This window comes from Ammospiza caudacuta, chromosome 6 (assembly GCF_027887145.1).
Source record: "Ammospiza caudacuta isolate bAmmCau1 chromosome 6, bAmmCau1.pri, whole genome shotgun sequence".
Classification (NCBI taxonomy): domain Eukaryota; kingdom Metazoa; phylum Chordata; class Aves; order Passeriformes; family Passerellidae; genus Ammospiza; species Ammospiza caudacuta.
Window position 1 is genome coordinate 40832096 of NC_080598.1, and position 142339 is coordinate 40974434.

General features: G+C 41.1%; 6 protein-coding genes across 9 annotated transcripts; 4 read left to right on the top strand and 2 right to left on the bottom strand.

The window, feature by feature from the left end:
* Positions 1-952: 952 nt before the first annotated feature.
* LOC131559400 (uncharacterized) lies at positions 953-21224 on the bottom strand. 3 transcript variants are annotated; one of them, XM_058807724.1, is made up of 8 exons: positions 21168-21224; positions 11228-11349; positions 10022-10160; positions 9071-9192; positions 7234-7344; positions 3840-3946; positions 2368-2458; positions 953-1266 (listed from the first exon to the last, which is right to left on the bottom strand). In XM_058807724.1, exons 2-8 carry the CDS (start codon positions 11258-11260, stop codon positions 1150-1152), a joined length of 720 nt encoding a protein of 239 aa, XP_058663707.1. In that variant the 5' UTR covers positions 11261-11349; positions 21168-21224; the 3' UTR covers positions 953-1149. The 3 variants fall into 3 exon arrangements, with proteins under 3 accessions (XP_058663707.1, XP_058663708.1, XP_058663709.1); XM_058807725.1 differs by lacking the exon at positions 21168-21224 and adding an exon at positions 18825-18904; XM_058807726.1 differs by lacking the exon at positions 21168-21224 and having other exon boundaries at positions 11228-11435.
* A 1308-nt stretch (positions 21225-22532) lies between these two features.
* Positions 22533-38821, top strand: SRP54 (signal recognition particle 54). 2 transcript variants are annotated; one of them, XM_058807824.1, is made up of 16 exons: positions 22533-22754; positions 26877-26985; positions 28325-28416; positions 28997-29081; positions 29993-30097; positions 31709-31775; positions 31862-31919; positions 32611-32761; positions 33653-33801; positions 35153-35253; positions 35359-35445; positions 35852-35925; positions 36131-36239; positions 37011-37181; positions 37646-37741; positions 38358-38821. In XM_058807824.1, the coding sequence occupies exons 2-16, from the start codon at positions 26908-26910 to the stop codon at positions 38447-38449; spliced, it is 1515 nt and encodes a 504-aa protein (XP_058663807.1). In that variant the 5' UTR covers positions 22533-22754; positions 26877-26907; the 3' UTR covers positions 38450-38821. The 2 variants fall into 2 exon arrangements, with proteins under 2 accessions (XP_058663807.1, XP_058663808.1); XM_058807825.1 differs by lacking the exon at positions 22533-22754 and adding an exon at positions 22956-23187.
* Positions 38822-42120: 3299 nt separating this feature from the next.
* FAM177A1 (family with sequence similarity 177 member A1) lies at positions 42121-57876 on the top strand. The gene is given in 6 exon segments (XM_058807679.1): positions 42121-42190; positions 42193-42383; positions 46412-46588; positions 52987-53053; positions 54743-54840; positions 55647-57876. Coding segments are annotated over 6 exon segments (816 nt in total). The 3' UTR covers positions 55860-57876.
* A 509-nt stretch (positions 57877-58385) lies between these two features.
* Positions 58386-71892, bottom strand: PPP2R3C (protein phosphatase 2 regulatory subunit B''gamma). Its single transcript, XM_058807041.1, has 13 exons — positions 71765-71892; positions 70991-71118; positions 70006-70110; positions 69316-69428; positions 68464-68561; positions 66045-66115; positions 65176-65308; positions 64032-64087; positions 63884-63959; positions 63134-63270; positions 61429-61566; positions 59781-59840; positions 58386-59065 (listed from the first exon to the last, which is right to left on the bottom strand). Exons 1-13 carry the CDS (start codon positions 71811-71813, stop codon positions 58877-58879), a joined length of 1353 nt encoding a protein of 450 aa, XP_058663024.1. The 5' UTR covers positions 71814-71892; the 3' UTR covers positions 58386-58876.
* A 131-nt stretch (positions 71893-72023) lies between these two features.
* PRORP (protein only RNase P catalytic subunit) lies at positions 72024-117505 on the top strand. Its single transcript, XM_058807342.1, has 8 exons — positions 72024-72069; positions 72590-73991; positions 75073-75120; positions 76464-76596; positions 93897-94004; positions 114675-114823; positions 115455-115650; positions 117342-117505. The coding sequence occupies exons 2-8, from the start codon at positions 72994-72996 to the stop codon at positions 117468-117470; spliced, it is 1761 nt and encodes a 586-aa protein (XP_058663325.1). The 5' UTR covers positions 72024-72069; positions 72590-72993; the 3' UTR covers positions 117471-117505.
* Positions 117506-121537: 4032 nt separating this feature from the next.
* Positions 121538-132357, top strand: PSMA6 (proteasome 20S subunit alpha 6). The gene is made up of 7 exons (XM_058807201.1): positions 121538-121709; positions 125543-125637; positions 126408-126489; positions 126649-126804; positions 129661-129839; positions 130491-130585; positions 132151-132357. The coding sequence occupies exons 1-7, from the start codon at positions 121634-121636 to the stop codon at positions 132206-132208; spliced, it is 741 nt and encodes a 246-aa protein (XP_058663184.1). The 5' UTR covers positions 121538-121633; the 3' UTR covers positions 132209-132357.
* Positions 132358-142339: the final 9982 nt, after the last annotated feature.

Here is a 142339-nt window from a genome sequence, read left to right on the forward strand (position 1 = left end):
GAGTTGGTGAGTGCCTAAAGGCCACTGATCCTTTTTGCTTATAGCACATATTATCAAAGTTACAGACCTGTACATCACTTGAAGACTGAAATCCAATTTAATGTTTCCCCATTTACAATAGACTTAAGTTGTGCAGCAAACTTTTTAACAATGCTTCTAAATTCACAACATGCTTAGTCCAAAACTCCTGAAGATAGTATTTTTGCACTTGGGATTGTTAATGTTTGCTAAAACCCAAAACATTCTTCAGCTGACTAAAAGCTTTGCATCCTTAGAATGTAAAATCTAAATATAAATGTGGTGGGCGTATGTGGATCTTTTCTCTCTGAGGAGGCTCTGTTACGAATTTCCACTGTTTTACGCCACCACCAAGCCTCTGCTAAGCCATGACACCTGTTCAGAATTTTCAGTTTCTTAACCCCTTATTACACTTCCTACCATCCACAGAAGAAGTGCAGGAAAAGAGTTCCATCATCCTGGATTTGCTGCATTAATTCTCCATGGCTCCTCGGTGTCCTTCAGTGTTGTATATTAATACCCACCTTAAGGACAACTAACTAAATGGATGAACTTGCCTCCCTCATAACATATGCCAGTACATAATCTGGCTATGAAGCAGAACCGGGAGAGAAACCTAAACATTCCACAGGAGGAACACCAAAGATAATGCTGTTAATAAATATTGTTACTGATAAGAATAAATGCTTTATATGAAAATGAAACAGCACTACAGCTTTTATGTAACATTACGCTAAATGCATTCTTATCATTCACATCAATAAGGATTCACTGCTCCTAGGTTTGATATATTTAGCAAACATTGACAGTGCATAATGCTACTGATGACCAAAAGTTTTTTTAGCGTTGCTATACAGATGCTCTTGTTAACATTTTTAACATTTAACATTTTAACATGCAAAAAATAGACCATGAGGATATCTCCTAAATTAAAAGTCAAAATACCCGGTTGAGACAAAAGGCCTCAGTAAGAAAACCTGTTTGAAAAGACTCTTTTTTATTAAAAACCACATATATCACTCAAATTAACCACAATATTAATTTTGACCTGATTTATTCACACAAATCGATCCAAGTTCATTTTAGGCCCAAAATATATATCATAAGAATACTAGTAAATTTTTCCAGGTACTAGAGAATCTTGTATAAATGAATCTGTTCGAGCGCTTCTCTGTCAACATCCTTTTCCATATACACATCATAGTTCAGCTGCACCTCTTCAACCCATTGACTGAGCTGTACATCTGTCTGAAACAAGGAAAGCAGATCCTTAAATCAACACCATGCTAAGAAACAGCAGGAGTTTCAAGGTTAAGGAGTTTCAACATTAAGAAGGCAAGACATAATATGAGAGATTAGTCATTCCAAATTATATGTAATGATAAATTAATTTCTGGAAAAGCCATTTTAACTCAAATAGGACATAATAAAGATAACTTTAAAAATTATCTCAGTCAATAGTCTAGATATTTTGTTAGCATATTACAACTGCCTTTATGCATTTGTGTATCCTAATTCAAAGGGTGACATTCTGACAGATGTGCTGAGGGAGCAAATAGTATAATGGAAGAATCACAGGTATTTTCATGTTTTACACACAGGGAGCATTGTATTAAGGCTACAAAGGGCTTCTCAGCTGCTCTGTGACTACAGCCTGCTCCAAGAAAAGTTCAAATGACACCACTGCTGGTTTTGAGGCTGAGGATCTACTTCACCCATCAGCATCCAGGCAACAAGTGATTCAATTTCTCTAAAACTAACTACTGTTGTGAGAAAATCACTATATACATAACCTTGTCATGTCTGATCAGTGTTTTGTTTCCTAACTAAAGCTAGGCCACATAATTTGCCCAGGTATCACACACATGATCTAAGATGACCGATGGCAGCACAGACAGAGGGCAGAGCGTGGCCCAGCACAGAGCATTCAACATCTCTGAAAGAGGCACTGCTGTTATGTTTGCTTCCAGCTGCAATTTAAAGCCATGTAACTGATCCAGGATGCCTGATGGTAGTCACTTGGCTGGTTGGGAGACCACATCTCTCACTAATCTGTACTTCCAAAAGCTCACAGTGCCATGTTAATACACATGTTAATAAAATAATTCATGCAGCCTACTGATAGAGGCTGGGATTTTCCTTTTCACTCAAGGACAATCTAAGTACAGGGAGATGTGCTGGTGGTCAGCCTCAAAACAGAATCCTGAGTCTTCCACCTTTTAATCTCTGCACAAAATTACTTATCCTTCCTTACAACAATACTGGCAAGCAGCTAACTTCAACTCCAGAAATGCCACTTTAACAGAAAATAACAAAATGTGTCAGCTGAAATAGGCTGAGGGAACTTACCTGGAGCTTTGAAAGTGATTCCTCAAGACTTGGAACTGTCACTAATAAGGACCCTCTTTTCCTTACATTACAAGCAATAAATTCCCAAGCTCTGAAACATATTTAAAGGCAGGTGACCAGTTTTTTGGGGAAAAAACACACATATTTGATATACAATGAATCTAACACTTGCAGTTTATTGGCTGGAGGTAGTCTAAGCTTAAAGACTTGCAATACATGCTTATCAGTCATTATTAATATCTAAGCAAATGTATTTGCAGGAATAAAATCAAGCTTTGGATTAAAAACACAGGGAATATACAGTCTTACAATTTTAGATTTTGTAACTTTATAATTCTCATACATACATGCATATCATTTGGTATTGTCAAGACTTTCACTATGAACAAGGATTAAACATTGACACTTGGCCCCTTTGGTTTGAAGAAAATCCAGTCCTGAAGTGCAGTCCTTTATTAACCTTCACAACAAGCTTCTCTTTATACACAAACTTCGTGCACAGTCGTGACAAAGTACTTCTCGTAAGGCATCAGTAGTCAGAGTACTTAAATATAGCCTCCAGCATTCCCTTTTAAAATTTTTTTTTGATTTTGCAAGTAAGATCATTTCTCGCAGCACAGCAATTCAAACTAAAAAGAATTTAATTTCCAGCATTCTTCAAATGTCATTTGTCTTCATGCTACTAATGCAACACTAAACCACTATTCCCAAGCTATGACAGAATCAAATGAATTCTCAGTCCTGTGCCTAGAAATATATCTCCTGGCATTTTGAAATACCCACTGTCCTTCACCCATCCACTCTGTGCCCGTCTGGTTGGTATTATCACCTGGTATCCAGGGCAGCAGGGCAAGCCTTAGCTGAAGCTGGTACAGAATGACAGACTTGGCTGGGACCAAGTGGAGACACAGGTACTCCTTTTTTCTGACTGCCCATTCTAAACTTAGGATGATCAAGTTATTTACACTTTAAACGGATGCTGCTGGCTTAGCAAAAGCTCATCTGTGAGTGCCTTGTACCTGAAAGAGAACCTTAGCCACATGTTTGTTTGCTACCACATCCTTACAAATATCTCTTAGCAGTATCATTCAGAACCATGCTTTGTTGTCTGTATATATTAAAGCTCTGACATCAGCGAGTCAGTGACTCTTACTTCTGAAGATTAAGCTTTATGCTGATACAGTAATCTCAGGTTCTTTAGCAGCAAGATACTATTTTAACATATCAGGGCAAGGATTCAAGCCAAGGTTTGGGTAAACAAAGCAGCAGTGTTCAGTGGGTTCAACAATAAACAACTGCCAGAACACCTTAGCAGTTAAGTATAACAATTAGAAGTAGACAGTATGAAACAATTTCCTTATATAAATTATGCATATGCCTTCAAAAAGCACAACCTTAAGGTTTTCCATTATTCACAAGGTAACACAGATATTTACAAAGAAATAGGTAACTTGTTTGGACACAGAGCTTACCTGGCCTGTTCCTGTCTGTCAAGAAAATATTCAAAGACATTATTCATTACAACAACATCAGCCTTCTGCAGAAGTGAGGGCTGAGTACAGATGTCTGCATGAACCACCTGAAGGAGAGAAATTTCCCAAGGCATAAATTAAGAGACAAATACAGCCTTTGAGAAGTCATGAAGCCTGTCAGCCTAATACAGCAGCTGCTACCACCCTTTTGAACCAGTCACAAAACCAGGTATTTTACTGGCTTCACAGTAGATAAAACTGACATATGCAACCATAATAACCTTTCAATTTTTTTTTAAAATCAGATTTAACTCTTCTAATTAAGATACTCAATCCATTATGCTAAGTAAAATAAAGTACATCTGAATTTTGGTTTAGAACTGTGTGCCATAAAAGAGGAGATGGCTGTCATATTCAACTTCCCTGTATTTTATCACAAATGTCCAGTGATTTCAGAAAAGTAGTTAAGCTAGTTGAAGCTATTTTGAGGATAATAAAAAGCATCTCACAGGGTCAGTGGGTTACTGAAGGATTATAGCTAGAAAAGACACTACAGACCCAGATTTGACAGCTGAATTCTCACAATGCTATTGGGACTGGGAATGTTGGAAAGGCAGGATGCTCAGTAGCACTGGAGGATCCCACTAAACAACTGCCTCTCCAGTCAGAACAAGAGGAGCTGTTTTGATTTCATCTACTTTCACCTACCAAAAAGGATATTAGCACATCATGTCATTTTTCAAAACAAGTGAGACAGGAGAATATGGATGCTCATTAACACTCTGATGTGTTTGATTTCCTCTTAAAGACGGAGAAATCTTATCAATCTGACTCAATGATCCATGTGGGTCCTTTTCAACTCAGGTCCTTTTCAACTCTATTATAATGCATCCCAAATCTGATGAGGAATGCAAACTGCAATATCTTTTGAAGGGATAAGTAGTAGTCAGCATGGATTCACTGAAGTCCTGCTTAACAAATCTGATTGACTTGTGTGATGAACCAACTACCTGCATGGATGAGGGGAGATCAGTGGATTTTGTCTATTTTGACTTCAGCAAGGCTCTCAACTCTGTTTCTCATAACATCCTCACAGGCACAGTCAGGGTGTGAGGGCTGGATGAGTGGACAGTGAGGACTGAGAATTGACTGAATGGCAGATCCCAGAGGGTCATAAACACTGGCACAGAGTCTACTTGGAAGCCTGTCACTACCGGTGTCCCCCAAGGCTCAGTACTGGATCCAGTATTGTTTCATTTATCCACACATGACTGGGATGAAGGGGAGATGCCTCCCCTGTAAGTTCACTGATGACACAGAGCTGGGAGGTGTGGCTGATGCTATGGAGGGATGGGCAGAGAGGAACCTTCTTAAATTCAGCAAAGGCAAATGCAGGGTCCTACATCTGGGGAAGAATAACCCGATGCACAGGATAGGATACTAATGGCAGTCCTACTATTTTAAACCACAATTCAGAAAGATGCTTGAACTACTGGAAAACTTTCAACATATGTCAATGTTTCCTTGGCCTGAATGACTGACTTAAGACTTGACCTAAAATTACTCTGCATTTACAGAGTAGGTGACCATACTGACCAAAGTGACCTAAGCACCTCATTCTGCCCATATCCTCATTCCTCTTGGGGACTTTGGGACCACATAAGCATGTCTGGCTGCACAGCGAGCCAGACCCAGATACTGTTGCACTCAAAACCCCAATATTGCTGGGTTTGATTTCAGCTGAACCAGCTCTCTGATCTGCTTGGCTGTGTACTGGCACAACAGAGGAGGCAGCAACTGATTTTAAAACTGCCCTGTCATCCAGTGGAATACACACCAAGCCTTTCATGACTACAGTCAATTTCTGAATTGAGGTCTCAAGTATCCTAAGATCTGCTGAACTGTTTACTTTCCTCCCAGTAGCTGAATGTTTCCTCAAATGGCAAAAGATGCTGAGCAACCCTCTATGTACTTTAACAAACCAAGTGTTGACCAAAGAAACACAAGGTTCAGTCAGAGATTTAGCCACTAAAGATACCATTTCACTTTGCTATCCTTTAGGAGCATATTCTAATAAAAATTCAGAATATCTTGAAAAAAACAATCTCTATTTAGAAGAGCCTCTAAAATGTTTTTCAAACTTGTGCCATGAATTATGACCAGCATCTGGATTCTCACAATTTTTCAACCTGATAAGTACCTCTAGAGAGAATTCATTTGGGGGTGAAATAAAAATATAAGATTGAAATGTTCAAAGCAGTGTGATAACAGGAGTCACATGACTAAATTAGCATTTAATGAGACTCAAATAGCTAAGTCCTCCGGCACTGCTTTGAAAACCTATTATCTTATCTTTATGCTCCAAAATGAATACTTCAGCAGAATTACAAGGTGTGAAGAAAATACATAAAAGCTTATAATAAAAAATATACAGGGCCGAAAAGCATGCCTATAGATCTCCAGCTCCACTAAATTAAGTTGACAGAGCTCCTAACTGTACTTTCAGTTTCATCACAGTCAAGTGTTATGAACATAAAACATACACAAAACCCAAAGGTTATGGATAAACTGTCAGCAACTGTGACTGAATTGAGCAACCCACTGCTACTGCTTACCCTGTGTTAAATATGTCTATTATTTATTTCTAGGTTAAAATTGGGTTACCTTAATACCTGAGAAATTACCACACTCAGCAGTTTGTGTGACTCCATTCAAGAGCACGTGCATACAACACAGGATTAAAGCCAGTATTCTATTCAGCATATTCTACTTACCAACTTTGGCTGGTAACAAAATCATGGGTCTGGTCCAGAAAGGAATTTTTTTTTCCTCTTTAAAATATTAGTAGCTATTCCCATAATGAAACTAGGGAAGTGAGTCCCATAATGATAGCACTTTCTTTGAAACCCATTTTGTTTGTGGAAGGTACATATACACTGGCATTCTATGAAAGGAAATATGAATAATTCTAAGTCCTTTAGGTATCCTTAGATGCAAATTTGCAAATCCTACAAACATTTTTCTGCTAACAAAAGTGAATCACAGACATTTACTTTAGTGTTTGTGACAGAAATTCTTTATACATTCAGTTTCACAGAAGTGAGTGGCAATGATGTCATTGATTTCACTGGGAGAACTGGCTAAGATTTATCTGTTTTGTGTGAGCCAACGGGTAAGTCCAGTCAGGAAAAAAGCTAAGTGATTGATATTTTGATAATTTCCCTCTTCCTCTTTACTATAAGGTTTTTATTTCCTAATGCAAAGCCTTTGTTTAGGATCAAAACCAGCTAAGGCAGAAACTTCTCAGAATGCTGATTTACCAGCCACTCACTCAAACCAGATACCTTGTACACAGTAGTTAAAAATACAAAAACTAAAACATATATTTGGTTACCTTTATTCTGTCAATGAACTCGTACTTTGTAATCATAATTTCTTGCAACTGGCAAAAGTCTGCATTCATTTCTACTCCATACAGCTGGGAAGCTGAGCTATAAAGATAACCCTACATTAGGAAAAGGAACTTTAGTAACTGTGATGCCTTTAAAACAAGTTCAAATTTTTCATTTAAAAAGAAGAGAATTAAACACAAGTTAAGATTAGAGAAACATTTTAAAATAGTGAGTTGAGAAATGTCTTTCAGTGGATGTGAAATATTTTTCAAAGCTAAGCTCCTGATTTGGCAATTCCTACTTAAGCCTCACAAATGTTAGTAAGAGATCCAAAATGACACATCAAAAAAACAAGAAAGGGAAAGCTCCAAGTTCACTTGAACTGCAAAACAGATGGAAAATAGTCTAAGAAAGAAAAAAGGTGTACAAAACAAATTACGAAAATAGTGTGAAGGGAAAAGACTCTACATGTCATTTTTGTTACTTGGGAGACTTGAAGAAGAAAATATCAAGAGAAAAGAAAAAAAACACAAGACATAACAGAGCCAAAATCAGTGAAAATGGAGGACAATATACCAATAATATAGTGGGATATTTTGATACCAAGTCTTTGTCAGCTTCTCTAAGTTAATGCATTACTGACATTTTCAGATGCTTCATACAGCTATATATGCAAAAAACAAAAAGCTAAATTATCATTTAATATTAAGCCCAAAAAATAGTTCAGTTTTGGGCTAAGATTTGGGGATTAGATTTGGGGAAGCCATTGGAAATGTTAGAGAAAAAAAGTACAAATACTTGAGCATACAGTGCCCTAACAAAGATACTGCTTTAAGCGCCACTGTCTCCATTGAGCAGAATAATTACACTTTGCCAACAATGGCAAAGACAAACAATGCTGAAGATACAGAATATCAGAGATCCACATGTATTACAACTTCATTATTAAGGTTTTCTGAAACCATTCTACTCAGAGAGTAGAAAAGCAACCTGTGAAGTCACCCTTCCTCCAAGGCAAGACCATATTACAAAGCAGAATGCTTTTTGTGAAAGAGTGCTTTAAAAGTATCTTCTACTATAATAATACAAGCATTTGAATACTTCAAAATAAAAATCAGCCTAGCCAAAGTGTTACCATTTAAGGACCCAATGCTGCAAATATTTACAAATGGGAGTAACTTTCCTCATTTGAGTGATCCCAAAATTAGACTATTCAAATGAGTAAAATCACATGCTCAAGTGTTTGCAAGACTGAGCCCTAAACACACATTGACTTTTTTAAGAAAGTAGTAATGTGTGTTTTGCATTGCTGTTGGCCATATGTTGTACCAGCCATGCCAAAAGCAATCAAAATTGCACTCAAGTTTCTTGATGAAGTATTTTATGTGCATTTTAAAATGCAGAGCAGGACAATATGTTTTTGGAGACAAATTCATATCAAAGTCTTCCTTTGTATATTTTAACAGTTTATCAGCTTCATAAAGGAATTTAACATAACTAATCTATATATAGGCATGGTCAAGACATAAGAGGACAAACTGACTTATGAAAGAGACAGCAGGAACGAGCAAAAGAGCAGCATGTGTGACAGCAATATGCTACTCTGTTGGACAACAGACTTTTCCTCTCCATAAGCAGGATCATTTCTATTCCCTCTTGTGAGGAACAGAGGAAGAACTGAAATTGCTAGTAAACAGCACCTTACACTATTCAGAGAGGCAGATCAGAGGTGCCTCTCAGAATGACCTATCCAGTATTGAGTAATGAGAGTAGGCAGTCAGAAAAGAGGGAAAATGTTTGTCACAGTAATAAAATATGAATTCCTGTGCTGGAAGTTACCGCAAATAGCACTGCACCAAGCCTGGAGCCAACGTCAACCACTACCTTTCCTGTCAGGTCAGGCAGTACATGGTGATAAAGAAACTTCAGTTCCATGAGGGAAAAGGAATGCGAAATAAACTCTGGGAAATAAGAACAGAACAAAGGTGTTGGGTGGGCAGTACTAACTACTGTGTAATTAACCATTGAAATAGTAACCTGAAGTATTATCTTCACTGAAAACTTGTGTGGTTTCTGGCCTGCACTAGTGCATTAGGGCAGGGTTTGCAGATCAGAGGTAACCAGCCAAGAAGCCTGTCCCAAGTCTGAGGATTCCTTGCCTTACATGGAGAATTTTGAAATCCTTCATGAAACTGAATTACCTTTTTCTGCACAGTATGTTAAATAATACAAAACGAAGTATCTTGGAACTATTTAACTGAAAAAGGAAACGTAGTAAACACAATTTGTGCAAAACTTTTTGTGGGCAGACATATTAACAGCTTTAATTTCAACTCCAAAGTTTTAATGAATGGAATGTTCTCCATATAAACCATTCCTTCAATGGCTGTGCTCCACTAGCAACAGCACTGATCTGTAGCACACCACACACAAGCTTTAAGACAGATGGTGGTTTCCACTGTTCTTCAGCATGTGAGAGGAGATGCAGGCTACTGCATGGACTCTACAGTATTGTCTTCCTCTTTCATCTTCCTCTCCAGTGGTACATAGCCTGCCTCTAACCTGCCCAGTTTTTGTGGGCAACAGTTGTCACTCACACTGCAAATTAATTCAACTTACATGTGTAGGAGGCTCCTTCCACTGGTTATGAGAAATAATTCTGGCCTGTATATTCCAGCAGCCTGGACAAAGTCCCCCATCAGCTGGATGTTGTCATGTCCAGCTGAGTCACTGCACAAACCAGTTTAGTTAAACTCAATTTGTTTCTCATGTTCCCAAAAGAACACTTACCTAAAGATGCAGTTTTGTATGAGCCACACTCTGTGCAGTAGCTCCTACTCATTTTCCCCTCCTCACACAATGAATCAACATCATCATCATCATAAAGGAATGCATCAACATGAATCATGGGCAGTGGATGCTGTTGTATCTGAAAAGAGGAACAAAACCTTAGAAAGGCATAACCAAGTCTCTTAACTTCAGTTACACTGTCACATGTTAACTGTCCCACCATCCTACCTTTCCCAAAATCCCCGAGATCCATGCTTTTCCCTATGCAACAATTACAAAAAAAAAAAAAAAAAATTAGCTACAGAAATCCTGCATGTAAACTGGGTTATCAAATTCCACTGAGATAACCGTAAGTGGTGGTCAACAAACAAAGCAAGCTGGTTTTGATATCTGAGTAGGGAGCCCTATGTGAATTTTGTCTCTTTAGTGCTTGCTTGGCTAGAGAACATAAAGGGTAAAAGCAGCTTTTCTTCCTCTTTTAATGAGAAGAATGTAACTTAAATTTAGCAGAAAGGTCAATTCTGCTTCTCAGCCTCAACTGACTGTTTTCATCGTGCCTTATGCCTCTATCTAGAAGCACCCCTAATTAACACAGGTGTCACTTTCAATCAAAAGTATACCAGTTGAGATGCCTGCCCTCTCATCATTTCAAGGGGCATAATCTTCATCCTCCTACTTATCTTTCCTCCCTTTTCCAGGCTTGCTGCATGTGGCCAATCCACTTCTCCCACTGAAGAGCCACACATCACTTTTCTGGGAAATGCATTAACTTTCCTTGCATACTGACAGGTCAAGTAGGAAAGGTGCACTCTCCTCCCACAGGACTCACAGCCATGAGAATCTGAAAAGAGCTGGATATCATCTCAGAGCTGCCCACATTATGGCAACAGCAAACACTGGCCTTGTGTTCCTGCTGTCTTTAAGGGAGCTGTTAAGAGTCTATTATGGAGCTAGCATTGAAGAATCACTGTGACAGGCGCCATACCACACAGAATGAAAGCTATCCCAAATAACATATGATCAAAGCATTAAAAACTATGAAGCAACTTTCTTGGAGTCATGCAAACATAGAGCAACAGACCTGAGAACCAAACTGAGATTTCCTATATGTCAATCCATGCTCATTTTCTATTATAAACTACTGCTAAAATGCTATCAGAATAAATTATGTGGTTCAGTAAAATCAGACCATAACAATTAGCTTACTTTCTGCACAGCTTGATGTTCTGAAGTGAACATTGCCTCGATGGGTAAACGATTCCGCAAATCTTCAGCGATATTTCTGAGCACAACATCGTTGTTACTCACCACAAGCTCATCAAAGTCATCTATAAATCAAGACAAACAAAAACCCCTGAACAATCATATCATGTGGACTAAGTGATGACCAGTACAATACAGTTGCAAGACATAAACAACACCAGATGGATAAGGTTTTTTATTCACATGCATTTTTGTTAGCTTTTCCAGCCAATGACTGATTTGGATTGTAATAACTTTGCCACGTAAAATAAATGCACTGCTTTTCTGAGATCTCAAATTATTTTCATATTATTTTCATATTTATAAATTTATAACTCACATATGATGGTCTGGGCTGCCACCAAAGTGATATTGTTTCAGTTTAAGATATAAAAAACATCAAAGATGTTTTTGAACTATTGGAGAAATTACAAAACTCAATAGTTGCCTGAATGCAGGCTTTTTTTTAATACAAGTTTCTTTTTATATGTATGATCTTTCTAATAAACATACAAAAAAATTGGGGATAATGCACAGTTCAACAGTGCAACTCACAATACATTTTACATCACCTAAACTATGAAAATATTTCAAATTAGAAGGAAAACAGGAATAAATGTAAACCAACACAATTTTGCAAAGCCACAGAGTAATTTTTTTGTTATTTTCCCAGGATATTCCTACATTACTTTAGCTCATTTTTTTAAAAGACATCTAGAAAAAAGATTCAGAAGGAAACCATGTGAAGACACTAATCCTTTTTTCTTCCAAGGCTCAATCAATAGTAAGTGTCATTACTTCTTCAAACTGCTCTTTTAAAAATGACTGGTAATGCTGGGGACTCTACAACCACCCTTAGCCATCTATTCCAGTGCTTGACTACCCTTAATATTAGAAAGGAAAACCCTTCTTAATTACTGATTTTGATATCCTCTGCCACTACTTAGTATTTTCTGCCCCACTCACAATGGAAATAGCAAACTTTGTTGCTTTCTATTATACAGTAACTATTTACTTCCCTGAAGACTCATCACGTGTCACATCAGTCTCCTTTCCAAGAAAAACCAAGATTTGCCTACCCAGACTGTTCCTGGTTTTTTTTTTTTTCTTTCCTAGTGTGTGAGGATTCTCAACACCTCCCTCTGGATCTCCTGGACTCATCCTTTCTGCCCTGCAGTATTGAGAACTCCAGCTAAAGGTTTACTTGCTCATACCAGAGTTTTCACATCTTGCAGCCAACATCCTGCTTATATCCCCCAATTTCTTGTTAAGAGTATGATGTTCCTAACTGGCATCAGTACAAGATCTGCTTTATGCCTGTACTCTGCTCTTTTCTTGTTATATTGTCCTCAAAAGAAGGATTAGATGAAATTCCTTTTTGTCTGGATATCTCACTGCTTGAAGGATGTTGAACTGGTTCTAAACAAAGGCACATCACAGCTCAAAGCTACAAACCTGTCAAAGACAACCACCACCACCAAAAAGCAGCCACTAATCGAATCCTGAAAAAATATACCAAACCCATCCACTGAGTCTTGTCTAAAAGTGAGACGAATATGTATGTCCCCTCTTCTCCACCCCTTCTGGTTTGCTTCTTGTTTTTAGACTGCTGCATCACTCACAAAAAGAAAATCTGACAGCTTTTACAGGTGTTTTAAAAAAAGGCAATGTTTGCTAGCATTGCTGTTCCAGGTGGGAACATTAGTACAGAAAAGCTTGATGGAAAACAGGTTCAAAATAAATCTACAGAACACACTACAAGTTTCTCTATGCTAATATATTTAACCTTTCCTGTGGATCACAGGAAATGCTAGAAAGACTGAGAAATTTTAAGGCTAGTATAGGAATCAGAAACCTGCAAACCTTTAAACTATGATACTTTAAACTAAATGCTTCTGAAATGGTTTTTGCTTAAGCACTGTAGTGAGAACAATATGATTAAAGAAAGCATCATTCATTGGTGCAAAAGGCTCTTCTTTAGACTGCAAATGTAAATGGTTCTTTCAACACATCCAAAAATGGACCCAAACAGACAATCCTGAATCCCCTGTAGTAAGCAGCAGAAACTTTAAATTATCTGTATTTCCCTAAGATCTATTTGGTTTATAATTTATTAAACATACAGTAGTAATGCTCCAAAGCCCTGATGGGCCATTAGCACTGGTAGTTGTTATGCTTCAGGAAGGCAATTTACTGCTCCAAAGTGCTCACAGTTCCGTTCTCCAGAACTTCAGCTCCTAGAGAGATGCACACTTTGCAGCAAGGAACACAGACACAGGCAGCAGCTGCAACAGCAGCAACACCAACACAACAGGTGCAATGCAGCAGCTCCAGCTTGGCAGCATTTTAATTTGAAACCTCTAATGAGCACCCATCCTGTTAAATACACAGCCCATCCAACAATTTGCAGATTTGTTATGAACATCCCAGAAGCACAGTGATCTTTCCAACCAGCTCAGGGAAGATTTCTATGGATGTGACACAGCACAGAAGTAAACCCAGATATTATGGGAAGGGAAGGTGGGCAAATCTAACTGTAGCTTAACTGACACCATCAGCACCCTGACATGCCCTCAGAGTGCCAAGGCACCAGTTTGCTGAGGTGGATAACCTCTGAAGGAGCAAGGGGAAAAGTCATGCTACAGACAGAACAAGAGAGTAGAAAGCTGATATTGGCAGCTGAACAGATCAGTGCCTGTGGGCAATAAGCCTCTACATCTGGCACTTGCTTTAAAACAATACTATTACTATGCAAGAGAGCTCATCCAGCTGTTATAGTGCCTGTTAAGAGTATCAAATTCATATATAGCATTTAATGAAATGCAGGAAGTATTCCTAGACCACCAGGCCAGCCACATCACACTGCAAATACAGAACTTCAGCTCTCTTGCTCCCAGATCTAGTGCGTCAATAGGATCTGCTCCCTCATGCCCTGGGTGACCTTTCCTGGCCAACATTAGTGATGGAGAGCTCTCCAGAGCATGCAGTGTTCCAGCTCCACAGAACAGAAACACACACCTTCAGTGGGACACAGGCAGCACATCCATCTTCCTCTAACCCAGAAAATCCTTCCCTGCCCTGAGTTCAATCTGTGCAGTACCTGGCACAATGCTGACCACCTTGCATAGGGCCCTCTGATCTCTCCTTGTGACACAAAGTATGACACACACGAGTTCTTGTATGCTCTGTACAAAACAAGTCCTAAGGACAACACATATGCATCTCAAACAAAAAACTGTTGAAACACTGACCCTGAAAAATAAATGACAAATGGAAGTGCTCCTTTCTAACTAACAGTTAATACTCTAAAGCACAATAAGCAGGAAGAAAAAAGGAGAAGGAGATCTGAACAGACTTCATCTGAGATGACAAAATGGCAGCTGGAGCAGAAGCTGTGTGTGCAACACTCCACACCTGTGTGTATAGTCTGTGACTGAACTCTGACACACAGAGTCAGGACTCCTTCCTGTCAAAGCACGAAACAGCAACAGCTACCACAATAACTCATTTACTTTTGCAGTATGTAAATATTTGTAGATTGCCATCAAGTAGGAAACATCAGTGCCAAATATGAAAATATGCATCTCTGCTGGTACAGTTTTATCAACTCCACCCTCGTGTTTAACAAATTGTTCACTCTTGAAAATCTCAGTATCGCCTTAAAAGGAATCTTCAAAGAAGAAACAAAAGAGAAAAGTATTTTATATATCATTTTAGTACCTGTTACATACATGAAATGTATACAATATGAAATGGAGAGTGTGCAAGCCAACCTGTGTTCATTGCACAGACAACTAACCAGGAAAGAAATGTACAGTTCATGAAACACTGCAAGATGAATCACAATCATTTGTTTGTGGAGGAAGTCTGAGTGTGCAGTGTTTGTATTTTACTTCAAAAACCGGTTCCACTGGATTTACTCAACATGCATTTATAAAATTTAATTAACACGTTGCAAAAAGGCTCATTATCACCCTGGTGCTAGTCAGCCTTTCTACAGAAGCTAAGAAAACATCACAAAGCCTCACACCAGATAGAGAGCACCGCTACACCAACATCTGAACACCCTGGCACTGCAAAATACAGGATTGAAGACAAGCAATGTGTGATTTCCAAATGACAACAGAAGATTACATGTCCCTGAGGGAAAGAAGAGAATTTAGCAAAGGCAACCATAGCAGCAAGCACTTTATGGTCTTCTAGATATATACTCTGACTCACAGAAGAGAAAAGCACATATTAACAGCTGTGTTACTTAAAACAAGGTTGATTTAGTAATTCAGCATTTTTAATAATACTGGAGAACCAAGTCAAGGAAGAAGCACCACATCCCTAAAATTTAGTATTGCCCTTTTTGGCTAAATAATTTGAGAAGCAATATGTGACCTCAGTATACCAAGTACCTCAGGAACTCTAAATATTATTTCTGTCCCAAAGCATACATAGTTAATGGTAGAAAGTAATTGGCTTTTTCCAACAGAAATATAACCAGAGTTCATTTTATTAGTTTAAGTCTTTTACACTGGTTAATTGAAAGAAGCTTTGAAGTTCAAATTTAAACAAGGTAAGTCTCATACTGTTTCACAATCCCTAGTTTCCCCCACCATTATTACGTTTCAATGACTAACAACTTAGAAGTATTTGGTATTCTTCTTGAGACCTCTCTCACACCAGTATCACTTGTCACAACAAAGGAAATTAATGCCAATTCCCACAGTTGATGATTCATCCAATTATAGGTAACATCCCACTTTAGTTTATCAAACAGAACAGTGGAAAAGATTTTTGGTATGGTATCATTTCAACAAATAAATGTTAATGTAAAAATGCAATGCTATTTTTATCTCTTCTGAAAGGATATTTCAGTTGAATAAATCACTTCTACAAATTTGGATATGAAGCCTTGTACTAAATTACTTTTTCACACAAACACAAAACCACAGACTATACTTGTCACATTGCAGAAACCCACATTTTCATCCTTTTTAAAGATACTCGTTCCACTTTAGTTTCATCTGCAGACTGAAAGGAAACATTTAAAGAATCAAGTGTTTTCTTATCCTGTTTCCTCTTCTTGTGAAAATTATCATCTGATAACTTTACCTAGCAGGTCAGAGAATATGACAATTCCAAGATAATAAAGTACAAGAAATGCTGGACACACTTGGTCTGCTCCTAAGAGTATGATGAAAAGTTTTTTCTCTGTATGCAGAACACTGTACTAAAGCAGCACATCCTCCAGTATCAGTTAAGTTGACTTTATCAGATACTCTTCCCTCACTGCCTGTTAACAACCTGAATTTACAGCACTGACTGCCCTCAACTTTCAAGTTACAAGACTAAATTGTACTCCAACCTCTTAAAAAGCTGGTTTGCTTCCAGTACAAGTTAATCCATTAAAAAAAAATTAGTACTTAATTATACGTTGTTTATCCTTAAATTAGAAGATTTGCAATGATTATTATTCAATTACTATTTTGAGTGATACTCTTGATATTGAATATTTTGAGTACTGCAGGAACAATCAACAATTCAGACCAGTATATCACTTTGAAATCTTAGCTTCATATTCTCTCAGGAAATGCATAGACTGGAAACGGTTTGTAGAGTGTTTTATTACACTGTTGCATGAACTGAAAAAAATTTAGAAGTTAGTATCACAACAGTAATATTTACCCATGATGGAAAAATATTTCAACCTTAGACCCCATGACAGAACACAAGAAGTGTAAAGGGTCTTACCACCTTATCTGTGCTTCACTGACACTGACTGAGGGACAGCTTTGTAATCTGCATTTAAGCGCTAAGCACAGCAAAAGCATTCAGTGGGTGCCAGTCGGTAGAGTGGTTTGGTGACTTCAATCTCAAACTCAAGATTCAGATTCCTGTATTTACTTCCCCTGATTCCTGTGGTGCTGCTCATGTAAACAGATAGCTTGGTCAATTCACTGGTTATCTCCTCCAGCATTCATTCTTACCAAATGCAACCTTTTCTGCTACTAAAAATTTTAGAAATCTGGACAGTGGAGGTTCACGTGGGAATTTGCCCCAGCTCTACATCAAATGCTGGGACCCAGCTGAGGGGGATTGTCAGGGGGGTTTCCCAAGTGGTTTGAATTAGCTCTTGGGCTTCACCCAGGTTTTCTTAGCCGGAACTTCTGGAACACGGTTATTGCAAAAGGATATTAAAGCATTAATCATGCTATTATAAAAAAGTTAAGACACGAAAGGTTCCTGTTCCTTTTTCCAGCTCTTATTATTTAATTTTCTTTAAGATCTAAGACAAACTCAAAAGAAAAGCTGGAATGCAAGTCACCGTGAAATGACGTACATCTCACTGCAGTGTGTGGGAAGAGCTGGCTGATTGTGAAACAGCCAAGCAGTGTTGCTAAGCAGCTGCCTTAAAACACCAACGTCTTCTTCCATCACACATAAAGATTTGGAATTTCTAAAATTCTCAATACAAAAAACCCCACATTCATAAGAAAAGCAAAAAAAACCCAAATAGAAAAGAAAAAAAAAAACTAATAGAATCTTTCATTCACTTACATTCCTGTAATTACCAAGTAAGGTTAGTCAAAAATCATTGGAGTGAGAATATGTTCAATGTTCTTTCAGTTCAAAATATGTAAGGCTTTACTTTAGGTAAGATAACTCACTTTACTATAAACAATTCACATCTTCCATGGAAGTTTGTCAGTAGCATTTCATGCCTTCAGTGTGTGAGTCAGAAAACACCAACTAAGTTACAGTAATAACTAAGGCTGTCTTTGCAACAACACTGATCTTAAAGGTCATCCACTTTATGCAGGACTTTAAGGGTGCATGTACACTTTAATTCAGAGATGTGTGAAGAAGGAAAAAGCCTGACTCCAGCCAACACTGGAACCATGCCCAGTTCTCCTCAGCTGGAGGTAAAAGTATAAGCTCAACACCTTGACAGAAACAGGAATGGGATACAGGAGGAGAAGGCAGGGAACTGACACTTCACAGAAAAGGAGTTTGTCTGTGGAGATACCATTTTTATTTCCATTTATCCTATCCTAGTTTTCATTCACAATATTATCTCCCCATCTCTGCCACTTTTTTTTTTTCTTTTGCTCATCAGAGGTTTGTTTCCTTCCTACATCTGTATCACCAAAGATTAGGCTTTTATTTCTGTGTGGCACAGAGATCTGGTAACTTTTTATGTCTCCCATAAAACAGTCGTCTTTAGGCACAGATAGAACACCACATTCCCTAGCTGTATTCAGGGTCCAGCAACAGAAACCTCTACCAGCGCCTCACTATCCCCAGTCCAAGCACTATTAATTATCACAGGACTAGCTAGGTATTAAAATGGGCAGTATAATTATTCAAATGCAACAATTCTGAGAGGGAAAAAAAAGCCACACTAAAAGTTACTGCCAGTATGCAGCCACAGAAGCAGCTCAGAGAAACAATACTAAGAGAAGCATCATCAAGAGTGCTATGCTAGGGACATCACAGAAAATATTTGCATCTCTGAGGAAAATGCAAAAAAGTTAAAGGAATGTGACCTGCAGGACAAATGCTCACTTACTGTCCAATGCTGCAAGAAAATAAAACCAGTAAGGTACAGATACTGATCTTGCATTCTAGTCCTGTCTTCAGGGTGAAAACTAGAAATAAAGCAGGACATAGCCATCCAGACAAAAGAGATCAGAAAAACAGGAACAGGTTAATGACCCAAAGAGGCGGTGAAACATATATTGATTGTTTAACAATGAAAAGTTTTTACACATAGGCATAAAGCTTTCTAATTTCCACTCTTTTATCATATATCTACATGTAAACATATATGTATATTAGAGAGGGAGACTGCAGCACCTTGAGAGAGCACTAGAACTGGGTAAACATTGATATTTTTCCACTGGCAACTTCTACAAGCATTAGCATGAGGCCAAATTCTACAGGCTCTAAATGTCTCCACAAATGTGGCAATCAGGGGAAATAAGATTAGCCTAAGTCACACATTCTAAATTACAATTGAAACAAATGTGGTTGCCTACAGTTCTATACTGCATCAGCAATTCACAAAATACAATCACAACATGTAAGCAAATGCCGAGGATGCAGATTACTAAAGTACAACTTGATTTCTCAGAATACTAATTAATAGCATACAGCAAGGATATTAACAATGAGCATTTTAAAAGAGAAAATTAGCATAAAATATTATCAGAGCACAAGCCTGTAAGCAAAGAATCCTAAACCAAAAAAGATTCTGAAGCTGGCCTGACAAGGAGACTACAGAAATGAAATTATATTCATTACTCCAGCTGCTTGATCCTGACTGCCCTGTCCACTGTTCCCTGATCTGCAGCATATGAGCTGAAAAGCCATTGAATGGCAACTGTAAAGCTAATTATGTTTAAAGATGATGCACATAGTGAAGCAGCAGCCATCACTATTGATGCAAACAGTATAAAAATAGAAGGACACAGATTGCTCAGACACACACACAGAGTAGTTCAAGATTTGGAACCTAATCTGCTCTTTAGGTTGCATCTTAATTATGAAGAGCAAATATGAGGCACAAATACATGAATCCGTTCACTGAAAGACCTAGGCAAAAAGCTAGATCATTAAAATTCAGAAAAAATATTTGAGAGATCATAATAAAGGCTAGTGACCATAGCATATCATCTTTCACAGAAACCATCTATAGAAAGTTCGGAAGCTGTAACATTAAAAAAAAAAAATTAAAATGTGTTCACTGACAAAGGATTTTGGAGTCTACATAAACTATGCTCAAAACATTGGCTAAAAATTCCTATGGCAGAAGTAAAACACGATCATAGAATTGAAACAGAGAAAATAGTAAGTATTAGTTTCCTAACTGAAACAGTTCAGCAATTTCAAGTTTCACTAGTAAGCTCGCATGTGCTTTGCTGTATTTGTAAAGGGGTCAGGAAGCTGAGAAAGCTCTATATGCACACCACCACACAAACTAATACAGTGTGTAGGAGCTGCAATGATTTATGTTAAGTGAATAATCAATATGAATGATTGCATGAGAAATTCAATGAGATTTTTATATATTAGAGCATATGGGATAGAAGAAAACCACTTCTAACAAGATTATTTACAGTAACCCAAGCACTGTTTAGAAGTGTCCAGACAAGACCTCAGAACTGGAAGGATGCAGTACTGCTTATAGCAGACTGCTCTAGCATTATGTCTATATACATACAGACATATGCACGTGTAGATAGATATACACGCAGGTATGTGAACATACACACATGTAAGTAAGAATGTTTAATTGCAAGTAACACTAAGTACTGCCATCAAAATACAGCCTTCACGTTCTAGGGAGGCCCATGTCTGCTCTAGCCGTGGAGGCCGACTCCAGATGCTCTGAAACATTTGGCAATGTCTCACCTAGGAAAGAGCCCGCCTGGGTGGGAGGGCTGCGTGCCTGTCACAGGCAGCAAAGGCTGTTCCCAGCCGCTTCTCTTCCCGCAAATCCAGCAGAGGGCCTGCTCCCCCTGAGAAGGATCTGTCCTGCCACTCATCCGAGTGACTGCGGGAGCCACTAACCACAGGGCAACACGGAGTGAGCTTGCAGCTCCAAGTACCCGGACAGCTGGACAAGTCCTGGGTGTCAGAGCTGCCCTTTGTGCCACGGTCCCTGTGTGTTGGTGCTGCCTTAGGAAGTTGTTTTTGTCCTAAAGTGGACGTGCTGGAGCAAAGACCCAAACAAGAAGCATAACCTGAGCAAAGCAGGGGAAGTACTGTATCATATGATGAATTTCTGCCAACACACGATCATCAGGGGAGGTTTACCACCCAGGAGACAATCATTAATAAACAGGACACACACATACTGGATCTTAAGACTGGGCCACAAAATTGGAGGGGTCTGGGAAAATGCACATACCTCCTGAGACTAAGCAGGGTTTAGACTTTATTCAGCAGAGCACTATGTGACTATCGCTTTAACGCACTGCCTATGATGAGGTTTTCCGTGTCATCTTTTGGGTTCAGTTGCAAATTTACAGCTTCTGCACTGACCCATATTTCCTTTCTTCATCTGCCACAGAATGCTTGACTGCAGAACGCTGATGAAATTACATCCAGGCATAAACAAGGGAGTAAACAGAAAGCTATGTTCAGCTTAAGGTGACATCAAGTGCGGAAAGCAGCATTTGTAAATGAGCTCAAACCGCTATGTCCAAACTCCTGAAAGGCTGCCGTGTACACGTGTGAAGCTGCTGCACAAGACAAGCCTAGGACCCAAAGCCGTCTCGGCGCGGCAGCAGCAGGAGCAGGAGCAGGCTGGCTCCGCACGCCCGGTGCGCCGCGGGCTCTGAGGGGCAGCCCGTCCTGCCCCGCTGCCGGCCGCGCCCGCGCCGCCTCACCCCCGCCCCTGCCACGGCACCGTGCAACGGCATGGCACGGCACCCGGGGCACGGCAGGGCACGGCAGCCCCGGACGGGCGAGGGCGGCCGCCCCCGAGGGGAGCCGGGCAGGGCGGAGGGCACCGGCCGAGGCGTCGGGCCGGTACCCGCCGGTACCCGGAGATCCGCGTGCCCCCGGAAGGGGGCGGTACCCGGTCCGGGCACACCGCCCCTCGCCCAGGGTCCGCTCCCCCCTCCCCCGGCCCCGGCTGCCGCACGGCGGGGCGATCCAGGCCCACGGTGCGGTGCGGTCGCGGCCCCGCTGTGCGGCGCTTACGGGTGTTGCGCATCCAGTGCAGCAGGCGCGGCAGGTCAGCGGCGCGCGTGCCCCGCACGGCCGCCAGCACCGCGCGCCGCGCCGCCGCCAGCTCCATCGCGCGCCGCCGCGGGGGGGCGCCACGCGCGCCGAACCACGCACGTGCTCGCCGCGGGACGAACCGCGCCCTCCGCGCGCCCGCCCACCCGCACGCGCGCATGCGGGAGGGCGACACTGACCGGAAGAGGCACTTTGCGCGTGCTCGGCCCCGCCCTTCGTGCACCCTCCCGGCGCGTGCTCACGCTACCGCTTGGCTCCGCGCCCGACCCCGCCCCCCGCCCCCCCGCTGACAGCGCGGCCGCGGGCGAGGAGCACCGCCCTCCGAGCTCCGCCCTCCGAGCTCCGCCCTCCGAGCTCCGCCCTCCGAGCTCCGCCCTCCGAGCTCCGCCCTCCGAGCTCCGCCCTCCCTGCCCCGCCCTCCGAGCTCCGCCCTCCGTGCTCCTCCCTCCCTGCCCCGCCCACGGCCGCCCCTCCCGCCGCGCCCTAAGGCAGCGCCGCGCGATTCCCGCCTGTGCCGCGCGGGGTGCGCGAGGGACGTTTACACGGCGCCACCTTAACGATGCTGCGGTCCCGCGCGCCCCGGAAACGGAAGCCAACGGAGGCCTGTGGGGCGACGGCCAGTGCTGACGTTTCCCTGGTCGGCGGCGGCCGCCGCTCCTCGCGATCCAGCGGAGGGAGTCTCGCTGGGCAGCCTCGCCCCGGCGGGCTGGGCTGGGCACGACTCCGCCGCGGGCCCCGCGCCGCGCTCCCGGTGAGTGCTCGCGCTGCCGCCGGAGCCGCTCCGTAAGCGGGACCGCCACCCGCCGCGGTGTTTCGTGACGCGGAGAGCCCCCGGCCCGGTCCCGCCGGGGAAGGAGGAGGCACTGGTGCCTGCCGACTCCGGGGAGCGGCGGCGGCCTGTCCTGCGGCAGCCCGGGCCGAGAGATGCCCTCAGCCCACCGGGGCTCCGCGGGAGCAGTTCTGGGCCTCCCGGACCCGGCCGCTGCCGCCCACAGCCCCGGGACGGGACGCGCCCAGCCGGGGTCTGCCCGCTGTCCGGGCCAGCCCAGGGCAAAGGCAGCGGCCGGGCACGTCCACCGGGCTCTGCCTTCATCACTTTTCCCGAGAAAACGAGGGCATTGGGCCGCAAGCGAGACAGCCGCTCCCGGCTACTGCCTTGGGGGCGCCTTCCCGTCGTCAGCCGGGTAATTTTAGAAGGTGGAAACTCGTGAGTTGAGGTTGAGCGGAGCTGCCGTAGCTCAGGGCATTCCCGACTGTGAAACAGCCGCTTCTCCCTTATAGTGTTAGACTTGCAGTTGGTCTTAATCCATTTATGTGTTGTATGTCTTGATTCATGAGTACAAGTTCATTGTACAGTTTTTAAGTGTTCCTTTTGCTTCGTATCTTTTTAAATAGCTGCTATCTTTTAAAGCAGCTGTTTAAACTGCTGTTACCTGTTAAGACTATATTTTTTTCCAAAACCCTGTAGATTAGATATTGCTAGTTTAGCTAGAGTGATCTGGTTGGAGGGTTATGCTGGGTGTGTGGGCAGGGGTGGGCAGTCTTTCTCCTCAGAATTGCTTCGCTGCTGGCTTGCTATGGCCTTAGTAAGACATGCGCTATTCCTGCTGTGCCTTTGTCCCTGGAATGCCCAGGGACTTGGGGCTGCAGCAGACCATGGGCCGGGAGCTCAGTGTGGCGGTGCCAGGCTGCTGCTGGTGGAGGGGATCAGGCTGCACAGAGCTCATGGCCCTGCTCGGCCCTGCTCTGTGTGTGTCTGTGGGTGCTGCCCTGCTCGGCCCTGCTCTGTGTGTGTCTGTGGGTGCTGCCCTGCTCGGCCCTGCTCTGTGTGTGTCTGTGGGTGCTGCCCTGCTCGGCCCTGCTCTGTGTGTGTCTGTGGGTGCTGCCCTGCTCAGCCTGCTCTGTGTGTGTCTGTGGGTGCTGCCCTGCTCAGCCCTGTCTGTGTGTGTCTGTGGGTGCTGCCCTGCTCGGCCCTGCTCTGTGTGTGTCTGTGGGTGCTGCCCTGCTCAGCCTGCTCTGTGTGTGTCTGTGGGTGCTGCCCTGCTCAGCCCTGCTCTGTGTGTGGGTGCTGCCCTGCTCAGCCCTGCTCTGTGTGTGTCTGTGGGTGCTGCCCTGCTCAGCCCTGCTCTGTGTGTGTCTGTGGGTGCTGCCCTGCTCTGTGTGTGTCTGTGGGTGCTGCCCTGCTCAGCCCTGCTCTGTGTGTGTCTGTGGGTGCTGCCCTGCTCGGCCCTGCTCTGTGTGTGTCTGTGGGTGCTGCCCTGCTCTGTGTGTGGGTGCTGCCCTGCTCGGCCCTGCTCTGTGTGTGTCTGTGGGTGCTGCCCTGCTCGGCCCTGCTCTGTGTGTGTCTGTGGGTGCTGCCCTGCTCGGCCCTGCTCTGTGTGTGGGTGCTGCATTCAGGGTGAGCTGCCCAGAGCTGCAGCTGCCCAGCACACACACCTTCTGCACTGCAGTACTGCTAATGCCCGTATGGCTGTCTGCCAGCCCAGGCTGGCTACCTGCTAAAACATCTTGTGTGTCTTTTTGTCTGGAGTGTGTCTCTCAACTTGGATGGACTGTCACAAGTTCTATTAATTTCTGTACTTGGCAGCCCTTAGAGATTCTGATGACTTATGTTTTTTAATGTGCTAGTAAGAGCAGTTTATATAAAAATGGTTAAACTCATCTCCTTAGCAAAGGATTTGAATTATTCCTGTTGTAAGGCTGTCGGAAGAAGCTTTTGGAATTCTGCAGGGGAAACATTCATTTATTAGAACGTAATTAACCTTCTGTATTTGGAGATCTGTAGAACTATGGAAACTAATTTTAAATATTGAGTATTAACATGACTGTATGTTGGTCATCCTATCAAATTTCTTAGCTAATATATCCAAGTTTTATAGTGAAGTTCTGTCACTGGTTGCTGTTTTAGCAGCTCAAAGCTTACTGAGGTGCAGCACTGTTTTTAAAGGTTTGGAGGCTTTGTTTTTTCTTACACATTGTGATTATCACAGGAAATTACCTGGAAAATGTTTTGAACATCTGTTTTGCTGAGACTGTTTGGTAGAAGCTATTGATGATTAAAATGCTTTTTTAGAATTATTCTGCAATAATGTGACTTCTATGCCTTGTAAGGAAACTTGGGAGTTTTACCACTTCAGATAACATGTAGAAGGCCCCTTCCAGCAATGTAAGAAGATGGACATCAATTTCTATTAGTGTGCTGTAGAGTACATTAACAGTACAGTAGAGTATTTGCAAATACTCTACTGGCAGAGCTCCTTAAGAAACACAGACTTGTTTTTTAAATTAATATTGAGATGGCATTGTAATGGATATCATTGCTTGTACATTCAATGTACATTAAATCTAAAATGTGTAAATATGTTTGTGTCATTTGCCATACCCAACTCCTGTGCTTACACTGGATTTATTTATCCTACATCTTCTGAAGCTCCTGCAGACTTTGTTCTGCATTGTGACCTTAGTGTCAGGGGAGTGTGGGTTAGACTGGCAGGTATTTTTGGGGTTTTGTTGCTGGTTTATTTACCAACTTATATACCAAGTTGGTAACGATAGAAACTCTTAATTAGACAAAGCAGTCTGGAGGTTGGCTTACATGGGAGTCTTATTTTAGCTCTTATTTACAAATAATAAAACATTTTAACATTTTAAAACATTTTAAATCGTGCTTTTTGGGGTTTGTGCAGCTGATAAATCTCAATGTGTGTATACACTGAGCTGCTTTGTTAGCCACATTGATGGCCTGTATATTAAATAAAATCAGAATGTAGCTAGTGGTGCATTGTTCATTTCAATAAATGGACTGGCCTTTCTTCTCTGTTTTCTTCTCACTCGAGGCCGGGGGAAGTCCCAAAAATCTTTGAAACTCTCATCTGTTTTGATTACAGAGACTCCCATTATTGAAAATTTGGCTTTCAGTACTGAAAGGAGGAGCTCAAATGTGAGATTCCAATTTGGGCTATCAGCTAGGAAGTAGTTTCAGCTGAGTACAGGAAAACAACACTGAAAGTGGAAGATAAACATGAAGTATTTGAAGTGCTTCATTCAGCAGTGGCTGTGGTGTTGCAAATTTTTGCTCTTCAGACAAGTTTTGGTTTGCCCTTAATCAGAATTTTAGATTGCTGATTCTACCATGTGTTGTCCTGAAAATCTTGCCACCTAAAGTAGGGGGTGGAGTGGTTTAGCATGTTGACTAGAATGTGTACCCTTCAGAAATTAACTTTTTATGGTTTTCTAAGTGTAAATTTTGGTATGGTTTAGGCTTATATGTGAGATTTGTGTTTCTAGTGAGCAAAAATAGTCTGTTTTTCCAATACAGCCATTAAAAACTACAGTATTAATTTTGCTTATTAAAATGCAAGTATGTTTCTAGGGTTACTGAAATGGGAAATTCAGCTTGATTAATGAAAGCTGGATAAAATGCAGCTGAGAAATAATGGTGAATTTTGCTAGCAAAATATTTTGTTTCTGGTCATACTGTCCTTACAAGATGCAGTGTTTCTAGGCTGTTCTGCTTGATTTTCTTCTGTAATGCAGCATATTGGTGATAAGAGAATGAAAAGCAGCTGGCATTCTTTCTGGAAGTCTGTCTGGACTGTTTTGTTTGTTTTTCCATGGTGAATTCAATGCACATTTACTCTACACAGTGAAATCCTTCCTAATTGAAGTGTGGTATCTCTGTTTTTAAGTAGGCCATGAGGATTGCCTAAAATTACCTTCAGGCCAATATTTCCTAAAAATAACTTTAAAAGGTAAAACTTATGCACTTTCTGGGATGCAAAGCAGGATTCTTACCCAAAAGTTACTTGAATAATTAATTTGTGAAAGCATAGCTTCAACTAGTTTAAAATGTTATTTAAAATTTTTTTTCCAGATCCTTCTGAGTCGTACTTGAAGCCGCCAAAATGGTTCTGGCAGATCTTGGAAGAAAAATAACTTCAGCATTGCGCTCCCTGAGCAATGCCACAATCATCAATGAAGAGGTGTGTAGTGTACAGATGTCATGGCACCAGCACTGGAAAGTTCTGGGAAAAAGTTCTCACAGGCTGATGAGAAGCTTCAAGTGGCCTACCTAGACTTTCTTTATCTTCAAGTAAAATTTCTACTAAAGGTTTTAAAAACTAGATTTATATGTGGGTCATCACCTCAGACATAGTGGGTCCCATGGTCAAAGGGTCCTTGAGCCTGGTGCTGTATTTAGGGAGATTAGTGTCCTGTGGAGGCAGTGTGTGCCTAAGTTTGGACAGAAGGTAGGTGCCTGCTCTGATTTGTGTGTGTGGGCACAGGCAGACTGTGCAGATGTGTATTAGGTGCTAGAAGCTGAAATGTGGAAGAACAAATGTAAGCTTTGCTGTCTGAATTGTGAGGAATGTGTTGCGTTTGCTGCCTTTATGTTCAAACCAGTGTGTGGTTCTGGAATTTTGTTTGGCTTAGAATAGCCTGTATTTTCTCTAAGTAAGAGTTTGGAAATAGAACTCATGTGTTCTGTCATAGGAGTTCAATGCAAGATGGAAAACTACCTAATGTGATGGTTTCAAAGTGTCTCTGAATACACAGATTGCTAGAAATTATTTTCAGGTGGAAAGATGTGGGGCTTAAAGTAACTAAACAATAGGCTAATTGAGAGCTGTAGTGTTAGAACTTATGCATAGAGAAAATGTTTTAATGTTTTTTCTGCCAGGGAAAAAATATCCTTATTTGAATCAAATACAGCCCAATTAATTTTTTCAGCAATGGAAACTTTCATCCTGCAAGAGTTCAAGATGTGAAAATGAGGCCATTTATGCAGGTGTTACTTTCAGAAAAATCTTTATGTTCAAGACTGAAAACTCAGAATAGACAGGGTTTCCAGCTGAGGCACCTGCTTGCCTAAAAGGCATACAGTCAGAGCAGCAGTCCAGTGTCTGAAAATTCAAGTAGCAGGGTGTCTGTCTTTAGCTAAGGAATGCTGTTACAGAATGGTGTTGTGATCTGAGGTTTTGTTGGTGTACTCTCTAAGGAGTACCCAGAGGGGAGTTCAGGAAGTCTTGCTGCCATATGAGCTGTGGGCCATAATGCAGTAGGAAGTGTTTTGTGCTAGTGTTCAGTTGTTACAATTGAGAACCTTTCCCTTTCTGATTTAAATTGTTTTTATGTAGGAACAAATGCACAGACTTTTTTTGTGACAGTTGATTTCATGATAGGACTACATGCATTTAATTTGTGAAAACCATGATTATATCTTAAATAGACTTTCACATTCTTATTTTGATCTAATAGTGGCCTAGTTAGTCTCTGTGTATTGTAAAACAATTTTTCTGATTTTTCTCTTATATTCCAAAGGTTTTAAACGCTATGTTAAAAGAAGTATGTACAGCATTACTGGAAGCTGATGTTAATATCAAACTTGTGAAGCAACTTAGAGAAAATGTCAAGTAAGTGAAATAATCAAAATGCATTTAACTTTTGATATTTGTAAAAGTTGTGATTTGAGGTTACAAAAGAACAACTAATTTATAACTTAATATGTTGGGATTTTTTAGAAGCACACAGTTTACTTTGAACAGGAAAGCAGCTGTTTGAACTAAATGTTTAGCCAGTTCCATCAAAAGAGTCTTTGGTCAAATTTAGCCATTTATTGCTGTTACAGGCTTGTTTCAAAAGTCGTCTGCTGTCATCAGTTGAGTCGTCTGATAAACAAGTTCTTCATTACTTCCTAGACACATAATCTTCACATGTTCTGTGCTGGCTATAAATAAATCTGTGTATGTGACTAGCACTGTTACTTTGCCTATTTTCAGATTAATTTAAGTAAATACAAGTCTAAAAGATGCATTTTAGAAACCTGTTTTTGTGCTCTGCATAAGAATGTCTCCAATGCATGTTACTTCTTAAGTACATCCTATCTGAAAACTCAGGACAAATCAGGGTGCTGTTTCAGTTCCAAAAACTCTATTACTAGGTTCAAATGATGCTTTAAGTTATGCTGGTGTTCCATGCTTTTCTCACACTCAGGTCTGCAATTGATCTTGAAGAAATGGCATCTGGCCTTAACAAAAGAAAAATGATCCAGCATGCAGTCTTTAAAGAGCTTGTTAAGGTAGGACTTCAAAATTCTGCATTGCATCACTTTCCTTGTACAGTCTGGGCTTGGCAGTAGTGCAGTAGCAAGGCAAGCTTTTAGGTGGTTATGTGGTACCTGCAGTCAGGCTTTCTGATGTGAAAGCACAACTGCAGTACTGCAAACAGCAGTATTCTCATTGAAACTGCATTGAGAAATCCTGGGCATTTCTCAGACTAACTTCAGTTTAAGCTTTGAGTTCAATTGTTCTTATTCTTCAACTGAATTGTAAAGACGAGTAAAGTACTGCTAGCTTCTGGACTGCTTCTGGTTGTCCCAGCATACATCTTTGCTACCCTAATGTTCCAACTACTGATAAGCCTTTGGAAAAGTGATAAACAACAACCCAGCAGCTCAATGCAACGTTTCTCATTAATCTGCCTGCTTGGTCAAATCAGGACTTGAGTATGTGTATTCTGCCCTCTTTCCAATTTGCAGTGTAGTTATTTGTTCTTCTGTAGTCTGTGTCCACAGATCTGGTGGCTCTCAGGAATGTATCTACCTTCTACTCATTTCACAAGTGAGGCAGCAACCCTACAAAGCCCTCTGTGCTGTAGGATTCTCACTGGAGGAAGCCCATCCTGAGCAGTGACAAGAGGGGTGGAGGTCACCTTTCTGTGGTGCTTGTTACCCTTGTGCCATATATACAGGCCACAGCCTGACTGTGCTGGGTGTTACAAAGAAATTAATGCTGTTGTTGTTGCAGAATTATTATGCAGAACCTTATATATTGTAGATACCTTGTAAGGACTGTTGTTGTTCACTGTAAATCATCAAAAATCTAAGCCAGATTAGGATGAGAGTGTGCAAAAACTGTTTTTCTCCTTTGAATATGAAACCAGGCACCTAGCATTACTGTGACACCAACTGTTCTGTGCTTTGTTCTTCAGCTTGTAGATCCTGGAGTCAAGGCATGGACACCTACCAAAGGAAAACAGAATATTATAATGTTTGTTGGTTTGCAAGGAAGTGGTAAAACAACAACTTGTTCAAAGGTAAGTGCAGTGGATCTCTTTGCATGGTTTTTGATTTGTTTGTTGGTTTTGGTTTGGTTTTTTTTTCTGCTTGGGAAAGCTGGTGGTCACTGGGCTCCTTAGGTAGGTTTGGCTTGTGATCTGTGCTGGTTTTGTTAGTAGGAAAGTTCTAACTCACTACCATGTAGAGATATGTTTGCAGAGGGGTTTCTGAGATAAATGAACGTTGAAAGTAAAATTCTTTTGGGACAATTTATGGCTTGTAGGACTTCCTTCAGAGATTTTTAAACTGAACTCTTGATAAAACAGTACCCTATAAGAGAGTCTTTATTTGTCCTTGTACTTAGTTAAACCACAGTATTGTAGTTCACTTTCTAGGTTTAAGACTAAATACTAAGAATGGGTGTTCATGCCATTACTTATTTAGAAAAACAGTGGAATTTGGCCTTTGTATTAGATACAAGGTATCAGTTAAGTGTAAGTTGATGTGAAACCTCTTCCAGCCCCAGACTTGTTGAGGAAATTTGTGTTTGTAATTTTTAAGGCTAAAAAAAGAATGCTCTGAATCCACATACGTTCAAGGCCTTCCCTGTTTGTTAATGTGAGGTCAAACAGCACACCATTCCTTGTGGGATTGTCCCCCTTCCTGTGACAGGAAGTTGTAATCCCTGCTTTCCGTTTTCCAGGAACCTCCTGGACTGTTTGTGCTTCTCCAGCAGATGTCAGAGTAGTTAAAGGTCCCCTCAAGAACTAGGGCCTATGACTTTGAGACTGCTTCAAGCTGCCCATAGAAAGCCTCATCCACTTGGTCCTTCTGATCAGGTGGCCTGTAACAAACACCTACAACATCATCACCCTCACTAATCTGCCCTTTTAGCTTAAACCATAAGCTCTTGACTCACTCATTCACCCCAGGACAGAGCTTGGTACATTCCAAGTTGTGAGGAGAAATTATTCTGTGGAAAAAAGACACATCTTCATTGTTTTTTGTCATCTCCTTTTGAAGTGCACATATAGTGAAATATTCAGCATAGCCTGCTCTGATTTCAGAAGACTTTCTTAGTGCTTATGTAGGTGAACTTTATTTTGAATGTTTGTATTTGCTCAGTGTTTTGTGAATATATGTAGCAGCTGTGAAGCTGAGCGTTGTAGGAAGGTTAAGGATTCTCTCCACTGCTTTAAATCATATCCTTTCAATGGAAATATCTTTGTTCCTCTGAAAGTACAAAAACATAGAACTGTACAAGTTGTAGACATTATGGTACTGGATATTGAAGTATTGCATTGGGTAGTTTCTACATGCTAGTCCAACCTGCAGTATTAACACTAAGAAGAATTCAGGAGTTAGTAAAATGGGAACTTAAATTATTTGTAGTCATTCCTAGAGATTGCCATTTCAAGAAATTAAAATCAGAAGCAGAGTCAAGCAGGTGTTTTCATCTTGCCATTAATAATAATTTATGATATGTTTTCCTAAATAATGGCCATGCTAACCATGAACAGTCTTACTCTGTGGCCTCACTTATAGAAGGGCTGGCTTGAGTTTGTGTCCTCTGTGTGTGACTTGTGGCTGTTAGAAGTGTCATGTCAGTGGGACTTTGGTGTAACTACTTGTTTTGGGTTTCATTTCAGTTAGCATACTTCTATCAGAGGAAAGGCTGGAAGACTTGTCTAATATGTGCAGACACATACAGAGCAGGTAACACAGACTTTAATGATGTACTTCTCTATCTATAATATTTGAAGATTTCCTTAAGTAGTCCCTTGACTATACCTGTCTTACAGGTGCTTTTGACCAGTTAAAGCAGAATGCCACAAAAGCAAGAATTCCCTTTTATGGGAGGTAAGCATCTTCCAGAAGCACTTCGGAGAACAGTTCAACTCCAGTTATGTATTGTTCTGTTCTGAACATTTTGCACTAAACCCCATCTAGCATGGCCTAATTGCTTTCATTTTAATAATATATTTTGGGTAATACTTACTCTGATCAGATGAAAATTCTGTCCAGTTCAGTATATTGCCAGGAGTAGCAGGTAGGACAGTGTACAAAGAGATCAGGTGTCCAGGAATAATTCCCTATGGTGCTTAATTGATGTATAGCAGTTCACAGACTTTTACCAGACATGGCTAGATTTTTGAGAAGTATCTCACAGATCAAAGGATATAATTTTTTGGATGCTTAATTTTTATTATCAAATAGAGACAGAGGTGGACCTGAAATGTCTTCTTATAAAGCAGTAAATAACTTTCCCCTAAGATTCACTGAAGGTGAACTGTCTAGATGCTCAGCTAAATCCTATTTGAGAGAGGGTCTTGTAGAACTTACTGCAGCTGCCAGCAGGTGAGACAGACTTCAGGCTTTGTGCTTCAGTTCACTGAGCTGAAGTAAGGGTAAATGGCTTAGGAAGATGTATTTGTAACCAATTTTTGCTTTGCATAAGAGGAGTTCCCTCTTGAAATCCAGATAGACTTATACTTAACACGTTTATAGTCAAATGAGGAAATTCTGAATCTTTCTTTCTCTTTTTGATCAGTTATACAGAAATGGATCCTGTAATAATTGCCTCAGAAGGTGTTGAGAAATTTAAGAATGAAAACTTTGAAATTATCATTGTTGATACAAGTGGACGTCACAAACAAGAAGACTCTTTGTTTGAAGAAATGTTACAAGTTGCTAATGCCATAGTGAGTAGTTTTGAGAAATGCAGTAACTTGGCATTTGATGACAGTTGATTAATCTTTATCCTAATGTTCTGTGTGCATTTTGCTTTAACTCCTAGATGATATTAGAAATTACGAACAGATATGAATAAACAAAGACTAAACGCCCAGTGCTTGTTAGTTTTGTGATGGTGTTATTTCTTCTATTCTTCTGTTCAAGGATGCTTGCATATAATCAGACTGCCATTCCTGCTTTAACTTTTCCTTTTCAGGATCTTTGCATTGAAAAACTAGATGAAAGAACCAGTCTGGTCTGGTTTCCTTTAACTATGAATACTAAACTTTCTGTGATTGTCACAAATAATTGCACTGAGAAAGAGAAGATGATTGGATAACTTTCAAGAGTTTTGATATGTAAATGAAGCTGTTGTTTCTATGGGTTTAAAAAGTCTGGCTATTTGTTTGATTCTGTGGTCTTGCATAACAATGTGACACTTCCCACACAATTCCTGGTAATGCTAACTTATTTTTAGAGGAATGGATGTCTTAAATATCTGAATGTAAAACCAAATTGAAGACGTTAGCTAATAAGCGCTTGTCAATACTAATTATCTTATTGGCTCAAGATACTGGCTATAATCACTTGAATCATAACTAATAAGCACAAACCTATTAAATTGTAATGTTTTGTGTTGTAGATGAATCATATAGTCATTCACCATCAGAATTTTTTAAATGGTTCTTAGATAATACTGTTCATAAAACAGTGGTCCTGTTTTAAACCCTAGCATACAGCTCTTATATACTGTTATTGCAGTAAGTTCTGCTACTGAACCTATATAATAATAATAATAATGCATGAATATTGTTTAGTAAAGCAGGAAACGATTCTTTTGTGTATCTCATTTCTCCTAGCAACCAGATAACATCGTTTATGTGATGGATGCTTCCATTGGCCAAGCTTGTGAAGCTCAAGCTAAAGCTTTCAAAGACAAAGTAGATGTAGCTTCTGTCATTGTCACTAAGCTGGATGGACATGCCAAAGGAGGTGGAGCCCTTAGTGCGTAAGTACCAATGGGGTATAACAGTGTCCAACATCTGGCTGTGCACAGCCAGCTGTGAAATGTGTTAGTGTCTCACAGAAACCTGTCCTGGGGAGTGTCACTGGCACACTGCACAGAATCTAAGTCAGTCACAGTCACACTTAGATTCTTATCCTTCTTCTGGTGGGCAGGATCACCTGCTCATGATGCTTAACATCAGCATTCAGTGATGGGATGTATTTTCAGTACAGTAGTTTGTATTGTCACAGGTCAGACTTTCGTCTTCTGACATCTGCATCAAGCAATATTCATTGCCTATTGTGTATTAGGCATTTTTCCAGAAAGATAAATTTGGGCTCAATAGATGTGACTTAAATGAAGAGTTTTGCATCTCAAGAGATTTCTTCCAAAAGGGGAAAAGCTGTGCCTCATCATATGTGACCTTAAAGCTATAATACAGTTCAAACTCCTGGATTGGCAGTGTCCAGAAACTTGATGAAAAGTTGTCTGCTGTCATACTTACCCAAATTCCATTCTTGTTGGACTTTACATGTCCTGTATCTTGGCAGAGTTTTGACCAGAAAATGCTACATTTTATCTTCAGCCTTATGTGATTGTTTCAACTGTCTTTCAATGATACAGCTTGTCTGCAGCTGAGATGTTTTGTTAAAACAGTCAAAATAACTGCCCCTGACTTGCTAAATCCCTGCCTGTCTTTGACCTGAAGTGTTAGAGTTCCTAAACTGCCATATGTATTTTGCTTTATCTGTAGCATAATGTTGGAAGACTAAAGCTTTTGGTATTTCCATTTTGCTGTTGTTTGAGTTGTTGTATGCTTGTGTGCTTTAAGTGTGCTGTGTTTGCCCTGTACTGTCTGTGGACTGGAAACTAAATTTTATCTAAAAGATAATGCCAGAGTGGTGGAAAGGTTCTGAGTTTTCTTATGTTGGAGCTTTTTCCTGTGTTGAAAATGAGATTGTCTTTTGTATGAGGTACCTTGAAGAAACTGTAATCAATGCCTGTCATCTGACAGTATTGTCATTAGTATCAGTAATAGCCCAGTATTAGGATAAACTGGAGATGATTTATTTTTTTCTTACCTCTCAAGTTTCTTAAACTCAGCAGTGAAAATTAGCAAATTCTATTTCTGATTTTTTTCAGAGTTTGTATTTTATAAAATACTAATTAGAGAACAATCTTTTTAACTACTCTGAGCTAAACATCCAAGTGCAGGGTGTTTTTTCATTAATGGTGTGAGGAGTAGGGCAGATCCTTGAGACACAATGCATAGTGTTGATGATACCTAGCTGATTATAGTATAAAAGATGGATGGTGTTTGAGAGGCCATTTCATAAAATATATTTCATTGCAGAGTTGCTGCCACAAAGAGTCCTATTATTTTTATTGGAACTGGCGAACACATAGATGACTTTGAACCCTTTAAAACACAGCCTTTCATCAGCAAGCTGCTTGGTATGTCCAATGTACAACTGTACTTAAAAGACCCTTAGAATTGGATAATGGAAAGTCAAAGTGTATTTTTTTAATGCTAATTTCAGATCTGTTTTCTTTATCCAGGTATGGGTGATATTGAAGGATTGATAGATAAAGTAAATGAGTTGAAGTTGGATGATAATGAAGCACTCATAGAAAAGCTAAAACATGGTAAGTTATTCCCAAGATCTGAATTGCAGGAGCATTACAGTGACCTGACCATGGCAGGTGCTCTGTGGCAGAGACCACTGAGTTCATTTGTGCTGTGTGTAGACACAAACAACTTGTTCATGCTCAGTGAAGAACAGTTTTTCTTTCTCCAGTAAATGTGGCAGCCAAGTAAATTGAGTTGTGTTTTTCAAACAAAAGTCTGTCAGACTACAACTGCAGAAAAATTAGCTTAATGGTTCAGCATGTGCCATCTGAAACAGTTTAGCCATATGAGGAGTGAAGAGATTTATTTATCTACTTATTTATGTAGTATAATATTTACCTTATGAATCAAGAGTAAAAAGGAGAGTAAGAGCAAAATGCTGGTATGACTTCTGCTAACTTTTCTTTTGTTGTTGTGCTTCAGGTCAATTTACATTAAGAGATATGTATGAACAATTCCAAAACATCATGAAAATGGGACCATTCAGTCAGATCTTGGTTAGTTATCCCCAAAATAATTTTATTTTAAAACTCTTAATTGAAATTTGTTATAATCTGTGTTTTGTTTTTAAAAAAGTGAAATTATTTGCCTACTGCAGTATGCAACTACTGAACTAGCAGTTGCTGTCTATATTTCTTTCTGCTTAATAAAGTTAGTTTTGCCTATTCTGACACAGCTTTTGTTTTCCTTTCTTGAAACAAGGGCATGATCCCTGGTTTTGGAACTGACTTCATGAGTAAAGGCAATGAACAGGAATCAATGGCAAGGCTAAAGAAACTCATGACTATAATGGACAGTATGAATGATCAAGGTAATACAAATTTCACCCTCTGTTTTTTTCTTGATTGTTGAACAAGCTTATTTAGAGATGTTTCTGGAAAAATTCATATTGCAGCATGTACAATGACAGAAAATGACAAGAAATATTTAACATTCTTGGGAATCACAAGGAGTACACGTGTCTCCAAATTTCTTAATAAATCTAAATATCTAGAGATACTTTTCCTGTTGCTGCTCTATCTTGTGTAAAATAGGTGGGATTTCAAATAATTTCCATTCTATTGGAAATCAATGTACTTTTAGTCATTGTATTGTAACTGTTCATGAATTATAAATGCTGTACTTGCAAATTGATAAGGTATGTTAATCTTTAATCTGACATTGCTGTCTTTTTCCTACTCACCCTCAAATTTACTTGGTGACATAGCCTGGTCTCTGGAATTCAAAGTGTTGTTTCTATTCCACCTAGAATTCCTTTAGTAGCATGCTCTTACCCTTGTGCTAAACCCATTAATATGGCTTTAGACCAAGTATCCCAAGAGCATAATTTATTCATACAGCTTTTTTCTATCACAGTGATTAACATATGAAGATAAGAGCTTCTTAGTATTACTTCCTAGAATATTATGCCTCAGTGATTTATGTAAAATTTTGCATTGTTGCTTTTAAAACTTAAGTTTTTATTCTCTGTCTCAAAATTAAATTCTCAACAGTGAAAATAGGTTTGCTGTTTGTTACCAATTGTAACAGTTTTTAATGTCAGTGACTCAATGGATTTTTCTTTTCCACATTGTAATTGCAGAACTTGACAGTACAGATGGTGCCAAAGTTTTCAGTAAGCAGCCAGGAAGAATCCAAAGAGTAGCAAGAGGCTCTGGTGTTTCTACCAGAGATGTTCAGGAGCTATTGACCCAATACACTAAGTTTGCACAGATGGTGAAAAAGATGGGAGGCATCAAAGGGCTTTTCAAAGGTAAAAAAACCTCCAAAACAGTACCAAAAAACCCACTCTAACATTTATTAACTAAGGGGGGAGGTCGCTTGATGTGTCTACACAGAAGAAATGAGAAAACACTGATTACAGAGGGGAGAAAGTGAGTTGTAGCTTGCTCATTTTCACAATGTTTGAAATTTCTTTTATTTCACTGGTAAGAGCTGCACTGTTCTTCATGACACCAGTGTGTATCTTAGCAAGGAAAGCTACTGTATTTCTGTCAATGCAGACTTGATTGCTACTACAGTACTAACACTTCAGTCTGGTTTGTGGAGTGCAGGGAGTGTTCATCCTAAATGGACTTTTAGTGGCTGATGTAGTAACTTCTAATAATGGGCTCATGGATATGAATCTAGAATTAGGAGGTAACATTTGGATTTATTTTGTTTCTAGCACCATTTGTTAATCCACTTTCTTATGATTGCTCTTTTCTTTTTATTTAGGTGGTGATATGTCCAAGAACGTAAACCCATCTCAGCTGGCCAAACTGAATCAGCAGATGGCAAAGATGATGGATCCAAGAGTTCTTCATCATATGGGTATGTGCTGACTTTTTATAGCTTCAAGAGAGGACTGTCAGTTATAGTGGAGCATTTGAGATACAGAAGTGAGGAAGGGGATGAGAGACTATCTGCAGTATATATCAGTATTAAGTATTTCTGGGGTTTTCTAAAAAGAATCAGAAAGTTGAGTCCAAATACTTTGCACTTAGCAGCGCTTAATCTAGTTTTTCATTTGGATTCAGCTCTCAAAATGAGTACTTGGAATAGTGAAGGATGTCTGTGGTAAAGCAAATCTTCCTAGACTTCCCTTCTCTTCTAAGATTTGCTCAAGTGATTAAATTTTACAAGAGCAACTTTAAATAAGGCCTCCCATAACTGAACCTTACTGACTGATAATAGTCATTCCATCAAGTTTTTTCTTCTGTCTAGTTCTTAATGCACAAATCATCTTAAAGCCTGATGTTTTGCACACCTTTCTGTGACTACTCACTCCATTCTTTATTTTCAATAGCTGTTTAAACCTGGTTTCACAGTTTGGGCTTCTGCCTTTGTATATTACTGGAAGAGTGTGTGTACAGGAAGGATGCCTCAAGCAAGAGAGCTGTGCCTCAGAGTTCATTAACACTTTCATGTTCTCACTTATTTTCTGCAGGTGGCATGGCTGGTTTGCAGTCAATGATGAGACAATTTCAACAAGGTGCTGCTGGGAATATGAAAGGCATGATGGGATTCAATAATATGTAAAGAAGCCTTAATACAAATGGACTTGGTTGACTCTTCATTGCAACTTCAGTGAATGAATTGCTTTCTTCCTTTTTACAGTGATGAGAGAGTGGTCTTTTGAAATCTTACCCAGGCTTCTCAGTTTCTACATCTAATTTCTGAAAACTATTTTTGCTTAAATTAGTTCCTCTCCACTAATAACTGATGGCACAAAGAGCAATTCAATTTAATAAAACAAAATCATGATGTAAAATTTTAATATTTAGAGACACTTTTTAATTGTTTACATCAAATGGCAGCCATTATATTTGTAAACAACCCTGATCTTTGGTTATAGTAACATAAAATGTCACGAATATACTGTAAAATAAAATTTAAGTGGTTATAAACAAGGGAATGGCCTGTCTCTTCAGTTCCTTTTAACTGTCCTTTTAGTGTGTAATGAGATTTTCTTAGTTAGTTTGTTTTTTTTTTTAAAGACTGTTTTAACTCATGTTTGGCATAAATACAATAAGAATAGCTCAGTACCTAAAAATGTGCTGTTGGTGCTCATCTGTGGAGCATTTTTAGAATGTGGATGTGCTGTGCTCAGGTTTGTACAAGACTTTGTCATATAGAATTTCATCGTTCTTCCCCTATACACAAAGAATCAAGGGACTGAAAAAATACAGGTGTGCAGATACCAAACTGTCTTGTATAATTAAAATAATCTTCATACCAGGCTGCCAGTTAAGCAGTTCCTTTTTTCTGGAGGTAATTTCTAAAGCATATTAGGTGGAATTCTGTGCTGGTACTGAACTTTAAACAGAGATAGCTGTATTTGTCAGAGCATACTGCCCCAACTCAGCTACATTCTAATCTTAATTTCCTATAGCAGTTTAATATTTCAGTTTACTCTGTTAATATAAAAAGGGTAGAATCCACAGGCACAATTCAAAAACTAGGTAGACCAAGATGAACCTTGAAATCCAGCATGGATCTTGTACCCTTATCTTAGGGTAAGAGGGTGTATTATAAATTTTGATATACTGCAGTGTTTAGTGTGTAAATGGACACCTATTGCTGCTGTTTAGATAAAAGTTAAATGCAGTAGTTAAAACAAGTGGGTCCCTCTGTCAGCCAGTTCTCTGGGATGGCAGCTAACAGGGAATGTCTCATATATGACATTAGACTCTTGCACTAATAAAACATGAGCTATGCTGTAATGTAGTTTATAATGTGAAACTATCTCCTGCTTGATTAATGGTATGTGTTCAGTACATGGAGGATGCTGAAAAATCTTCAAGTATGCCATCTACCTAAGTGCGCTGCATTAATCTGCACAAGGATCAGTTAATTTGAATATTTTTATTTTAAATATAACAAAATAATGAGTCCTTGCATATCATCAGCTTGTTGGTGTGTGAACAACAAGCTGCTGATAGTGGTGTGCTTACTAAAACCTGATTTTTCTTTTTTATAGTATTTTCAGTTCTTGAGCAGTATAAACCAATGCAATATGCAAAACCATGCAGGAAAGAGTATGAAATCTTGGTTTGAAATGCCGTCCCTAGGGGAGAGTGGATGGTTAATGCTTTTGATGGAAATCAACCATGAATAGGGATATTGAGGATGAACAGTGAAGCACTGTGCTGCAGGACAGGCTCAGTCAGACTGTCAAGTTACCAACAATTTAACTCTATTTTCAGCTTGTGGCTTACATTTAGTCTTAACTTTTAGTTTGCCATTTCCAAAGTACTAAAACTGCAACCAGATACAAGGAGAGCTGTCACTACCTGAGTGTTGGCAGAGACAAGGGCAAGTTGAGAATGCATTTCCTTTAAAGTATGTGTTATTGGTATTTCTGAGATATATGCTGGAATTAACAAAGTGTATATTGCTCTTACATTAGGAAGCCAGGTAGAAAATACTTTGGAGCCTGCTTAGAAAAATTGCCTGAGGATCTCAAGCCTGGGAAAAAAACACATCCATGATGGAGGCACTAAGAACAAGAGTTCAACTATATAGGAGCACATCTAAATGGACTGGTGACTTACATGGCCTTTCATATCTTGATGCAAATAACACTTTCCTGGCAAACGTGTAACAACACTCCCAGCACCATTTTCTTGCATTAGGGTTTTTGTCCTCACCCTCTATGACATCTCAGAAAAGTTTTGTCTAGCATACAAGAACCTTGAAGAGCTAGGGTCAAGCGAAATTCACTAGAAGTGCTTAGAAGACTGAGGTCTGTCTTCCTGTGTAGATCTTGCTGAAAGCTGTTGCTGCTGTCAGACAAGCTTTTGTCTGAGCTGTTTGAGCTCAGGCTGCTGCTGAGCAGCCTGCTAAGAGGAAATGGTTATGATGGTCAATGGATAGCTGTGTGATGGAAGCTGGACAATTAACTATTCACACACACAAACAGCTATGGCTTTATTTGTTAACTCTTTACCTTTCCATAGGACTTTCAACATTAATGTGCTAAATTGATTAAACTTGTCCAAGTTGCAAATGCCAGTTGTTCTGGGAGGTGAAAGATTAAGTTCAATATGACTGTACAGCTGCTATAACCACAGCAGAGGTGGAGGAAAGCAGGTTGGTTGGTTGATGATTTAATGCTGCTCTTGAGGAGCTGTTACTGTATCCAACCAGTCCTTCACTAAACAGAATGTATACTCTGTTGAGGGTAAGAAATATTTATGTATCCTAACATTAGTTTGTTTCTTTGGAACTTTAAGAGATGTATGTTTGTTGTAATCCCTTAAGCAGATATTCAGCCCTGTAGTGTCTAAAATAACAGTCTAACCTTTCATTCTGTAGTTACTGTTTCTGTAATCATACATTTTATGTCAGCCCTTTTCACAAGGAACATTTTCTGCCTTATGCTGGTATAAGTTTGAGGCGTCTGTGCTTTACCTGGGCTTTTGTCATGGGCTCTGGATTATGCTTTGATGATATGACTAAGCAAGTGTCTAAGAGCCCATATTGTGCTATAGAGTGTAATTTTTTGGAAACTGTTCTTAATGATGCAGGATTGAAAGACGGCTCTTGCTGTCATGTAAGTGCATGTTACAGCCATTGGTTCAACCCCCTCCCCCTCCAAATAATTTAAAACTGCTCCCTTCTCAATCCCATAAAAAGAATGTTTCAGATGCTTCCACCTCCAACTGTTTTCACTGGTAGTTCACATTTACTAATGTACATTTTGCCGGGATCAGCGCACACTGGAGACAGAAGGGCTCCCACCTCTCTCCAGGAGCAACTGAGCAAATCTCTCACCTGGCAAACACTTCTCCCACTCTCCTGGGCATGCATGTTATTTTCTCACCCAGCCGCAGCCCAAGGGCCAGGACCCCCTTGGTCTGCATTTCTTTCTTGTTCAAGGGTTCGTTCGTTCTTTACAAAGGGCTGAGTTACCTGAATCATCACCCAATGCTGCAAGGCTGAGCAAGGGTGGTCCTGGGCTACTAAGCCCCCTAACTACTGGCAAGGAACTCCATCTGCTTCTTAAAATATTATTCTATTATTTTGCAGGTTTTCACGCTGTTTTGGGGAGATGATGTGCGTGTTGCCCCAGAACGGTGCTTTTCCCTCAGCGCAGTACGTTTCCGCCTCCGTGGCGGTACGGCTGTCCCCGGCAGCCCGGCCGCCCCTGGCCTCTCCCGCGCCTCCCTCCCGGCTCAGGTTAATGCCGGGCTGCGGGGAGAAGCGAAATGACGGAAGCCGGTGGCGGCGGTGCCCCAGTCTCTGCCGGCCGGGCGCCGGCTCCTGTTCGCGGCCGGCCCCGCGGGCCGCAGGCACCGCCCCGGCGGGCGGTGTGGCGGGCGGTGCCGCCCGGCCGCGCTCGCCTCCCCGGGCCGCGGCGGGCCCGCTGCCGCCCTCCCCCGGCGCCGCGGCGGGCGGGAGCATGGAACAGGGGCTGGCCGCCATCACCCTCTACTGCGCGCCCGCCGCCGGCGCCATGGAGCCCGAGCAGGTGAGCGGGGCCGCGGGCGGCTCCCCGGCCGCTCCGGGCGGGCGGCGGGACCGGGCGCAGCCGCTTCCGGAGCGGGGCGAGGGCGCGGCGGCTCCGGCCGGGGCGGGGGTGGCGGCCGCGGCCTGGGGTGCGCGGGGCTGGGGGAGCCCCCGGTCCCCGCTGTGGCGGCGGGGTGCCGTGGCGCGCCCGCGGGAGAGGAGGTCTGTCTGTCTGTCTGTCTGTCTGTCTGTCAGCCGTCTGCCCGTCCATCCAGCGCGCTGTAATTACAGACAGCGCGGCGGGCGCGCGTGTCTCCAGTGTCTCCTGCTCGCCGGCGGACAATGGCTCTGACAAACGAGCCTGATAAATATTAGAGTGAGACAGGTTTCCACTTCCCTCCGTGCTGTCAAGTTGGCGAAGGCGTGGGAGGCGATCGGGGACAGCAGCTCTTAATTACAGCGCAGCCCGGCGAGCTCCGGTCCTGCCGCTCCTCGCTCCGGCCTCGGCGGCGCCCCGGCGCTGTGGGCGCTGCCGCTGCCCCTTCCCCGCTCGTGGTGCCTTTCCGAGCCTTGCTGGGAGGGTGTCTTTTCTCATAGCCGTCCTCTGGCTCTGTCATCTTGTCTTTTTTTCTGAAAGACTTATGCTGTTTAATTTCAGTTAAGACACAAGGGTGGAAAGTCAAACCAGCAGTATGAAAAAACCCAAATCGCTCAAGCCTAAACAACACTCCTCCCCTCCAACCCTAGCCAGAAACAAATTATCCAAAAAAATCAGTAAGACAGCCAAGATAGCATAGTAGAAATATTTTTAATTAGCTGTTATCAGCCTTCTAGTGACTAGCAGTGTCTGGTCAGTGGATCTGTGCAAATTGAATTACTCGTCTTTCTCTGGGAATGTGGGCATCACACACTTTGGTGCTTTGGTTCATAAGCTCTTAAAAGGATTCCTGCATTTGACAGGTTAAATGTCAAATGCAGGGTTAAAAGATGCCAAAGTCTATAGCCTAGTCTCCCTATTTCATTTTACTTTTCTTCTTTGTCTCCTTCATGAAACTTTATGTTATTGCATCACCTAATACTACTTGTGTCAGCCCTCCCAGCTTGCCTGCAGGTGTCCAGGCTCACCTTATCCTTAACAGTAGTTTATTTATTTTGGCATTTTATATGCGGACTAAAATTCTGTTGTGCTGGGTATTCTATCAGCCCTGTCAAGGTTCCCTGCTCTGTCTCTGTTTCTGGACAAAGGGTGAGGTAGAGTAGGTGTAAAGAGGATAAACAAGGAACAGGAGCTTCAGATCCTGACTGCCTGGCAGGTAAGGTTTGTGTGTGTGCCATAAAGCCAAGAAAAATTCCAAGGGGACATTTAAAAGAAAGGGGAAGTTGCCTTACAGTGTTTATTGAGGGCCTTAAGAGTGTTAGCTAGAGTGCCAAAAGCACAAGGCTGACCAGCCTTCGTGTCTAACAACTGACAGAATAGAAGCCAAAGTAAATAATTCTGTGACGTGGCCACAAATGCTGAGTCTTTCAAGATCATATAATGTGTTAGAGAAGGAGGAGCCTGTGGAAAAAAAATGAGGTCAGAAACCTGACTAAAGCCACACACTAGAAGAAAGGTCTTTGTGAAAATTTCTTAAATTGGAAAAGAAGATCAAATTCATAAAGAAAGATCAAAAGTATAAATTGTCAAATAAGAAATATCGTAACCTTTGAGCTATAAAGTGAATCTAGTTGATAACTCTAGAATAAATTTGCATTACCACAGTTTTGGAAAGATAAAATTTATTGGCGCTGAACTTTCTGCTCACACCTGGGAGAGATGGTTTTTTTTGCTGTGCAGGTGAAACTTAAAAGGCCAGTGATGACTAAAACCCACACAGGTTTGTTGACTAGGTAATAACCAAAACAACAGATGACATGCATTATTTTATTTAATGATGTAGGACTTTGAGCCAGATTACTAAGGGAAGCAGATTCACTGTTCCTTGGTGAATCCTTACTGCCTTGAGTTACTGCGTTTGTCTGAAATGTTCTACCAGTACCAGCTATGTGGAGTTGCTTGCTGTAGGTAGTGTATGTGGGAGGGTGTTCAGAGAACTAAAGCTTGCTTTTAAAACCTGAAATATTAAATCACGTTTTTTTAAAGTTAAAATATTTGAAGCATTTGCACTAAATGAGCCAAAATCAGATTAAGAGACTGTGTTTTTAGAAGTCTTAAGGAGGTGCTCACATTGCTTGCTATTATTAATCACAGTGATATTTATGATGTGTTTGCAAGAAACAGTGCTCTTCAGTACTGTGCCTAAATATAAAAACAGTGTCATTGTATGATGCCAATAAAGGAGTGTGGAATGTTCATGAAAAGCTGATTCTGTGGTGCTTTTTGCACAAAAAGATACAGAACGGAGTCCCGGGAAGTGGCACTTTTATAATGGCAGCAAGCAGTGCTCCCTGGGCTCAGGTTGCTTCGCTGTTTTCAGCATTTGTGTTTTTGTAGCTTTGCTCTGTTCCCAAGACTGATAGACAGCAGAGAGGTTGCACTGGGCCCCAGATAGTCAGTTTTGTCTTTCTGCGTGAAAATGTGATTCTGCCTGAAAATACTGTTTCAGCCGAATTAGCCCATTGAAAACTTGCTGCTGGGTTCTGCTGTGCTCCTCCAGGAAAATGCCTGGAACGTGCGAGCCGGCCAGAGAGGTGCTGGGGAGCTGAGATGACTTGCAGATTTGCGGAGCGGTGGTGCAGGGAATCAGCCACTCTGGTGGATGGGCGCTCCCTCTGTGCAGGGAGCTGTGGAGCTCAGCCCGTGATCTCTGCCCGCCTCCCTCCTCGCTGTGGGCACGGGAACAATCCTGGCTGGAACGAGGGAAGCAGTTCTGCTCCCCAGGACCCTCTGCTGCCTCTCTCCCCCGTCCCCACTGTCTTTCCTGCTAACCAAGCTGCTTGCCTTGCAAAGCTGTGTTGTGTAATCTAGCATGAGGATGAGGATGGTGATGCTGCACTTGCAGTGATAAAGGGATGTCTTACAGCTGTTAAAATGTGTATTTTTATTTATAATTTTGAACTGCGCTCTGTGGAGATCATTAGGTTTGTGTAGGGAAGAAGCTGGAAACTGGAATGCATTTTATGCAACCTGGATTCTGCACACACTGTGCCTGTCATTCCTTGTGATACGGTTTCAAATTACATGAGCTCATGCATTTTTAAAAACTTTCATGGTACATTAAAAACATGTGGTTGGCATTTCCTAACCTCTCTGCCTTCTCTATATGACAGAAATGTTTCCAGCACAGTTTTGTGCATTTGATGCAGCAGCATCTAAAAGCTCTACCAAGATGAAGGCTCTGTTTTGAGAGCTGCAATACAAAACCTTGCTAAAATTCTCTGCCTGCAGGAGTGTCTAGCCTAAGGATTTATTGACAGGCTTCTGAACTAGAAGTATATATTCTTAATTCTTGTGACCCAAAGGCTGCATTGTAGCATTCAGCAGTTGGAGGACACAGCCAGACTTCTCACTTGGTATGTTCTTAGCCACAAAACCAAGTGTTGTCCTTTTACCCTGGTCCCTTGCACTACTCATGGTTGCTGATGAAGGCCCACAGGGGCAGATTCCTCTGTGCATCTTTTTAAGGCTTGAGCCTGGCTGCTTGGTTATTCAGTTCTCTTTTGTGCTAGAGGTGTCTGTCTGAACTTGCAAGGAGGCAGCTACAGCCTATGAACTACTTGATTAATTTCATTAGATATTCATTCCAAACCCAACAATAAATATTAAATATTTATTCTATAAATATTGATATTTCTGTGCTTATCCAATTATTTAATGAAACATGACCCCCCAGAAGAAACCTGTTTGTTACTTTTAGAGAAGGGATTGGTTTTTACATATCTGCAAACAAGAATGTTTCAGTCTTTTATCTACAGGCAAGCTCTAATAAGTGTCCACTGTAAATGCTAATTAATCTAAGATATTTTAAATATCTCATGAAGTTTGTTAAGGGGGAACTTTCCAGTTCCAGAAACATGCACTTGAGATAATGATGTTTTTTTCCTTTATAGCAACTTTCAAAGGGAGAAAGTGGCTTTGAGAATGTGGAGCTGGGTGTCATAGGAAAGAAAAAGAAAATTCCAAGGAGGGTTATTCATTTTGCAAGTGGAGAAACAATGGAAGAATATAGCACAGATGAAGAGGAAGATGAACAAGAGAAAAAAGACCTGTTGCCACCTGTGGATCCTGTAGGTATTTTACTTGATAAATAACTACTTCTGGTTTACTGGGCAGCTATAAACATTTTATACTTAATTTTTTGTGTCACAAATCTGATACAGTCTTTAGTATTATAAATTCTAATAATTTGATTGGCTTAACAGACTCAGAAATCTGTGAAAAGTATTACTGGGAAGTTTTGTCCTGAAGTTCACTTCCACTAAAGTAGCCTTATTAATTAGAAATGGGTTTAATTTCTTCACAGTTATAGTTTGTCCTCTCCTGCATTTCCCTTCTAATAATGCTTGCTGTGTTGATACAAGTAGATACCTTGATTTATACTGTTGCTTAAAAAAAAAATTTGCAAAGGAGACATTTTTTCCTTATGTTTGTTGACACTGATGACTTAAACCTGTAATTTTGGGTCACCATAACAACAATTTTATATAATTAAAAGAGTAAAGGAGGGAAAGAAACAGATGACTCGCAGAAATAAAGGAAGACTTGTGTAATTCATGATACATAAAGACCAGATTTTGAAGGACCTGCCTAGTCCATGTAAGTAATGTTCATTTGTGTTGATGGATGTTGCTCAGCCTGTGAATGGAGGCAGGCACGGCTGTGGAGATGCTTGTTCCCACACTTCAGAGAAGAGGCCTTGCACGCATGGACAACAGTGCCCTGCTTTCTACCTGACACTCCTGCACCCTTGTTTGGGAATCCATAATTAAGAAATGTTGTGATTGAAGCTTTCTATTTACTCTAGAGTAGTGGACCCTGTATTTTTTAGTATGTGTATCCATCCTGGGAGAGCTTGGCTTTCTTGAAGGGACTGAAGATTTTGACTTTCTGCTTGTGCTCTTCTGAAGAACTGGTGGACCATAAGAGGTTTGCTTTGACTGCCAAGCAGCACCTCTCTTCCCCTCTGTAAAACTAGTTTATCCTGAAGAAGAAAAAAGGTGGGTTGAGGACTAAGCTCCAGTGAGATTGTGGGAATTCAGGTGGGACTGGGGGTTCCACCAATAGGTGAAGCTATTGCAATGCATTTTACATGGATGGATGGCATTGCCCTCTTTCTTGGTAGGCAGTTATTGTATACAACAAAAAAATAACATTAGCTTGATAGCAGGTGCGATATTATCAGCATTAAATACACACAAAGTATATAGTTGGAAAAGAACTGCACTGTAATCACAAACAATGAGTGAGATGTTAAGCTGCCTTGCTGGGTACTAGGGTGGGTTTTTCCTCCTTAAGGATCTTCTCAAATCAAGGCAGGAACTGTGAACTTACTGACTGTTATGGTAACGTTCAGGTGTCTTCAGAGTGAGGTCTGTTCCCCACTAGGCAGTCATGTCAGATATCTGTGGATGTCTGAGAGATTTTTGTTCCCGATTACAATGATCAGGGAACAAGATGTGTGTATTTTTTGTGCCATTTCCTGACAGTAGCAGAGTTCCATGGTGATGCAGTGGCAGAAGGCTCACAAGCCTTGGTGTAGGTGTTGTGGGGACAGAGACATGCATGCTGCTGTACACGTGCACACTTAACTAAAGAGCCCTCAAGTGTGCACAGCAGCCAGGAATGCTGCGTGATTGTTCCCCTCCTTTCCCAACACAGATTTCTTTTCTGAGTACCAAAACCCATATTGTATGGTGGAGTTAAGATTGCGTTATTCTCCTTTTATAGTTTATTAAGTCCTTAATTTTGAATACATTTTTTTAATAAAAGCACCCCCCAAACCAGGGTAGTTTATTGTGGAGCACTCTATGCCTTATTATGTATTGCTTTTTACCTCGGACAGAATGAACTTGATTAGAGCAGGGGTTGCCATTAAGTGAGGCTTACTTTATCTCCTGCATGCTTTGTGTATCCCAGCTGAGCCAGACAATTGAAGAAATGTTAGTCCAAGCTGAGCTTTGGTGTTTTAGCCAACAGCTGCTTTAAAATGTTTTTTTTTTTTTTTTTGGTAGGATTTCTATAAAAGCAATTAAATAGTCAGTTTGCTGAGACCTGAGACCAGCATGTCTAAAACTTGTTATCTCAGTTGGGATACAAAAAAGTATGTTTCAGGTAATAGCTGTTTCTGGACCAGTTTATTTTCAGAAAAAGCACATTCAGTATTTTGAATAGAAACTTTCCTTCATGAAATATCAAAGCTCTGCTGGTATTAGCCTCCTGGCAGTTTTTGAATGAGTTTAAGGGAAACAAATATTTTGCTGTGTTGTAAAGAAATGTCTTCAGTAAGTACCTTGGTTTAATTGTGTTTTACAGCTAAGCAGACAATGCCAATGTGTTTCTTACTAAGCAAAGTAATATGTATATATCCTGGTAATACCATAACCAGAGCACTTGGTGTGGTGGATTCCTGTTACTCCCAACAAAACAATTCTCAAAAAGAGCTGAGTTTTAAATTTTCTTTGAAAGAACTTCTAGAGCTTCAGTAGGTCAGCACTCAGTTCATTAACATTGTTGGACTGGGGTGCCCATTCTATTGTGCTTTGTGTTTTTTAATCCAGAACACTGGATATTATTTTTTAGATAATAGCATTCAGTAATATCTGAATGTTCTCACACTGAAATTCAAATGCTTTAATAGTATAGATGTGTTTTTGATTCTTTTGTCCTAAAATGTAGACGTTTGCACTCTATATATATTTTTTCTTTTGGTTTTGTCCACCAAAACTTTATTTTGTATTAATTAAGAAGATGATCCTTCTATTTATTGGTAAACTCTTTGCTGCGTTCACCTGTTAGATGAGTGGGCAGAAGGTGGAGTGTGAGTCTGCACAGAGGAACTGTGAGCAGCATGACTTTGGTGTGACAACTTTGGAATCCATCCCAAGAAGACATCTGCAACAAAGCTCCAGGAGGGATTTGATTTTATTAACCTTCAGTGCTCAGAAAGATTGAAACACATCCTTGCAGGAAGGTTATCTTGATATCCTGTAGTTAAACGGGCCTTAACTTCAAATAGCAAAAATTTCTCTCTTGAGGACCATCGAACTCTGGTTTTCTTTTAAGAATTTGAGGATGAAGGAGAAAAAGTCACTGACCAAGTAACTCATAATATGGTAGAAGCTCTTGATGAAGTATGGTATGTGTGTTCCTGGTCTTGTTTTCACTGGCTTGTCTTAGATGCCAAGTTTTTCATGTCTTACAAAAAGAACCTATTATAGCATTGAAAAGTCATTGATTAAACTAATTAACAAATTAATTTAAACTTTATCTTGGCACTGTAAAAAATGAAAAAGTATGTATTTGGTGGTGTATATTAACTATTAAATACAGGATTTAGTTTTTCCTAAATCAGGATATTATTATTTTTCTCATTTTGCCATTTTCTCTGACGAAGAGAAACCCTACATACCTTTGAAAGTTTAAGTGTTATTAGGGATGAAATCTGCCAAACATAAATACATATGTGGATTGTTTAGGAACATGGTGCATTCAGAAATTCAAGAGAACATGTGTGCTCCCTTCAGCAGTCCCACACTAGGAAACAAAATCCTGCTCTGTTATTGAACCAGAGGCCCCTTGGTTCTATTAGTGATTTTATCCATTATGTGCCTTCCTATTTAAATTAAAATGATACATTAAGATTTTTTGTAATTTAAAAATCAGTTGTCAAAACCATTATGGTTTCCATTTTGACAACAAAATAAAGTCAGGATAGTTGAGTAATATAATTAAACATTGTAGAAACATCTACTAAAGAGTGTGATTGCAGGAGCAATACTATCAACAGTGTATGTATTTCATACTGTCCCTTGTTTCCTGTCAAGAAATACAATATTACTGCATCCTTGAGTTGATAAAAGACTGAAGATGAAGGCTTCTCTGGCTGGCCAGAGGAAGCTGACATGCAGTGTCTGGGTATGTGGTTCTGCAGGTCTGCAGGACCTGACTTGGGTATGGTTTTCTACTTTCCAGCTCAGTGTATTAAAGCTACTTCACTGACAAGGATTAATGTGATTAATTTGTACTGAGCCATTGCTTAAGAGCCCTGTTCATGTCACTTGAATGGCTCCAGTTTCCCCAGTACCAGTTCTTGCCTGACATCAGCTGTTTGTACTTCCCTCTCTGAGGTGCTCTGGGAAGGCACCAAATTTACCCTGGAGAGATAAAGGGGGAATGTGTGGAAAAAGGTGATGCCTTGGATGTGCTCCCTTGTTCCTGGTGGTTTACTCTCCAAACCATCTCCTTTCTCCTGTTCATTTCCTGTGAAGTAGCCTCTCTCATGGTTTTATATTGCCTTTTGAGATGCTGGAAAGAAAGTTACTTTTTGAACTGAGGAGTCTGGCAAAACCTTGCTTGTCAGGGATGAGGAAATGTCTGGTTGGGCTTTGTCAGAAAGCAGAGGCTCCCACAAAGCTGAACTTAGAAGTGCTTCCAGTGTACCAAACTGACTTTTAGCTGTGGTGGGGGAAGAGTAGCAGTAAAACCTCTGTGTCTGCTGAGCCTCAGCTGTTACCCACGTTTGTGTTACCACCAACTTGTTAGAATGTTCTGGGTCTGACTTACTTCTGTCACGTTGAAGCTCAGCTTGTCCTTTCTCTCTGAAATATTATGGGGGCTCTTGTAAGTTCTTTCTTACAGCACACAGCAGGCCCTTGTTTGTCCTGTGCCCTGCATGAATGCTTTCTAACCCTGTCACCTCAGCATGAAGGATTGTGCAGAGCCCTGTCAGTGCCATTATTTGCACCTGTGGCAACAAGCTTTTCCAGCACTTTTTTTGACTTCTTCAACTGAACAAACTCCTCGTTAGCCTTTCTGCCAACTGAGCACATAATCAATGAGCTGGAGGTGCTTTTGTGTAAGTTGGATGGCAGCCGGTTTTGCTTACACTTTTACCTTGGCAGGACATTTTTCATATCCACTGCCAAAAATATATAGCATCTGGCCTTTTGTCAGCCTGCCCAACGTGAGTTTGTGGCTTGACAGACAATTTCTTGCTGTACTGATTTGTAGAGATGATGCTTGGAAAGCACCAAGGCCTAGTGCTTGAGTACATATATACTGAGGCTATACCAGGTAGTTTCTGTAGCTGTATTATTTAAAATAATATTGGTTGTTCCTGTACACATATCTGTTAAATAAGATCATAGAAACAGGTTACTACCAAACAGTTCTTAGTAGTAAGTTATAAATACTTACATAACTGAGTAGAGCTCATGTGTTTTACTTAATAAAAGCTAACACTTTAAATTGCTACTTTCCAGAAGAAAGGTACTTCTACAGAGATATTTTCTGAGGGGAAATATGGATCAAAGAGCTCACCTGAACACAACAGCCTGTTAACTATGAACATATTTTAGTTCACTGTGAAAGTTGAATTTGCCTTTTCACAAATGGGAAAGCCTACAATTTTTTCCCCATTTGCTTGTAATCTGCTTTTCCCCTTTTCCTTTTTATTACATGGTTTGGTTTGGTTTTTTTTTTAACAGATACAGTCTGTTCCCTCGATGAAAAGCATAGCCTGTGCACACCCATTATTTTATAATTAATTTAATTATAAATCTTTAATTTACTGTGTATGTATCTATGTATCAGTTCGTGTGGAGGCTGCAGTATTTTTGCTGTAGCAGTCGTGCAAAGAGCAGTTCCTTTTCTTTGTCTTCCTGGCCAGCCCTTCCTGTGCAGCCTGTATCCCTCCACAGCAGCACTCGGTGCATTCACTGCATCCCTGGGATCCTGATGAGATCCTACCCCTGCAGCTGCACACAGATCTCCAGTTCCTCATGTTTGTGTCCCATGTTGTGTGCCCGGGTGTGCAGGCTCCTCACAGAAACTTCCTCACTCACATGCAAATGTTTGAGGTGGCCCCAGCTGAGCCCTGTTTATTCCCATTGTGTTCCTCGTGGTTCACTTTGCTTGGCTTTGCTTTGCTTGGCTCCATCGCTCCCCCAGAGCTGCTGTAACTCCCCCTCCCTCAGGGCTCCTGGCTTTGTTTTCCAGGTGTGATTTCAAGGGATAATTCCTGTTTGGTTGTAAATGTTTTAAAGCAGCCTCTTCCTCAGATGTTCGAAGGATTGGTTTGATTTTAAACAGTCTTTTGCAGTTCACTCATTATTGTAATGAGGGACTACTTTGTTACCTCACTTTTCCTCTTGGCCTGATGGAATGCAGAACGTTGTGGAAAGCTTTTTCTAGCTGAGAATTTAGTTGCCTGCTTGTCATTTCCCAAGTCTGGAAGTAGGAAACAAAAAGCAAGAAATTTTCCCAGAGGTAAACCATGGTTATATCTTATGGTGATACTTTGCTTCACTTGCCTGGTCTATACTTATTTTAAAGCAAAAACATGGTAGTAGCTGGAAAACAGAAAACATTGCAGGTCTTTCTTCTCCAGCCATTTTCAGTTCTGCATGTGTTGTTTTGTGCCATGGCCACACAGCTGTACATACTCACACTGCTCTTGTTCCTGCAGACAACACTCACATGGGGGCCCTACTTGTGGTTTCACATGCTGCGAGTTGCCACATCCACCTTATCAGGTATTGCTTTATTTAATTCTTGGGTAAACCAGAAGGGGAATACTGAAAGTCACAAAGTCATGTTGACAGACTGTAAATCACCTTTGGTTTCTACTTGTTACTTTTTCAGAAGTACGAATTGAACTGTATTTAATCTGTGGAGATGTACTCTCCTGCCTTAGGCATTTATAATTTTTTTTTTTTTTACTTTTAATAAACAATTCTTGCATGGAAAAATGATCAGAAAGTACTCTTTTGATGAACACTTTTCCCCCTTTTTCTTCATATGGAGATAGATTGATGCTGGCAAGGGAATATATCCGTTTTCTATTAGATTTTGTATGGAACCATTTTGTGTGATGTTACCTGTAAAGAATGCTGGCTGGTGTAACTAAACTGACAGTTTTTTTGAAGACAATGAGAATGTATCCCAAGAACACATCTGGTTGCATGCCATACTGTGAACTTCTGAGGTTACAAAATAAACAGGACTGTTGTCAAGGGTACTGCACAGACATTTATTTGACTCATGGACCTCTTAAAATTTTGCCAAGTTTTAGAAATGCTTGTCATAGTCTGTGTTCTTTCCAAGGTAAAGTATCTTTATTGGGTTTCTTCCACAAATATTATGGAGTTTCTGTCATTGTACATATAATTTTGAATATTTTTATATTTTTTGGCAGTCTTTGTGTTAGTTAACCTATCCTTATTTTTAGAAATGCCTTTTTTCTAATGTACAGTGTAATTATATTCCTTGATGCATCTGTTCTTCATATGCAAGGGTAGATACTGCTTTTCCTTTTTTAGAAGTCCTTTATGAATTTGAAGATCAGTCCTTTCTTCTTTGCATTTCAGTTTTGGCTCCTACCTCTGTAATTTGAACTGGTCTTTTGCAGAGCACTCAGGATGCCATAATATCTATAGAGTTCATTTTTCTGAATGTTCATTGAAGCAGTCAGTGACTGACTTCTGGGTTTTCCCTAAGATGACTAAGTCATTTGCATCCTTGGGGCAGATTTACAATTAGAAGTGCAGAATATTTGACTTCTTGCTTGCCTTTACTCCACCAGTGTTATCTGCAGCCATCACCATGGTAAAGAAACTGACTGACACAAGCTTACCTCTGCTCCCTACTTCTGACTGCGCCCTATGTGTTTTAGCAAAGTAGCACTGAATGTAGCCTACAGCTTGAAAATTGAGACAGCTGAAACAAATGTTTTATTAATCTGTTAGTATGGAACACAGAACATTGTTAAAACTGACTTGAGGTATGCTTGTGTCAGTAAATCCTGTTTGCTAGTACCACCAGATTGAACTGCCAGTACAGTTGGTACCCATGTACTTTTGTCTAACTTTATTTTCAGTTGAAGTTCAGCTCAAGGCTTACCCTTTAACTGATTCCTAGCAAAACAAACTTAGATCCAAAGCTGAAGCTAGAAGAATTCAAACCCTATCACCATATATATTTTCACTGAATTTCATGTTCTTCTCCTTTTGTTCATTCTTTATCCTAAAGAGCAATTATTAGTATATTCAGCTAATAATTACCTATAAGGAGATTAACCTCACAGGTTTTTGTGGTATTTTGTGAGTGAAGTAGGACTAGAGAAAACCATTCAGGAAAGATGGTGATAATTTTTATACTAAAATGTCGTACAAGAATTCTCTTCTAGATACTAAATCCTATGTAAACCTCCCTTTATTTTCTAGTGTGTGATTTCCTGGGGGAAAAGATTGCATCTGTTCTGGGAATAAGCACACCAAAATACCAATATGCCATTGATGAATATTACAGAATGAAGAGAGAGGTATGTGTGGGAGCTAGGGTTCTTGCACTCCTTCTCTCCCAACTTGTCTTTCCTGGTACTCTAAAAAATAAAATTTGTATTCTAGCATTAAAATGAAGCTTTAGACCCTCAATTTCAGCTTGCCTCCAGTTTTCATTTGATGCATGGGTAATGCTTTCTTATCCATCAGCCTTTTCTCTCCAGCTCATCAGTCTTAGAAACGGGTGGGTGCTGACCTCTGCTCTGTTTCTCTTGTACCATGCATTCTTTAAGTCAACACTGTGAGAAAGTTGGATGGACAGCTGCTGAACACTGAAAAAGGGGTATTGCTGCTAGCAATACACTTTCCAACTCTAAAACTTGTTCAACACAGTCTCAAGGGTAAATTGAACACGAGGTTACTGTTTGTTCTAAAGCATAAAGGGGCAATACTGATAAATAGCCAGTGCTTTGGGCAAAATAACCTAACCCTTAATAATCTTCCTTTAGAAGAGACTGAAAACATATTTAAAGCTTTATTACTTTTTTTTTAATTGAGAGCTGAAAAAACTTTAGAGGAGGTAGACCTATCACTATTGCTGTTAACTAAAACTGCTTATTTAGATATGTGTCTTTTTTCTGTGTTTAACACAGTTTAATCCTTCACTTTTGGGGATTTTTTTTTTCCATACTGGGAGTGGAATTCTGGAATGTATCTTATCTTATGATCAACTAGTGACTGTTTTCTAGTGGAACAAATGTCCTTACCTTGTAACTATTATGCTCTTATGGAAAGACTTAATCTAAGTGGTAAATAGTAGCATATGAATCTGGTTATCTCTTTCTAGGCAGAAGAGGAGGAACAGGAAAACAAGATGTCAGAAGAAGCAGAAAGGCAGCATCAGGAACAGCAGAACAAGCCACAAGCTGAAGCTCCTGTCCAGACAGACCAGCCTGGAGCAACAGCATGCTCTTCATTTGTGAATGTAAACTTTGAAAATGAGGGAGATTGCCCACCCACTGCGGAAAATAACCAGGATGTAGTTCCTGTCCCTCCTTAAGTGTAAAGCTCTGTATAATGTAGGAAATAAGAACTGTCAGGTGTCACAATCTGCCTATAAACAGGAAAAATAGGATCATGCTTGTTCAGTGAAATACAACTCCTACCATTCTTATTGATCAGGAGAGAGCTAGGCAATGTCTGTTCAGTCAGTCTGCCTAATAAAGGCTGAGGCATTCTGCCAAATTGGCACTTCAGTTAAAATGAAAATTGCACTACAAACATTTGGTCTAAAATTGAATGTGTGAGCTAATTTCTGTGTAAAGTAAGTAGAAATGTCTTTTCTTTGAATTGCTGTGTCTCTAACACCTGTGAATTGCAGAGGCAGTGCTGTTTCCTACTTCTAAAAACCTGATTTGCACATTGTTTGCAACTTGGCTCTCTATGAATAGATTAATAGGAATTAATATCCTGTAACTCAAAGGTAATTATAACAGTCTTATTCCCCCTATTTATTGTCACTGTTGTATGCATGTATTTTTTCTGTTGTTAACACAAAAGAATAATGTTAGATTTAATGTTAATTAAAGGGTCCACTGACTTTTTGTTAATTAAGTAAAAAAAATCCCAACTTCCAGGAGGCTATAAGCATCCTTAAGAACTTACTAACAAGTACCAGCACTCTTGAAGGCCAATAGTGCTCAGCTGCTCCATGCAGTGCTGTTGTAGCAAAGTTCAGAACTAACATCAGTCTAGGATGTTCTCAAGCCCAAGAATTAAGAGACCCATGTGCTTGAATGCATGCTCTCAGTGGTCTGGAAAAGAAACTAGAGTCTTGCTAAATGATATCAAGTGCAAATGATATCAAGTACACTCTATGTAGTACCAGTCTAGAACTATGAACTTTTTTGGACATTGATTACACAAGTCTGTGTACTTGAGTAACCTAAAGAAATTGTGTGTTGAATGTTAAATTGCCAGTAAGGGATGTGCCACTGCAGATAATTTTCATCCTATTAGCACAGAACACATGCATAACTAGAAACAACAAAACCAAACTTAGGACTCTTTCCTTCTCTTAAATAAATATGTGTTGTGATACTGCACTTACAAAACCAGAAATTTTTATTTTTGTCTAAATGAAGTGCAGCTCCACATCTAATACCAATTAAGCTGTTTTACTGCAGTGACTGTACCTGTAGCTTGTAAAAGGTGAATAGTTTACTTTGCAACAATCAGGTGTCATTGCCTCAGTCATCTTCTGTGGACAACTGTTGTAGGTAAAGGAGCAGAGAACCTGCACTATTTACCATGTAGAACATTACTTCTGTCTTTGAGATTTATAAAAAAAAGTTTAAAATAGTCCTTAATGAAATTGGGTTGTTGGGTATCATGACATGTCCCTGGCCTTGCTCCCAGTGCCAACTGAGGAGCCTGATGTAACACCACAGGCCAGGTACCTTGGCTCTTTAGTTTCTGGAATTAATCATGTATTTCAGATGACCCTCTGCCTGAACTAATGTCCTGTGCAGCACAAATGCTTCCTCTCATCTGTCTGTAGCTCTCCAGTACTACAGAAAATCGAAGGAGGAAGATTCAATCATCAGCTCTAGTCCATCTGCTTTGATACTCCATTCTTTGCCTTTTCTGAATTGTAAGACAGAGGATGCTGACCACAGTGTAAAATCACTCCTTTGCCCTGGATGTCTGCAAGGGAGAGCTTGATTCAACACCAAGGGAATACACAGAAAATCAGCTTGTTAGGAGTTCATATAGCATCAAAGAAAGAAAACATCAGATAGCTTGAGTAATACTTTGACAGCTGAAGGATACTTTGCTTTTCTTCCAATAAATTAATGTCAGTTTGGTTTTTTTTTTACTTCCTTTCCCTACTATTTGTTGCATAACAAATGCTCTCACTGCCTTCTTTGTATGAAATACTGTATTACTCACTGTGCCTTAACTTAATCTTTCCTTTTTTGCAAACTGTATGAAAGTGGTTACTTTCATATTGGTTTAATTTTTCTGTAAATGCATTAATTGGTTATTTTATATTTAATATAATTTTTGAACTGGAAGTTGGCTATGGATTTTCCTTTAAAACTCTGTGGTCTTTGAAACTTTATGCCTGTGCACAGGTGTGTGTGCCTGGTTCGTGTTTTCATCTTTACTAAGTCACACATCCTGGTGGAATACTCAGGCACCAGATTTCAAAATATCATTTTACTCCCACCCCTTCCTTAGACTCTCATGTGTTCAGCACTACCTCAAACTAATAAATAATGCAGGATTGTAAACACTTCTGGTCTGGAGCTACTGTAATTCTGTCTGAAAGCTGAAACATTTCTGTGGCTTACTTAAGGATTAAGAGAGTTTCACAGCTGTAACTGCTACTGCTGTAGCTCAGTTGCACAATTAAGACAGATTACATAAAATACTTGCACAGGAGGTTAACTTGGTGAAAGCCTGTGTACAGGTGTAGTTTAGTTTTAACTAGATCTAAAGCTAGTGCAGTTTTATTTCTGTCAATGAACCTCTTAAAATTAGGTAACTATCCAGTTCAATAATTTACTTATTCTCCCTGGTACACACTTAAAGCTGGTCATGCATAGAAGGAAGAGGCCTCAATTCTTTACTTCTTACTGAAAACTTTTGCCTTCACAACAGTGCTGTCATTAGAGGAAGCCATGCAGGATGGAGAGGGAGGTTTGGGATGGGTGACTGGATACAGACCAGTGCTGAAGATACCAAGAACCACATTCTTACTTTCAGGTTAAATTCACACAGAGAATAAGGTATTTAAATAAGAACAGGGCTTGGTACACGTGAAAAAAGTCCAAAAATATTTATTTTAAAAAAGGTTCTTTTTGCCTCTTAAACAGCACTTGCTTTTTTGGTTTCAGAAATTAGATTTGTGATTTGTTTATGTACCACATTTTATATCATATGTGGAGCAGTGGAGGAAGGGATAGAAGTAAAATGGAGGAGGAATTAATTCAGATAATGAACATTTCCAGCTTCCAGCAGTTGGCCCATCAGAGGGAGATCTCTGTGGATGCAGTCTGCTCCCACTGGCAGTCACGTTTCGTCACCATCAGCAGTGCTGTCACTGTCACTGGCCACAAGGACCTCTCTGTTCTCGTAGGTCCAGAACCCATTGAGATCAATCAGAATGCTGGTAACAGTGTCTCCTTGACTGCTATTGATCAAGTCTTGAAGGGAGATTTTGTAAGGGTCCTTAGGCTTCACCATATCAAAGATTTCATCCTATGAAAGACAAGTCAAAATTGGGAGAGCAGCCCCACACATTAATGAGCAGAATAATGGCTATTTCATACCATATACAGAAGGATCTTTGGGTAACTAGTGCCACCCACACCAATTCACTAAAAGCAGCTGTTAAGCCCCAAAGCATTTAAGACACAAAGCACACTGACTGACTGGCTACAGTTCAGAGCAGTGTCCTCAGCTCCCACATCTCAAGTAAGAATTTGCTTTTCAGGGGAGGCTTCAGCCTCAAAGTGACAAGTGAACTGAGATTCATTTTGCATGAGCTAAGTTTTGTACAAGCTCTTGTACTTTTTTTTTAAGTACTGAAACTAAATATGCAGTAGGCACTGATCAGTTTTATAGGCTGTTTGTTTTAGTCACCAGTCTGCCCCCTGTCCCCCAAGGAATGATCCCCAGAACTGTAAAATGGACTTAGCAAGTGCCTTTCTTACACATGTTGTGTAAGAAACAACAACATGTATTTAACAGGTAATTTGTGTATTACTAAGGAAACTACTAGAACACATCAGTTACTTTACAGAGCAACTGCTGACTAGAAAGGCATTTTCAAACCTAGGAGTAGGACAAGTCAGCTCATTTCTAGTACTCTGCAAGTAAACATACAGCAACCTAGAAATTATGATGTAACACAATTAAATTATTAAATGCTTATTCACAGATTTTACACAGTAGTCCATTTGGTAAAGCTAACCTTGACATCCTGAAAAGAAACTGGTTCTTGTCCATGAATTTTCATTTGTTCCTGAATAGCCTAGAAAAAAAGAGAAGGTAGGAATGGCTAGTGCAGTATTATACTGACACTGTACAAAAGTTATTAAATGATTCTGCATTTTAAGCTGTATTGCCCTCTAACAAAGCATTCATGGTACAGCTTGCAATAATTTTTCTTCCATATGTGAGGCAAAGGTGAGTTAAGGCACTATCAATGATACACATCTCTAAGTTCACAGTTCTTAATGAATATGATATGAATCTCACTTTTATTATGACCAGTGTTTGAGCAATTTGCATATTATCCCTCAACACTCAAAACTTAAGACATTAATACACTTGAACCATAAGGTTCCATTTCTGACACAGTATGAATTACAGGCTAGGGAAAGAGAGAAGGAAAATGAAAATGAGCAGAAAGACAAATTAATTATTTTAATGTGGTACTATTTAAACACCTGCATCACCAAACTGTTTCACTAGCACAAGCTGCTCAGCCTCTGTAGGTGCAGACATATTGACACTTAATGCTGGCAGAAAAGCAATAAATCATTCACAGAGCCAAGAGGAACTGTTCAGATTTCAAGGAAAATTTCAAATGTGCCATGTCCCAAAGGAGACTTGTTACAACACAGAAGTAAGGTGTGTATAGGATCCTGCCTTGAGCTGAATGCTTTACTGACTCTATGAAATCTGTACCTTGTTCTTCATCCTTCAAGCAGACAGCTAAGCACAAGGACATTATTATTTTATAATACAAAGATCCAATACAAGATTCAAAATTTGGAGTGCTTGTCCCTGTGTCTGAATAGATACTACTGAGGAAATCCTGCACATGAATAAAGCATCAACCTCATAACTCAGCTGCAACCATTCACAGCAAAAATACTGTTTTACTGCAGAGCACTTCCCAAGATATCTCAGTTATCAATGAGAAAAGCAAGATGGAACAATAAAACACCTGCCCCCTTTCCCAACCAAAATCACCACTAGTCAGAAGAAAAAAAAATCCAAAACAACAAAAACCATCACACACAAACCACAGTTTGGAGAAAGATTGACAATCTTAAGTTAAAATTAACAGCAACTAAAAAAAATTAAGCTTAGTTTAAATCTATTTTAGAAGCAATAGGTACAAATGCAGACTATGAAAAATGCAATAAGCTTTTTGCAAGCAAAGCACTGAATGAAAAAATCCCACAGCTGTATAGGCCCATCAATAAATTTCATTATCTTCATCTCTTTTAGTGAATTTCAGTATTACAGTTGAAATTAAAACCATGGGCAATAATCAATTAGAACTATCATAAAAGATTTTAACAGGTAATCATCACATAATCTTAGGACAATTTTCAATTTAAAAAAAACCCACCCCAAATCAATAGAAAATAGTTTTCCTACTCAAAATCAAACCAGTTAATTTCAACTGCAGATAAACTACTGAAAATACCTTCTGAAATCTTTCCAATTTTAGTCTTAAAAAAAAAAATTAAATCTTCTTAGAAATCATTACTAGCCTGCCTGTGGCTGTTGGTAATTTAAAGTGATTTCCTGCAGATCTGCATGCAGAAGCACATAGGCTGTAACACTATAAACACAGAAAATGGCCTACTTATAAAGAGACTTACCCTAAAGAAATAATTAAGGGAAAAGACATTCAGGTGTCCTTTGTTCTCTATATCAAGCAGTTTGAAAATATATTGCAGAGCTGCAGGCTCCTTTCTGTTTTCTAATGCAAGCACAAAGTCCAGGTAGGTTTTATAGTCCTAGAAGTAGATACAATCATGTTTATTACAGTCTTCTTTCTAAATTGATTTTGCAAGCAGGAACTCTATAATTGGCAGCTATTTCATTCTAGGGGATCAGTTTATTTTCTGAAAAAGACAACATGAAATAGAAAATGGCTGCTACCACTAATGTGCACAGAAAAGTTAGTTTTTAATGTCTGCTGATAACAGGAAATCCTGCCATTTTAGAGGCAGAATAGCATTCCAAGTATAAATCCAAATGAAACATGGCATATATATGCTTTTAAACAATGTTTACTATATATTTAAACTGCTGAATATACCCAACTAATGAAGAAAAAAACATATAAAATGTTTTCATTACCATAAATTAAATGTCTGGTGGCAGTAAGCCTGCTGGTACCAAATAATGAAATATATGGCCAATTACATAATCCTTAAACCAGAGTCAGTGGTCTGGCAAATTACATGCCAGAAACATTATTTAATGTTCCAAATAAGTATCACACTTTCTTTTTTCATTAGTATGTATTCTTGGTTTCCCAATCAAGACACAGCTGTGACAAGGACAGAACTCCTCCAGCCCTGTGTGTATAATTACCCTGTTTACCTGTAACTCCAGGGAGTTGTGCTGTCATTCAGAGTCAGCCTGGAAAAATGGGTTAACAGGAGCCTCACCGAGTTCAACAGAGGGAATGCAAACTCCAGCATCTGGGGAGGAATAACTCCCTGTACCTGCAGAGCTGGGGGCTCACTGTCAGGAACCAGCTTTGCAACAGCCCCCTGCAGCAAAGGCTGCTGCCAGCACCCTCAGCTGCATTAGGAAATGCTTTGGTGGCAAGCTGAGGAAGGGAATCCTTCTCTACTCAGCACTGCTGGTGCTACATCCAGGCACTGGGCCCTGCCCTGGCCTCCCCCATACAAGGAAGATGAACCTACTGCTGCCAGTCCACAACAGGACAACCAAGAGGATCCCTCATGACCTCAGTGATTATGTGATTCTAACAAAAAAACTGCTCAGGTGGCAAAAGGGCTGTATGGTGAATTTGTAACTTATCACTTGACATTCCAGTCATCTGAACGCAGACGAGAATTGTGGCTGAACATTAAGTAAAGCTTCAAACAACATAGATATAAGGTGTTACTTTAAATTAGTTAGACTTCTCATTTTTCATAGCTATGGAAAGCTTAAGATGAAAAACATAGTTGTGTTCATGAAAAAGCTGACAGCTTAGCTAACTTGCACTAATCTCAAGCATGCCACTTGTCTTTGCTTCTCTTTAAAGCACTACACTTAACTAAAAAGTATTGCTGGATCTATACATTTTTTCAACAGGCACTTTTGTAACTGAATCTACAAGTGGCTTTATCCTAGGCTGTCTGGATTCTCTATCACCTCTGCTTTTTCAAACAAGCAAGTTTTTTAGGCCACACCACAATCACTTTGGTGTTAAGAAAATTAACTTGCTAATACATTGCATGATCATTTGAGTGCACAATGATAAACAAGTTCCTTCACCTCAAGCTACTCAACTCAATAAGCCAAAGATGTTATGCTGTGGACAAAGGGCAAACATGTAATTACCATTTCACCATCATAAGTTAAGCATTCCTGAAAGACACGATCCAAGAATATGTTGGTCAGAGTGCCTGTTCCATAGCGGGACAGCTCTTCTTTGCTGAGCATGCCATTGTGATCTTTGTCAAGGTTTAAGTACTGGCCTAGCAAAGAGATAAAAAAGGCAAACCATAATATACCTCTATCAGAAAAGAATTCTTTCAACAGAGAAAAAGAAACAATTAAATGCTAAATTTTCTAATTTCCATAATAAAATTAATGCAGTTAAGTGAGAATTTACTAGATTCACAATAATATTCATTAAGCATCAGAAATAAGTACAGAACATGGAGGGAGAGAAGTGGGATTCCCATAATGAGGAATTAGCAGTTCTGATGTAAGTTAATAGCTGTGGACACTGAGAGAGGAGCAGAAGGCTAAGAGCATATTACTTTATAGAAATATGCTGTAAGCATTAATAAAGAGCTAAAGAGGATGCAAAGGCATGAACAGAGCCAGAAGAGAAGGTTACAGAGGAATCTTGTACCTTGTGCAACAAAGTGACAGATTTTAACACCACAACAAAGAGCAACAGCAGAGAACCAAAATTATAAAGAAAGTCAGGAAGATAAACTGAAAGGGTGAATAGAGGATTTGAAAAGACAAGTTAGCAGGAGGATTTAACATGACAAAAGCAGAGGAAAAATAGCAGTAATAATGTGACTAAGTCATACAAGAAAGAGGAGAAGAAAAGTGTTGGCATATAAAGGAACCTACCATAAACTCTTAATGCAGAAGGAGCAGAAAACCAATTTGTTTCCTGACTTTCTTTAGAAAGTTCTTCATCCCTTAACTAAGTGAAACATAAAGTTAGAATTCAGAAAGAGTAAAATAAAATACAACAGTATATGTTAGAGACCTTTACCTCCAGTAAATCATCCAGGAAGCTGCAAGCTAAGATATCCTGTATCTTTATTTTCCCTGCAGCAAGAAAAAGAAAATACATTTTAACAGTTGCTCAGCCACCATATCCATTTGACTACTCTCATTTAGGTTCTACTTAAGAAAGAATTATTTGAAGCCGAAAAAGATGCCTTTTTAAGGAACAAAAGCTAAACAAAACCCATGTCTAACATCAAGGATAAGGCTCTAATTTCAGAGATAAAATACCTTTTAAAATGTTTGGACAAAACTATTGATATTGGCAGGAGCTATCCTGAAGCCTTCAATGCCAGAAAACTAGATTAAAATAAATGAGAGTATTCAATACCAACTACTCAAAATGTAAAATAAAAATGCAAGGAAAGCATGCTTAAAACATTTGATGAAACAGTAATCTCCTAAGTGACATGGTATTCTTACACCTTCAAAACTCCAGCTGTGACACAAAGCTAGGGCAGCAGAATGCACTTGTGCTGGTGCAGCTCTGACTGGTGCACAGACACTGTGCTAACAGCTGTGCACAATAATGGCACTTTAAACTTCCCACCCACCTCTCCAAACGTGTGCAATTACCTCTGCCAAAAGCTGCTGCCCACACAATTCTGACCTTTACAAGGGGCACAGCTGGACCTTGAAAATAGATGCAGTTTGGGACTTAAATCGAGGGCCTAGGAGGGAGCTACACTTGTAACAAGCACTATCAGACCTAGCTGCAGACCTCTTCTAGTGGGTCCACATGGGGCACACAGATTTAATCACAGGCAAAGCATATCCCTCTAACCATCCTGAGCATTTCCCCAGCTCTGTGGATGTTCTGACAAGCAGCTGTGTTGGTTGCTGCGTTTTCTATTCACCCTAAACCCTTAAAAAATTAGCTACTGCTAATGGCTCATTGTGGTGAAACAGAATCTGATTTGTCAGTGTTTGAGAGATAATTCTATAGCACCTCAGCTGATAGGTATCACACAGAAATTCAGTAGCTGTAAAAGTAGATTATTAGACTACAATAAAGAGTCATGATCTTCAGTGGAGAATATCCTTCAATGCTGGACAAAAGCCTACCAGGACAACCACACACTGCTTTGAAAACACAAGTAGCTTCAGTGGAAGCATTTTAAGAGACCTACCTGTTCTGAGAGGATCCAGAAAGAAGAAGAACTTTCTAACTGCTGTGCAGACATAAAAGGAGTAAAAAGATTTTTCTAAGCCATCCAGTTGTGGCAAAGTAGGGATGAGTTCCAAAATATAGTTTTCTAAATCCTGCAGAATTAAGACAAGAAAACAAGCATAGAACATTACAATTGTTCCATGTTTGCTATATTCCTCCCTGGCTTTCAAGTGTATTTTGTTAAAAATACAGTCCTGCAACAATGCAGAAAAGAGCATGAAAGCAGGTAAAAAAGCTTCTGTCTGTGTGCAAGAAATCCCAGATCATATACATGCACATGTTATTCTAGGGCTGAAACAACCTATTAATGAATCAGAATTTAACAAAGTACATAATATTTACAGATAAATAAAAATGCATTCCACTGTGCCTTTTTCAAATATCAGGGGCATAACTCCTGACTGGATGATCCCATTGCTTAATATTCTTCAATAAATCTTTTTTCTTTAAGTTGAGTGGTAACTAGGACATTTTTATTTACTTTATAATATTTACCTCATTTTAGAACAGGAGAATAATTCACTGAAGAATCATTTGTGATTTTTATCATATCCTACTATATCTAGTAATCTAGTACTAATGACAAAATCTTTGTAGATACAATCCTTTTTTCAGAAAACTACCCAAAAATTTAAAAGGCTAGCACCACTCTCACCACCACATCTCTTGAATACATGAATTGCAATTTATTCAAACAAATGTGCCCACCCCAAATCTATGTTATGATATAAGCTTTTACAAGACAAGTCTAGAAAAAAATTGGTATCTTTCTGATGCTCTGTCATTTGATTTAAAGAGAGACATTAAGTTAATAAAGAATTTACTTACTGATTCTCTGAGGTAGCCTTGTCCTGCCACATCATATAAACTGAGACCTATTCTTGTCTGATGAAGCCATACTGTGGAAACAGAAAACAGAATTACAGTGCAAGAAGCCTATGGGGCTTTTGAATTCATACCAAAATTTGATGTTATTCTAGAGGCCACAAGGCAGATGGATTTTAAGTGCCTCTTCCCATTTTTCTCAGCTTTAAGCAAAGCCATGTCATGTACTGCTTAGAAACACTGTTTCAGTCTCCAAATTTTTAGGAGTCATTTGCAGTATACTATAAATATACACTTCATAAATATATACTATTTATAATATAAATATACACCATTGCCACGACTGCCTTATAATAACTAGATGTGAAAAAAGGCTGAGCAGACACCACATTTTATCTGGTGTAACATAGAATAGCTAGGATTAGAAGCAACTTTAAAGATCACCTAGTTCCAACCTCCCCCTGCCACAAGCAGAGATGCCACCCACTAGAGCAGATTGCTCAAAGCCCCATCCAACCTGGCCTTGAACACTTCCAGGGATGGAGCATCCACAACTTCTCTGGACAATCTGTTCCAGTGCCTCACCACCCTCTGAGTAAAGTATTTCTTCCTAACATCTACTCTAAATGTCTCTTTTAATATAAAACTGTATTGTCCTACCGACTGCAAAACTCTATTGTCTTACCTATTGCAAAATTGTATTCTCCTTGTCCTTCCACTGCCTGGCTAAGAGGTCTCTCTCCATTTTATACACTCCCTTTAAGTACTGAAAGGCCACAATGAGGGCTCCCCCAAAGCCTTCTCTTCTCCAGGCTGGACAACCCCAACTCCCTCAGCCTGTGGCCACAGGAGAGGCTCACATCCTTCCTGTGCTGACTCCAGATGGGGTCTCAAGAGTCTCAGAGCAGAGAGGGAGAGCCATCTCCCCTGAGCTGCTGGCCATGCTGCTTTTGATGCAGCCCAGGCTTTCCAGGCTGCAAGCACACACAGTTGGTGACATGGAATCATATGGATTCGTTCTCTCTCACTGGCTGAGAAATGTGTAGCAGTGCATTTTCACTGCACTAAACACCTGCACTATGTCATATACAGATAGACTGCTACAACCCCTTCTATAACACCAGACACTGCAGCTACAGCCAAAGGTCAGGCCCTCACTTCTGAGTTACAAGACAAGAATTAGAATCACACAATATCTTTGTAATGAGAAGGCACATTAATTGGAAAATCTACAGGACAGTGTGCTTGAAGCCATTGTCAAAGCACTGTAACAGTGACGGAGTATAAATTAGATAAATAATAACTATTATTCACATACTCAGCATTAAATTTATCTCCCATTTTTTGACGAAACAGCTCAAGAGTTCCTCTTATGCAATATAAGCTGTCCTTCACAACATTCACTCCTCAAGGTAAGTGTTTCTTGTGGTGTGCTGAGAGTCAGATAGCAGGCATTATATAGTGAGGCTGTTTTGTTGTTGGCTTACGTTTAAAGGTAAATGTATCACACATAAAGTGATTTGGTGGTGGCTTTTTTTCATTACTATTTTGTTTGTTTGCTTAGAAGAAAGGCATCATCCTAAATACACAGGACTCAAAACTTCTGGGTGAAAAAAGCCCTGAAAAATCTCTGTCCATCTGGGTGGGCCTTTTTGAAATGCATACAATCCTAACAGGCTTTGCCACAAGTCTCCTATCCTGCAGCTTTTGGGTTTGTTGCTGGAAATGGGTCTATTACTCATTCCTTGCATATTGTGCACACCTGCACTTCATGCTTCCTGCTCAACACATTTCTCATCCCCTGCACCACAAGACTTTAAGTTAGGAAGGCTGAGCTGCTCAGAGAAAGGTGCTGTTCTCTTAGATCTCCTTTAGCAGAGCTAAGAACAGATAATGAGGCAATCTTCCTTTCTGCTAGCCAGCCTAGTGTTTTCAAACAACATCTAATACATATTTAAAAAAAAAAGGGCATTTTTCAGCCCAAGTGACTATTTATAATAAAAAATAGCTAAAAGCATGGTAAGTGACAAGCACAGAAACATACTGACATATCTGACACACAGTTAAAAAATATAGACACCAATATAGAAGGACAAACAGCAAACAAAGCTATCTGCCCCATCACAGTGGTTGAGATCACACCTGCCATGGAACTGTATTGCTTTGCACTTCACAGTATTGCCTGAATAAAGGAAATCAGAATGACAGATCAAGCATATCTGTGACTGGGGAGAGGTGGATTTCAGAGGTATGATGGACTCCCACCTTCTAGTAACAAGGAAAACATCCCAAGCCTCAAAATACACAGCATTTGTAGTTAAGGACAGATCTCACTGCTGTTGAAGGGAACACCAAGTAACAAATATAGTTGAAAAAGCCTTAAAATGAAACAACTTCTAACACAGAAGAAGCCCTCACTGACCTTTTCGCATGACATAATTGAAGAACTGCATGATAGAGATTCTCCCATAAGGATCATTATGGAGCAATTTAGCAAAGATCTTTGCTGTAAAGAATTGCCTGCAAAACAAACACACACCTGATTACACTGCACTGACAGATCCAGTTACAGTATTTGACATTTACAGGTCCTGTAAAATAATGTTTTAACACATAATGGGTTAATATGCTACATTATACTCATCGGGTGGAATCCTACCAAGTAACAACAGCAAACTCCATAAAAAGCAGCTACCCCTTCTGCTCATGAGACTCTTCAGTGATGCAGAACTTTTGAGAGCTTCTATTCAATTTCTCTTTAGTACAATGTGTTTGGTAGCTTCCAATCTTCTACAACAATATGCACATAAAAGAAACTCCCAGTACTGATAAATAACTGGCTTCTGCCCAAATTTCAGTCACAAAGCTAGGTGCACAACAGCCATGTCCAAAAGGAGCAGAAAGAGCTACTATTCACCTCATGCTGAGCACATCTGGTAGGAAATTCTGCATCAGAAGATATTAGGGAAGGTTGGGCAATACCACTGGAGACATGATTTCCAGTTCATTTACATAATGTGCTGTTTGCTGACCACTAAAAATGTTCATGCTGATAAAAACTTTTCTTCAAAAGGATGCACTACTTTTAGGCACCTCTATTACAAGTCACCTCAGAGAGGCAGAGTACACCTTTGCAAGGATGCAAAGTAACCAGTTCATCAGTAACTACATGGATATGATTTTTTTCTCACCTTAAAACTGTTCCCATCTATTTTAACAAATGAAAGCTACAGTAGCACTTTGGTTTAGTACATACAAGAGAAGAAAGCCTTACTTGCATTTTGGTCCAGCTTTTTCACCAACTTTCAAGAAGTTCTCATAATTAATCATTGCTTCTTCCCCAATCATTGGTGATGTCTGATGTTTGTCCAGTAGAAACCATAGATTCTTAAAAGGTATTTATATTTGGTTAAGAAGATATCTGTAGAGATGTCAACGTGCTTAAGATATAGTATTTAAGAAACTCAGCAAAAATGTGGGCTTGATGCAAGGGTTTCTCAGTTAATCAGGACACATGGTCAGTTCAGCCAGAAAAGTCAGCGTGTGCTACTTCCACTCCCTTAAATGCTACTAAACACATGCACACTCTCCACATGCACACTCTCCCTCCCTCACTAGCATTTCTAGGGTCACACCCCTTTTGTCTTTGCAGCGCAATAAAATCATCCATCTTAGGAGTCTCTCTCAGTGATACATAAACAGAACTTATTTTATCATCTGGGCCCACCAAGAAATCACTGCAACGTGCTGGAGAACTGGAAACCATCCATTTAGTCCTCACATACATCATAACAAGGAAGCTTCACACTGGCATTACCAGCCCAAGGCTAGGCAGCACTTCAGCTTCCCCAAGTACTGTGTGCCCAAATACAGAGCACCTTACCACAAGATTCTGTGGGCAGACAGGAGATAATCTAAATCCATTCAGAAGCCATTACAAGACATACAGAAATGACTTTCCTACCTGCAGCTCTTCATTATCCAACAGTTCTCTACTTTTTCTTTGCAGAAAGACAGCTCGAGATTCTTCTCTTAATTTCTGAAGCAAGACTTCATCTTCAGCTGGCAGCTGCAAACATTGTGGCATTTTAATTTTCAGGACAGGAGCATTCAAAAACTACATATCCAGCAAGTATTCTTAGGTAGTCTTGAGTCACACACTCTGATTGAAGTTGCTCACTTAACAGAAAATAGCCAGTCTACCAAACTTTCCAAAGAGTGAAAGTCTACTAGACTTGTTTGGCCAACAAATAAGATGAAAGAACACCTAGTGTGAAAGTTCTGCCAATATTTACATGCCAAACTGTACAGCACCACTGGAACTTGGAGAGTTGCACATGTATCCATCAACTGAAACAGTAAAAAGGTACTTGAGAACTGCACTGGAGAAATGTGAGACCCTAAGAAATATGTGACCATGAGAGGTTTGGCAGCAGCTGAGCAGTCACGTTGATGAGTACCAGCAATACCAAGATGTCAGCAAGTGCTCCCATCCCAATCTGATTCATGCTCACAACTAGGCTGCTGGACCAAGCATTTCTGATGGATGATGCAAGCAACAGATCCATTTCTAGTCTGCAAGACCAATGCCCCACCATTTTCATGAGGCAGCATCCCACCGTGTCTAAGCAGGAAACAGAAGATGCACACATGTAACACCAGTACATCAAAATTTATTTAGAAGTTTAAGTGACTCTGAAAGACAACTTCCTATCTTTACCAAGTAGACTGATTAGCAAAACCTTTCACTAACCTGATAAGATTCTCAGTACTTATTTAAAACTGCTGAAATTCACAATTGTATGAAACAAAAAATTAGACTAAGCAATTCACATCACTCAGACTTCAATCTACTTTAGCTTCTGAAGCTGCAGGGTCCCTGTGAGTGAGCATAACTTTTTGTTGTAACACAGCCTCTTGTTAAAAGTTTATTCAGACACTTCACTTACCCTGTAGTAAAATCGTGGTATGTTTGCATATGACATGTTGTCACTTTTTTTCCCTCCTTTCCATTCCATGTAATACTTTGTGAACAATTCCATTTCTTCATCCTTTAGCTCTTGTTCACTCTTTTTGGCTGATTAACATAGAAAAGAATGTTCACGCTGTACTCCAGAGAGAGTTCTAACATTAAAAGGGGCTCGAATAACAGAGTTAATACTGGGGCTTCTCTGGTTGTGCTGTTTGGTAACAAAAATATGAGGTGGAAATGACGGAGCACAGACCAATCACATAAATTACATAAGGATATGTCCCATAAGTATGTTGAGTATGGTCCCAGCACCGCTTTCAATGACTGCACACACCGATTCGCTGCCAGGTGTGCAGCAGCTCACGGAGCAGCTCGGCGAGGCTGCCCGGCAGAGCAGCAGCGCTGTCTCAGACACAGCCGCCAGCTGCGGCCCCCCTCAGACCGGCTCGGGGCCGCCGCTGCGCACCTGCGCCGGCCGCGCTGCCCCGCGAGCCAAGCGCTCCCAGCCGCGGCTGCGCCGGGGCCGTGAGCCCAGCCCGCACCGCTCCCTGACCCTGAACCGGGGCAGTTTGGTTCTCCGCAGGGCAACTGCGGGACCCGCCCGGCCCCTGCGGGACCCCGGACACGGCGAAGCACGGCAGCACCGGAGAGGCCGACGCTCGCCCCGCCGGCCGTGTCCCGCCCGGTCCTGCCGGTGACTGCGGGCAGCCCGGGGCGCTTCCCCGCCCGCTCCCGATCCCGGGGCACTCACGCGCGCGGCGCGCGGCCAGGCGGGCCCGCAGCCTCCGCTCCCACTCCATCGGCACGAACCCGCCTCCCCCGCCTCCCCGCGCATGCGCGCTGCCCTGCACTAATCGCCCCTGCTCTTCGAAGCTTTTTTGCCCACACCCGACATGGCGGAGCGGCTCCGTCCCTCCTACCGGGGCGCGCGGATCACGTGTCACCCCTTCCCGCTGAGACGCGATTGGCTCCACGCGCTTCCGGGCCAATGGGAAGCTGGCCCGCCCTGCCGTGGGGCACGCGCCTGCCGCGCATGGCCGCCGCGCGCAGCGTCAGGTGGGACCCTCGCGGGGCATGAGGGAGAGAGGGGCGAGTGGGAAAGGCTGTCCCGAAAGCCGGGGGGTCTGCCCTACGGCCGGACCTGGCCCGCGGGGCACCGAGTGAGGGACGGGGGATCCTGTGGGGCACCGAGTGAGGGACGGGGAACCTGCGGAGTTTCCCCGCAAGGCGGATCAGCCTGCGGACCTCCCGGTATTTACCTGTATAATCTAGCGTGTCCCTGGGATTTCAGTGTAGTTACTGCCCGCGGTGTTGCTCTGCCTCTTTGGCAGTTGCGCTACCAAGGATTTGGGATTGGGAAAACAAGTTAAATGGAAGTTTGTCACCAGGTAGAAAATGTGAGGGAAGCAATATAGGAACCCCCTCCTGGGGCTGCCTGAAGGATCAGGGTTGGGATTTCTCACCTGAAATCATCACCTGAGCTATCCCGAGTTTCATGTTTGCTAGCGTCCAGATGGAAGTATCACAGAAAACCACGGAGCAGGTCATGATGTCGTGATGTTATTTTTATTTTTAGGAAATCTCCTGACTTAACTTGGACAAAGGCAGGAAGAAAAACCCCGTGCTTTTTGTGTAGCTGCGTCAACGTTGCCTTTCTGCGTACAACATTGACGGTACACATCCCTGCTGTAACCAACAAACAGGAATATGTGAAACATCTTCTCTAGAAAGAAAGATGCCCTCATTTTGGATGATTGCCCTCACAGTCTAAGAGACTGACTTTCATGAGAAAAGATTTCACCATTGTTTGTGTCCATAAGAGACAAAAAGGACTCACAGAACAAACATTTGGAAACAGAAGCGTATACAGCTTGACAGCCCTTGGGCTTTTATTGATAACCATCCCCATGCAAACTGTATTTTTAATTTTATAACTTCATCAGATACAGTGAGCTAATACTGAGACAGTTTGATCTTGTGATGGCACTCTTTTCTCAAACGAGTCAGGGTTTTCAGGCTTTGCTGTGGAAATGTCACATGTTCTGGCCCATCTCAAGATGCCAACAACTGTTTGCTGCCTCTTTCAGCATCCCTAATAGGGAAAAAATTAACTCTTTCAGTTCTGTGACATCTTCCAGCACTGCTTTACCAGTGGACCCCAAAGAAACTGATGCCTTACCTGCCAAGAAAAGGTCTGAAATTGATTGCAAAGAAGAAAAAGGATGGGATGAGGAAACTAAAGAAATACCTGAAGAGAAATTCCGCTTTCCTTCCTCTGTTGGAGCTGCAAAGAAATGGTCAATGAGTCCTGTTATGTCAAGGCATCGGTTTAGCAATGTACAACCTCCAGAAAAACCTTTGCAGGCTGAGGAGTGGAGCAAACTAAGGGAAGATTTCCAATCCCCTGAAATATTTGAAGAGGTGATGCTGAACAGTATGATCAGGTGCAACAGCCCCATTGATGTGGCCAAGTCCTTGCTGACGCACCTGGCAAAGCGCAACGGTGACATTGCCTACAACATGCTGGTCAAGTACCTGACGCTCTGCGTGCAGCAGGGACAGGTGTCAGAAATCTGTGATGTGTACGACATCATGAAAGCCAGGTTCAAGATGTTAGAAAGTGGGGCTTACAGCCTTCTAATCAGGGGCTTGAGCAATTCAGATCAGTGGAGAATGGCCTTGACTGTTTTGGAAGAAGTAAAAAAGATTATGATTCCCTCACGGACGTGCTATGAAGCTTGTATCAAAGCAGCCAGCCGTCACCAAGAGATGAAACTGGCCTTTGAACTGTACAGTGAGATGTTGGCTAAAGATGTGGTCCCAACCTTGCACGTCCTGCAGTCGTTTTTTGACTTCAGCAGGGGTACGAAAGGTGCTGAGCTACAAAAAGAGCTCTTTGGTGTCCTCTTATATTTGAGAGAGAACCAAATATACCCTCACAGAACATTTATGCAGAGTATAAAGCTATGGTTTGAAAGGTAAATAAAGTTTCAATTGCAAGATGCAGTTCATGGGGAGGAGGGATCCAGATTATCCCACAGATCAGCTCTGAGACCCCTCAACATCTCATTTTGATTTTTGCTTCTTCACAAGTGGCATGTTGTCATGAAAAGATGCATTTTATTTTTGCTCACAAATTACTTTGAAAGCTTAAAATTTTTACTGATTCCACCTTTTCTTTTACCTCTTAAATATAATTCCTTGGTACAAAAATTAGGAAATTATGTTGGGTCATAGCAATTCAAAATAGCTGACCTAATCTCTTTCTGGGGTGCTAGATAAGGAATATTGACAGATGTATGAGGGCTTTTCCTGTAATTTATTGGAGTGTACACATAGTAAGCTAATTGAAAATCAGATAGTTTCTTTCTTTAAAGGAAAGAGGCAGCAAATTCCACTAGATAAAATGAAGATTAAATGCATTGACTTTGTTCATCTCCTAGTATTCTATACAATCTCCATAGGAGGCTCTATGTTTTAGCACAGCATTTAGCTGGTCACACGGTTTGTTGTCGTGAGTTGTGATTGTCAGACTGCAGATTACAGCTAGTTACAGTGCACATGCACAGGGGGGTTCAACTGAGCCTGTTCTATATTTGTCATGAGGTTGGATGTGAGCCCATCTGTGATTTTTTGGCTTTGATTCATGTGAGCTCCAGAGCCATTTTACAAGTTAGTCTTCCTGGATGGAAGATGTGGCAGTGGGAATGCACTACCACTATTGGAATGGCTTATGAATGTGTAGGGCAGTCACTTAGAAGTTGTCAGTGCACACTGATTGTTTGTGTGGTTCTTAAAATTTGAGGACAGCATAAACTGCTGAGGTTGACAGTGTTAGGTTTTTGCATGTTGTTAAATGCTGGTTCTTAATAAAATATTTCCAGGTGTTACTAAATTAATACGTATTTTTATATAATTTCTTGGTGAGGTAGATGATTGTTTGGTTTTTTTTTAATTTCTAAATTTGACCAAAATATAACTATTCTTACATGTAATTTGGATATTGTTAAATAAGAGCCTAGCTAATTTTTTATTTATCTTTCCCTTTGTACATATTAGTTTACCAGGAGGGAACTGGAGAGGACGCCTGACCAAAATTAAAGACAGGTAAATGCAACATTCTGTTTATAAGTGAGGTATTGTATTGATTAGTCTGTATTGATCTCTTCCTTCAAAAATATAAAAAATGGCTTTCCTTATATACAAAAGTATTTCAGTCCTTGAGAATATGAACCTTTGTTGTGACATATGATTTCACAAACTCCAGTTTCCAACTCGTACAATAATCAAGACCCAGCCTGTACATTTGAAAAAGAATTATGCTTAGCAGAGCCAAGACAGAAAAACACAGTAACAAATAAGAGGTGCCATTTTACTGTATGGCTTATTTGTATCCTGTTTATTTAAAGACTTTAATTTTTGTTGACTTTATGATACTGTTGTTTAACAAGGTCTATAGTAGAGCAGTGTGTAAAATCTTGTCTTTTTGAAAACTGGTACTATTTGCACAGTGCAGTTAATTTGTACAGATAAAAGATTTCTTCCTATCTCATTTTCAGTGTAGACAAAATGGTTCTTAGATTTTCACAGGTATATTTGGGTGTGTGTTTCTATCACAGTGCAGTTTTCTTAACTTCTGTAAATTGTTATTTTAAATGTTATTCTATTTGAAACCTTGTTTTATGCTTTTGTAGCAATTTGGCAATTACAAATGTATTAATTATGAGAATGCCTCCAATGGATTATGGGAGTTTTAGGTGGTTTATAAAAATACTCTATGTTGCATACTGTGAAGTAAAAGCACATGTAGAGCCCACAGTTTTTGAAGCCCTTGAAAGAACAGGATAGCTCACTCTTTTAAGAGTTGTTTGCTATAAAATAAATTATTATTATGTAAGAATGTGTGTGGTACTGTACTCTGTTATAATAATTAATCATATATTAGACAGCCTTTTCCAGCCTTAAAGAGTTTTAAAATTCTAAAGTCAATTGTCTTGACTGAGAGGTAAGTCTGTTTTCTGTTTTACTGTCTGTAAACAGTTGAAGACTTTGAGAGCTAAACTAACTTAAATCACCTCACATTTTATCATGGGTTAAGAACCTGTGAACAAAATGGTTCCATAGTAGTTATTTTTCTACAACTGTAAGAACACTTTATTTTGAACTAAACCAGTTTGAGGTAGCCTACTTGAATAAGTATTTGAATAAAATTGAAATGATTTCAAGAAAATAAAAAGAATATTTGTGTGAATAGTGAATTTAACAGGTTTTAGTGAATTTGAACAGGTATCACAGAAAGAATACAACTGATTTTGTAATGATTGTACTGTGTTGGGCTTCATTTAAAGAATTGTGCTCATATACAGACACTTGATACGTTAGTAATATTTAAGGAATTTCTTATTTAATAGCATTTTTCCTTCTATTTTCTTGTTTCACTATTATTGCAGTGGACAATGCCCAGTTTGCAACCATCAGCTGGAGGACAGTAACCTCACTGAAGAGGAATACAGTCATCTCAGTGAGAGAATAATGAAGGACGTGATACATGGAGCTGACACTTTTAGAAAGACAAGTCCACAGGTAGGTCTTGTACACTCTCAGGTTCATTGGCTAGAAGGATAATATGGATAATATGCAAGTACTGTTCAGGCACTTTGAGAACACCAGAAATTTTTTCCTTTGCTTTAAACATTGTAGGTCATGAGATAGGCCATGAAGTGTCATGAAGTATCCTGTGTGTTTATATATCCTGTGTGTATCCTGTGAAGTATTCAGTTGTGTTTATAATTTACATCTAAATCTCAACATCTTTCATATTTTATTTGTTCTTACATTTTCAGCCAGTTGTTAATGGATGCTGAGATAATTAAAATATGGGGGGCTTTTACATTAAAAATTAAAATCTTTTGATCTTCCGAAGGCTAAATTTTAAATATGGAATAAAACCCAGTGAATAGAACAAAATAAGACATCTTGAGCTTGCAAAAAAGTAAAAGAACTGTTTATAGTTTCATTCTGTCAACTTTTACAACCCACCAACCTATCAACTACTCCTTAATTTTAAAGATATACTTTCATATTTATAATTACAGTGTACAGTATCAGGCTTTTCAAAAGTCGTGGTAAACATACGAGAGAGTGCAATTTCAGACACTACAGTATATTGCAGTTCTATCAGTTCAGCGAAGCTTTTGACACTGCCTCCCCAAGCATTCTCCTGGGGAAGCTGGTGGCCCATGGCTTGGGCAGGTGTGCTCTCCCCTGGCTGAAAACCTGTGTGGGTGCTCAGGCCCAGGAGTGGCTGTGCAAGGAGCTGCACCCAGCTGGCAGCCGGGCACCAGGGCGTTCCCCAGGGCTCACTGTGGGACCAGTCCTGTTTGACACCTTTGCTCATGATCTGGGCAAGGGGATCAAATGCACCCTCAGCAAGGTCACAGACAACACCAAGTTGTGTGGGAGTGTTTATGAGCTGGAAAGCAGAAAGGTTCAGCTGATGGATCTGGATAGACTGGATCGTGGGTCAAGGCCAACTCAGCAAGGCAAAATGTCAGGTCCTGGACTTCTGTCACAATAACCCCAGGCAGTGCTACAGGCTGGGGACAAAGTGGCTGGAAAACTGCCCAGTGGAAAAGGACCTGGGGGTGCTGCTTGACAGCAGCTGGACATGATCCAGTGTGTGCCCTGGTGGCCAAGGAGGCCAGTGGCATCCTGGCCTGTATCAGAAATAGTGTGGCCAGCAGGAGCAGGGCAGTGATTGTCCCCCTGTATTGAGCACTGGTGAGGCCACACCCCTAATCCTGCATGCAATTCTGGGTCCCTCACCATGACAAGGACATTGAGGTGCTGGAGCATGTCCAGAGAAGGACAGTGGAACTGGTCAAGGGTCTGGAGAGTAAGTCATAGCTGAGGGAGCTGGGGTTGTTCAGCCTGGAGAAAATGAGGCTCAGGGGAGACCTTACTGCTCTCTACAAGTGCCTGAAAGGAGCCTGCTGCCAGGGGGGCTGGTCTCTTCTCCTGGGCAACCAGCAAAAGGGCAAGAGGACATAGCATCAAGCTGTGCCAGCAAAGGTTGAAGTTGGACATGAGGAAGAATTTCTTGACTGAAAGGGTGGTAAAACATGTAATGGGCTGCCCAGGGAGGTGGCAGAGTCACTGTCCCCGGAGTGCTGGCCTAGTTGACAAGGTGGTGATCAGTCACAGGTTGGACTCGATGATTGTGGAGGTTTTTCCCAACTCTAATGATTCCATGGCTCTATTTCTGACGTGTTTTGAGTGGAGATAACAGATTTGGTGGTAGAGATATGGACCAAAGCTGAGCCCCACTAGATGGAGCCCACACCACATCTCGGGGCAGCTTTGCTTTGTCTTTGAGTATTGTTTGCTGCAGCTGGCACCTCAGTTCTTCACCAGCTTTGAAAGTATGGAAGAGGACTCAAGGTTTATTCTTCAGGCTTTCTGCAGGCACAGACAGTGAGCATGTTCATCAGTTACAGAAACTTGAAAGTCTTGGGGTATTTGTAGTATATGCAGCCTATTGTGCAGACATCTGATTTCCACACAGATCTTATTATCAATTTAGGACTTTTGATCTGATCTAGCTGCTAATTGTATAGGAGAATAAAATTCTCCTTAAAAATGTAGCAGTCATTTTCAGTATGTAATAGGTACTGGTGTTCTGTAATATAAAATAAACAAAAGGCTGTGTTTTATTGAACCCTGTATGGCTTGAAAATTTCAAATGTGTCAAGTAGACAGGGCTAGATTGGCAGTACCAGTTGAAGATGGAGAGATTTAGGGAGTTCTGGGTAACAGGACCTTCACACACAATCTGAAGAGTAGTAGAAATTATGTTCCCCCTATGGGAGAGCCTGATTGAATAAATGCATACAATCTAATGAAACAAAAACTCAATACTCTACATTAAATTTTGATGTCAGTAGATTCTGTTAGACTGTGTGATAGCTGAAATTCCATAATTTATCACTGTGGGGCCAGCTACTTGTTAGTTTCAAGTTGATCTCATTCCAGTTCTGTATCAACAGGTAGTCCCTGAGTGGAGATGAGCTTGGTGTTTACTGTTGTTTGTACAGCTTAAAGTCTGCTTCCTCAGTGAAATTGGGACATGGATGTGGGGGCAGTGGCAAAACAGTGTCATGATCTATCATGGTGTTTCCAGAAATAAAATTGGGACTTTTTAGTTGCCTTTGTGCTATGAAAGCAGACATGTGGTGATGAAAATATGCTGCCCATTTTAGGTATGTCAGACTGTGGGACTTCTTCTGCAGCCAGGGGCTTCCAGAGGGGAACTGGGTGATGAGGCTTAAATAAGGATGTGAGTACATACATCTGAGAAGGTGGGGGGATTTTCCAGTCAGTCACTTTTTTTGTAGTGGCTGTAATTCAAATAGGAAACTTTAGCTTTGTCTTCCTTCTTTTCTCCTAACTAGTTTTCTTTAGTGGATCTATATTTCCTGCAATGAAGTGATTAATCAGGGAAACAGTTTGAGTTGCTTTGAGCTTTAAATATTTTTTTCCAACAGTGTTTCAAATTGAATATATAAATGCTTTTGGAATCTGTTTGTTTTCTTCAGTAAGGGATAGTTATTTGTCTTACTTTTGCAACAGCATCATTGCTTTATTTTATTTCTGTCACTTAAGAATAAATGTGATCAGAGTAGAAAATGAGGAGCAAAGATTCGTTTGTTGAGGATCCCCCAAAAGTAATTTGTGGTGCAGAGATTAAAAACAAGTAAGTCTTTTTTGTAATTAGTTTTAGGAAAAAAAGCAAACATAGATTTGTACATCAGAATGGTAGTGAACACTATTTACAAATATGTTGAAAAGATGGCTTGCATGAGCTATAAAACTGATTATCTGTGATAAGGAAATGTTACACATTAAAAACAATTCAGATCCTTATGGATAGCTTCTGGAAGGTCTATTAGGCTATCATATGATGGTCTAATGCAGTGAGCTGTAACCTTGCAGGCTGCCATAGAAAGGAGACAGCTACAATAAGATTGTCACCTGTACCAAATTTCTGTGTGGTATTTTCTGTCAGATGCTTGTTTACCCTGGCTGCATTTAATTGGGAGCTGTGCCATTGAGCCTGAGAGGATATAATTGGTGTGCTGAGAGGCAGAATCAACTTTTGCTGTGTCGTGGGTTGACAGCCTTTATCCCAATATCGTGTGTTGTGTCTGGCAGCTGTGCCTTTTCTCTCTTCCCCCCCCCCCCCGGCCGTCTTGCTGCGGCGGGGCGGGGAAGAGAGGGGGGAGTGTTTGACCAGGCCTTTTTGCTTTTGGCTTTTGCTGCTTGGCTTGGCTAGCCGCTTTGCTTGCTTGCTTTCTGCTTTTTTGTGCTGTTTTTTTTTCCTTTTCTCTTGCTCCCTCTTTCTTACCCTCCCCTGAAGATACTGGACCGGCTCCGGACGTGACCTGAAGACGTCCAGGACATCCGAAGCTTGCAGAGAAGCGCCGCGCCCTCTCAACACACAGTCTGTTTTTTTCTGTTTTCTTTTCTTTTCTTGTGTTGGGGAGTGTTCTTTTGTTACTTGTAAATAAATAGGTTTTGTTTTCCACTTTGCTCCTCCGAGAAATTCCTTCCCGAACCCGGTGTTGGGGGAGGGGTGGTTGGAGGTTTGTTTTGTTTTTGGGGGGCTCCCTTTTGGAGATTTCCCCTAATTTGTCCTAAACCAGGACAATATACTTTTTGGTGCGTTGGCCGGGAAAAAGGAGGCCAAAAAACAGTGGAAAAAAAACCTATAACAATAATATTTTGGTTTTGGCTATTTTGTGGGCATATCGGTGATTCATAATGTCATTTGGAGTGGAAGCTTGCCGGTCGTTCTGGTCCCTAGGGGTTTTTGAAGTTTTAATACTTTTGTGGTCCCTGGGGTTATTTCCTTACCCAAAAATAGCTCTGATGTTGGCCCTAATAAGTAGCTTTTGTAAGCGGGGGGCACTAACCAGAATAGTCATTGTGCTGGTCTTATGTATGATGATGTGTCGGATAAAAATGCTGGACTTTATTTCAGGAATGTATGGACTGTTATTATGGTTGTTTACTCAGTTTGTTTGGGGAGAAGAAGGGGAAGGGGCTTTTCAGCCTTTGTCTTCCTTCTTGTCCTCCAAATTGTTGACATCTCTATTAGAAAATACTGAATTTCCCCTGAGTTTGAAAGAAACCATCTTTCTGGCATTTAATTTATTAAGCCTTTTCTATACTGTCTGGAGTGTGTATAAAATGAAGACTGAGATTTCTAGAGGGGTTAGAGACACTCCTGACTTAGGAGTAAAACAAAGCAGGAAAAATCTTGACTGGAGTGGGAAATGGGAGGACATGGGCCAGACTTTAAAGGAATTTTCTGATCCTATGGACTGGGACTTTCCATCTGATCAAATTCAGAATCCAGTCGAGGTGGCAAAGTATTTGAGGGAGAAGTGCCATGGTAACACTAAGGAAGAAAGGATTACTGCAGTGAGCTGGGCCTTGGCATTTGTTTACCGTACTCTGCTAGATACTGTGGAGCAGCAGATAGCAGAAAGGGAACAGGGTGATAAGTTAGTTACTACCCCAGTGACCCAGGCTGCAGCTAACCTCCCAGGCTCCAGGCTAGCAGCTGCATCAGACAGTAGGCCCCAAACCATGGCTGTTGCAGCTAATACAAGAGGTGGAAAGTGTAAAGGCAAGACCGATCGAAAGGTGGAGGATGATGAGGATGATGATGCAGGAGAAGGACCCTCACCAAAATCAGAGGCCACATCAAGGGGCACAGAATCTGGAGCTAATATTGACTCCTTTTCTCTGAAGGACCTCAGAGGCCTAAGAAAGGATTACAGACGACAACCTGACGAATCTATAATTAGTTGGTTAGTCCGCCTTTGGGATGCTGCAGGGGAGGTTACGATTTTGGATGGTACTGAAGCGAGGCATTTGGGATCCCTGTCACATGATCCTGTCATCGATCAAGGTATGATGAGGGGGGCTAACCCTCACAGCCTCTGGGAACGGGTCCTAAGAAGCGTAGCAGAACGATACCTGTGTACGGATGATCTCTATATGCAGCAGACACGGTGGAAGACCATAGAACAGGGGATCCAACGCCTGAGAGAGATGGCGGTGGCAGAGCTCATTTTCTCAGATGACACAACAACTAGAAATCCGGACCTGGTACCATGCACACCTGTAATGTGGAGGAAACTCGTGCGACTTGGGCCACCTGAATACGCTTCTGCCCTAGCAATAATGAAGCGGGATGATACATATGAGACTGTGCTCGATATGGCAAAGAAGCTTCGAGCGTATGCAGATGCTGTGCATGGCCCAACTCATGCCAGAATTGCAGCAGTGGAAACCCGACTGCAGAAACTAGAGGATAAAATTGAGGAGAATCATAAGAAACTCCGGGAAGAGATTAAGGAGGACCTTATTCAAATCTCAGCTGTACAAATTAGAGGTCCTGGTGTCCAACGCTGGCGCTCCTTTGATGGGGAGAGAAGGTACACCCCACGGACTGAGTTATGGGCTTTTCTGCGTGAGTCTGGAGAAGACATGAGGAGATGGGATGGAAAACCCACCGCTGCTTTGGCACAACGGGTGCGTGATTTGAAGAAAAGAGAAAGTATCACCAAAAGGATAGCAGCTCCGGTCGCTCGTAGCCGAGATGTTAAGTATAATGATGGCGATGACATGTCCGATCCCCTTGAAGGAACTTCTAAGGCATATGCCCAAGGAAAGAAGGACAATCTGGCTTAGAGGGGCCCTGCCTCCAGCCAGGAAGAGGCACGGGAGAACCGGGTTTTTTGGAAGGTGTGGATCAGATGGCCTGGCACATCAGAGCCACAAGACTATGAAGCGTTGGTTGACACTGGATCACAGTGTACCTTAATGCCATCGGAACACGTGGGGACAGAACCTGTTTCCATTGCTGGAGTGACGGGAGGATCACAACAGTTGACTTTGTTGGAAGCTGAGGTGAGCTTGACTGGGAAGGAATGGCAGGAACACCCGATTGTGACTGGTCCAGAGGCTCCGTGTATTTTGGGCATAGACTTCCTCCGGAATGGCTATTACAAAGATCCTAAGGGATTCAGGTGGGCTTTTGGAATAGCTGCAGTGGAGATAGAGGGTATTAAACAATTGAACACCTTGTCTGGACTATCAGAGAACCCATCTGCAGTAGGACTCTTGAAGGTAGAGGAGCAGCGAGTGCCAATTGCCACCTCAACAGTGCACCGCAGGCAGTACCGGACGAATCGAGATGCCGTGATCCCCATCCACAAAATGATCCGAGAGCTGGAGAGCCAAGGGGTGGTCAGTAAAACCCACTCACCCTTTAACAGCCCTATCTGGCCTGTGCGAAAATCTGACGGAGAATGGAGACTGACTGTGGACTATCGTGCCTTGAATGAAGTGACTCCACCACTGAGTGCGGCTGTACCGGACATACTGGAACTGCAGTACGAGCTGGAGTCTAAGGCAGCAAAGTGGTATGCGACCATCGATATTGCTAACGCGTTTTTCTCCATCCCTCTGGCAGCAGAATGCAGGCCTCAGTTTGCTTTTACATGGAGGGGAGTGCAGTATACCTGGAACCGACTGCCCCAGGGGTGGAAACACAGTCCTACCATCTGTCATGGACTGATCCAGGCTGCACTAGAAGAGGGTGAGGCTCCAGAACATCTGCAATATATTGATGATATCATTGTTTGGGGGAGCACGGCAATAGAAGTGTTCGAGAAAGGAGAGAAGATAATTCATATTCTCTTGGAAGCTGGATTTGCCATTAAGAAGAGCAAAGTCAAGGGACCTGCCCGAGAAATTCAGTTCTTGGGGGTGAAGTGGCAAGATGGACGGCGTCAGATTCCTGTGGATGTTATTAATAAAATCACTGCCATGTCCCCACCAACTGATAAAAAGGAAACACAAGCTTTCTTAGGCGCTATAGGTTTCTGGAGGATGCACATCCCTGAGTATAGTCAGATTGTGAGACCCCTTTATCTGGTTACCCGCAAGAAGAACGACTTCCATTGGGGCCCTGAGCAGCAGCAAGCTTTTGTCCAAATCAAGCAGGAGATTGCTCATGCTGTAGCCCTTGGTCCAGTCAGGACGGGACCAGATGTGAAGAACGTGCTCTACTCTGCAGCCGGGAGCCATGGTCTGTCCTGGAGCCTTTGGCAGAAGGTACCTGGCGAGACCCGAGGCCGACCATTGGGATTTTGGAGTCGGAGCTACAGGGGGTCTGAAGATAACTATACTCCAACAGAAAAGGAAATCTTGGCCGCATATGAAGGAGTCCAAGCCGCCTCGGAGGTGATTGGTACAGAGGCACAACTCTTTTTGGCACCCCGACTACCGGTGTTGGGATGGATGTTCAGAGGAAAGGTTCCCTCTACCCACCATGCCACCAGTGCTACTTGGAGTAAGTGGATTGCCCTCATTACGCAGCGCGCTCGAATTGGGAAGTTAAATCGCCCTGGGATCCTGGAGATAATTACAAATTGGCCTGAAGGTGAAAGCTTTAGTGTCGCAGATGAGGAACAAGAGCCAGTGACCCGGGTTGAGGAAGCTCCGCCATACAATCAGTTACCAGTAGAAGAAACACGTTATGCTCTATTCACCGATGGTTCTTGTCGCGTCATAGGGATGAAACGGAGGTGGAAAGCAGCTGTGTGGAGTCCCACTCGACGGGTTGCAGAGGCTACTGAAGGAGAGGGTGAATCCAGTCAATTTGCTGAAATCAAAGCTATTCAACTGGCCCTAGGTATTGCAGAGAGAGAGAGGTGGCCAAGGCTCTATTTGTATACCGATTCCTGGATGGCAGCCAATGCTCTATGGGGATGGCTGAAGAGATGGAAAGAGGCGAACTGGCAGCGAAGAGGAAAACCAATTTGGGCTGCGGAAGAGTGGAAAGATATCGCTACTCGGGTAGAGAAGTTACCTGTGAAGATTCGCCATGTAGATGCCCATGTCCCCAGAAGTAGAGCTAATGAAGAGCAGCAAAACAACCAGCAAGTACATCAGGCTGCAAAGATAGGGGAGTTGAAGATAGATCTCGACTGGGAGCATAAGGGAGAGTTATTCTTAGCACGATGGGCCCATGATGCCTCAGGCCACCAGGGTAGAGATGCCACCTATAAGTGGGCACGAGACCGAGGGGTGGATCTAACCATGGACAGTATCTCTCAGGTTATTTGTGACTGTGAGACGTGCGCTGCCATCAAGCAGGCCAAGCGGGTGAAGCCCCTCTGGTATGGGGGGCGGTGGTCTAAGTACAAATACGGGGAGGCCTGGCAGATTGATTACATCACACTGCCTCAAACCCGCCAGGGCAAGCGCTATGTACTAACCATGGTAGAAGCCACCACGGGATGGTTGGAAACCTACCCTGTGTCTCATGCCACAGCCCGTAACACTATCTTGGGCCTTGAAAAGCAGGTCCTTTGGAGGCACGGTACTCCCGAGAGAATTGAGTCAGATAATGGAACTCATTTTAAAAACAATCTTATTAATACTTGGGCTAGGGAACATGGCATCGAGTGGATATACCATATCCCCTATCATGCACCAGCTGCAGGGAAAGTGGAAAGGTATAATGGATTGTTAAAAACCACCTTAAAAGCATTGGGTGGGGGGTCTTTTAAAAACTGGGAGCAGCATTTGGCAAAGGCTACCTGGTTAGTTAACACTCGAGGTTCCACCAACCGAGCGGGTCCTGCTCAGTCTGAGCTCCTTAATATAGTAGATGGGGATAAAGCCCCAGTGGCCCATGTCAGAGGTTTGTTGGGAAAGACAGTATGGATCAACCCTGCCTCGAGTACAGACAAACCCATCCGTGGGATTGTCTTTGCTCAAGGACCAGGTTATACATGGTGGATAATGCAGAAAGATGGAACAACACGGTGTGTACCTCAGGGAGACCTGATTGTGGGATGAGATTCATATATGAATGTCATTGTTTGTTGAATGTGAGACAGAAGGAAACTGTAAGTGTCAAAGGTCTGAGCAAGTAAGATGAGAGGAATGCGTAAGTGTCAAAGGTGTGAGTAAGTGAAATGAAAGTTTTTATTGTATATTCACGATATGGGATAAGGGGTGGAGTGTCGTGGGTTGACAGCCTTTATCCCAATATCGTGTGTTGTGTCTGGCAGCTGTGCCTTTTCTCTCTTCCCCCCCCCCCCGGCCGTCTTGCTGCGGCGGGGCGGGGAAGAGAGGGGGGAGTGTTTGACCAGGCCTTTTTGCTTTTGGCTTTTGCTGCTTGGCTTGGCTAGCCGCTTTGCTTGCTTGCTTTCTGCTTTTTTGTGCTGTTTTTTTTTCCTTTTCTCTTGCTCCCTCTTTCTTACCCTCCCCTGAAGATACTGGACCGGCTCCGGACGTGACCTGAAGACGTCCAGGACATCCGAAGCTTGCAGAGAAGCGCCGCGCCCTCTCAACACACAGTCTGTTTTTTTCTGTTTTCTTTTCTTTTCTTGTGTTGGGGAGTGTTCTTTTGTTACTTGTAAATAAATAGGTTTTGTTTTCCACTTTGCTCCTCCGAGAAATTCCTTCCCGAACCCGGTGTTGGGGGAGGGGTGGTTGGAGGTTTGTTTTGTTTTTGGGGGGCTCCCTTTTGGAGATTTCCCCTAATTTGTCCTAAACCAGGACATGCTGTGATGACTTTCATGTTGCAGCTGCTCCTGGGTGTTTGTGCAAATGCTGTAATTTCATTCCCTTTGTGGCTCCCACTTACCTCTGATAAGCCTGAAAGGGCTGTTGTGCAGTGGGAAGGGAGCTCATGGGAGGTGTGTATGTGCTGTCAAGAAGGCAGGAAGAGATGTGTTTGTGCTCATGTGAATTCCCACACTAGGTCTGGGCTAAGCAGGGATTTTTCATATTCTTCTAGCACATAGGGGACAACAAAGAGGAAGTAGCCCATTCATCTCAGTGTTCTTTTGCAGCTGAATGAGGCAGTGCTATTTGGAAGGAACCTTGAACATTGGGCTCTAACTCTTACCTTTTAGATTGATACTTTTTTTTTCTGTAGAGCTCTGGTTCTCCTTCCAACTCCATGATTTGCCCCAAAGGCCTGAGTGACCCAAAGGGGGCTTTGGGTGTGTGTCAGTCCTGTTCTGTCAGCCCGGGATAAGTGTGCCATCTCCCTCCTCTACCTCTGTTCCCATGGGTGTTGGCTGAGTCCTGCCAGCAGTGCCCGCTGTGGGCACAGGCTGTGAGCGGGCAGCACTGCACATGCACATCACAGTGAGTGCCTGCAAGCACCTTCCTGTTCCTCACAGTCACAGTGAGTGCCTGCAAGCACCTTCCTGTTCCTCACAGTCACAGTGAGTGCCTGCAAGCACCTTCCTGTTCCTCACAGTCACAGTGAGTGCCTGCAAGCACCTTCCTGTTCCTCACAGTCACAGTGAGTGCCTGCAAGCACCTTCCTGTTCCTCACAGTGCCTCCCAAGGCTGCAGCCACAGCAGTTCATGACTTGGGGGTTATTTGTAAACTCAGAGGCCAAACAAATTGTGTGCAATCCAGAGTACACAGAGATACCAGACACAATACTGAGAAAGGCTGTCCTGTTTAGAAGGGTTTCCAGGGGATTTCCAAGCTTTGAAACTGCAGGGGAAATATTCAAACCCATCGGGCATAGCAACAAATAGATTTAAGAGTGCTCCGCCAAGGTGCCTTTAAAAAAAGAACTGGCTGGATTTCAGTTGGACAGCTGAATTTTATTTCACACTTAATATTCATTCCTGTGTTTTTCTTCTGATATCAGGAAACATTGCTGAAAACAAAGCAATCCCCATAACATTGTATTTTATGAAACTTAAAAATGTTTTCACTTCTCTAAAATACACCCTGTTTGATAATAGGGGTAGTTACATTATAATTAAGTGCAGTATAATATTCTGTTAATCAGAATTTGCTGTTTCCTTGCACTTGAGGCTGTTGTCATTAAACAAGAGAGGAAGCACTGCTTTTTCTGCTGTACAAAGCTTAAAGCATTGTAACTTCTTCTGGAAAAAATACATGTTGAACATTGTAGTTTTACTTTTTTTAATTTAACTAATGTCTCTCCATCATTCCTGAAGTGAACAAAAACTTTATTGTTCAGGGGAAGTGACAAACAGCCTTTTCTGCAGTGATTTGAATACATTTTAGTGTGGATTTTAATTCTTATTTTTGAACTCTGTACATTGGCAGGAACATAATAGCCTTCTTGTAAGTCCTCTGTGAATTTACTCCTTTGTATGTTAGATTACTTTGGGTTTTGGCATTTAGGTAGTAGACCTTTTTGGTTTGAGAATTTAGCTAATGGCATGATTTATATTTCTAGTTGCCAACATATTTCTTATTTAGACTTGAGAAGAAAAATATTCAAGAGTTTCAATTTTTCTGTGATTTTAAACTTTTCATACACTTAAAACTGTTATAGACATTAAAATTATTTCAAAATACTCCTGTGGATTAGTCTTATTGCTCTTACTGCTTGCTTAGCTATATTTTCTTTGTTTTGAAATATTTATTTCTGTTATCATGTTTAACATAGTGTCTGTAAATACTAATAATGAATTCTTTCCCTCATTTTTGTTGTGGTCCTGAACTTGTAATCTATATGTACACTAGTATGGGAGGAAAAACTTATATTTCTGTTCTATAAATCTATAAATGTATTTACAGAAGCTGAAATAGTATTGTCTTACCAAATAGTACTATTTTCATATTTATGACAGCTGCTTTTTCAAATACTTCTCGCTATGCAAACCAGACTTTTGAAGTCTGGAGGTACACTTATTTAAAAGAACTTTAAATGAATTAATTAAAGTAGCAAAACTAGTAATTTTTTTTCTTGCTTGCTTTTTCAAACAATAATTCCTAATGTTCTGGTTTTTTACAACCAACCTCTCTTGCTTTGCTGTAATATTCTGGGCTGAGAGTTACATTTCATAAAATGTTGTTTCATCATTGAGCCAGTTAGCATGGTCAGAGCTACATGTGGTAAGAGGTGATCCCAGTAGTCTCCCCTGCTACCAATCTCATTCCATTTCTGGCTGCATTTTCTTGTTGGGACAGTCCTCTGTGTTGTAACCTCATCTGAGGGACTGGTGGAGACTAAGAACTCTTGTATGGGCTGAGTTCATCCACTTGGGTCTTTCTCCATGTGCTAGGATGTGTGCATAGGTGGGTGAGGGAACAAAGGCAGGAATGAATGGCTGAGGAAAGGGAGAAGGTGGGAACACCCCTTTCTGGGCAGCACCAGTACATACCAGTATAAGCTGGTGGTGAAATAGTGCATGAGCCACCCAGCTGGTGTGGAATGCAGCAAAATGCAACTCTTCATGCTTTTGCCAAGATATGAATGGACTTGAGCCACCCACACCCTAGTGATTAAATAATAAATTATTTTAAAACTCTTAAATTCTTTACATCAGTATGAATTCCATCATGGATTTGGTTATAGCTGGCTTTTTCTTTTAGTTGATTTAGTCAAGTGTGTATCCATTTGTGAAGAAAAGATTTTTTAATAAAAGGTGCAGTGAAAAATTTTTAAAGGTTACATAGTTGGCATTCCCCTGTTTTCCCAGTAAGGCAATGAATGAAATCAGGTGGGTTTTTTAAAATTCCCTTTTCTTTTGTTCATGTTGTGAAACAGGATATCACTGGAGCCACTGTGCTGTGTGTGGGGGGAAGCCCTGCAGTGAGGTAACAGCCCTGCTGTATTGCAGTGCTCCTCTGCAGAACCTGAGCCTTATGAAGCAATACAAAATATGGTTTTAGTTTAGTTCCTTCTGTTTGAGTCATGTTTTCAAGTCCATAAGGAAAATGGACTTTTCCTTAAAAACTTTGAGAGGTGAACCCAGTCAAACCAAGTTAGAAATCAGAGTAAGGTTTGCTGTGTTTATTTTGGTGCTCTTACCTGGAGGGGCCGGGGAAGGAGGGAGAGAGAGAAATGTGTTTTGTTACTTGTTGGCTTATTGAAGGAATTCATCAGAAGCGCCCCTGTCCTGTTGAGCAGGATGTTTCCAGTAAATGCTCCTGTGGCATACACCACCTGTGGGGTGTGTGTAGATCACACGTTGCAGTCTCCATTTGGAAGGGTTAGCTTTTGTGAATAGCTTGCTTATTTTTGCCTAAACCAACCTGACTCCTGGGGATGGTCCTGTGCAGGGCTAAGAGAGTTGGACTCAATGATCCCTGTGGGTCCCTTCCAACCCAGCATATCCTAGGATTCTGTAACCTGCATGTCATCATTGTACTGCATTGACAGCCATTGTGTCTGAGTTCACTTGATTAGTTGTACCCTAACTGCAGCTGTGCTCTACTTCATTTACTGCTCAGAAAGAAAGCCTTTAATTTCTTCCAGCAGTTAGCTAATGGGGGGGGATATCTTTAGGGAACTGTGGATGAATCATCTGTTTACTCCTGTGGCTGAAGTAAGAGCTGCATAAAATCCAGACAAATCCCAATCCTTAAAAGATCAGCATTCTTTGAATTGTCTACTTTCTCTCTTTGTAGTGGGTTGGTCTGGGTTGGACACCAGGTGCCCACCAAGCTGCTCTATCACTCCTCTCAACAGGACAAGGTTAGGGGTATAAAATGAGATGGAAAAACACTTGTGAATCAGGATAGAGACAGTTTATTAAAGCAAGAGCAAAGGCTGCATGCAGAAGTTAAAAAAAAAGAAAAAAAAAGTGTTCTCTACTTCCCATTGCCAGGTGATGTCCAGCCACTCCCTGGGAAGTAAAGCATCAGTAGGCATAGCAGTTGCTCCAGAAAACAATGGTCATAATAATAAACACCCTGTCCTTGCCCCCTTCTTTCTCCTGGGTGTTGTTCTGAGGAGGTGTCTCACGGATGGGATATCCCTTTGGTCAGGTTGAGTCAGCTGTCCTGGGGATGTTCCCTGCCAAGATTTTGCCCACCACCAGCCTACTGATGAGGGGGAATGTTGGAGACACAGCCTTAGTGCTGTGGGGAGCATTAACTCCAGCTCAGCCAGACCCAGTACACTCACACCATGTAAGTCTTTGGGTATTTATATTTTGTCTGAATGAGGTAGCCTGCTGCTTCTTTCCAGGCTTTGCCCTTTTCCTTCCCTGTGTCCAGAGAGGATGAGAAATATGGCAGCTCAAAAACTGTCTCTCAGGGGAGGAGACCTTCTCTGTCATTCTTGATGTATTTTTTTTCTGGAAAAAGAAAGAACACACTCTCATGCGTAGCTGGGGAAATATGGGTGGTGAGGAGAAAATAAACTGACCCTTGGGAGTTTTAGTCTGTCTGAGGCTTTTTATTGGAGTCTTGTGTAGTTGGTGACATGAATTAAAGTTGGCCATTTGTCTTCTGCACTTTGCTATTAACTCCTTATTTCCCTGCCTGATTAAGTCTCCTTGCCACCAGCAAACCTTCCCTGCCTGTTTTGCACTGTTTGTGCCTAAAGAAGCAAAGCATTGAGCTGATCTGGGAGGCTGCCAGGGCATGCTGGCTGGCAGGCATCTGTTCAGAATGTTGAGAGACATGGACAGGAGGAGATGGTGCAGAAGCATGCAGTGGCCAAAGGAATGACCCTGAAAAAGCTGCAGCATCCCCCAGCTCCAGGAGTAAACCCCAGAGAGCCCAGAGATGCTTTCTGGGGAGTGCTGAGCCTATCCTGGTGCCTCTCAGCAGGACCCTTCTGGCAGCCCTGCACCATCTGCTCTTCTGGAAGATGAGAGGGATCCAAGCCAAGAGTGGGCAGAGGAGAGTGCAGACCTACTGAACCCCTCTGCTGCTTCCCCAGCTCATGCTGTAGTATTCCCTGAACAAAACAGTCTACTCTGCCCACCAGGGCAAACCACCTTTTCAGGAACTGCTCTATAACCATTGTCACTTGAAGTAAAATACCACTTGAAAAACTCTCTGCAAAGTGCTTGGTTTGTATTGAACTGAGTCCATAAAGACAGGATTACTTGTACAGTTTGCTTCTTAAAAATGCCTTGACTGTAACTATTTACTTGAAATAATATTGCCAGTTGTTAGCACTGAGAAAATAACGCTGTGTTGGAATGTTTACCACATGTTTCACCTGCTTCCACTTTTTGTTTTTTCTGTTTTAACTCATCTTTGTCTCGGAGCTTTTCTACCTTAATTTCCTTTGGGCTACATGTCTTTTGCTTCTTTTCATCTTCCACATTTCAGACAGCATTAAAGTATTGCAGTGATGGCTCACCAGATTTTGAACCATGGAGGTCCATGGGTGGTGTAAGCCCAGAAGTCAGGAATCTGTGTTGTTTGGTTTTGCACTATTTTGTACTTGCTATCCCTGCCACTGCCTTTCCTAGTGACTTCCTTCTATGTCTTGATGTCCCTGTCAGATGGCAATGAGAATTTTTATTCATCTATGGAAAATACTTTGAGATTAGGGCAGAGGAGTGGGGAAAATACTTCACAAGTGCCAACAACTTATTTTTGTTTTAGATGATAATTTCCTTGTCCAGTGTTTTATACTTTCTCAGTAGTAACATTTATTTAAGCCATGGAGAAATGAAAGATCACATAACAGGTGATTGATTCTCAAGGTGCTAGACTGAGTTGTCTAGTTTGTCCTGTGTTGTCCATGTTCTTACCACTGTGCTTTTGACTGGTACACCTCTGTTCACCTGGAAATTATTCCTGAAATTTTAACAGCTGAGTGAGCCATCTTACCTTGCTGGGTTTTTACTCTTAGTACCAGTAGCCCTTTTCCTAGTATAATTTGTCATAAGCATTCCAACTAAATTTGAAGTGATCATTTGTTACTGCCTGACAGCGTTGTATTTTCTGGAAAAAATGAATTCTTTCTTTCATTTCTTTCTCCAAGGAAGAATTGTATATGCTCTGTATGTTTTTGGGTGCTGAGGCAGTGGCTTTTATTTAGATGTATGTTGCCATGTTGCTACGTGGAAGAAGGCAAGATTAGAAGAGTACTTCTTGAATCCTTTGCAGAAGGCATGAAATATTAATTGTTTTGAGTTCCTGTGAAAGTTAATTTATAGCCTGGATTGTGAAGACTCTGTCAGTGATAAATAAATCTTACTTGTTACTAGAAAGGTAATTTATGCAACTAGGTCACTGCCCATCAGGATAATGCAGAGTTCTTGGTCTTATGAAAAACAGTCAGAAGCAAACAGTACAAATCCTATGCAAGTGTCTGCAAAAAAACTACTAAATCTTTCCCCAAAAATCAAGGGAGAAATTCCTGAGGATTTTATTATAGCTCTGTAGTCTGTTCTTCTCTTATGGACTCTCAAACCTAAAGCAGTTGTGATTTCCTTATGAGGAAAAAACTGGATGTTTTGTTCAATCAGTGCCTTACATTTCTGACCTAGTAAGAAAGTTTATGGTTTTAGCCTTAAAGCCACGTGTTTCTCTCAGATAGAGTCCTGTCTTTCTAAATGGATGTTTATTTAAATATTGACTGGCATTCAGAGATTTCATCATTCTTTCAGAGAACCTAAGTATGATCATTATTTTACATTTGGACATGCTGAGAGCTAGTAGTGGTGAAGCTGTCTACTGGACTGTAAAAGTTGCTTTGTTCAGCAGCTGCTGTGGGGCAATGACTATAGCATGTAACTTTATGGAAGTGCACAGCTCAGATTGTAATTTTGAAAATTTGGATAACTGCAAACTTTTGGATTTTGGTTGTAATGTAATTTTTGGTTGTAATGGTTTTATTGGACGTATCCAATGTAAGACTTATGGCTTAAAAGATGGGGTGGGTTTTTTTGGTGTGGTTGTTAATGATGTGAAGTGTAGCCAACAAAGGAAAAGTGAGACATTTGGGCTTTGTTTCCTTTTTAAATAAAAATTGAATAGAATTTCTTTCTATTAAACTCAGCATATTATTCCCTTGTGTTTATTTATTTATTTATTTCAGGAATTGGAGGCCTTTCAAACATTTGTTGAAAATCGACTTCCGTTTGATATTGTTATTGATGGACTCAATGTTTCCCACATAAAATCCAGAAAGATGCAGTGTGAAAATGTAAGTGCTGGTTAAATATTCATTAAGTGTTTTGTGTATACTGGTTGTAAAACAGTGAGTGCCTCATTATTAGTTATCCTCTAGAGAAAATGAGCAAATACTTTGTTGCACATTCACAATGAAGTTCAAAGAGTTATCTGAGTTTCACAAATTAAAAATTACTAGCGGGAAGATGGTTCTTCTAGATATTTGCCTGTATTAGCTGTAAAATGTCATACATTTCCTCATATATTCAGTGTTTATAGTTACAGCTAAGGTGTCAATAATAACATAATTACAGAAACTCTATGTGGTTGTGTAAGTTTTCATAGTAATAAGGATTTGGGGGAATTGGGTAAATCTGCTGTGTAGAAAATTTAGTCTAATATAGTTATGCTGGTAAAAGTTGTCATTAAAATAACCCCTTGCTTAGTTCAAACCACATCCCATACACATTTAAATATTATTTCATTTCCTATTGCTTTGAGACTTGAGTCCTGTTTAACAAGGGTGGCTCAAACTGGTTTCAGTTCTTTCCATTTGATTTGTAGAAGAAAAATCCTGCTCCTTTGTCGGTGAGAAACCTATGTTTGAGACTTCTTGATACTCCCTTGTAGCACTTCACTAAGAATTGGCTTAAAATTATTGGGTTTTTTTGTCAATCAAATTAGGAGAAGCAAAGTAGCTGCTCACACATATTTCAAAGCCAGAATTTAAATTTTCACACTCTCAAAATTAAAATTAATTTATAGATGAGCTTGTTAATAAAAGAAGAAATTCACTTTCATTCATTACAAGAAATAGATTTCCGTTCTAAGAATTACTTTAAAGCTGTTGTTAGGAAGTAATGTATACTGATCTATGTAGATAAAAGTGAGCTGAGGAGGTTAGATAAAACTTGCTGAAAAGTGTGTCAGTGGCAGTGTAGTTGCATGAGATACTGTCTCACAAAGAGAGCACTTTACTTACTACAAAAACAGCAAAAAAAGTTCACAATTTGTTTGGGTGGGATCAGGGAGGAAGTTTTGATTATCTGAGATGAATTCCAGGCAGAACATAGTGGCACAATGTTTTAACATGTAGAAAGACAGATCTGTGCTGCCAAAGATGAGGAGGGGAAAAGAATGTCCTTGCTCAGTGCATGCCTTTCCCACTGTGGGAGCTTGAAACAGGATTCTGAATGGTTTGTAGAAAACTGGAGGCAATTGAGCAAAGAGCTAGCCTGATTTTGGCAGAGAATTACTCCTGCTTTCTGATCAGAAATCTTGCTAGGAGGTATTAGCATTCTGAACAGCATAAATTGCCTTTCAGTTTCTCCTTAGCTTGGGCTGCAGTGGAAGCACTTTGGGATCCATGATGCCAAAGAGCTCCAGGAGGGCTGTGTGGAGGCATCAACTTTCATTTATGTTGTTCCATATAGGTACAGGTCAAATTTCTCTTGAATCCCAGCTGTTTACTGATTAGGAGGATTTTGGGAAGACCTGCCTTTCCTTCCTACACAAAGAACAGTAACTTGGGCTCACCCCAGCTTATCTAGAAGAGGATTCTCTTAGCTATGAGTTAAGTTGCTGTGAATGATTATTACAATTTGTTATGCACAAAAAATATTAATCATTAGGGTTTCTGCCAGTCTTTTTCTGCTCCTGTTTTCTGGATCCTGTTTTTTGGGAGTATGGAGTCATTACATGAGAGATTGGAGAAGCCCATTATTTCTGCCATAGACCTGTAGATACTCACGGGCTGAATAATTCCTGTTTTGTATGGGAAGTTTATATTTGCACTCTAAACAACAAAATAGCTGCTTCACTACCCGAAAGAAATAATCTTCTAGACACATGGACTACTAAAGACTTTTCCCTGCATTGATCCTCTCAACTAACTGGGATCTTTTTAATATTTTAATGCTAGATGTCATTATACACAATTACAGTGTTAACTATTGAGTTTATAGTTTTTTCCAAGTGGAAACATAGTTTAAATGCGAGATCATTCTGGATGCTGGCAGATCCTGTTTTATTTCTTCATGACTCTGAACTTCTGTGTTGTAACATGTCAAAAAAAGGACTGGTTTTGTTCTTATTTTGGATCCTTCTAACAAGAAGCATGCATTCTTGTTTTCTGACTTTTTTTTCAAGACTGCTAAAAACAGAAAGAAACCCACAAAGCAGAGCAGAGCAATCCTTTCTTCTGTCTCCAAACTCTTTTCAGATGAGGAAGGGGAAGGCCACAGTAATCTGTTGATGTGTTGCTTTCCTGGTTATGGTGTTGCTGCCAAGCAGTCTCCCATCTGTGAATGCTGACCTCCCTGAATGCTGCAGTCTGTCCTTTGAGGCTGGCTCTGCCACAAAACATCCTTTTCTGGAGGCTCCTGTCCTCACGCCGTGACAGCCAAATGGAAAATGTGGAGTGGCACACATGGGGCATTTACAGCCTGCCTTGTGAGGCTCCTCAGTCTGCACAGGGAAGCACAGTGCTGAACTGAGAAGATGGAGAAGAGAAATAATGTGAGAGAAGTGGGGGGCAGAGCACAAAGGATGGAAAAAGCCAAGAGTGAAGGCTACTGAGGTCAAGCTGGCTGGCTGGGGTAGCATGAGAGTCCCATTTTGAAGAGAGGTGTGCTGTGATTTCTGCTTGACTAGAGAGGTGGTAAATGAGCAGTGTTTCTGAGGACTTAGGTTAAAGCTGTCCAGCCTGCCAGAAGCTGAATTATTTAACTTGTCAAAAAACTAAATTATTTTGAGTCTCCAAGTGTGGATCAGTCTGTATCCTTTTCAGGGATTGATTACTGCATCTATTAGACCCAGTCAAGATATTGTTTTATAAACTTTTCTGTTAGAGGATGTAGTTAGTATGCAGTGTGGTTGAAAGAGAAAATGAGATTGTTGCTGTGTTTCTAACACACTCTTAAGTGTTACTATTTGCAAATTATTAGTTTCTTTGAAACCTGTCCCTTATGGGATTTAGAGAGAATGGCAAAATAAAGGGTGTTGTTAAACACAAAAGAAGGCCTAAGATTTATGTGACAAAAACAGTAATTTAAATGCATTCTGGTCTAGATTTAAATTTAACAAAAAGTACTGTTGAACTTCATGACTTAGCTTCCAGAACTGCAGCTGTTCTGCTGAAGACCAAGACTCTAGCTCTTAGTCACATGATTAGAATGAGAATACATTGATGAAATTTTCCTCTCTGTTTCAAACAGCCTAACATTGGTAATTCCATGTCTTAGGCATCCTGGGGAGTGGCAAGGCACAGGTATCTTGAGGGATAAGAGGAGACAGAAAAAAAGCAAAAGTTGAAGGTAAAATTTTTACTCATTTAATTCCCAAAGTGTTCTGACATTCTAGAAAGCTAGATATGTGACTTCCCAGGCAACTTTAGCCCTCATAGCCAGCACTTAGCAAATCATTATGAATATTATTGACTTGACAGATGTACTGGAACATCCTGTGGCAGTTTCTATGATTTATGACACTCTTGTTTTGTAAATATAATCCCCAATTGCCCTTTTGTCCAGGTGGGTTTTATTCTTGGTCTGTTTCCTGGTAGAAATTATGATGTGGTTGCATAAATTACTCAATTCCTGAAAAAAAAAATAAGGAGGCAGCATGAAGATAGGAAGAAAGATTTTTTTTTTTTTTGAGATCTAGGGAATGGTGAGGCATTTGATTTGAAGGCACTGCACACATAGTGACTGTAAAACTGCAACACCAGACAGCACCTCCTTTCAATCCGTTGCTTCCTTACTGTAGCATTTTAAATTAGACATTAAAGTTGACTCCTTATTAAAAGATATTGTAGAATGGAAAGTATTTTTGCCATATTGTCAATAGAAAAAAAATCCAAATCTCCCTAAAGTCTAAAATGGTTCAGCCTTGTCATCTGCTGCTGCTGTACCTGATGGGTTTTGCCTGACTGAGTCAGTCACTGTACTGCAAGCATGTGGCTTGTAAACAGAGCTGTCCTGGCAGTTTAAGTAAGCAAAGTTGGTTCAGGCTGTGTCATGACGTGTTATCCTTTCCTCCAGATGTATCTAATTACATAAATCCTTACCCAACACAATCACATTTGGTACTCTCTGTAGTGCTCTCACCTTTCACCTTGTAAAGGTCAAGAGAGGGAATTTCCACACACTAACTGTCCGTTTCTCCTACTGAACAAACTGTTACATAGTTCTTAAGTGGATGTTTTCCTGTTTATGACAATTTTCTGCAGAAGTATTCCTTTGAAATGAAAGGGAGTCCCAGTACAAGCAGGATAGCTAGGCTGTAGAGACTGCTCTTGGATTGCAGAAGGGGAGTGAAGACATTTTGCTCTGCTTCAGCTACCCCTAAGCTGTGGAGGAGCAGGGTGGGAGGTGAAAGAGGGGTGAGGGAGCATGGTCTGCAGGAACAGACTGAAGAGTATTTTGCTATTCTTAATTTACAATGAGTTTGGTATATTTTAAATTAAGTATGCAGCCAGGCCCTTGTTTTTAGCTGTGCCCATCTGGTGTTAGAAGTAACTGAATATTTATTTCAAATGTGTGTTGGATCATAGCTAACTCACTATTCCCTTCTGCAAACAGTTTGGCAGTTGGGGTCAGCTCTGCCCTAACTTTACCCTCTCTAATCTCTGTATTAAACCCAGACATCTAAACAATTGGTGAAATAGTTCCAGACTGAGTTACTCAAGGCTGACAATGCACAAAGGAATAGCTTTTGCTCTTGCCAGATAATTTAAAGTGGTTTCTTCTAAACTTAATCAGCACATCTATAAATGGACTACATGAGTTTTTGTAATTCCCATATAAATTGCAATAGGCCTGTAGAATAGCTGAGGAAGGCAGATCCTTGCTGTTGCTTCCCATCCCAGTCTGCTGGCAGCAGCCAGCACTCCACATCTCTGGCCTGAAGCAGGAGCCAGCTCCTGCCAGGAAAGGCACCAGAGCTGCCCCTTGCACCCCTCACAGGCTGGCACAGAAAGCCAGGCTGTGGCTGCTGGAATTGGGAGTGCTCTGTGGCAGGGGCAGGGAACACCTCATGTTTTGCTCCTCTTTCTTGTCTCCTCCTGGGAAAGAGCAGCAGGCTTGTTGAGTGGAGATTGCCCTCTGAACTGGGGAAGGGACTAAGAGAATTTTGCAGTAATAATACATGTGTCTAAACATTACTGCATTTTCTTTTTCTGTATGTTAAAGATCTAAAATTATATTTAACAGGAGGATTCAAGGTTTAAAACATTATACTTTTAGTTATTCTAGTAGTTCTGTAGTAGTTATTGCTGGAGTCCTGGCTACATTAGCAGTAGAGAAAAAAGTGGGTAGAGAGAGGTTGCAGTCCTGACAGGAAAGCTGGTAGTGGAAAAAAAGTTCCATCAAAATAAGGAAGAAAAATAGGACATAGGATAGTAGTCTACAGGAAAAAGGTGAATGGTCCTGTTAAATTCTTGAAAAAACTCAGCTTTGGCCACAGAATTAAAGAACCTTGATGAATTACACTTTGTGAATTCAGCTCAGAGCCATTGCTCTGGTATGTACTGTATTCAATTTGCAAGGCTCATTTTCCAAATATAAGGACAATTATTTCTACAAGAAAACCTCAACTCTTCAAATAAAGGCAAGAATTTTAAAAAGAAGAAAAAAAAATAAAACCAGGGCATCTATGACCCACAATTATCTTAGAATTCTCTTAGCTTAATAACCCAAATCAATTTTGAAACATAATTTTTCTTCTTTGAAATCTCTGCATAATGCCTATAAATCCTCTATGATGAAACAAGGAGAGCAAAAAACATACTGGAGCTTGTAGTTATTGAGAAGAATAATGAAAACAACTTTCTGTCTTGAGTTCCAGTTACTAAACTATTTTTGAGGCCATGAGACATACAAAAAAATCAGCTCCTGTGCATACAACTATAGTTGACAAATACACATACTGGTATGCTCAGGTTTTCATGAGGTAATTTTTATGAGTCTTCAAGTCAGACTTAACCGTGCAACATGCCTAAAAAATCATCTGTACAGTTATTGAGACAGTGATGCTTTGTACAAAACATTAGCTCCACTCCATGAGCTGTCCTACAAAACAAGCAGTTATTAATAAATTTGACCCCAAAAACTCATCCATGGGAAAGAATTCTTTTCTTCTCCGACTCCTTTGGCAGCATCTGTGATTTGTTCAAGTACTTTACTGTCTGTAAATGAAGCAAGAATGAAGTAGATCCATGAGTCATTCTCTGTTCAGAATCAATACATCCAACAGAGGTCTTATTTGTCACACTGTGACAGTTCATCAATTCTGCCTCTGACCACCTCTTGTCTTACCACTCAACAAAGCAGTCAGACGTGTTTGTTCACTTGCTCTCAAGCCTTTTCCATCTCTTTTTTTTCCCCGTCTTCTACTGGTGGTTCAAGTTTGCATTTCCATGATAACAAAACATTTGGCCTGTTGTTCATGGCTGGAGAGATTTTTATCTTTGCAACATGTGTTTCATTCTTTAGACCTGTACTTTCATTTCCTGTAAGTACTGCACAAACCATAAAGATGTTTTGGTGTTTTCATTGAAAATCACCTTCACTGTTTGTGTAACATGATCTTAAAAAGAGAAAGAAGATCAAGCAGTAAGGGGTATTCTTGAAACTTCTTCTATTTTTAGTGGTGGAGATTCATGAGTGAAATATTCAGCATTGCATCCATATCTCATCAGTTACTTTCTGGGGGTTCCTTGGATATCCCAGCAGAAGAAATCAGTTCTTCTCTGAAGGCACATCTCAGAGATCAATACTAATCTGCTGAAATCTGTCCCTTCTATGTTGGGGCCATCCTAAAATAGCATAGCTCGAGCTCAAGAATTGGGGTCACCAGATGCAGAAGAACAAGGCTGTTCCAGGAGAGCTGAAGGAGATAGACTCAGTTGCCAGTGGAACCTAAAGGGAAGGCCTGGCCTGCAAGTTCTCCTCCCCCTGCAGCTCTTCTGAAACCTGGCAGCTCCTGGTTGTGGCTAGAAGAGAAATAGGAGGGCATTTAATATATTCAGCTTTGTATGCCTGTACACTGTAAGTGCAGATGTATTGGACATCAGGGTGTCAGAGGTTCCAGAAGTATCCTACAGTGGGTTGGCATGGATGCTGCCACCCAGGAATGCCTGTGTTGCCCACACACCTTGAGCCACCAACTCTGGCTCTTCCCATAGCAGTGTGCTCCACTGTCCCTCACTGCTTCTGCAGCACTGCCACAGGAGAGCAGGAGGTAGGTGGGACATCTTAAGAAGGGAAACACAAGGTCAGACTTGTGAATACAGGGAAAACTTTCTCAAAACTTTTATATTTCCAATGTTGTGAAATGGGGGAGGGGAAGCTGACAGGATTCCCTGAGTAAATGCCTCATCGATCAGCTGTAAACAATTATTTTTCTTTTCAGAGGTTTCTGCTCTAGTTTTCCATTTCCTGGTGAGAATAGAGCAGCAGAAATTGATCAGGTTAAAGAAATCTGACTATCAGACAATTTGACAGGTTTTGCCTGTTACTTTCTCTCAGAGTCAGATTCTTCTTGGTGTTGCCTCCTGTTACTATTTGCAGCCTTTGTTTCTGTCTATAAGATTAATAAAAACCCATGTGGTTAAATTAATTATCTCTATTGGTTTCCATCTGGTGTTATGACTTTTACCTTTGTATTTGGCGATAATAGCAAATCAAAAGTTAATGGTAGTACAGGAGCACCCAAGCACCAATCATACCTTTTTTTACCAAGTGAATTTGCATCACATCTTTCATAATAAGATTCTTCTAATCACTAGGAATATAAGCTTGAAATTCAGCAGGGCAGAGTGAACCTGCCTTGATGATTCGTTTCTCAGTGAACTTAGTAACTGTGGCAAGCAGGTTGGTTGTTGCATGTTGTAGAGAAGTCTAAAATCTAGGTGATAAAGTCAAATGAACATGTCTTCTGAACTGGATGAGTTTCTATCTTGCTGTTTTCACTTTGTCCCTTAGAAACCTCAAGATGGGGCTTTTCTCTGGGCAGCTCAACTGCTTCACATAATCATGAATTGTTAGTGTGGCAGTAAGAGGTGTGCTGGGCCTCCAAATTGGAAACCTGATCTTTGGGGAACTGAACTGCTTCTTTAGAAGTGATTTTCATACGAAAAATCTCCATAGTAGTGAGAGGCTATGGGAAGCAGGCCAGAAAATGTGAAGGCTGGGTTACTATAGTCCAGTCCTCTGTGAGAACAAATATTTGATTTGAATGTGAGAAGTGCTGGTTTCACTGTCATCTTAAAAGCAGCATAGGTAATCCTCAGGACAATGATTGTGTTCATTCATGTACACCTGGATTTATTTATATACTTGAAAAGCTACCAATTTTGGTTCACACTTGGCTTTCACATTTAATGAGCTATTTCTAGTAAAAGTAGGAAAGAAAACATATTTGAAAGTTGTGTTATCTGAAGGTGAAAAGGTACAATGTAACAATGGCCTAAAGTCCATTTGGATTTATTTATGAAGCTGTGAAAGCCTAGTTTTTTGAACAGTATGTTATTCCTAAGGATCTCCACATATTGACATGATGTTTAATGATCCAACATTCCATTAAGCTACATTTGTTGTTTTTTCTCTAGTTGCATTCTATTTGTAAAGCAGGATTGGAAGAGACATTTATGTATAAGTAAATGTACTTAAATTGAGATTATTAAATTATTATAACCTGCAATGAAGTTTAAAACTGAGGTTAAAGTAATTTTATTTCTTTTAATCTAGACTCATAGAAAATCAAGTACAATTGTAAACAGCTTTTAATCTAAATCTCTTCCTAAACTGATTGTTTTGTGTTGTCTGGAACATGGAAATAGGAACTCCTATTTGAATCTAGGAGACTGATTTCACCAGAATTAAAATTCCATTCTGGGGATGACAGTTGTGCTGGCAGTATTCTTGCTTGAAACCAATTCGCAAGAATTCCTGTTTCAAACAATTTCTGAAAAATGGTAAGAGCTCTTCTTACCCAAAATACCATTGCCCATTAGAGGTGACATTCTGTATCAAACACTTCTTAATGCAAACCTCCCCTTTTGCTGGTATTGATTTTGTACATCAGATACAGACATAAAAGGGAAGAGGCTATCCCTATTCTACTTTTTGCTTATTTTGTTTCAGGGTGCATTTGTGCAGTTCTTCCAAATAAGGGAGGGGAAACGAGGCAAGGCAAAAAACCTAAGGGTCAAAATAAAATAGTCCCCATGCTAATTCAGACTTATGCCTTTATCTGTGGTGTTAATCTAAATTAGATCAAATGAGATTAAACTCATATGTTCACTTGTGTTAATATAAGGAGGAGATCTCATTCAGATATCTGTCACTTCTCTGAGGACTGCTACCAGAGCTGTGCCATTAAGCTGGTATTGTACATGCTGAGACTTGAAACAATTTTGTTGCTTGGTATCTTGTGAGGAACAGGAGTGATGCAGTAAGAGCACCAGTACCAGGGACATAATAAGATGACTATGGCTACCTTTGCTGCTGCTGTTCTTCAAAAAGTAACTCTTGTACAATAGAAATCTTCACTCCCATCCTTCAAGAAAAATGCCTAACTCAAGATCTTAAAAATTAGTACTTACAAACCATTAGATGAAGAAACACCCTTATAAGGCATAATTTGTGTTGGTGTTCTCATTTTTCTGTAGATCTCCATAAAGTAAACATTCAAATCTTCTATTCTGTAGAACATAATAGTAATAATACCGTTATTATTTCCTAAATATGATGCCCCAAAATTACATTTTAAAATCACTTGGAATATTTTATCTCTGGCATTGTAATTATTTGCCCCATATCATTGTTAGGAAGCCTTTTTCTTAATGAGAAATTCTGTTTCAAGTATTTTATATATTTACTACATGCATCTACTGATTTTTCCTTTCCACCCAGAGATACTACCTTGTGATGCTGTTTCTTCTTGATTTGTTATTCACTGGTCAGTTCTTTTATGATCTAAATGGTTCTTTTCACAGTTCTAGCTGGATATATGCATTGAATTTTAGTGAGTCAAAAGCTAAAGAGGTTGTCAAAATTATGTAATCATTAGGTACTCTATTTCCAACCAGTTTAATGAAAGATTAATTCCTTCTTCTAATTTTTCTGAATAGTTTCTACCATTTCCAGCTGCTGTATTGTCCTCTCATTGCACAATGCTTCCTGTAGTGACTGTTAAAACTGAACCTGTGCTTCTTTGACATGGTTAATAGCAACTTATCTCTTAGATAAATCAGAGAATATTAGTGATACTTGTGCCTCTCCTTATTGTCCAGCATTTATCCACTTACCTGCTCGCTTCTATGCTTGACAAAAAGGAAGCAGTGAGTTTGCAGTAATATTTCTTCTGCCTCTAATATTTTGAATTTTTGACTCTTGAGCTTTTAAGGAGTCCAGTTGACATGGCTGAGCAAGCTGTGTACAGTGTGTGCCATAAGCTCTCTAACAGCAGCTAAAAGCCTGTTCAGTTCCACTGCTTCTGAAGTAGTTGTTATTCATGACTTTTTCCTGACTTATGTGGGATACCAGTGTGGTAATATTAATCTTGTTGGTGCCTTCTCTCCTTTTTTATTTCCTACTTGTCTGATACTTTGGTAAACCAGATAGTGCTTCCACTATACATTAAAAAAAAAAGAAGTATGATGCCGGTGTTTGTTAAAGCTGTGGTTCTCTGGAGTTCGAGCTTCTACACTCAGTGCAAGCTTAACAAAAGGACACTGGAATACCTATTTCTTGACTACTGCCTGTACTACTGCTTGATTGATTGACTGATTGTTTGATAGGAGTTTTCTTCCACCACAGCCCTAAGATGTCACACATTTGGATAAATAAAGTGGAGTAGTAGTAAGAGGGTTGCAAGTAATCATAGAGCAGAACCAGACAGTCCTAGTGATGGTGATTGGGTGGTGATTTACCATGCTCCCTGTGAGGAGCAGTTACCCTGGGCTCGGCCATCATTAATGTCACTACTCTGCTTTCATCCTCAGAAGTCACATACTCCATGTCCCTGTAAAACACTGCACTGAGCTGTGTAAACCTGTTTGTGGGGAATGACCATACATCTCAATAGGGAGAGGAAGTGTCCTAAAGAATTGGAGGGTTTTGACATTTTCACTTCTAGTTTATATGTATGTATCTGCATATTGTGCCTTTAGAAGTGAAATCTCTTAACTTTCCATTGAATGGGCATTCCCAAATGGGCTTTCAGAAATTTGAATGCTATAGGTTAGGGATTTCTTTTTTGTCATCCCACCCACTCTCATTTCCACAAGCCTATTTAGTCTACCAGCCTAATTAACATAACCTTAACATAACCAGTAATAAAACACAATTTTAACCATTTGCCATCTGATAAATTTGGTAAACAAAACACTTCTGAAATTATAGTTCTGTTTTGAACTTGAGCACTGATGTTCAGTCCTCGATGCTCCAAAGTTGTTAGCTGGGTATCTGCATCTTTTCCATGGAAATGGACAAAAGAGGGCAAGATGCAACATAATTCCTCAAAAGTGCTGCCTGATATAGTCACATAGATGAAAACTGAAATTCTGGAAACTGTAATTCTGTGTCCCCAAGCTAAAAGTTGCTTTGAAAAATAGATCCTTTTATGAAATAGGGCTGGGGCTTGGGAGTGGTTCCTACTTGGCTTCTGTTGCCCAAGCCTTTCATATTTTCATATTTGCAAGCTTGTTTCTCTTGACAAGGGGAAAAAAATGGATAAGTACACAAAGTTTTTCATATAATTCGTTGTTCCCAGGAGGCCAAGCCTTTAGACAAATGTCAAATATCATCTATAATTAATTTGTGGGAGCTGACAATATCATCTGTTTGTCAAATTGCTGTATCTTTAAAGTTAACAAAAAATGCTTCAGATAAAACAGTGACCTGCCCAGTGTCTAGCTATTGAGTATTGCAGACTGCTGCCAATATACTTACATGAAAAGCATCGAAGTACAAAAATTAGATCTTCTGGATTTTAGCTATCATGGTGGGCTTTCACAGACTTCACTGCCTAGGATGTCCAGGCATGGACACTGCTGGCAGTGTTACTAGTAGTAAAATGGCATGAGTCTGCAATGATCAAAACTCATGGTTGTGTAAGATAAATAATGCGGACCCACATTTTACATCAGCTGCATTACACTGCTTCAGATTTTTGTTGGTTTTGTAGGAACAGTGAGTTTCTTGCCAGGGTAAGCCTCGATCCAGCTGAGACAGTTGAACTTCTGCCTCATGATACTGGCAGTGCAAGGTGTGCTGATGGATGTGAACGTCTCCTGGGGTTTTTCCAGTCTGGTAAATACCAGTTATGCTCTCAGCAATATTAGACAGATTCCCTCCTGGGTTCCTCCTTGCTGAAAGCCTTGCTTTCATGGTTGGCCCAGGACAGATAGGTCTGACTCTGACCATGCAGCTGCTCCTCCATCTCAGACCTTTGTGCTTTAGTTTGCTTCTGCTGATTTTTGTAGTGTTGAAGAATAACATTTATATGTTCTCTTTCATATTAAAGAACATTTTCCTCTTTCTGACCTTCACAGAGAAATCACCACTCATTTCAGTAGTGTTTGTTAATGTATTTATGTGCTAAGAGCTGCAAAGGTTCTTATTGAAAGAATTGTTCTCGAAGGTGTATAAAAGTTTTGAAGGTAACCTCTGTATAACAATCTGTAGCAGGCAACTGGAAAACAGTACTGAGAAACAGCAGAAAGACAGTGTGAAAATTGTGTTGTAAATATTTGCTGCATGTTGTACTCTGATGCTTTTTTTCAACTGCAAGTTGCCAGTTTACTGATGTTTCCTTGGTTATCATGTCATTCTACCTGGATGTCTGTTGTCCTGTGAGCTTAGAAATAGTCCTTATGTTACAGTGTTTCTGGAGCTGTCAAGTTTATTAAAATGTGGGATGTCTCTGCTGAAGGACAGGTTTAATATACCATAACAGCATCATGCCTGTGCCTGCTGTAACAGCGATGTCCCCAGCTGCTGCAGGACTTTCCTCAAAGGACAAAAGTATTGTCTGGGTCTTTAGGACTTGGGGAAAACACTTAGCATCAGACAAGGTCAGTCACTCTGTACAGATATGTGCTTAGGACAGTGGTGAGAGCTGCAGTGTTAGTACCTTTTAAACTGTCAGTTTCAGTCTGACAAAGCCATTTCAGTCCTGCCCCGAGTTATTTCCTATCTATGGAAAGGATCAGTCAAGCTTGTGCTTTCATTTTCACCACCCAGAGATCCTGGTCACATTTTGGATTTTCAACACTTAAATATAGCTTCTGACCCACGCTGAAAATGTTAAGACTGGCCACAGCTCCATTGGGCTCACAAACGTTCCTTTGAAACAGCTACATTGTTTCTAGTTCATTTCCTATGGCTACATTTTAACATTGTTTCTATGGTAGGAGAAACTCCCTTATTTCCTTAAAGTCTTTGTGTACAGTGTTCTGATAATTGTAGAAAAGCAAGAGTATCAATGTCATTGCAAACACTGGATTTCCAGTGAAAGAAGGCAGACCCCTGAAGCTGTGACTTCAGCTGGGAAAATTATTCCATTTACAGTCAGTGGCTCTGACAGGTAAAGTTCCACATCTGAATCTTGCGCAAGAATAAGTAAAACCTCATACATTTTCATTTTTATTTTACTTTCTTCCTCAAGAATATAGAGATAATGTATGTGTAATATTGGTGCAATGAAGCAATGTGTAGTGATCAGTAAGAAAATACTGTTAAAGAAACAGCAGTGCAACAGAAAGAATTCAAGGATGGGAACAAAGGATAATATTGGTATGTGGAAATGCAAAGGGAACACTTTCAGGTTTTACATGTTTCTTTTCCTACTTTTGTATAATCACTGGTAGGCAGTATCACCTAACTCCTCTCCTTGGTGTGAGGGGTTGAGACCTTTTAATATTTTGTAAATCTTCAGGTTTTGGTACAAAATAGTAGTCTCTCAGGAGATATCTGGATTAAATCAAACCCACATAAGCTGCCCCTTATGCATTGTCAAGATCTTGGTATTTATTCTTTTTTACAAGAAAGAAGATGAGGAAAAGGAGAGGTAAAAGTATACAGTGTTAATCAGCTATGGAGAAAAAATATCTCAAAGATCAGAAAAGGACAAATACCTTTGTCCTTTTACATGACTCTAGAAAGGAAGACATTCAGAAAATTCAAATTCAAAAATGCTTTAGTACCAGCCTACAACTGCAACAGAAAATGTTAAATTTTAATTAAAATAGAAAAAAGTTAGTTGTTAGCAGTGGGCTACAGTTAATGGTGAATTGGACATATTCCACTCACTACCCCAGAAAAATGCTGCTTTATTTCAGATTTCAGATTCACCTTTCTCTTCCATTATTATTCCTACTTCATAATTGCTGACACAGCATCAAAGGGTCTGCTTGTACATTTAAATCAACATTCCCTTTTTAATAAGTGATTGGGAAAGAAAAAGGTATTGTAGTTGCTTAACAAAACTTTTGGATTTAGAAACTTGGCTGGCACTGAAGTAACTTACAGTATTCAGCTTCCAAAAATGCTGTTAGACAATTGAAGAATATTTATTTGTCTGTGTATTTCTTGAATTGTAAGAGTCAGAAAAATTTGCCTGTTCTTCTCTTTTGCAATTTGTACTATGAAATTCAGCAATTCCTCAAATGTCCATATCTTCTTTAGTCATAATTTCTAGAGCTCTTTGCATTGTTCATTTAATAGCATGCTAACTGTTGTCACTACCCATTTTTCTTTTTTTTATTTGTGGATGAACTTCATTTGTTTGTACATCATGATGATAAAAATATTACCATTCAAAAGCAGAGACGTTCAAGAAGTGTGAGCAAGAATATTCACACTAAAAGGTTTCTCAGGTGTAAGGTCTGACATAGTGGCTGAGATCTTTTAAGATGACAGTCCTTTCTAAAATGCCAGATTCCAAAAATCCAATGGCTCTTCCACGTGATGATCCCCTGCCTACCTCCCCATCCATCATATCATACACACTTTAATTCCATGTTTAATTTGTGTGTATATGTCTTCACTCTCAGCATGCATCCCACTGTGATTCTGTTAATTCTCATAGGAAATACTGCTTCACTGTCCATCAGATTACTTCTTGTGCTTTTTGGGAATAAGAGCAGGATATGACTGTAATTAAATAGAAAATACCTATTTCAAAGCCTTCTTTTCTTATATGGCTCTGCTGGGAAGGAGAGGCACCTATCCCACCCTCTCTGCTCAGGAGAAATTCATAAAACTCCTACCAAATCTGAGATTGATTTACACAGTTTTGGTTTGTATTGTGATGTTCTCTGAGTAGAATAAAAGACAGGAGTGGCTCTTCAAGATTGTTTGAAATCGGAAACTTTACCTACAGTTTATAATATAGCAGAATGCAGTGTCAGGGACTATTTACAAACATGTTACTTCTACATTCAGAATTGTTTCAGGGATTGTCTTGAGCAGATTGCATCTTCAATTGAATTCAAATGGAGTTGTAATTAAAGATATCCCCATTACTGGCATAACAGCCAGGGTATCATGAATACAGAAAAATGTAAATTGTGCTATTGCTTCTGTATCTGACCTGAATATATTTACAGTTACTCTGCTTCATTCTCCCCACTACTCAGGATTCAAGATGGTTCATTAGCTTGGTCACAGTCCATGGAGTATTGCTCTAGTCAGTCTGACCTGAAAGTAATGTGTTTACATTCAGGCAGTGTTACAACTGAGCCAAGTCCTCCAGGCAACACTGGAGTGGGAACACTGGATTGTGCAGGAGCACCAGGTTCCTCCAGTGGGAACACTGGATTGTGCAGGAGCACCAGGTGTCTTGGTACACCCTTGGTACCAGTCAGTTTGCACCTGGCTGCAAAAGCATCTTCAGTCTCTGAATACAGACTACTCTGCAAGTAGCACAGCTCTAGTTGGGAATTGCCCCATCAGAGCAAACTGAGGCTACTGTACCATCCTCAATCTATATTAAATCAACTTGGGAATCTGCTTCTGTGGTTTAGTTTTCCTGCTCAATCAATAACCTGCCTTGGATTAATAGTGCTGACTGTTAAGAGTAACAGCTAACATCTAAAAGTGAACTGCAAATTTTAATGAATTGTGATAGGGAGTTAAGACATATCTCTAGTGAATGTGTCAAGAGAGGATAAGTCAGTTCCAGGTGCAGAGTCAACGCAGACAGGTTAAAGCACGTTAAACATTGTGTGATAGCCATCACTGATGTATGAAGAGCTGTCACTGGGAGAGTTTTGCATGATGATGTGTTACATCAATTTCAATAGTCTTTCTGTGACACAGGATACAAATATTCCCTACAATATTGTTTCTGCAGTGTTGCAGAGATCCTTGGTGTTGTAAGGGATAATTCCCAGGAGTTACCTGCTGACTGTCTAGAGAGCAGAAAGTAAATCAGGCTGATTAATCTCTGTGACTGTTACTTATTCATCCATCACTGCTTTCCCTTTGAGGTAGCTATGCCCATGCTAGTAAGGGACAGATAACCTCCAGAGAAATCAAGAAACATGTATACTGCCCCTGTATTTAAGAGGACTTGAGACTAATTTACACTGTGTCATCCATAATGATGTAGAGAATATAAGAAGCATTTGTGTTTGGTGCTGTGGTAATGATCTTGAATGTGGTTTGGTGAAATTACCAGGCTCAGTGAGAAAGTCCAGCCTTTCTTGCAAGCAGCACACATGCCTTCCTTGAGTAGCTGGCTGGGGCAAAAATCTCTGGCTTCTCATCGTGTCTCTCTCCTGTATGTGGGACTGAAGCAAACAGGTTTTTATTGAGTTTATTTTCTTGATCTACAGTATGGAAAAAGTGACCAAAAATGGTGAAACTCTTAAGTCAAATAAATGTAGTCATGACAGGAATTCATTTATAGAGTTGGAAGGGACCTACAAGGATCATCAAAGTCCCAACTCCTGGCCCTGTGCAGGACGCCCCAAGAATTGCACCTTGTCCCTGACAGTGTTGCCCAAATGCTTTTTGAACTCTGTCAGACTTGGTGCTATGACCACTTCTCTGGGGAACCTGTTCTAGTGCTCAACCACCCTCTGGGTGAAGAAGCTTTTCCCAATGTCCAGTCTAAACTTCCCTTACCCAGTTTCAGGCCATTCCTTGGGTCCTGTCACTGGTCACCAAAGAGATCAGTGCCTGCCCCTCCAATTCCCCCTCTCCCATGGAAGCTGTAACTGCAGTGAGGGCTCCTCTCAGTCTCCTCCAGGCTGAACAGACCAAGTGACCTCTGTGCTGCTCATATGGCTTCACGTCCAGCCCACCATCTTCATTGCTCTCTTTTGGATGCTCTCTAACAGCTTAATATTTTTTTAATATTGTGGCAGCCAAAACTGTACCCAGGACTCAAGGTGAGGCCATACTAGTGAAAAGTAATGTGGGACAATCACCTTTTTTGACTGGTTCCAATTGCTGGCTAAACTTTGGAGACAGTGATCGTGCCCAGCCCTACCTGACAGTACAGCAATGGCAGCTCTGAACCTGTGGTCTGTGTTGGGCTTTCTTCTGCATTTTTATAGCTTTGGTTGGGTGGGAGACAGCACTAACAATAGGTGAAAAGAGCAGTAATAGAGCAGTTTGTTGCTCTTATTAGCAGATGACCTGTAGGTGAGTTTTGCTTTTAAATGGCAGTTAGTGAACCCAAATGTTTAAGCAATGTCAAACATGATTTATTCATAAAAAATGTGATTTAAATATTTTTGGTGGTTACTTACTTCTTCATGCTCTGTGCGTATATGGGTGAGTCACCTTTTGCTGAATCACTGAGTGGTGTGCCTCCCAGCAGCAGTGTGCAGGGATTTCCCGTTTCACAAGTGGGAATCTACCAGTAGTACCTCATGAGAAAGCTACCTCAAGGTAAGCTTTGAAACTGGGGACACATGGCACAGCGTGATCTGGTGATCAGAAAGGGACTGGCAGTGAAGTCTTAGGAAATCTGTATCCTGCTCTGCTCATAGTTCCTGGTATGAGTTAGAGTAATTAACCTGTCTTCCTTGTGCTCCATTGTACACTCATGCAACTTAGATACTAGATTAATAAAATACCCTTGACTTTTTAAATGAGAGATCACTACTGCTGTTTTTGTATTAACACCATGATGTTCAGTTACTTTCCTGTGTGACTGAAACAAGTGTTAGTGTGTCTCACATCTTCCTTTCTTGAGAAGCAGCCAGGTGTGGGCGTAGGCACACTTAGGAAACCCCCCATGTAAGTTCTGTGACTCCTTGTAGATCGCCCCCATTAAGTGCCCAAGCCTAAAGTGACAGAAAAGGCTCTTTAGTGAAGTTGTGAAGGTAAGGGGGGTGTGCAGAACAAAATTATCTTTATCTTATGAAAACAAAAGTAATTTCTATCTTTTGTATTTTAGTTGTGTAAGTAAGGTGTGTTAAGTAGAGGAGGGACAGTGCGTTGTTATGTAAGCAGCAGTTTCAAAATTTTAAAATGCTGACTCCCTTTAATTTCACTACATTTTAAGCCTTTGAATTTTTCCATTGCTGTAGCTAATTTATACCAACCTCTCAATTTTCTCCCAGAAGCACTTCACACTAGAAAACCTCATATGCTAAAAATATGTAGGACACGAAAGTCCACATGACTAACAGGTACAAAGTACCACTAGTTACAGCTTCCAGAAAGAAAGACCTACAGGAGCTGAATCCAAGAATACTTGGGAATAGCTACTGTTGGCCAGTCTGTATGTGGAGCTGCTGGTTTTTATCTTCTTTTTTTTCACATGATTTTTTTGCTAACCTTTCCTTAATGTAGCAAAATGTTAGGCAAAAAGAAAAAATATTTTCATTTGTAATTTCTAAGGGTTTGCTAAAGTTACTCATTGTTATTATTTCTTCACGGTTGACTTCTGTACATGAAAATGTGCAGAAATGTGGATGCAGTAGTTACATTCCTAACTTTAATTATCTTTAATGAACTCAGATTAACCAGCTTAATTCTCCTTTGGTATTTGAATCCAGCTATTTGCAGGACTGGTTTGGTGCATGAGAAGTTATTGCATTTGGCCTTTTCTTGCTCACATTATGTTTTGTTTGTTTTAACCAGGGAAAAGTAGATTGTACCAATATCCAGTGTGATCTCCTGGGAGCAGGAAGTCAGTTCCAATAGGTATTGTTAGGTGTTTGTGCTTTTCATTAGCACCAAGGTCCTGTGTCTGTATGAAAACAGAGCCTTTAGTCTCTCAGAATCAATACTGGCAAGAGCAACTTACAGCTTAACACTTAAAATTAATGTAGAAAATCTTCTGGCTTCCTCTCCCAGATCTCAGATCCAGATTCATGGCATGTTTCATTTGAGCCATCTGCAGGTCCCTTCCTGTGAAGGGCAGTCCCACATTTCCTGTCTCACCACCTCCAGCAATGTATTCCCATCAGTCATTGAACCCTTGACTCAAGCCTGTCTGCTGGGTTGTGCTCAGCCCTACAAAAGTCTTTTGTTGGATCAGTGAGCTCGTGTGTAGTTGTGATATAGATCTGACACAACAGAAGTAGTGAGATTGTGCAGCTTGAGAGAGGACTGAATAGGGCTGGTACTTGCAGGTAGATGAAACTAAATATATTGTAAAATGGCACACAAAAGTTACATGAATAATTATTTCTAGCCCCTGAATCAAAAGCAAATTATACCAAAAAATGTGAAGGATCACAAATAGGAGGAAAGGAGGGTAAAGAGTTAGAGAAAGAGAAGGGCAATTGAAGGTATTAAAGGGAGAAGAAGTAACAAGGAAGTGGCTAGAAAAGCAGGAATGATTAAAGAATGATCAGGAGATTGTATGTTGGCAAATAGTGGTAACAAATGCAGGTAAAAATTAGAAAATACCTTTCCCTGGTCATTGAGCATACTGTTGTTGTCTTTCAAATACAATAGATGCATGAATCCCAAGAAACAATTCTTCTGTCTTTCTGGGTCGAACTGACATGCCACGGTTTTGTGAGCAGCCCACAGCAATAACGTGGATGCTGGAAGGCAGAACCTTTGCCCTCCCTGAGCTCAGTCTGGGTGAAGCAGGGAGGGAAAGTCCCAGGCACAAGTGCCTGTCCTGAGAAGCACTTCATGCAGAACAGGCACAGCCCTGAGAGACGCTGGAAGTCCCTCTGGGTTTACCACTGCTGTGTTGGTTCACAGGCGGGCGGCTGATCTGGATGTGGTTTCCATAACACCTTAGTCCCGAGGTCACGGATTTCCATGTCCTGCCTCCCCCCCGCAGGGCCGAGGAGGTTCTCCAGCTCCAGCAGGTGGGGCTGGAGAGGCGGTGTGCTCAGGGTTCCCGGTGCTCCGTGGTCACCGTGGGGATCACGTAAATCAGCCTGATTCATTCCCTCGCCTGACTTGGAAATTCTGACATCTCCATACAACTCTGCCCGAGGTTGTTCGTGTCATTTGAACTGCAAGAGCTGGGGTATGAAAGCACTGTATTTGCTGTGTGGTTGAGAGCAGCTTCCTTCAATGAATTGATTTGTTGTGCCTTTTTTCCTTTGTGATTAGGGAATTTAATTACTTATCTGCTTAATTCACGTTGCAGTTAAGAACTGTGTGAAACGAGAGTAGTCTAGAAGTCCCTCTAGGTGAGACACGTGAAAGTATTCCATGTCACTCAGATTTTACAGCTAAGAAAATCTTTGGGTTTGCTTTGTTTTCTGCAGCTGTTTGATGCTATCAACTGCCTGGCAAAGGAAAATGCCCGGTTGCTTGTGCTGGGCCGCAAACATATGCTGACAAACTCTTCAAATTGGAAAAGAGAAATTATGAAGGAGATGCAGAGTAAGGCAGACTTCTTCTTTGCTGAAAATATGTAAGTTGAAGAAAACAGTTCAATATAATAGAGACCAATGCCTGATTTATGTACATTTTTCTCTAGCTTTTAGTACCATTACTAGTATCTTCATCTGTGTCTGTGAAAGAAACATATCCCTTGCTACACTTGCTTCAAAAGTACATAAAAAGTTGCATTGGGAAGACTTTCATCACTTAGAATCATATTGACAGCTGTATTGTTTATTAGGATTTATGACTGATAAAACCACTGCCAAGAGCACAGTGCCCTGAACTACAGAATTTCTGGTAGCATCAGTGTGCAGTTGTGGTCTGCTGCTGTGCGGGGGTACACTGTTGAGTTTTAGCAGTTTTGTTCTATACAGCACAGTATTGTTAAACTTTGTGGCAGGAGATTATATTGTTCTATTATCAGATTGTGAGAAGAGGAAAAAAGTCCTCTAAGTAGCACGTGATTAATTTTTATTGCACTCAAGCTTTTGGTGCCCTGTGGTAAACCATTTTTTATTTTACAGGGAACTAGAATAGTGGTGGGAATTTTCAGTGTTACTGATGAATAAATCTTGATCAGCATTTGAATCACTTGATCAGCATTTGAATCACTCACTGCCTTGTGAATGACGTCTGTCCTTTCCATTTGTTTTGTGAAGCTCTGAAGATGACCCCTTCTTGCTGTATGCCACTCTCCGCTCGGGCAAGCACTGCCGGTTTGTCAGCAGAGACTTCCTGCGGGACCACAAGGCCTGTCTGTCCGACAGCGTGACACGCCACCTGTTCCGCAAGTGGCAGCGCGGCCACCAGATTGTGTTCTTCCCTGCTGCAGCAGGAAGGAGCATCAATTTCTTGGTAAGTTTTCCCACTGCAGTCAGAAAACACACAGAGCATATTCATTGAAGATACATTATTTCAAACCCTAGAAGGCAAAATGTCATGTTGAAGCCTAAGAAATGGATTTGTAGCAGTATGCTCAAAACTCCCATGTTAACTGAAAACCCACTGGATTCACAAAGCATGCCACAAACCAGAAAACTGTAAGAGAGCCAAGAAATGCTACCTAAATGTTTAAAATGGAAATAAAAGTTTATGTATACAAATATTTCCAGTGCTGGAAACTCTGTAACCATTACTGGTCTCAGTAAAACCTAAGTGCCAATGTTTTAATTTATTTTAAATTTTGAAATCCCTTACTCTCCTCTGCAGCACTATTATAAAATATCGTACTTCCAATTATAGAGTTTCTTTCATCTTTATTTTAAAGAAGCTGGAAAATACAGGCATTTCAGTATTCACTGTAATAGTAACCTAACGTAGGTGTAAAGTTTCATGAGGGAAAGCCCATAACAGTCAAGTTTATAGTTAGTATTCAGCTACAGAAACTGCAGTAATGTCATTTTATGGCAGAATACTACTTTTGTCTAGCAGATATGTATCCTTGTGAACAGTACAGTAACAGGAATGCAGCTGTTAAGATTTTTCTAGGGAAAAATCCATCATGTGACATTCTACATGCAGTTCTTTTGTTATCTGCTGTCTGTATTGTTACTGCCTGCTTAAAGGAATACTGCATCTATGCTGATTAATTTTCTTCCTTTGCTGGTTGGAATTGTAAAATAACATTCATGATTACAAACAGAGATAGCAGTTTGTAAGAATGACAGCCTTTCATTCTTTGTTGCCATACATACATTACTTCTTATGGAGCCAAATAATGAATGGTGGGTCACCTGAGCTAAGCTAACACAGCTTTAGCTGTTTCTTTCTCTTGTACAAAGGGACTGTTAATTTTCACATCTTAATTCCTATACAAGAGATTTGGGTGATTGATATTCCCAGCCATAGCTGTCTTCTAAGTTTTTCTGGAAGCTACCACAGTAAAGCAGACTTCCAAGACTATACATATAGAGTGATAGTATGTCCTAGGAACCATAATTACCAACCAGTAATGTTTCTTTTGTATTTGTCTTATATATGTTGAATTAGTTTACCTGCAATGTAATAGACCTGAAAGATTGTTTATTCTTTTTGTTCAACCAGATGCTTCTGAAAGTGTTAGTGATAAACCCTTTTCTTACTTCTCCTTGGGACAGAGCAAGTCAGCTCTGTAAATAGACACACTGGGAGAACAAATGCAAGATGTCATTAATGTCATTAAATCCTACACTCCAGCCTATAAACTCCACATCCTGAGTAATTCCCATATGATTTCATTTAACTGAACAGAACAACAATCATTTTGTCATTTCTAGTAATTGAGTGCATTATCCTGAAATCATTATTATCTAGTGCAGATTGAAGACAGAATTTATAATGACACCTAGACCACAAAATACTAGAAGATAGTTTAGGTTTTTCCTCCAGTACTAAAATTTAGAATTTGTTTTGTATAAGAAAATAAAAATAGAGTTGTTAAGAGATAAAACTGTGGAGACTTCTAAAGTAAGCATTGGAAGTTGTAACTAACTACCTGTAACTGATATTTCAGTAATACTTTGTACAAAGTCTAAAATAAATGTTTTCCCTGTGTTTTTTCCCAACAGCCAGCTTTGCGTTACGACTGTGTGGTACAGACCACAGGTGATACATGGCATATTCCCTATAAAGATGTTTTTGAGGAAAAATATTCATATCAAATACCAAGAAAATGGCTCTGCATTCACCAGAAATGATGAAGAATGTAATTGGATAAGCTGGAGCGCCCTCTTTTTTTTTTTTTTTTTTTTTTTTTTTTAATTAAATCTCTGTTGCTGGCTAGGAGAATTCAGCAGGACAGTTATGGGGTGAGGTGTGTTACTAAAGAAAATTGAGTGACTGCTTTTGACAAAATCGTTCCTGCATACATCTCTTAATACCAACAGTGGTGGTCCAGTGGGGGTGAATTATGTCCATTATTTCTATTTTTACAAGCAATTTTTGATTTGAATTAAAACTTGCTTTTTCCTGTTGGAATTGGAGTTTGGGCATTTTTATCTTTTATTTTTTCTCAAGCTTTTCATCTACATTGGAATAAACGCTGTACATTGAAGAAATTAAGCAAGACTTGCAAAGTACCTTCAGAGTTTGTGGTGCTGAGCTTGCACGAGTGTTGCACAATGTCTGCCTCTAGTCAGTGGAGCTAAGGGGGATAAATGGTGCATTTACCATTCACCAGACACACACAGACCTAAGACTTCCTCACTCTAATTAGAGTTTGTTTGATAACATAGAATGCAAGAGATTGGTTAGAGAAACATATAGCAATCATTTGGAAGAATAAGGAAAGAGCCAGTGGAATGTGGGGATTTTTTTAGTGGCTCTTCCACACTCCTAAATTTGCCGTTTCTGACAGGATTTGGTATTACTGCAATAGTTTGCTGGTGGAAATGCGTGGGTTTTTTTAAATTAAAATGGATAGCTAGAAATTCTTAAAGACAATAATAGGACAAAATTGATTCTTGTACATTTCTATAAAATCTGTCCCAAATTATAAAGCAAAAAATTAGTATTAATTACAGTAAAAGTATTCTAAGTTATTTGTGTGTATGTGGTAAATGTGTTTGTTTATTGCACTTACAACTTTAATGCAAATCTTTCTCCTCCCAAAAGGTAGAAATGCCACATAAATCTCAGATGAAATATCCCGAGCTTGTCACATCTGTGTCATACAAAAATCCTCTGAGATGAAATGTTAAGATATTTTGTATAGAACTCGCAGTTCTGAGTTCTTGCAGGCCCCGTGACAGGCTCCCTCAGGACTCATGCATTCAAGCATGTTCCCTGCTATTTTTTTTCCAGGACAGTCCTGACACATGTTCTACCTCTCGTATGAGTTTGTAAACCAGCAGGTGTGATTTGCATACAGTCATGTCCTTCAGAAGTGTCCCTCACCCTGTGCAGAAAGTGTAGAGGAGCTGGGTGCCTCTTAAGGTAACATAAAAGCTTGGCTTTAAATTCATCATATTGTTGGTAGTGTTCATCACAGACCCTTTTCCTGACAGAACATGACAGCTCCTATGGAGTCCAGCAGGAAAAGCAGAGGGATTGGATCTACTTCTCTCATTCCTTAATACTTCTAATTTGTCAGAAGATTGCTTTTATAATTCTTCAAGTTAGAGAACTGCCACATCACCTTGAAAGTGGAAATAGTGGTTTTAAGTTGGGTGTCTGCTCCTGTGCAGGAGGGCTTAGTTAGCAGCTGCTGCTCTGTTTGGGGCTCCCACACCCCTGTATGAAGTTGTGCATGGCCTGAGCTGGTGTCACTCTGTGCTGTTACAGCCCTCCTTTGGTCCTAGCTCTGATGGTCCTGCAGCCCAAAGCAATGCAGAGATGTGTCTTAAAACTGTTTTGGCTAGGTCAGAACTGGCATTGTTGCACTCAACTAGCACCATGGCACAAGTACTGGTACCTGTGTGGGGTGGGGTTCAAGTGTCAGCCTGCAGAAGGTGGGTCCCTGCAGCAGCTCTGCCTTAGGTCAGCCCTAGCTGAGCAGAAACTGCACCTTCAGGGTGGGTACCCATTTCATTGTCACTGAATTCTGTATTTTACCTCACCCTGGTCATTAACAGGCATGCATAATATCCACATATAACTGCATATATAATAAATGTAATAAACGCATCCTCTACTTCCTTTTTAATCAGTACATGTCCCTAATCAATCACTTGGGTTTCACCTCAAAAACTGTTCTTAGAGAGATACTGTAATGCCTTCTAAATAATAACACTTCCTAAATACACATTACTAGTATATTTAGGGGATGATGGAACAGAATATGGAATTTACAATTGGAAGGTATACAACATTGATGTCAGATTTGTGACTTCTTTTTTTCTGTGTTTGCTGTTAAACACATCTACACTTCTCTGTAGATCCTTACAGGGAATAAATGGCCTCTGTGGAACCAAAGGGGAAACATTAGTGATGACCCTACAGACTTCTTCAGGTGCATACTACATGGAGACAGACACACTGGCAAGATGGAGTTGAGAAAGAACTGATTCAGCCTGTACTCCAGCTATTTTCACCTCCAAGATCTCCCACTTACTGCTTACTATGTTAAAAACATGACAGTGAGAACAGCTTTCCTCAGGATCCTGCAACACAGAATTTGACTCCATACCCAAACTCATCAGAAGTGATTTAACATTAAACCAAAAGCATGATTGCTCTTCTGAAACAATGCTGTACTCTGGAAGCTGTATCCTGAAAGTAGCATAACTTCCACTCCATCATGTCTGTGGTATTGAGTAACTACACTCTTTCCTTTATCTAATTCAAATACTGAATCTTTGATTCCAAACATAAGGATTTTCTTGGTTTGGCAGTCAGGCTGAACGCTTGATATTTACTTAGATTTTCTCATGCCCTTTTTCTCGGGAGAAAAAAATCATTCCAGAGAATCAAAGAGCTCTGTAGATGGAAAAACTGTAAAGGCATGGATCATCATCTTGGAGAAACTGGTCTTACAGAGATCATAAGAATCACAAATGATGTTCTGGAAGGAATGCCTAGGGATCTGTCATTGGCTGTGTCAGTACAAAAGCATCAAGTGGCACATAGAAGGTTCAGATAAAAGCTGAGGTTTCAGGTAAAACCACACAACATGCTGTTCTGCTGACCAGCTCTTTGCCATGGCATGTTGTAGATTCAAGAAATACAGGTGGGTTCAAGGGGAGACCAGAAAGTTCATGGAAGAGAAGCAGCAAGGGTTACTAAATAACCAGACACTATCCCTGCCTTGGGAAGTCTCTCCAGATGGCTAGGGGCTGGGACAGAATTCAGTGAGTGTATCATGAAAGGCTCTCTCTAGTCTTAAATCCTCGGATATCCCCCTTTTGGCCACATTTGGAGACAGACACTGGATAGGACTGGCTCCGTTCTGAGCCAGCAGACACAGTTATATGTGTTCGTGTTCTGTGTGTCCCTAACAAAAGGGACAAACTGAGTCTTGTAATGCATAGCAGGACATTATTCTGCCATAGTATTAATGAGCAAGGAGAAGTATTTTGAAAAATTTGAGGATACAGACTTTTAATGCATGGCATACAAAAAATCGACCTTTATTCTGCTATTTCAACAAAGAATAAGCTCTCCTAATAATAACTTCAAAGTAGAGGTGTGGATACCAGAATGTGGCTTTTCCAACTCTTTTAATGACCAGCTTTTAAAAAATGCCTTCCCACAAAGAGCAGAGGAATTCCAAGATGTTAAAAGGCAAAAAACTAATAATCACGAGTTTCAGTTTGGGGAATTTCCCTTTGGACTGGACACCGATGAAAAGTCTTTTAAACATCGCATTATAACGCATTATAATTGTTGCAGCGGCGGCAACAATTACCTACGAATACCTTAAACATGGTTTTTTGAGGTACTTGCTTTAAAATTATTCTCATTCAAGAGCACAGGCGGAAATACTTCGTTCGGAATTTTAGAAGGGGTTTTGTTTTCGCGGCTGGCCGGTGATACTTTGATCCAGCGTTGATGAATGCCGCGATGATACTTTTATTCCGTTTCCTGCGCATTCCCTCAGGCACGTCCGGCGGGCTTCCAGGGTTCCACGAGCCGAGCCGTGCCGAGCCGTGCCTCACCTCACTGTCACTGTCAGCGTCACTGTCACAGCCCCAGCCGCCGCCGCGGCACAGCCCCGCCTTCCGCTCGCGCCCTCCGTGACGCGTCTCGGCGCGGCGGCCGCGGGGCTCGCGCATGCGCAGCGCCGGTGCCGGACCGTGACGGTGCGGGAGCGGCGCGCGCCTGCGCGGGGTGTCCGCGTGCCCCGGAAGCGCTCCGGCGGAGGCTGCGGCTGCGGCGGGGCCCTGCACGCGGACAGCTCCCCCCGGCCCGCGCCGCTCCCGCCATGTCCCGCGGCTCCAGCGCCGGCTTCGACCGGCACATCACCATCTTCTCGCCCGAGGGCCGCCTCTACCAAGTCGGTGCGTGTCCGGCCGCGGCGCCGCCGCCGAACTGCCCCGTCACGGGCCCGGCCTGCCCGCGCTCCCCGCCGAGCGGGGCCGCGGCCGGCGGCCTGTGCGGAGGGGCGGACGCGGCGCCTGTCGCGGCTCGGGAGCGCCGGCTCCCGCCTGGCCTGGTGCCGCCGTGGGTGGGGGAAGCCTGGTGGGAGCGTGGAGCGGCGGCGGTCCCGGTCGTGCCGGCGTGGGGACCCGGGAGGGGATCCTCGCTTGAGATAAGGAAACCCGGAGCCAGGGTGGCTCTCTCGAGTGTCCCCTGCCGCCGGGAGGGCCTGCTCGGAGCCCCCGGTGTTCCATCTCCCATGCTTGGACACCAAAGCTGCCGCTCTCCAGAGGCTGTTCGGTCTCCCTTAAATGTTTCTTTGAGTGAATCTTGCCAAGCCTCGGAGCGCTGCGTTTTGGGGTCTGAGAGCTATGGTAGCTGTTGGAAATGGGATTTGAACAGCTCAACCCTGCATGCCGGAGTGACAGTGTCAGTTCTTGGGTGTAACTCGTGCACTTTCTTGTTACACCTGAATGCCGCTTGTTCTGTGGCCTGTGAGATAGCAGCAAGCATTCTTTGTTTTCAGGTTTCTCGGAATAACCTGAAGCCAAGCTTCAGTTTTTTCTGTAAGCCACTGGTTCTGTTATTCCTATTTTTGCACTGCACCAGATTTGTACAGAAGCACATCCTGGTGCCCTTGTGCGGGATACAGCCAGCTCACAGTGCGCCAGGACAGTAGCTGGGCAGTGCCCCTGGAGGAGCCTCTCAACAGGGACGCATGAACTGTTCTGCAGCATCATCCTGATGCTGCCTTCCCCAGCTGCAGCGCCTTCACTGCACATCCACTGCTTGTTATGTCCATAAATCCCTCTGTTCTCCAGAAAGGAGCTTGCTGGGGTCAGATTGCATTAATTGCCCGTGGCAGCCATGTAGTTTTTTTGTGACTGCCCTTGAGTTTTTCTCAGGAAGAAGCCTGTATGGATTAGGCCTCATGGACAGGTGGCCCAGTCTTGAGCAGTCCCTTCTGCAAGGAAGAATGAGGAAGGTGCCTGTACTAGATACCTACATGGGGGTGCTGTTGTATATCTGGAGCATGTGTAATGTTTATTTGTCCCTTATATGTAGGGGTGGTAGGGACAGTGCTTCCTCCCACGGGGTTTTTCAGTGGTGCTGTGGCAGAGGAATCCTGGGCTCCCACCTTCAGCTGCCCTTAAAACAGGCTGGTTAGTCCTCACCACTTCCCACTGTGTCACAGTGCTGCTTGTCGGGAATGGTTTCTGCATTCTGTAGCAGAGAGGAAACTGAGCCTTGGTTTTCTGCCTCTGGGGTGTACTTAGCCAGTAGGCTGATGTATGAGAAATGTGTGGTACCTCCATGCCTTTTAACAGTGTCTTAGAAACAAGTATCTGCATGTGTATTTGAGAGCTTCTGCACACAGCCTGAAGCTGTCTTAAAGCTATTTTAAGTACCTATGTGCTATAGGAAGAAAAATATGTATATGTTAACTTCAAGCAAGCATGAGCTCACTTTACTCAGAGCCAGGCTGGTAACTCGGGCATGGTGCCCCATGGGTGTCCCTGTTTGCCAGCATCTAGCCACAGCATGGGCAGAAATCTCATGCTTGCTTGCAATCAAATGTCCACATCTAGGTGGTTTTGTTTTGTCTTTGTCTCTTTGCTGGATTAAGGTTAGCTAGGAGCTGTCAAGGATTAGCATGGACATGTATTGCTCTAAGATTGCCTTAAAACTTGAGTTTTTTCTGGAATTTGGCAGTATGGGAATAGAGATTTCCAGTGTAGTGATATTGGACTGAAATGCTTTTACTTTGTTTTAGGTCTGTCTTCTGCTTCCAAAGCTCAGAAAACTTTGATCTCATATTAGAAAACTTAACAGTTACTTCACATTACATGGTTAAAATCCCTCAAAACATCAGTGTTCTCTTGCTCCCTGTTAGTTTCAGTCCTCAAAGGTGGTGTTTCTTCTCGGTGGAGTTTTGAGAGGTGAAGAAAATTACTACAGTAAAATTTCTGGCTGTTGCCATGTATTCAGGGAACAGAAACGGACTGCTCTTTTCAGAGAGAATGTCTGCAGTGCTGCTGAAATACTTACATTGCAGTAAACAGACTTAAAACAGCACTAGCAACTCGGATTTGTTACATTGTAAGAGCCGCTTCACCTTTTGGCTCGTTTCCTTGAAAACTGAGCAATCAGGGGCTGCAGTTTCACAGGCCTGGTTGTTGGGAGTTGTGAGCAAAACCCAGTTTGTGATAGGCATGGATCCCTACTGCCACCTCAGTGTCACAGAAGCACAGAGTGGCTGAGATTGGGTGGGCCCTCTGGAGATTGTCTGGCCCCAAGCCCCTGCCCAGGGAGGCCCACCCAGAGCTGGGTGCCCAGGAGTGTTTCAGGTGGGCGTTACAGGCAACCTGTTCCAGAGCTCAGTCACCATCACAGTAAAACATGTTTTAGGTGTTTGGGTGGACCCTCCTGTTTCAGTTTGTTCCAGTCACCTCTGATTTGGTCCTGTCACTGGCATCAGTGCGAAAAGGCTGCCTCTGTCCATCTGCTTTCCACCCTGCCTTCAGGGGGTTGTGCAGACAGACAAGTGGTGCAGAGCCTGTGCTCCAGCTTTGGGCATTGCCCTTTTGCAGGCAGTGCTGGCTCCTGCCTTCTGGGGCTTGTGCTCTGCTGCAGGCTGGCACTCATCATCCCAGGGGGGCACAGCTGTGCAGAGGGAAAGGGGGAACATCCCTCATGGCACCTTTGGGTAACCAGTAAATAGGTAAATAGTAAATGCTCTGATGTCTGAGAGTAGTAAATACAGTGCCATAAATACACCACAGTGAGCCCTTCCTCAACAATGACTCTGCAGATTGAGCATTAATGTGCAAGGTTTGAGGTTTTTTTTCATCTTCAGATTATTACTTGTCTCTTCTGTTGTGCAATCTCTTCTATAGATCTGAAGCTTTTAAAATAGCCAAGTTTCTTGCTCCCGTTATTTTAGGATAGTTTTAGCAATTTACTATGCTGTTTGTAGACATGTTCTGAATTCTGGGTTCATGTGCATGGCTAACACAAAAACTCACCTACATTTAGCTGCTGTGTGAAACTTGCCACTCAGCCAGATATTAGGAGTTTCTGAATGTTTATCAAATATTGCCAGTTCTTAAAGTTCTTGTGCCTAAGGCTTTTGAAACCATCAATCAGGAGAAATTTATTCCATGGATAATTTCATGACTGTTACCTTAGTGTAATCCATTTTTAATCCATTGTACTTACATGAACAACACTTTAACTTGCATCTGTGTAGCTTTCACTATAAAAAGTGAAGAAAAGCATTGCAGTGTTTGAATGTCAAGTCAGAAAATATGATCGTTAAAACCTGTCTCCTGTGTCATCTTACCACTTTTCATCTATATCAGTAAAAAATTAGAAAAGAAGCTTTACATCCTTTAAAATACTAAAATTCATGTCAAGAATTCTTCTCTAAGAATTTATGGTTACTGTAGATTAAAGTTGGACAATTTTCGTCTAGTTCAGAACAGCCTTTTTGTTCTAAAACTTATTCTGTTGCTGTTAAGCTTGAACTGAACAAAAAGTCAAGTTAGAAGAAGCATTTGAAGGAAGCAGTGACGGTGATTTTGTGAAGAGAGTCAATGCACATTGTACTAAAGAGTTTAAGGACACAAAGTGTTGCACAAGTATTAAAGTATTAAAAGGCCAGAAATTAGTGGGATCCTGTGTTGGGGGGTATTGTTACTTGTACTAGTGTCTCTGACACAAGTTTTTTATTAACATTTGTATCTTTTTCTAGAATATGCATTTAAGGCCATAAACCAAGGTGGACTTACATCTGTAGCTGTTCGTGGGAAAGACTCTGCAGTAATTGTAACACAGAAGAAAGTACCTGTAAGTAGTCTGGTTTTGAGGGGAGGGCTGGAAGGAGAGGAGTAAAAAAGATGGAGTGAGACTCAGCAATATTGATATTATTCTTATTAGCACTAACATAAATTGCTATTTGAACTGAATATATAATTATCATTCTGCTTATTACAAGTTCTTGTTCCATGTAGTGCTCCACTGTACATTTTCTCACTAAGTACTGCTGTATTGGTTTTCTCTGTAGTTGTTGAAGGGATAAATCTAAAATATAAATTGACCCTGCTGTATTGAGCATGCATTCATTGCTCTGGCTTGTAAAGGCTGAGTTGTCCATAAGCAGCTCCCTGATTCCTTGAATTTCTGCTGAGAAAACCAATAGCACACAGAGCATGCTTTTCATAGGTTTTTGAGAGTGTTTCAGCTCAGTGGTGATGTACTGTTGAAAAAGGGGGGAAATTCTTTTATGTTTGAAGGGCAGCATGAAATAAGAGAACAAGCTTTTGTGTGTAGGTTCTCAGAGTTTCTTCAGAGGGAAAAGGACTGTGATGTTGATCATGTTCTTGTTGTTCTCCTTCTGCAGATCTGTGGTTTTATTCTTCCCTGTTCTCCAGTTTCTTCATTTGCATTCCTACAGCAGTAAAAACTGGGAAGCCTGAAAGACAATTCGTGGCTGTTATGGGTCCTTTTGGGCTCTTCTGTAAAAAAAAAGAGGATTCAGAGTTTGGGGTTTTTTTGTTTATTTTCTTTTTACTTCGAGGACAGTGTTTGCTATTGCATTATTTCTGTTTCCTCTTTAGGACAAGTTACTGGATTCCAACACAGTGACTCATTTATTCAAGATTACTGAAAATATTGGTTGTGTGATGACAGGAATGACAGGTATTTCATTCACCAATCTGGTTTTGGAGAACTTGCCTAGTTCTCATGGATATATTTAAAGACAATGTAAAGTTGGACCTGGAATTTATATCCTTAAGCAGTGCTAGAAATAAAGATGGCACATATTCAGTGGAATTAATATTAGTTCTCTTTGTCTAGCTGACAGCAGATCCCAGGTGCAGAGAGCCCGCTATGAGGCTGCTAACTGGAAGTACAAGTATGGATATGACATCCCTGTGGATATGCTGTGTAAAAGGATTGCAGATATTTCTCAGGTCTATACACAGAATGCTGAAATGAGGCCCCTTGGTTGCTGTAAGTACAGTTTATGAGAATGATCTTTGCTGTTTCTTCTCTAAGTTTGCAAATTGGTATGGAAGAAATTCTCACCCATTTTCAGAATGGGTAACTGAGGGTGTAAGGGGGATGAGCAGCTGAATGAGAGAGCAGTGTTGTAGGTCTCGAACTGGAGCCCTGATTTTACCACTGACTCAGCATTTGAAATAATGTAGCCTCTCTAGTACTATTTCACCTTAGATTTTGGGGGTCCTGATGTGTTTGCACTGTGCAGTGGTATCTGTGAGCATGAGGTGCTCTTTGTAACTGTGTCTGTTTGTGGTGGCTTGACCCTGGATGGATGCCAAGTGTCTGCAAAAGTCTCTCCATCGCTCCTTTCCTCAGCTAGACATAGAAGAGAAAAAATACCATGGAAAGCCTTTGGGTCAAGGTAAGGGCAGGGAGGCATCACTCACCAATTACCACCATGGCAAAACAGATCCACCTTGGGGAGATTACCTGAATTATTAACAAGCAAAACCAAATCTTCAAAACACTTGCCCCCTACCTCCTTCACAGATTTAACTTTAGTCCTGGTTCTCTACCTCTCCCACAGTGGCACAGGGAGATAGGAAGGGGGTCTGTGGTCAGTACATGGTACATTGTTTTTCTGGTGCTACATCTTCCTCAGAGGGAGGACTCCTCACACTCCTCCCGTGCTCCAGTGTGTCTCCCACAGGAGACAGTGCTCCAGGAACTTCTCCAAAGTGAGTCCTTCTCACAGGCTGCAGTTCTTCACAAACTGCTCCAGCAAGGAGCCCACGTTATGTGGGGTGCAGTCCTGCAGGAACTGGCTGCTCCGGTGTGGGCTCCTTTCTCCACAGCACCGCTGGTCCTGCCAGAAGCCTATCCCAGGACAGGCTCCACCATGGGTGTCCATGGGCTGCAGGGCCACAGCTGCCTCACACCACAGGCCGCAGGGGAGTCTCAGTTCTGGCAGCTCCTTCCCTCCATCATTTGCCTCAGTGCCTGCAAAGTTGTTCCTCTCACATATTCTCACTCCTCTCTTCTCTGTCTGCAATTTCCTTTTTTTTTTTTTTCTTTCTTGAATATGTTATCCCAGAGGCACTACCACCACTGTGGATGGACTTGGCCTCAGCCAGCAGCAGGCTGGTCTTGGAGCCAGCTGGCTTGGGCTGCTTTGGACACAGGGGAAGCTTCTGGCAGCTTCTCACAGCAGCCAGCCCTGCAGCCCTCTCACTACCAAAAACCTTGCCATGCAAACCCAGTGCACTGTGTCTGGGTAAACAGCACTGTAAAAGAGAGATGGAGAGTGCAGTTATCTTTGTGCAGGTTTTGTGGCATTTTTTAATCTAAGTAGTATGTATAGGACAGATTTACAAAATTTTTTCTCCTAACTTAGCTATTGTGTATATAATGTAGAGGAAAAAGTGTCTAAAATATTTCCCTTGCAAATATTTCTACGTCTTGTTTTATAACAGCAAATGAAGCTTAAAAAGAAGTTGTGTGTTGAGTCATTTTTTGTAGATGTTCCTGGTCATCTCTGTGTTCTGGGCTTGGTTCTGACTTGTGTTTTCTTTTGTGTTTGGCCATAAGCAAATTATAAACAAACTGTTAGGCTGTTCAGGAACTGAGGTAAAACACTTAACAGGTTTCCTCAGTTACTTTTTCATTAAACATTCTGTCTGAGTTTCTTTTTCATTGGTTGGGTTTTGTTGTTTTTTTATTTTTAAGGAGAATAGTTTCAGAATTGATGAATCACTTCTTGTAATCATACTAGCCACTAAGACTTCTCACTAAAGAAGCAACATTCAGAGTTGCACCACAGTTTCCATGATGGGGCAATTCTCCTATGCTTGTGTGCTTGTAATTTTCAGGAAAGATTGTTTCTTTCTTCTGTTGGCATTTCCCATGCCTTGATACTGCTGGAAATTCCTTTTTTAAAAATACATTAATAAAAATGCATTTTTCTTTACTTCACTTAGTCTTTTTGAAAATATGAGGGGACTTTTTTTTCTGTTTTAGTAATAGCTGCTCAGAAGTTTATCATCTCTAACTACTAGTTAAAAGTTACACAATTGTGAAGTGAAAATAATTGAAAACCATGACCTTGTTCTGTTTTGGGTTTTTATTGCAAGTATTGGTTTTGACTTCTTTTTAATATGCATATTGAGACAATGCAGCTGTAAATCAAGAAGTAAGGGCGAACACATGAATTGCAGTGATGTGGTCAGTTTGTGTTACTTGAAAACTGTCCAGCTTCACAATACTTAGTCAGATGATATTCAAGGACTCAGTTATGTCCTGATATTAACACTTTTCATTATAGATTATTTTTTTTAATTTAAAGATGAAAAGGTATGTAATGCACTGTTTTTCAGGGTTACAAACAAGAAATCTAAATTTCTTTTTAATATTTCCATTCATTTCAGTATGTTTGTAAAGTTGCTTTCTAGTAAAAGCACATGGTAATTGAAATATTGTTTACACATTCGTGTCATATAACACAGGATGTGAGCTGTGGTTTGGGAAACTTTCTATCAGGATAAAACTTTTGTATTTCCTGACTTTGTGGTTCTCTACACACTGAGCATGGCAAAAATGTTTGTATGTTCAATGAGAATGCCTTCTTTGGGAATGACAGAAATATAGTTTCTGCTGAACTGGGCTGTACACCTGGTAAGGAGATGCTGGCAAGAAATGGCAAATTAGAGATAAAAAGGAAATCACAGCTCCAGGTATGGGACTGATTCCCAAAGATGTACTGCTGTGCATGCATGTTTTGTCACAGAGAGGACTATCCATTCTGTTCTTCAGTTGAATTAAATTGCTAAAATGGGGAAAATAAATCAATTAACAAATTTTCTCTTCCAGGTATGATTTTGATTGGTATTGATGAGGAGCATGGCCCTCAGGTATACAAGTGTGACCCAGCAGGTTACTATTGTGGATTCAAGGCCACAGCTGCAGGAGTTAAACAGACAGAGTCAACCAGTTTCCTTGAAAAGAAAGTAAAGAAGAAATTTGATTGGACATATGAACAAACAGTAGAGGTAGGTCAGCAGAAGGAAATTAAAATTTGTTTAAAGTATTTTTAATGAATATGGCTGCATGTAGGCTTGCAATGCAGAGAAATGTTGTTAGGCATTTCCTCTTTCCCTACAGTTCTGTATTGCTGCCAGAGCAAACACAGCTAGCTATTCCAACCAGAAAATCATTTGAAGCTGTTCTGCAAGTATTTGAATGGTCATCTAATCTGTTGTTTTGCTTTATGTTAGCTGAAGCAGATTCTGTAATTGTAGCACTCCCACTGTAGCTGGTGTTTGGTAACTACAGTGCTTGATTTTAGGGATACCAGTATGATTAACTTTTAGTGACATTTAAAATAATCTTCATATTAGAAGGTATTTCAGACAGTATCTTTGCATGATAAAAGGCTTTGGTTTTGTTGTGTCTTTTTCTGCTATGAAAATATGTCCCTTTGCTTTTTGTAGTTTGGGCTTTTAGGGAGAGGACTGGAGAGGGGCTGTATTTTGTAGCAAGGGGAAACTATTTGGAATTTCTAAGCTGAGATTTTGAAGTGAGAGGAAGTAACTTTAAACCAGAAGGAAGGATAATTGTTAATGCTGTGTCTATTAAGAGAAAAAAAAAAGAGAAGAATTTGTGCTTTCTTTCTAATGACAGGGGTTTTTTTCATCTTTCAGACAGCAATAACATGCCTGTCTACTGTACTATCCATTGATTTCAAACCTTCAGAAATAGAAGTTGGTGTAGTCACAGTGGAAAATCCTAAGTTCAGGTAAGCAATCAGTGTTGACAAAACTTGGTGTGTTTCTCTGATTATGTGCAATTAGTTTTACCTTCTTGTGTAATTGTAAATTAAGAAAAAGAGATAAATTTAAGAAATTGAAGTTTTGAAGGGCTTTTTACTTGTAACTCTTCAAAATGTGTAGGGGTAGAAAACATTGTGTACAAAGAATAATGCAGTTTTAGAATGTGTGACACAGTTAAGGGATTTAGCAGAGAAAAGCGATCTCTTTCCTGTCTTAAAAGGGTATGGCTTTCTGTGATGATTGAAATGTAGTTACATCTGGTCTAGACATGTTTTCATGCTTAGATGCATAAAAATTTTTCATAGTAATGGTATCTGGAGTCCACTTCCAAATCATAGCCATACTAACTAATGCAGTAAAGTCTGGTTTATATTATGGAATATTTACAAGACCCTTAAATTCTTCATTCTTTTTCTAAAATGAGTCTTTAAATTATTCGTGCTTATCTTTTATTTATTAGCATTTCTTAACATCTAAAATATGTAGTTAATAGATTATGGACTTGTACAGTTTGAAAAACTGTATTTAAATTGGGTAAGATTAAAAGATCACGGATTTAAAAAATCACAAATGATTTGGAAATGGCTGAGCTATCTACTTTGTGAGTACTCTGCAGTCCCATCTAGCATGAATCAAGGCACCTGCAATTTCTTCCCTCCTCCATTGCCTGCAGCACACTGTGTGCACCAGGATCACCTGGCCAGTGTATCGAGGCAGTGCCTGGGAGTCTTTCCTGAAGGGCAGGAATGTTTCACCTGGGATACAGTGTACTTGGCAGCCTGCTCACAGCACACTGTATAGCTGCAGGAGTGTGCATGAAATGTGGGAGAAAAACTTGGGGGAGTTTTTATAATGCAAAAAGAACTCTCCAGGTATGGCTTACCTAAAATTTAGGTAAGTCTGGCTTGCTGCAGAGGGATTCAGTTATTTCTGCTTTAGTCTTTAATTGAGGGGGTTTTTGAGTTTTTTATTTAAAAAGAAGAGAGGAACAAAGTAAAATTGGGAGCAAAGTCTGCTGTTACTTTAGTCTAACTACTTGGGAAGTGGGGACTGAAGAGAGTCTTCAAACCTTTGGGTCCTACAGATTCAGTCCTTTAAGTGCTTCCTTCCTAATGTTTTTAAGGTGGACATGGTTTTAAGGTGGGTGGTTTTGTATCTGGTGGTGTGCTGAGGACAACAGAGCAGCACAGTGTTTGTGAGAAAACACACAGGAGCTGCATGAGCCCTTTTCTCCTGCCACTCAAGGGATCAAGCTGCCTTCTCACTAGGTCTCAACTTACAAATGCATTACTCATGAAGAATTACCTGTTATTTTTCTATCATTTGTTATTTCCTTGCTCTCTAGTGCCTTTGATTTTTCCTTTATTTTTCAAGAGAATTGGGATGTCAGCCTGTGGCACTGGCAGCAAGGCTTTAAAGGGCAGAAAGATGCATTGCTGTAAAACTTATTTGTATGGATATTAGGTTGTAATATTGGAGCTTAAGGGGAAGAATCATTTAAGCTATTTAAGATTTCTTTTTGTTCTTTCAGGATCCTTACAGAAGCAGAGATTGATGTGCACCTTGTAGCTCTGGCAGAGAGAGACTAATTAGCATTCCCATTTCCATTGTCTGTGCTTCTGGCCAGGATGTTTGGTGAAAAGAAAACACTTAATAATGGTTTTAGATTATGGGTGGGAAACAGTGTTCACGGTATGATGTATTTTACTCTGTACAAATAAAACAGAGGTTTTTGAAATTCTTGGTGTCTCCTTTCAATGTTATTTTTTAAACTTCCAATTCTATGAAATTGTCATCAAAATGCTTGATGACTTCTAGTGTTTCTGTGGTAATTGCCTGCCTTTTAATTGTATTTTAAGAGAAATTTTATGCTCTGAGCTGTATTTTCCATCTGAGCTATTTGGCTCTTTGCGTAAAGTTAATATCAGTTTTTGTGGTGTGTGTGTCTTGAGATAATTCCTATATTCATGTTCATTCTCTCCATGGCCTGATGTTGAAAGCCTTACAACATTACTGGTTTAATTGTGGGGAAGTTAGGAAGACCTTATTTGCTCAGGTTTATATGAGGATATAGGGCAAAAGCAGAAGGAAGAAGCTTGAGCTGTGAGTCTGAGTCCAGTCCTTTGGACTGATTTATTTGTGATGCATGTAGTGGATTTGAAAGATGTCTTCTGTAATTAAACAGCTCTGAAGCTGACATTTATTTAGGGAAAATACTCTGTGTGTAGTGTACTTTGGGATTTTGGCTTAGTCACCTACCAGGTTTTGAGGCTCTGAGCAGTGTTGGGGCTAGGCAGGGCCAATAGACCAAGTCCTTGAACAGGAAGGTATCTGGGGAGCAATTCCTTCAGAGGTTTTGGGTTTGGAGTTGAGACTGCAAAAACTTGAAGGTAAAAAAAAAAAACCTTTTTGTTTTACTTCAGTTGAAGAGGTTTCAGCCTCAGCAGTGAACAGGGAGATGATGAAGTTGTGAGGGAGGAGGCACTGAGGAGAAAGGGGAGATTACCAGGCAGTTTTAGTTGTTGCACACAAGTCTTCTTGAAAGAATGCTATGTTAATGCAGCATAACTCCTTACCTTCATTCTCTGCTGTGCACTTCTCATGCTGGCTTTAATTATTCCAAAATTCTCTTTGATTTTTTTCAAGGCATTTGGGAAAGGCCTCATAAGTTGTCAGAAACTGAGATTGGTTCATTTTTTTCTTCATGCTTTACAATTAAAGCCCCTTGAATATGTATTTTTCAAGTTCATTGTAGTAAAGAAGCTGCAGTTCAGTGTTTGGTGGCTTCAGTAAAGGATAATGCTAACCCTATGTGATAACTGAGTTTAGGAGAATCAGATGTGTAGTGAATTGTGGAGCTCACAAAGCTTCTCAAGTTCTGTTCATGCCTCCACATTTCAGCTTCCCTCATGTCAGATAGTGCAGTGTAGATAAGATAAGCACCTCTGCTTTTAGTTTTGGGTTGGTTATCTGAGAATTCTATGTGGGTTTGTGCAGCAATCAGCACATTTGTGCAGCTAATGGCACATTTAGGAAGGTCTGTGTTATTTCAGCTGCCAGTGATAGCTCAGTTTCTGAAAACCCCTAGGGCCTTTCTTCCTAATACTTCAGTTGTATAACAACCTGGAATTTGAGTAGGCTTGGGTCATTATTTAGTCTGCCACAAAATATCATCCATTGATGGTTTGTTCTTGATCAGCTTTAATAATGTATGGAAAACATCACTAATGACTTCTTGAACAAAAATTAAAGGGAAGATGGCAATCAGGGACCCATATGACTAGAGCACATTTCCATAGTATTCGGTACCAAAATTCCCAGCAAGTCCTTTAATTCTAAATTTTGGAGCTTGTATGGGATTGTATAACTCAGGTGGTGGTTCTGAGAGCAGTGGGTGTTTGTTGATACCTTGCCTGTTTTGCAATGCAGAGCATCCCATCTTGTATTCAGAGATGATGAAATAAGCTGTCTACAATATATTAACTGTGAACGTTGCCTATTTTTTTATAAAGGCAATGGTGAATGTTGCCTTTTTTATGGCATTTTTGCTACTATTTTCCCTTGTAGAGAAAATTCGTGGTTCTTTTTTCATATTAATAATGGGGATTTTTCTTTTATAGTCAAAGCTTTTTGCTTCTGAAGATAAGGCAGCAATGCAGGTGGGTTACCTGACTGAATGGGAAAGCCCCATGTATTACACATAACACATAATTACATTCTTCACACCCTGGAGCAAGTATCACCTGCAGCCAGGCTGTACAGCTGTGGCTGGTGCTGAGCTGTAGCTAGCATCACCTGCTGTTCCAAACCTGGCACTTCAAAATAAGCTGGAGTACGTGTGGTACAACCCTGGTGCTTCCTTTGTGTAGAGCTTATAAAGAGTGAGACCAGACTTGAGATTGCTCCATGTGCTTGTGGTTTGTTGTGCCAGTGCTGAAGACTGGCAGATGCAGTTACAGTGTGAATGCACAAGTAGTTAAACAGGAATAGGATTGAGTTTTATTTGCATACCAGACCCACACTGGTGCTGCCTGTACTGGCTCTGCACTGCCTTGTAACTGTCCACATGACATTACCAGTGCTCTTTATCTCTGGTGTAGTGTAAGGATGCAAGTGCCAAGTACATGCAGTCAGCTTAGGTAAATCAGTGTTTATTAACTCTGAAAATCATCTGGATTTCTGATGAGTAACCTCCCTCCATGCAAATGGAGCCCCCAAGACAGTAATGGTATGTGTTATAAACAGAAGTAGCTCAGTGGGGAGCCAGTTGCTCACCCATCCCATGATGTGTTTATCCAGCTGTGTGCTGGACATTTTGTCCAGAAGGGTCCTGTGAGAGACAGTATGGAAAGCTTTACTGAAATCCAGAAGGATTAGATCAGCTGGCTTCCCCTGATCGGCTGGGTGGGTTAGCTTGTCATGAAAGGAAATCAGGTTTGATAAGCAGGACTTTCCCTTCACAGAGCTGTGCTGGCTGGGATTGATGACCACATTCTTTAGGTGCTCAAAGGCATTTTCCCATTTTACTAATTAGCTTCCTGAGCAGCCTGAAGTCTGCTCTCCTCGTGCCTAGAGCTGAAGTTTTGCTGGCACTTTTCCTCCTGTCAGCACAGATTTTAGACTCGATCGCCTCGTGGTCACTGTGGCCAATCTCCACTCACGAGAGCCTCTCTTTACACACAACAATCCTGGCAAGGCAGGCAGTAGTGAGCTTCTGTAGGATTTCAGGTGCATCTTAAGAGCAACACGCGCTACTGTGTAATGCACAATGTTTGGCTGTCCCTTTTCACTGTAAAGCTGATGACAGTCTGAGGGCAAGGGTAGATGGGGAGTTCAGATAGGGCCAGTACATACAGACAGATCACAGCAATTTTAATACATGGAATTATATGCAGCATTCTTTTTTACCTTCTCTGTCCTGTTTTGCATTAAATCAATGTCCAGGTTTACCAAATAAGAAGTATTTTAGTTCAGCACACATTGTTGGAAGTAAGATCAAAGAACTATAGCTGTCATTTTCTAGCATCTGAAGAAAAAGAAGTACATAACTTTCCCTTTTTTCTCCCTGGCACAGAAGCAAAGCCTGCTGTTTTGAGTTCTGTAAAACAGTAGCCTTACTGGGTCATGAGATCAAGTTTTGTGAAGCACGTCCATAGCAGTATTCATGTTTTCTTCTAGGAAAAAAAAAGCTACCAGGATAGTAATGGTAGGGACATTGCTTTTTATTTTATAATCAGTGAATTTTTGCTTTTTCAGATGGAAAATTTTTTAACTGTCACAGCTTGTTCCAGCCAGTTCTTGCTGGTAACACTTTGTTCTGTTCTGTTCTGTTGTTTTGCTGTAACCCAAACTACTTGGAAACAATGCAAGACATCCTGTAGTTCAGGATCTGTTGGAACAGTAAAGCTCTCATGCCCAAACTAAAACAAGGATCATCACATGCTTATGCAAAGCCGTTTAAAATAGTCTGGACTTTGTTTATTGTGGTTCTCATATTTTAGAAAACCCCATGAAACATTTTAACCAGTCCTTTGTAGTATAACTATATAGATAAACTTGCATTTTTAAGTGACTGACAAACCCCTCAGTTATTTGCAGTATTTGCTCCTCTTCACTAAGATGTTCTTAGCACACTCATCTTTTCTGTAGTAATGGTCTTACCCACGTCATCATCTTCCATGAAAATTCTGTGCTGCAGTGTTAAATGTGGTAACTCTTAGGTACTTCAATATAAACCTGCTGAATAAATAGAGCCAGCATATCACTAAATCAAAATCCAGCTAACTGCTTGGCAGAACTGAGTCATCTTCCAAGTAGTTTGTGCTTCCACTTTTTGGGGATAGTGTTTTTCTCCTGGTTCTTTTTAGAACCTGCCAGCTGTGGCTGAGCTTCCTGGCACTGCAGATGCATTTCATGGCTGTCTCCTACCTGTCATTGGGGCTTACTGATACGTTCATTGGACCACAAGCCTCTGGAATGAAGTTTTCTCTCTGAGCCTCTAGCAGCGTAGTATGCAGTGCAGATTAGCATACACAAGCCAAGACTTCCATTTTTTGACAGGAAATTGTGTTTGTTTCCTCCTCCAGAAAACTGACTCTTGTGACACCCAGTGGCATGAAGAGTTGTGAACATAAGGTATTTAATCCTTTCTGAGATTCCTTAGGCTAGAAAGCAACCCTCTCTCAAGTTAGAGAGTCAAATTTACCAGCTGATGGAGAAAAATAGCATGAATGTGCACAGACCAGGATTGCATGAGCAGGAGTAGGAATACCACTCATTGCCATCTGATGTTGCTGTGATGTTTGCAGGTGTGCTCAGTCTCCCTGGGCTTTTTCCTGGCTCCTCCTTCAGCAAGCAGCGGTGCTTATTTGTATTTGTAAAGAGCCATTCTCTTTATTTAATTGATGGAAAACATTGGGTTCTTTTTGTTCAGTTCTCTGTTGCATAAGTGACCTGAGTCATCTTACCCTGGGTCCAAACCGGCTGTAGTGCAGGTGTAAAAGAGGGGGGGAGAGGGAAATGGGATTGCACTGCCTCTGCTTTAATCCACTGTGAAACCACAGCCTGCATCACCAAAGAGCAGGAGTTTCCATAGCTCATTATCCCCTTGGCTAGTCTTTGACTTAAACCTGTATGATGACACCTGGCTCACCAGAGCTGTGTTTGCCTTTGTCAGCAGCTGACTGGAGCCTTTGCTTGGGCAGCATCAGGACTGCTCCCATCTCCTCTGAGGAAGGTTTCTTTGGGGACAGTGCTCTTATAGCAGCTCGTCCTCAGTTCCTCTGTCCCTGTCACCACTGCATAGCCCAGCAATTTCCAGGGCTACACAGGGAACCTGATACAGAAACAAGCTTATGTTTAAAAAAAAGCCAAACCAACAAAACCCAGCCAGAACAGCAGCTCGGTGTGGACGCTGGTTTAACCTATTGCTGGTGCTGCAATAGTAGTGCCAGCACAGGGGGCAGTGCAGCACAGGATCCATGAGGAAGGGCTGGTTAAACTGGTGGCACACCTGACAGGAGTGACAGTCAAAATCCTCCCTTGTAAATATTTTCCTCAGGGAAAGACGGGATAATTAGTTGTCATAATCCATGGAAACCTCCTTCATGGGATCTAACTGCAGGCTGGTGTGCTGGGCTAGGCAGTGCACTCTGGGCAGTGCACTGTTAGGTGCATTTAGGAAGCCAGAACCTTCAACAAGGTATCAAGAGAACCTGCAGCAAGTTGGCGGCCAGAGGGGACAGCAGCTGCCTTGCATTGGGTTTTAGCACAAGTGGGATGGGCAGCCTTTCTTTCTTTTCCTTTTCTGTCTCTTAAACCACTTGTAGCCTTGCATACCTTTAGGGCACTGTGAAGAAATTTATTTGCATTGAATGTTAGCCTAGTTTCAGTTAACAGTATTTGGAAATGCCTGCTGACAGAAAAAAAAAAAAAAAAAAAAAACCACAAAAAACGTTTCTCATCTAAGGATGTGGTGAACCTTGAAAATCGGCTACCAGGTTAGCTTAGTTACTCACTGCCCCTGAAGGTAGCAGGAAGCAGGCTGAGGATTGCTGGAGCCAAGCTGTTAGCAGAAAGGATGGGAGAGAAAGGAGGATTTTTAGTGGTGACCAGGAAGGCTGCCTGACTTGCCACAAGGTCGTGGCAAGCTGCCCAAAACCTCAGTCTCCAGTGGATTTTTTCAGCCTGTAGCTCCCGATTTCTTCACCTGGTGGGTGTCTGCACACATGAAATGTTTGTTGAATACTTGTTAGGAGATTAGATGATGTTGTTCCCCATTCCTATCTCCAGGAGAAGTTTCCATTACTAACCTGTCTCACCTAGTAACAAAGCAAGTAAATAAAGTACTAAATAGTGTAGAATTGGCTTTGGAAGTGCAGAAATAGTTATATCCAATGGGTGACAAGAGTACTTACAAGGAAGTAATTTTGTATACCTTTTTTCCTACTTTGAGTACTTTGCACTGACACCTACATCTTTCTCACTCCAACGCAGGAAGCAGACATGGGCTCTTGTGTAGGTAGCTCATCAGTATAAAGTGCATTCATAGTCCATAGGTTCAGTCAGAGGTTACAGTACAGAGATGGGCTGCAAATTAAGTCTGGAGGGAGAAGAAAAAAACCAGACCCACATAGTGTGAATGTCCTGGTATGCAGGTGAGGAAAAGAGAACAGAGTTGGCAAAAAAAGGAAGATAACAAAATAAATTAATGATAAGTAACAGTACAAGTGGTCTGTATCACAGGAATGAAGTAGCAAAGGTCAGTCTCAAGAGGGGAATTTAGTTACTAATAGAGAAAAAGAGAATAGATTGGATTTTCCTGCTCACTGATGCTGGACATATTGATAAATAAAATCATGTGCAATGAGTTCAGCAGGAGAAACTGCTTCTGTTTATGAAGTGCATATTTGCAAAATGATGTTACAGTCTTTATTTCAAATACAGATAATAACAAGTGTGTGATGCTTTTCCACTTTGGTGGCAAATCAAAACACACCAAGCAGTACCTGAGCACTTGTGCTTTGTGACAAGAATGGACTCGTGTGGATAGATCCATGCTGTAACCCTGCTCTGCTGGAACTGGAGCTTTTGCAAGCGCTGAAAGATTGAGATGAGCTGCGAGGGCAGAGTGGGCAAAGGGCCTTGTTGGAGCCTCTAGGCTCAGGTGCAGGACCATTAGGCTCTTGGTGTTGCCAGGAAAATTAATGCACAAACATCAGAGGTTTAGGTCCAAAAAGGAGACAGAGGAGTTTTTTTACTCTATTCGAATAAAGGGAGAGGCCATGGGGCATTCCCCTGGGGTCTCTCAAATTTTTGGAGGATGCAGCCTCCTTTTTATCCTAATTTCCCAGCCACATTTCCCTTCTCTCTTTCCCCATTGGCTGAGGCACTTGAGAGGTACAGACTTCCCTGATACCGACGATTTCCCGCTAATGTATAACCCTCCTTTTAAATTTTTAATTCTTATGGAATTTAAGGGTCTTCCCCATTGTTTCTTTCATCTTTCAATATCCAATTTCATTTATCAGCAAACCTACAGTTTGTTTGTAAATGCAAATATCTTTTTCCATCCATCCATCAGTGGAATCCTTCCTATTGTTTCTTTTATCTCTCAGTGCTAGTTTTATCTACCGGCAGACTCACAGCTCGTTTGTAAAGACAAACCCGTCATTCCTCTCAGTGTGAGCAGGCGAGGGCACAGCCGCAGGGTCAGAAACAGCCTTCAGTCAGTGCTGGGTGCCACTCTGGGCTGGCACTGGCAGCCCTGGGACTGCAAGCTGACCCCGTGCAGGGAGCCCATCTGGGCTCAAAGGCTCATCCCTCTGCTGCAAAGGGACCCTGCAAAAGGATCAGCTTCTGTCTGGCCCGGCTCGCTGGCTCATCGCACACTTGCATGGGCTGCAGTGCTTATGGAGAGGGATAAGATCTTGAGGAAGCAGGGAGGGGTGGCACGCAGCGAGCACAGGCTGCTGTTTCACCATCCTGTCAGAGTGCAGAGAGCACACCCTGCCTTTGGTTGTGCCGCACGCTGTGGGTTGCTACGGATGTGTTATGCTGGTATTTGAAACATTTTCAGATGGATCGTCTCCTAGGAGAATAAACAGCTGCCTTTTGCCAACACCACGCACGTGGCGGGCTCAGGGCACTCTCCAGCACTGAAGTGCAATCCTCCAGATGGTCCTTTAGCCCCATTCACAGCCACACAAAGAGCCTGAAACTCCTTATGCGTGTGTGCTTCGCTCAGTTTGCACAAAATGGGCGTTTGAAAGGGCTGCATTCAACAGCTGTGGCTGCTGCCTGGAATTGCTCCAGCTGCTGGAAGGCTCCAGCTCCCTGCCTCCGGTCTTGACAAATACAGTGGAGCTGCTGAGACAGGTTAGTTGTGCTGGCTAGAGCGTTGATTTCTGCTCTTCCACAAAGTTCTGACTCGGATTTACCTTCAGGTCTGTTGAAAATAAATAAATAAAATACAGCACAACTCTTAAAGTACATCAAGGTTGAAAGATAGGCATTTAACACAACTAATATTTACAGAAACCGTGATCAAAACCCGGGCATTCAGTTTTGCACATCTGTTGATTTGTAGAGCTGGGAAAGAAAGCAGCCTTGTCCTCAGTAGGCAGGGTCATGTGAGGATAGCTCGCAGAAAGGAAGCCAACCCAAGCACTGCTGTGCTCTCACGAGCTTTCTGCCACAGGCTGTGGGAGAGGACTCAGCACAGCATTAAATATAGTTGCAGCAGAACCTGCCTGGCTAGTTCCTCCTGGATCTGTGCTGTGAAATTTTCATTGTGAGCGCCCTTGCATGGTGCAGTCTCGCTAACGACAGTAATGGTGTGTCCTGCAGCAGGAGGGGCCACAGGGCTTGGTGCTTTGGTAACCCCCCTACAGCTACATCCTCTCATCTCAGGTGGAGACCTTTGCCACTGTTATCAACGAGAAATATCGCCACCTTTCCTTCTTTCCTCTTCTTAATTATAAATTATGATTATTCCAACAATTTTTAACATGGTTATGGAACAGACTCTGCAAACTGAGCAACTTCTATAAACAATTTTCAGTTATCATTAAAAACCTCTCGTGCTCATATTTTTGGATCTGAGAGAATGGATCAGTTCTCTTTTTTTAGAGACAAAAACGATGAGAAGTTCTGCTGGAAGTAAGTTACAAAATATCGGAATAAGGATAATTTGATATTCGTTAAATCACTGCTAGTCCTAATCCCGTCCCCTTCATTTTCCATCTATTTAGCAGTTAATTACTCCCGTAAGGACCCGGGGAGAATCATTTGAAGGTAATTTTCCCCGCCCCAGCGGCTGGGAGGCCCACCCTGGCAGGGCAGGGAGAAGCTGGGTTTGTGTTTATGGTGCCGCACCCGGGCAGCGGCTCCACCCCGGAGGGAATTCCCACGGCCGGGAATTGCAGGGCGCGCAATGCCGCCAAACATTCCGCAACCTCCGGGGCCAGCTTGCCTCCCGATCCTGTACATACAGGAAAAATCTCCACGGCCTTTGCGCAGTCCTTCCCCCTCCGAGGATTTTCTGCGCTGGTGCTCTTCTCTTGCACCAAAATCCCCTCCCGGCTTCCCTGTTCCCAAAGTTCGCCTCCATTCAAAAGCACCGTGTTTAGGCAGTGTCACGGGCTGGGAACCCCCTGTCTTGCACAGTTTCCTTCCGCTTTTCTTCTTCCCGAAACGCGGTGCCTTTGTCATCCCGCAAGCACGCGGTGCCCCCTGAGCAGCACAGGGACAGCGCTCGCTGTGAGCTCCATTCAGGATCGCCTCTGCAGACTCCCCCTCTGGTGTGAGGAGGAGGAGGAGGAATTCTCCTTTAATCCCCCACCATTCCATCAGAACAACAGACAGTGCCTCTGGGCACAGGCAGCTCATAAAACCCACAAAATTGCAAATTTTTTGGCCAAAATGTTCTTGATTTTATGCAGATAAGGAGCAAGGGAAAACAAACTCAGCATGTAAATGGAAAAGAGGTGCTGTACCACCAGCACTTAACAGCGTTTTTAACTTTAGTAGAAATACAATTTTCACAAAGCGGAAAATCCCTTTAAATCCCACAAAAGCCCTCAAGCCTGATGGGATCTGGAGAATTAGGGGCTATGAACACATTGGACTGGAAGCCCCGGTTCTCCTCCCCCTGCTTTCAGCAGGACAGGGACCAGGCAGTACCAAGGAGTGTGTGAAATAGCTCATTCTAGCAAAGTGCA

What these genes read in the sequence shown, in the direction of transcription:
- LOC131559400 (XM_058807724.1), bottom strand. Translation starts at nt 11,260, where the DNA reads ATGTTCACTTCAGAACATCAAGCTGTGCAGAAA. An exon ending in GACAGACAGGAACAGGCCAG is followed by an intron (nt 2,459 to 3,839) that starts GTAAGCTCTGTG and finishes AATATGTTTCAG; the next exon opens with AGCTTGGGAATTTATTGCTT. An exon ending in AATCACTTTCAAAGCTCCAG is followed by an intron (nt 1,267 to 2,367) that starts GTAAGTTCCCTC and finishes TCCTTGTTTCAG; the next exon opens with ACAGATGTACAGCTCAGTCA.
- SRP54 (XM_058807824.1), top strand. Translation starts at nt 26,908, where the DNA reads ATGGTTCTGGCAGATCTTGGAAGAAAAATAACTTCAGCATTGCGCTCC. An exon ending in AAACAACAACTTGTTCAAAG is followed by an intron (nt 30,098 to 31,708) that starts GTAAGTGCAGTG and finishes GTTTCATTTCAG; the next exon opens with TTAGCATACTTCTATCAGAG. An exon ending in GACCATTCAGTCAGATCTTG is followed by an intron (nt 35,926 to 36,130) that starts GTTAGTTATCCC and finishes TCTTGAAACAAG; the next exon opens with GGCATGATCCCTGGTTTTGG.
- PPP2R3C (XM_058807041.1), bottom strand. Translation starts at nt 71,813, where the DNA reads ATGGAGTGGGAGCGGAGGCTGCGGGCCCGCCTGGCCGCGCGCCGCGCG. An exon ending in AAAGCTGGACCAAAATGCAA is followed by an intron (nt 68,562 to 69,315) that starts GTAAGGCTTTCT and finishes TTTGTTTTGCAG; the next exon opens with GCAATTCTTTACAGCAAAGA. An exon ending in TTTCTTTTCAGGATGTCAAG is followed by an intron (nt 59,066 to 59,780) that starts GTTAGCTTTACC and finishes TGTCTTTCATAG; the next exon opens with GATGAAATCTTTGATATGGT.
- PRORP (XM_058807342.1), top strand. Translation starts at nt 72,994, where the DNA reads ATGGCACTCTTTTCTCAAACGAGTCAGGGTTTTCAGGCTTTGCTGTGG. An exon ending in CTGACCAAAATTAAAGACAG is followed by an intron (nt 75,121 to 76,463) that starts GTAAATGCAACA and finishes CTATTATTGCAG; the next exon opens with TGGACAATGCCCAGTTTGCA. An exon ending in GAAGGAGCATCAATTTCTTG is followed by an intron (nt 115,651 to 117,341) that starts GTAAGTTTTCCC and finishes TTTTCCCAACAG; the next exon opens with CCAGCTTTGCGTTACGACTG.
- PSMA6 (XM_058807201.1), top strand. Translation starts at nt 121,634, where the DNA reads ATGTCCCGCGGCTCCAGCGCCGGCTTCGACCGGCACATCACCATCTTC. An exon ending in GGGCCGCCTCTACCAAGTCG is followed by an intron (nt 121,710 to 125,542) that starts GTGCGTGTCCGG and finishes ATCTTTTTCTAG; the next exon opens with AATATGCATTTAAGGCCATA. An exon ending in TAACACAGAAGAAAGTACCT is followed by an intron (nt 125,638 to 126,407) that starts GTAAGTAGTCTG and finishes TTTCCTCTTTAG; the next exon opens with GACAAGTTACTGGATTCCAA.